Raw genomic sequence first — 144,179 nt, 5'->3', positions numbered from 1 at the left:
TGTCTGTTTAAAGGAAACGTCTTAATCTGTCTGCTCTAAGTTTGGTTAAATGAGATCACATTTTTCAGAGATGCTAGCTTCAGACAGAAGGTATAAACTCTAAGAGAAATGAAGTAAACGTGTGACAGGCATCTGTGCTTTGTGCAGCTTGTGTGGCCAAGATGTAGAAACGAGAAGTGAAGTAGGGATTAAATGACACTGTATACAATAACTTTGTGTCTATTATACCCTGCAGAAAGAGTGGAGAGAAGATCCTACAGGAATTTTTAAGAAAAAGGTGGCGCGCTGTGTACGGAAAAGTCAAGACACTGCTTTTGACTAAGGCGTCAGTCTGATCATCAGTTCTGTAAGTACAATCACCCAGGTTTAACCTCTTAACATCTGCTAGGCTCCCACCATAGTGATTTACTTCCTTATGAAACTAGAACAGAAACTGAAATGTTTATTTTTTCTTTGGTAGGAGCTGGATATGGATTGCCCCGTTGAGGAGATGGCTGGTAGATCTTTGCAACTTTTTGCCAGTGAAGAAACTTCTTGAATATTGCTGAACAGCAGTAACATCAATGCTGCAGTTTTATATCATTACCACTTTATCAGCATTTCACTCGCAGGACATGTGCAGCCTTTTTATGTGGCTTGCATACTTAGGGAATTTGACAATACACTGCTCCTATTTAGAGTGATTTTTTTTTTTCAAAGTAAATGTATTAACATAAATTGTGAAAATCATCCTAAATATTAAGTAGTGTAATGTTAAATTCTGAGTATAAAAAATCATCAGATTTTGGAGAAGGCATCTGGATAAATGCACCTTCTCTAAAGGTTTTTTTATATTAATCTATTTATTGAGTGAAGCTGTTGCGTGTCGACTGCTTGAGTTATTTTTATATATTTTTTTTTCCTTCAACTTGCAACACTGAGCCACTCATTTCACTATATATGCAGTTTTTCATTAATCGCAGTTATTGATCAGATGGAAATCTAGAAACACATCTTCCTCTTTCTCAGGTGCTTCATCTTTCCTTTGTTGACGAACTTGAACACTGCCTTAACTTTGATGGCCAGGAAAATAAACCTGTCTTCAGCAAGGACTGTATTTAAAGGCCTTTTTCCTTTTTTTTGTTTTAAACTCGAGGGAAAAAAGGTTTCTCAGACAAACCAAAGAGAACCAGTGATTTTTTTTTTTTTTTAAATTAACAGACATTCTTCCTATCCTTGTGATTGCATATGTAGAGTAAATATATTCTCATTCCTATGGAAGAGGTCACAGTTCAGCAGTTATTTTAATACCTCTTACAGAAGTTTATATGTAACAGCTTTTATTGTTACAATAGTATGGATATGTCAAATTAAATATAGTTGTATTGATATAAGTGTGAATAAAGTCGTGCAGATACTCTACTGCTTTCTATAGAAAGCTTTTCTTCCCTCCGCTGTACACCAACACATCCTTAAACGAAATTTTCCTTCACACCTAGTGGCACAACCTGAATACAGCACATTTGGTTAAAAACTAAACAGCAATAACTGCACTAGTTTCGTCTCCATAATTGCTTTATTGAATTAAGCACCAGCTCAATATAATCAGCATCCATACAAGTGAAGACATGCTTGAACATAAACTGTATAAAATCTTAACACAAAAGCAGACCCTCCTTTACCACCCCACCCAAAAATCCATCTTGCAAGTGTAGAAAACTGCAGTCCTAATTGCTCACTGTCCAGGGGCTGACAGGCTTTTGTTCATGAACTGTTTCTTGACGAAGCAAACCCACCACTGAAAGAAAAAAGAAAAGTTGGTAAACTTTTCAGTCAAAAGGACACGTTTCAGTGTTAACTGCTGAAACCTGCACATATTTAGTTTAGGTTGTAGAAAGCAGCTTAAATCTAGCATTTGAGCCTGTATCCCTCCTGGGTTAGCTGTGTGGTGACCTAGTTTTGATATTAAGTTGTATAAATCAGATAAAGGAGGCAGGAAATCAAGACAGGAACAACAGTCAATTTTCGTTTGTCTCTGATCCAAATTTGAGCTATGTAAGTTCTTTTCTGTATTGCAACTTAAATCCTACTGGATGCATCAGACAGTGATTGAGGAACAAGGGATGCATTAGCCCTGAAACATTTCCCTTACTTGTCATGTTTTCAGACCGCAACAGCCAATCACTTTGGACATGCCAGACTTACCTTGCTGGGTTTATCTGTCTGGGGGTCAAACACACGATCGCATAGCCTCAAGCCAGTCTCCTGTCGGAGCTGCTGGAGGTAGGCCCTCATAGTCTCTAAAGGATGAAGATCAAATATTATCAGTCCAGCCACAGACAGCAACAACTACTGTTTAACACCAGGAAGGCATGGCTTTAGTAGTCGACCTTCCACATAATATACTGTACAAAAAAAAAAAAAAAAAAAAAGAAGATCCAAGCATTTAGATTTAGGAGTAAGATTGCTGTAAAAGATTTGAGAGGATTCACTTCAGTAAAATAACTCTTTTCAGGAGTTTCTTTAAATAGGGTGGAATTCCATTAGTTTCATCTGTAACAGTGTTGGTACTTTATAAATAATAATAATCACACAAGTATAAAACAACACTTTCAGCATCAGACCCCTAAAGCTTAAAGGTCAGCATTTCTATTTTTGGCTTGAAATATAAGACGTGTACAAGGGAACCAGTCTAATTCAGAGGACAGGGAATTGAAACAACATAACCAGTTGGTATAAATATGGTGAAATGTCAAGTTTGTTTTTACTTATTTACTGATAAACACCCTAAGGTAGACAAACATGTACTAATCCTAGCTTGTGGCTTCTTACCTTCCTCTTGCTTGTTTGCAGGCTTGACATACATAGCATTAAGGGGGAAGCCAGGTTCTCCAGGAATGGGAAAGTTTGTGATGCCCAGAGTGTACATCTCCTTTTCTCCCTGGCTCCTGGAGCTGCACTGTAGAGCCACATATCCCAATGGAAAGAGTTTGATTATGTTTTCTGGTCACCTACTTGAATACATATTCAAGTAGCTCATTGCTACAAGTGATGAAACTGCATTAAGCCCTTTGTGGGGATTTCAGTTTACCTTCTGTAGCTTCTTTAGGCATTCAGAAATATAGAGTGTGACATAGATCAGTGTCCTGTCTGCCTCATTCTGAAAGAAACACATGTACACACGCATTATTGAAAGAGTTATTTATATAAAGCATTGAGGTTACTGTAATTTGTAGTAGTTAGGTCTCAGAACTGAACAGCCTAAACCATGCAAACTATGAAAAGATTGCACTGTTTGCAATCACAGGAAGAGGCAAGCCAGGGCATGTGGAAAAACCAAGTGCTCAGCTGCTCCAGAGAGAGTAAGAGAAAACATACAGAGGAAAAGGGGCACCAGTGAGGTGCATACCTGCCTCCTTATTCAAATAAAACTTATTAAGCTACTTTAAAACAAAAAATTATGTTGATACAATGGTGAGAGCACAAATACAGCAAAAACACTGCAAGGTTTATGACTATTTTGGTCTCCTTAAACATGGAACACATGCAATCAAAACAGTGCAAATATTAATGAATTGCTTACCTTGATTTCATAGTTCTTAAAGAAAACATTGGCCTTGAAGTAGTAGATAGCCTCGTCAATAATATCAGAATCTACGCCTAAAATTTTTTTTAAAAAAGCAAAGAAGAAGAAATCAACAAATGTATGGCTCTAAATTCAGTATTTGTGCATGTGTATGTGTCACTGTTAAAGTGTCATTTCCCGTTTTGGCCATGCAGGCCTTTTTTGTTACCAGCAGAGCTCCATTCTTGATTTATGAGCTGCTAACAAACAACTAGAATCACCCAATCACAAAATATAATAGCTTCATTATTCAATAGCACTGAATCTGTCAAACCCACAACACCATGGAAGAGTTAAATGAACCTTTAGGTGGATCAGACACTAGAAAATACACCGTTTTATTACAGAAGTGCTCATAGACTCTAATGAAGAAGTTAGAAGTTGAGGATGAGCTCTTTACACCATATAAGGAAGTGTATCTGATGCATGCATCAGGAAATAAAGTAGGGGTCATAACAAGATACAACCCACTGCCTAAAATGACTTGACCAAATCAAAAAACACTACTAAAGACTTCACTACAATTGATATGCGTTATTTAAAGGACATTATCGACATTTTGACACAAGTAAAAGACATCGCACAGCCTTACCGTCTCCTCTGGCTGGTCCTTTAAACTGAGTTTTGACGGGGAGCAAAGCCATGTTCCCCACCAGCCTGGTTTCGGGGGCCATCAGGTTTGAGTGATACGCCTGAAAAATATTAAAAGAAAAAGTTGCTGTCACCTGATTTCTCTGGGAACATTTCTGCCAGATAGCATCATTGCTACTATGCTAGCCTGGTTTAATGGTTATGTTATCGTAGAACCAAATAATAATAAGACGTATAGGCAACGTGCTAAAAGGCATTTGCAAAAAAGCATCGAATGCGAATTTGCGCTTTCTGACATGTCAAACATCGTTAAATTGCGACCCAAATGCTTAAGTAATTAGCGAACTATGCTAACGTTAACTCGGAGGCCTCTTTTTTCCTACTCAGTGGGATTTCAGCGCAATATTTTTGCTCTAAACCTAGCAGTAAAGTTCTCTGCTCGTCAATAATAGTGTGTTTCTTCTTATTTTTTTTACTCACCGGCATGTTGAATGATAAATATCAGTCCAACTGCTCAGCGACAGAAATATTCCAACACTTGCAAGATACTGCTTCCGTGCTGTCCCACCCTTCGGCTACAGGAAGTGGCCACGTGTCATGTGGCGTATCAACCAGCCGGGGGCGCTAAATAAACACTTCACATCACACGGGCGGCAAAACGTGTATTTTGCGTTGCATTTTATTCAAAAAAAATATAATAGCAATATTTTTAATAACTGCTAAGCATTTAAATGCATCAAACCACTGTTTTAAAATATACTTTTAAATGAATAGTTTCATTATCATCAAAACAAAACAAACAAAAAAAACACCTTTAAAATACATGAAACACTATTCATGATATCCACAATCTTCTTCACGTGTCCATTTCTCAGTATCCATGCAGCTACAACAAACAGTCCGATGGAACTCCTTTGCCAGTCTTGCTACACAAAGTCTGTATTTGCAGGACTGGCCATACTGCGCCTTAGCTGTTCACTTTGTCTTGAAAAATCTCATCATAATTTAGGTTAGCAGGCTCTTCCTCAACCTCCTGTAGGAAAAGAAGGTACAGAAAAAAAAACTGGTTGATCATGAAAAGGTATATAATGCATCATATTATATATATACATATTTTTTTAAAGTTCTGTTTAACTGGGGTTGGTGGGTTGTGCTGTTTCTTCACCTTTGGCTCCTTAAACTCCAGGTCCTCTCCATACTGTATTGAGAAGTCAATGTGTTGCAGTACTATGTTAATACCTTCTTCATCAGTGCGGTCAAAAGGGAGGAATCTTACTATACTGTAGTCATCAATCTAGATACACAAACAGATACTGTCTCATTAAAAACAGACAAATATATTAATAAAAATATCAATCTGATCATAAACGTGATGCAGTACCAAATCAAGGCCTCTACTTACAAGACCACAAATAGCTTTGGTTAGCTTCTTGAACTTTTTGCTTCTGATTGTGTTGGAGCCGTCTTCCATCATTGAGTACATGTCTGGGTCCAGGTATCTTGTGAAAAAATGCAATGCATAAAAATGTAAGTAAATTAAAACTAAGAATTGTCTCTTCAAACATGTTCAGGTTTTGAATAACACGAAAAGAAAACTTTAATCTAGTCCTAGTACAGACGACAAAGGGAATTACTGTTTTTGTGGGCACTTAACATTGTCAATTCATATGAAACTTACTTTTCAATCTCCTTCTTTGCTTTGGGGCTAAGCAGATCCATTTTTGTCATGATGTTTACCTGAGGAATCTCTAATGACACCATAGCACTGAGGGCAGCCATGACTCCAGAGATAAACTACAGTAGGAGACAAGTAAAAGGTGTGCTGTCACTATTACATTATGTGTGTGTTTGTACAGAAATGAAGTTAAAAAAGGAAAATAAAATAAATCAGAGGAAGACACTGTGAGACTGTTACCTTAAAAGACTCCACCATGAACTGTGAGTCAACAAGGAAAACTCCACAAACCCGAAACTCCCACTGCTGGAGCTGCTCCACCAGCTGCTTCATTACAGGGAGGTGTGTGTACAGCTCAATCTGCCCTGTAAAGAGAAGCCACGCTTCACACCAGTTCTATGAGGCACACACGGACAACCACTTTTCCAATGATAACATACCTTGTTCCAAGACTGGAATAATGAAATATGCACTCACCTGCCAATTCAATAGGTTTGTTACTCTCTAATGGCAGCAACTCAACTACATTTAAGCATACAGACATGGCCAATATGCTGAAGTTTAAAGCAAGCATCAGAAAAGGGGAATATGGTATGGTTATCGATGGTCTGAGCATTTCTGAAACTGATCTGCTGGGATTTTCCCCAAACAGCCATCAACAACCATCCATAGGGTTTACATACAACAGTCCAGAAAAAAAGAGCGAGAAGGAGAAAGACCAGACTGTTTAAAGCTAATATGACGGCAAGAGTAACTCAAATCCATTACAACCTAGGTTTACAGAAGAACATCTCTGAATGCGCAACATGCTGAACCTTGAATCAGATAGGCTACAGCAGCAGAACACCACGCCAGGTGCCACTACTGTCAACTATGAACAGGAAACTGAGGCTATAATTTGCAATGGTTCAAGAAAACATAATTTAAACCCCACAGCCTACCTGAGTATTGCTGCTGACTACCTTATGACCACAGTAAACCCATCTTCTGACTGTTGCTTCCAGTAGGATAATTTGTCATGCTACAAAGCTCAAATCATCTCAAACTATGTCTCGCTGCATGCTCAATCATCCAGGTAATGAAATCCCAAAACATTGATTCTGTCCATCAAAACCGTAGCACTTTCAGTGGGAGAAACATTATATCACTCATCCAAGTGCCTTCTTCAGTCTCAGATGGACAAAATCAACGTTTTGGCATTTCAAACAAACTGACAAATATGCAGCAACTGTGTGATGCTATCATGTCAGTATGGTCCAAAGTCTATAAGGAATTCACTGTGTTGAATGTATGCCATAAGGAATTAAGGTAATTTTGAGGGTAAGTGGCCATGAGTGTAAATCTATTTCGGTGATTTAAACAAAATTAACAAATAACAGTGCTCAGGATATGTTGAATCCCATCCACACCCCAGCACAAACAAGTGCACTGTGCTGAAGCCAATGGAAGACTGGCTTCAGCATACCCTCTTTGAAACATTTACCTGGGCAGTCAAACAATATGTAGTCATCTTCCACGTGACCCAGGCTTTCCTCCAGCCAATCAAAGTTGTTTGCGAAGTACTCCATGCAGAAAACCAGACCTCCGTTTGGGCCAAATCTTAAAGAATCGTCCTCCATCACGTCATCCACCTGAATAAGCTCACGGATGTCTGAGAGCACCGAAACATAATAAAGTTACCATGTGGGTCGTGTAAAATAACTCCTATATGCTAAATACTAAAGCAAAAATTAACGTTAGAGCCTAATTAAAAGCCATTTATCAGGGTTAATCGTATCCTCCTCTATTCTATGGACACTACTATGTCATATAAACTAAAACCATGCTGTATTTACCTGCCATGACAGGGTAATCAAAGTGCTCAGCTGCTGGGTCCAGATTGACCACCTGAACTGAACGGTTTAAGGTCTCTGAATGCTGGACCATGGTGGAGCAGTAGGTACTCTGAAATGAAAGTGAACTCCAGTAAACAAAAAGCAGATGCAGTCTGTGTTGAACACAAGACAACCTCATGCCTTAGCATTAGCCAAATAGCACAACAAGGTATTTCAACAAGTTTAACTGAATGGGTGATAACTTACCTTACCGCTACCCGCAGGACCCATCACTAGCTGTGCATAACGAGGCATTGTGCCTCAGTTAAAGAGAGCTGTGTAAAATTGGGTCCTTTTTGTCGCCAAAAGTAGCTTCGTAGAACTGTTAGTAATATTGATGCACTGGCGGTGGTGGCCCTTGTGCTTCTTCTTCTGCTTCTTTTTCTTCTTCGTCTTCTTGTAAGAAACATCTACATTGTATTAGCACTTCTGCCACCTATTGGTCAAAGCGTGGTTAACAATTCATCGCTTGGATCATTATTATGCCATGTACTAAGAAATCTAATAGGAAAGTTATACACTATATGAAGACGTCTTTCTATTTAAGGTAAGACATTTACGTCAGTAGAGACAGAATATAAGTCTCTCATAAATAATTAAGTTAAATAAATGTGAGACAATGCATAAATTGAAAAGCTAAAACTATTTTTCTGAGCAGTTAAACAATTTCAGAAATTACTCTCTCTGTGTATACCATGTTTAATTTATGTAAAAGAAAATAAAAAAACTGATGGGATAAGGATAAAGTACAAAAATAACGTCATTAACAAACACTAGGGGGCAGCATTCTGTAGTCGTAGCTTCTAACCTGCATACCTCTAAGAGAATAAGAAGGAAAGGAAGTAGTTGCAAACCGAAACGGTATCATCGGTATGCCAAGCAAGAGCAACAACACGCAAGCGATTGCTTCTGGTCTCCTAATTTGACTGAGCCTCTAAAATCTGTCATAACTGGGGGGAAATGTCTCGATAGAGTGGATGGAGCGGACAGGTGAAGCTTTTGGAAAGAGCTTACCGAGTGGAGGTGGACTTCTTATTATCAGGTGAGCTCTTTCATCATAGTCCGTCCTGCAAAACGTTTCAAATTACTTTGCACGTTACGTAAACAGTCTTAGCTTCATTATGCTGTGTGCCACACTCTTCAGCTAGAACTTAAGGCGGCCCTGCTAAGCCTGTCGTGAAAGGGTCGTTATGCGACTGATTTGGGGGCGATAAATGTCCCGTAAAGCTCAGACTTAAAGAGAGAAGCTGTCCTTCTTTCACTGGTATATAAATAACTACAGGGCTGTCTGTGGTGGAGGAGCTTCCAAAAGCCACACACTGTCATTACCAGCAGTAGCTGTGCTCATTAATGTGTTAAAAGCTAATCTACGCCAGCGCTAAACTTGGCAAGCGGGCGTTGCTAGCTGATAATAGCAACACAGTGAACGGAAGAATGCTACATGCAGGGACAAGTAACCAAAGTGTCGCTAACCTAGTTTTGTAACGTTTTGGTAAGAATGGACTTCTCGCTGCTATTGCTAACAGGTCACTTAAAAACAAGCCTTTAAGTTCGCAGCTTAATCCCGTAAACCCACAGATTTGTGGCATTCACAGACTTGGGAATACATTAGTGGAACCTTATAGTCCGTTAAATTATATAGCTTTTACTAACATTTAAAATTATAATTAGTGATCTCTTTTTTTCTCCCCCTCTGTTTTCCAGAGTTGTAGGCTATGAGTGTGGGTGATGGAGGACGGTCAGCATGGGGACTTGGATTACTTGATCCAAGATGAGGACACTCTCATTGAAGGTGTCAGCAACCAGGTCTTATTTGTGGTGGTGCTCAGTGTCGCCTTCCTTGCAGGCCTCCTCACTCTCCTCTGCAGGTAAGCAATTGATTGCTTAATAAAAAGAAAGTGCTGTTTTCTTTTTCTTTGGATGACAGGTGTTCAGGACTGATAATATATGCATATATCTGAGGGTTGTAATCATGTAGAATATTGCACTTTAGGGCTACTCGTATTGCATTGCATTGCATTGTCACGCTCTGTTTCATAGTTTACGCTGACAAACATCTGATTGCCAAATCATCTTTTGACATTTGCAGACAAGAGCAGCAAAATATTCATCCTGAGAATCAGGAGCACGTAAGAGCCGTCCGACAACAGCTCCAGACCGAGCAGGTAAAGATGCAAGCGCAGCTCCAGCCTTTTTAGCCCTAGGTATTACTTGGAATCCTTTGCGTGGTTTGAATTCTTGTTTGAACATTAACGACTCAAGGCTTTGCAAAAAGGCCAAACATCACCTGAACATTTCAAACTCAGAAAAGCAGAGTCTTGAGGATTATATTTTCATTTGGGGGATGTCATCCTTTACTAAAAATATTATTTTGTTGGTGTTTAATTTCTATTTTATCTTAAGAAAGCAACCTCTAAAATTTATATTTATATCTCTGAAATTTAAAAGAAGCAATTAGTTTTGGCTCTAGAACTGGCAAAAGTCCAGAAGAAGGAACTGAAAAGGTTTAAATTGTCAAGTCACAACAGGAAGTTGCAAAAGGGCTGATATAGATAAATATTCATATTCTTTTACAGCTAGTAAATGGTTTATAATGTTTATTGTTCATTTGGAGGGAATGACTCTCAAAATTGTGCGCTCTGTTATAACAAATGTGCTAAACTTTTAAATTTGTATGCTTTTGATTTCATTTTGCAGGATGAAAATCCCCAGGCTGAAGCCAGGCAGCAGTATTACACAGACATGTCATGTCCTGTATGTTTACAGCAGGCTGTTCTGCCTGTGGAAACCAATTGTGGACACCTTTTCTGCGGTGAGATTATTCTTTTAATTGCTAATTGTACTTTTTGTACTAAAAAAGTAGTACAAAAAGTACAAAATTGCTACAAATGTCGACATTATTTGAAAATATGCACGTCAAGGAAAACATAATTTGGAGTAAATATAACATTTATGTATTTATTTTTTAGCTAATAGCTATTGTTTTGTGCTTTAGTTTTACTCATGTGCCATATCCTGTGTTCTTACACAGGCTCCTGCATCATAGCCTACTGGAGGTACGGCACCTGGCTGGGAGCTATTAACTGCCCCATCTGCAGACAAATGGTGAGTCTTTCAGTACTTGTTAAAATGCACACTAGAGATATTCATAAGTTGCCAGCTGTTCTGTATTCATATCTTTGAATGCACAAAAATACCTCAATGGTTTTCTGTTAGGCATTTAGCTATTGCCACAGTTGTTGGAAATGAGTGTTAAATGGAATAAGTGATGTGTCAGTCCGTGCGGTGCTGTGTGACCTGTCATGCACTGCATATACATATACATATATATTACCACCCAGTTGATTTATAATATCAACTGGCCAATATAACTATAAATGAGTACATAAAAAACCAAACAAAAAACCCCCCAAAACTATACATAGCAAATTTGGGGGAAAACTGTTATCTATGCCTCTTAAAAAAATAAATAAATAAATAAATCGTTCTTAAAAATATCTTTATATTTTTTCTTTTCTTTTAATTCCAGGTAACGTTGCTCTTTCCACTCTTTCATGAGCACGCCAGTCCTCAGAGGGTGCAGGATGGGGAAGCTGAACCTCAACTAATATTAAGAGATATCAATGATTACAACCGCAGGTTTTCCGGACAGCCGAGATCGGTGAGTATTTCACAGTGATATTTATTTAGATTGGGGCTTTAAGTTTGAATATTCATTCTGTACAACCTAGAATATGCTTATATATTGAAAAAGAAAAAAGAAAAGAGGGTGCTCACCTGATCATGACCTGATCTGTCTCCTTTGGTCTTGGGTGCTGTGGATTTTCCACTGTATAACTCCTTCTTTGTCTCCGTGAGTCATAGTCTGAAACCCAACAACAGTTATATTCTTGATACAAAAGTTGGGAAAGTTGTCAAGAAGTGGATGTTTGCTCTCTATACAACTCTATCATGGGAGACATGCGAAAGAGAGGGATTTAAAATTAGCAGCCATCCATGTATGTGATGTGTTGGTTGTCTGTTTGTTTGTTTGTACGGACATACTGCAAATCAATTTCCCGTTAGGGACAATAAAGTTACCATTGACCATTGACCATTGAAATGGCCGATATGATACTACCGTAAATGAGATAAACGTGAGTTATTATTGACAACTTTGTTTCTGTTTCTGTGGTTTACCTCAGTTTATGGACAGGCTGCGGGATGTGCCCACTCTGCTTCGTCACGCCTTTAGAGAGATGTTTACTGTGGGTGGCCTCTTCTGGATGTTCAGGATTCGAATTCTTCTCTGCCTCATTGGGGCAATCACCTACCTGGCCTCTCCGCTCGACATCCTCCCCGAAGCGCTCTTTGGTCTTCTGGGATTCATGGACGATTTCTTTGTAATCCTACTTCTCTTTGTGTACATCTCTATCATGTACAGAGAGGTGGTCACACAGAGACTGAACGGCTAGGCCTTGGCCTGCTCATATGAGCCTCGGGAAGAGTGAAGTCAACATCTGAGGACGTGCAAAAAACGGAATAAATGTTCAGAGAGCAGTTAGTCGATAATACAGATTTTTTCTCTCTCTCTCTCTCTCTCTGAAGCCTTGGATGTTATTTTATCACAGGAGATGGGTTAGCAAAAAAAGTACTCTCAATATTGACTCTGTATATAGAATTTACCATTCAAGATTCTAAGGTCATATGAGTCAATACCAACAGAAGCAGAATATAAGGATGCGATGTAAAAATCTACTTGGAGTCAGGCACTGAGGTCAGTCAGGAAAGTCTTTCTTGCCCATCAGTTTACACCCTTAACTAAATAGTCAACAGTGCCATGAACGGGGATTTGATTAATGTGGATGTCATCATTATGGAGACAATCATGTAAAAGTGTAATGTCTTTATTAAATGGATTTAAAGTCAACAGTCTAATTTTGGATTGTCAGTTGACAAGCAAAGGTGTGTTACAAGAACCCTGTTAATGGGATTATTAGAGCCTGCTTTATTCACTTATAGTTATGCCCATATTTCAGTGATCTGTAACTATGCATAACCATGACTTGAAACCAATGTTTGTGTCAAAATCACTCAAGTGTTTTACCTGGAAACGTCTAGATTTATTCATCCATTCTAACATGCTTCGAACTTTGCTGGGCTTACCCACGTGAAAATATAGTGAACAACACCAACCAGTCTGATGATGACTTCTCAGTTAGAGATGACTTTGTTTTTCAAGAAAAGAAAGAAACATCAGCTCACTCAAGTCATCATTGTTAATGTCATCATATTTCAATGTTTAAAGATTATTTTGAGGATTCTTTTTTTCTTCACATTTCAGGATCTTAATCAGTTTGTCAGCGTCAGTTCAGCTTCATGCACTACAGAGCTTTTCAGAACGTCAGAGTCTCTCAATCTGTCAGATTTTGAAATGTATTGAAGTCTTATTTATGTTCAAATTAAATTAATGTTCTATACAAAATGTGTTTTACTGAGGATGTAAATAAATGGGGGATTACCAAACTGTTCAAGTGTAAATCTAGCTTGAAATTTTGACTGGTGCACAGTAAATATCTCCACCTCAACTTCTTTTACTTTTTTTTTTTTTTTTTTTTTTTAGTTGTGATTACTTAAATAGGTAGTGTTGTCTAGTGGAGCCAGAGATAAAGAGACTTCTTTATCTGCCTTTTCCCTCAAAGCTACTGTGCACCCATGGTTGCTTTTTGAGCAATGAATCCAGGCTATTTGGTTTCTGGGGATTAAAGCCAATGTTTGATAAGCTTGTCATGGTAGGCAAAGTAAAAGGAGCAGGTTTCACTGTATTTCAGAGATTTAGATTACCAAAAAAGGAGACCAGCAGCTACCTCATGGAATGTCTTGTTTTAGGGTGTGCCACATACCAGTATGTGTCATACTTGAGTACTGCTCCACTAGTGTCCCTTTCAGTTTAAACTACAGCCAGAGACAGCAGCATATGTTGTAATGCTCCAGGTGAACTACATCTTAGAGTTTTTTTTGGAAGTCCCACCTTGATGTAATCTTTATTTTGGAAGCATCATGCAAGGGACACTTTGTGCACAGACTTCGTGTACATGCCAAAATGCATATCAGAAATGTGTAAAAATGCTGCTTCTCTCATACAATCTATTAACATATTTTCAAAGATATCATGTACACTTGTTTTCTCAGGGTTAGTGGGATTCCATCTAAATTAAATGGGGTTATGACAATTGCATGAAGAAATCAAGTGGTTTTCTTTTATGAATCCTTAGTTGCTTTTAATGGGATTTTTTTGTGTGTAGTTAGCACTGCTCCAACTTTCTTTTTTTTTTTTAGAATACAATAGAACAGAATAGTCCTTTATTGTCTTTGTACATGTACAACAACATTTTCGTGTCGATTGATTCTGTGTGGATAATTTGAAAGCAAGAATAATGATTCACATGTGAAAAAATATTCAAGACAGTTGCCAATCTTCGCAGGAGTGGATGTCCCCACAAATCCACCCCAAGGTCAGACTATGTCAGAAATTACCACAAACCTTAAGAGCTACAGCTCAACAACAATATCATCAATTGAACAAGTTATTGAATCATAGGTTGCACTTAGTTATTCACAAACTGTTTCTGTATTTTGGCTTAGTTCTCTTTTAAACCTCACTGGGTGTCTCACTGTGAGAAGCACCCTTTGGTGCTCTCTATAAGCATTCAGACTTATGCTTTTATGCAGCACTGAGTCAGCTGTATGTCTCCCCAAGCTTATGCGCTGCTTCCGTTTTGCTTGCCAGAAAAAAAAAGTAATTTCATTGGATTGTTTTGTTTTGTTTTTTTGTCAGTGACTGTGTCTACATATTTTAGAACCATAAATAGATGAATGTTTCATTTAGTGCTTGTTTTGTGCTAGTTTTCAAGCAAACGCTAAATCAGCTAAACTTGCACACATGAAAGGCAGAGCAGGTTAGGATTCTTTTGAAATAATAATTGGTTGTGGACTAGCTTTTCCTGTAATTAATACCTGACAGTACATTAAAAATGAAATAGAATTGCCCTTTAAAACGAACTGTAGACTCCGCCCACACAGCCCGCCTCTGGTAGACGCCGGACTAACGAACCAGCGAACCCGACCATTGGCCGACGGATTGTGAGACACCCAGAGAGCCAGAGATCTCGGGAGTGTATGAAGCTGACTATCAAGTTCAGGCTCTCTTCGCCACGTAAAGTCAGTCTACGTTAGATCATGATGAGTACATCAGAGTCTTTGGATCGTATGGAAGTGTGTGAAAGCCTCTTAACATGGGTAAGTAATCGAGTTATAGTTGTTTTTCCGCTGACAGACGGTTCTCCGGCGCCCCGGCGACGCTAGCTAGGCTAATGGTAGCTCGATGAGCTAACGGGAGTAACGTTAGCTGGCTAGAGGAAAATGACTCGCCTCACAGTGGTTACGTATGCAGGCCAGCTGTTTGCTGTGTTTAGCTGCTGATGTGTTGCTTGCTAGCCGCCAGCACACCACATACCATGGCGTAACTATTGATTTTTGATTCATGAGCTGTGTAATCGGGCTTTTACCTAACGTTATTTGAGCCTTCGTTTACTAAATCCCTACTGAATGCTGAACCAAACCGCATTGGCCTTGTTATGATTTAAAGCTTCTTTTGGTCAAGCCTTTTTTCCCTTTTCTTATGGAACGAGGATAAACGCTCGGCGTCTGCTTTGGGGTTAAATTCCTGTCATCATTGTTCAGTGTAGCGTATTATTATGTTCGCCTTTCTTCCTCATTCCTTCTTCTGAATAAAATGTTAATGCCAAATAACTTCTTGGGATTGGATTTTTAACCAGACATTACCACATATCGTTGATGCTCAGAGGCTGAAAACAGGGATTTAAGCTAAAGGCGTCGGACTGTAGAGTCACGTGCTGCAGACTGGTATATGTTTACATTGTTCAATGAGGTCTCCCAACTCTGGGTTTCTAGAAAAGGGATAACACGTTGTACTTGAAAAGCTGTCACATCCTCATTTATTATGGTATGACGTGACGATTGCTGATGTTAAACCAGTGATCTTAAGGTTAATAAAGTGCCACTCAGACATGTGACTGGATGGCACGATATGAAAACTCTGCATGGATAACTTACATGTTGTCACAATACTCTAGTGGTAGAAATGTCAGAATTGTATAATGGAAACATCCATCTGGTGCTGGTTATATTGGAGCCGAGTTCGTGCACGCTACCCTGCTTCTCTAATGTCAGCATATCTGCACACAAGCTGGTTTCTGAGGAGGTTCACGTGGGTGACCTGGAGGTTGTTGTGTGATACTTGAAGCCATAAAACATCCAGCGATTCCAGAAACTTCACTGAAGACGTGTCAAGAAGAGCAGTAGATGAACCCACAGATTAGTTTTACACACATAGCATAAAACAATTGATTCCCCTTTGCGAAAAGACCAGGTAAACCTTTGTCATAGTGATAATGGATCTGGCAAACATTCCTCACATACCTTACATGCCTATTAACAGTGAAGATGCATCACTGACTAATCAGGACTAAAACGAGACAAGTGTTACTGGTTTAGATTAGTGCAGCATTAAGATCAAGCATAGCTGATTTTCATGGATGTTGTTTGTGAATTACATTTGCAAGTACTATTTAATGACTTTGAAAATACTAGATTTGTTTGGAGAAACACTATTTACCTTCCCAGCTTTCTAGTTCAAAGTCTATAATATCCAATTGTGTTTGCATGAAGAGCAATGCAGGCAATTGTCCTTTGAATTCACGGTGAGCCATTCAGCTTCATGTATCCTGCCTGCTGAATGGTCCGCCTTGCAAGCGCCCACAGCTAAAACAAGTGGAATATTTCCAGGAGTGAGAACACATGTGATTATCACCCACTGCTTGCTACATGTAAGAGTGTGTAGCTTTGGTCATTATCCAGACTGTTAATGAAAAATTAACTAGATATTTAGTATATATTGATATTTCTCAACTCATACTTTACATATAAAGGGTTGTACATGACTGGAAAATACATATCATGTTCTTTTCTGCATGTACTTTTACTGTTACTCTATGAAATTACTGGATGTTTAAAAAAGAATTAATGAATAAAAGCCACAGGATTGAAGGTTCTTGTTGTTTTTCATTAATTTGCCCTTGGGAAGGTTTGGTATCACAGCAGGTAGAGCAGATCATCTACTAACTGGAAGGTTGGTGGTTCGATCCTTTTTGCTCCAGTCTGCGTGGCAGAGTGTCTTTGGGAAAGATACTGAACCCAGAGTTATTCTTAATGCATGTATCAGAGTGTCAATGTGCAGCACTTAGATATAGAGAGAAGTTATTGTGTGAATGAGGCCAGAATGCTCGAGTAGAAAGTGCTATATGAGAATCAGCCATTTACGATTAAATCTGAGAAAACACAAAGGTGATGGTTAGTCTGGTGTATTTAACAATGTTGTGATTTAGGGTTTCAATGCGCTGCAGATTTGAAAAAGGCTAATCCGGCCTCTTAATACGTGATCGCTTACATTCTAAACTTTATTTAGTCGTGCATACATTCTCCACAGCTGAGCATGTCCTGCCCCAGCTGTTTCTGCAAACTTTTAGGTGTGGATTTCCTGTTGGGTCTCAGTCCACCCCATGTGTTACCACCAACTTATGTACTACAGCTGACATTTATAATAACATGATTGTTTATTGTTTTTGGTTGTATAGCTGAGTTTTTACTTTTCACTATACGCTCATTTCCAGAAGTACATATGAAACCAAGTTTACGTGTTGCAGTGGCTTATGAAACACATCTCGATGAAGCATTGTTTTGGTTCAGTGACCCTTTATGGTCTATACTGTCAGTCAATGTGTTCTTATTAATGCTAGAAATTATCTGTGATGGCCGAAAGTGTTTGTGGTAAACCAGGTAGTCTAATGCGAAGTTCCTGATCGGCCCTTTTAGTACACTGCTGACTCGTGAGCTGAACATGAGCAAAATTAGAACCTCCAAATACCTCAGTTTACACGATACTTTTTTCACAACTATAGTTTGTATCAGTTAATGAGCTAGTAAATGTGTCGCTTTTGCCTATAATTTGGTTTCTTTTAACGCAGAGAAAAATCCAAGTGAACTCCAAGCGAACCAAAATGCATCACTACAAACCACATGAGAATTTTCACTCCGCTTATTGGCCAGATGGGTCTGCGGCAGGAGCAATAAAAGTAAACTACAGCAAGAAGGTGCTGTGTTCTGGACATTTGGAGAACATGGAAAATTTCTGGGTTTTTTTCATGGCTAATTGCTAGCCCATACAGACCTTTGCACATCTATAAACAAACTGCTCTGTAGTTCATTTGGAGCCACACTGAGACCAACATCTTCAAAGGGTCTCAAATTGGTTGTTTTTGTCCACACCTGCATGCGATTATTGTGTTCACAGTCTATAAAAGTGAACCGCACCAAGGGGGAAAACAAACCAGAGTTCGATTTAAACATAGGTTAGGGACTATAGTGGATATCTAGAAGGTATGTTTGGACCGCTTGCCGCTTGCCCAGTGTGTAGTAAAATGAGTTTCAACTTAAAGAATTAACTTAAAAACTCTAACAGTAGTGGAATCGAGATTGTGCAGGTGTTGTAGGTACTGGTACATGTTCACATTTATGTTTAAACTGTTTAAGGGAAGTTGCCTTGAGCAGGACAAAAGGGTAGCCATTGAAGCAGATTTTCATAAAAATCCAGGGTGTGCAGACGGTACTATTCCAGTAGATGCTGAAGTGGTTGTTGGCCTTGTTTTGCTCTCTGGTAAGTGCTTCAAGGCTTCTTGATTAGTATAATCGTAACAAGCTGAATGGAAGGTGATCCTGATAATCAAGAGGACATTTATTAGCCTAGTTTTGCTCTCTGATGAGTGCTTCAGGGTTCCACGATTAGTTTAATTAAAATAAGCTGATTGGAAGATGAGCTGATGATCTCATCCAGAGGACATTTAGTAGCCTAGCACTGTCTCAAAAGTTGAAATTGCATCTGAAATCAATAAAGTTTGAATTAGGCTTCTTAATATTTTACACTGGGGCTCATATTCTGTTTCTCCTTGGTCGAGGCAACGTAAAGGTCTATCACCGAAGTTTTCTTTCCAAGACAGTATTTACCAAAGCATAGTAAATACTAACTATATTTATTCCTCTGTAACTACCGATTGCATGTATTTAGCTGTTGATTCACATAAACGTGGAGACTATAAAGAGGATGGATATAAAATTAAATCATATTTTTTTTATATTCAATGGTGTAATCCAGCATATTGGCGATAAACATTAGGTTTGATTGAAGGCTGATTGGCCTTTTGTGACTGATGTAATTACTGGGTTAATTGTTTTTAGATTTGTGCCTGATCAACATTCACGACACCAAATGTGACATAATTAACTAATCTCTAAAGGCATTTTAATGAGGATAAGTGTACTGAAGAGAATGATACTTGGCTCATTCATGGAAAATGTGACTGCACAATGTCCTACACCTGCACATAAAGCAACCCACCTGCACTGGTCAGCTTTGGCTTTTAGTAGAAATCACATGAGCATACATTCCTTTCCGATGCTTTGTTATATAGTGTTACTTTATGTATTGCGCTGGTTTGGACAGTGGGACATACAGCTAAAGCTGTCAAGCTCACATTACCATGAAAGCCACTATTGTTTAGAAAGAATAGTGTAGGATCCTTTTCAAGCTACAGCCACACGAAAATGAAAGGAAAATTTTATCAGTCAGCAGAGTGGAAAAGTAGCTGATTGATTTAAGATGACTTGAGGTAATACAGTAAATCAAGCACAAAAGCATATTGCGTGTCAGGGGCCTTGAATTCATTTCTTTTGTACAACTCTCACAGCGTGTTGTCAGCTAAGGACTGCCCGGCATACTGTCACGTTTGTTAGTGGTCAATGTGTTTTTTGCAGGGCTGGCTCATCCTTTATTTTCTTTCCTTGTCTGCCTTTCCTGCAAAAGGAAACGATGCAGACCAAATATTGCTGTTGTGCAGTACCAAGTTCATAACAATAGGGATCCATGGAGCCGTTTCTACTACTCAGTTCCTCTTAACTCAGTGGCTGTTCAAAAGAAAAGGGATTTGTGTTGTGGTTGTGCTCGTATTTTAGTAACATATTTTTAATACTGTCTAAAAAAGAACACATTTAAAAGCTACAGTTTCACGAATTTATTGCTACTTTAGCGAATGTTTTAAGAGGCAAGTCTTGCTATCATCGTCTGTCCCAGTTGCATCAAATATAGGAAGTTAGTAAGTAACTGTATCCTGTACTTTAAAGCTGGCAAAAGAGTTTAAGTGAGCTGGTAGATCGAGTGAAAACTGTGGGTGTAATCAGGTGAAGTTTCTCTGCCTTTTCCCCAGTAATTGGTGTTACATGATCACGAGTATTGTTTAGGTTCTCTTTTGTGTTGGCTCCTGGCCAGTGTCTGGCTTTCGGTTCTTGCTGCATAGGACTATTTGACAAATCGCTTATTTTGAAAGCAGTGATTGATAAAGTTTTGCAGCTAATTGGCCCCCCAATGTAATTACAGTGCAAAAAAAAAAAAAAAAAAAAAAAGACAAGGGGAAAAGACTCCAAATTTGCATCTAAATTGTAGCGTTACCTTTCATGTCCAGCCTAAATACAGCTGTAGTCTAAAAGCTTTCCTTGTAGATAGATGTTACTGCAATGTCATGGTGCCCTCATACCACACGAGCTGTGTCCTTCTAAGGTGTACAGTGTCAAGTGTCTTCTTGTTTACTAATCTGGTTCTTTCCTAATGATGAAATAGTGCTGTTAGTTGCTTTTCTGTGACATAATAACACACTTCCCATGGTCCCAGACTTAAATTGTTAACTTAAAATATAAATAGATGTAAAACTGTTAAAAATAGTTAGAAATCAAATTAGTTTAGTACAGTAAATTCATCCATCCATCCATCCATTTTCTTCCACTTGTCAATAAGTATGTGTGTGGGTGTGTGTGTGTGTGTGTGTGTGGGTGTGTGTGTAGTACAGTGAATTCACTTTTCATTTTCAATCTTGTTTAAAAAAAAAAAAGATAAAACACTCAGTTTTAAATAAATGTTAAAACTCGGTAGTGACAGCAAACACTTGTAAAAGTCTTGGTCCACTCAGTCTCTCAGGCTTGCAGTGAGATAAACATGTATTCGGTTCAGTTTCAACCCCGGCATAACAAAGCAGGGTGGGAAAACATACTAGACATTAATCAAAATGATGACACTCACAGACACAAGCAGGTAGAACCGGGGAAAAATTGTTGGAGTCTTTTTGGTACCTCTGTGTCAACTGAGAACGTTCGTTTGTTATGTCACTCACAGAAAAATAGATTGACGCAAGAAACAAACCTCACTAACCTGTGTCGTTGTTGATGAGCAAAATATTTGGACAGTTGGTTGGCTTTTACTTTTAATAGAGGTCTTGCATTATGTATATACTATACTATATAATAGAAAGTGAGAGAGACAGAATGATGTAAAAACAGAATTTTAACTATGTTTTTCTTCCTGTTTGACGTTTCCAATCATTCCTTTTCTTAGTGTCTCTTCTTCCTTTGGCACTTGTAAAGTTGGCATGCAGACTGATATCACTTCTTTCTGGGCAACAGACTTTCTGCCTGAGCAGTATGCTACAGAAAAATATGAAGGGTAGGAAGAGAAGACATGTGAAATAGTTAGAAGGGACATAATGAAATAATGATATAATAGAAATTGAGCAGTGATGACAAGTAAAGTCTGCAAGAGCAATAAGTGTGAGTTCTTGTTAGTACTGTGGATGATTGAGAGCTATTAAAAGACACCATTATAAAATTTGCAGTGCTTGCAGTGGATCTGCTCAGTGGACAGCAGATAAGTGTGTGATGATACTGGCCAGCATACAGCTGTGACAGTATGATTCTGAGCAAGGGATTCCCTAAAATAGGGCGTTTAATCTTGTAATGGGTTTTTCTAGTGTTTCAGATATGTTATACTGTTTTCAACACACTGGTTACTCCTGTATAATTGTATAGTTTAGTTCTGTAACCAGCACTTTGTTTACTTATTTCAGATCCAGACATTTGGAGTAGAGGCTCCATGCAAAACTGTAGAAGACCTGACAAGTGGTGTTGTCATGGCACAAGTTCTACAGAAAATGTAAGTAGTTACTGTTAATGTTTGTGTAGAAAGAAAACGCAATGTTTCTAATCAGTTTTTGATTAATTTTATTACATCATTGTAAAGTTTAGGTAAACAAATACAGTTTAATCTCTATAAAATTATATTACATCCATAGTCCACAAATGAATAAAAAAAAGTCATTTCATTTGGTTTGCTTTTTTTTTTTTTTTTTACCAAAGCCCACTTTGCATTGTTTTGTTTTGTTTTTTTGTCTGTGTGTCTGAAATTTCTAGAGATGTAGTGTATTTTAGTGATGCTTGGATTAGTAGAATCAAGCCAGACGTCGGAGACAACTGGAGGTTAAAGGTAAACATCACTTATTCTTGATTTCAGTAATAGCAAAGTGTGCATGACATGGGCTTTGTCAAACTGGTCTCTTCTTTTTATTAGTATTTGTTGATTAAACCTGAATTTTACTAATAATATACGTTTTTCTCTTTTACAGATCAGCAATCTAAAGAAAATCTTAAAAGGCATCCTAGACTATATCCAGGAGGTAAGAGTATTTACATTACTATAATGATTTTAAAATGAACTTTCAGTACTTTACATCCAGACATTCTTGTAGAGGAGAAGCGATTGTCTACTCGACCCCAGTCAGCTTAAGTCATCACAAGTCATAATAATCCAGTTGTTCTTGAGGTTTCTGATGTGATTTTATTGTTTAAAATTTACTGTTTTATTGGCTGTGATACAACTACCGATTGCTAGGTTGCTAACACGTTGCCACAGTTGTCTGTAGTTTTTTCGCGTTTATTTTTCAGGTTATCTACCATGCTGTACTAGCTGAGGGGTAGTATAACTTCATAAAGTGTGATACCTATTGGAAATGGAGACCATTCGACTTGAAAGTAAAAGTTGTGCCCTTTGAAACGTGTTGGCTGCAGCGCTGAGGCACAACTTTTACTTTGTAAAAAGACCTTCATTATTTCTGGTTTGTTTCACACTTTTGACAGTTTAACAGCTCGAAGAGTAGCTGGCAAGAGTTTGTAGACAAGTCCATCACTTCCAATCAAACTATAACCGCAACAATATAGTAGTGACCAAAACAATCACAAGGCGGTATTGCCATCTGGTTGAGGAAAACACATTTTTCCCTCGCGACAGGTTACACAGGCCTGTGTGCCTGGGACTCTAGCAATCCTTTTTACCAGCAACTACAGTCAACTTCCAGCAATGACTTGCAACTGGTCAGTGAATACTATTTCTTTCACTCATCTGGTTGCCAGATGGACTAAACCCCAATACACTGTTTATGTGTGTATGTAATATATAAAATACTTTTAAAAATTCAGATGTACAACTCACTTTTTAAAATTGTTCATAATATTGTGCGCCACCCCCCAGAACACACAACCAGAGCTTTGAGCTCACAGCTCGAGGGGACTGTGAAGTTCCTCGAAGGAACTCGGCTTTAGTCCAATCTGCCTTTTTGTTTAAAGCTGTTAGGAAGTGGAATAAGCTCATTGAACTACTGTTTATTCTTTCTCATCTGATGTCAAAAGGGGGATTCTCTTTTATCCTCTAGATGTATTTGTGTTTATGTGCGACAGTAATTGTTATATGGGATTTGGTGCTGTGTTACAGTCTGTGTTTTATTGAAGTAACTACCAGTTGAATTTGTGTTAGGATCATTTTTTCCTTGTTACGTGATTTTGTGTATTTGTGTTTGTTGCTTGATCTCCCCAGTGACTGTGGATAGAAATTACCTAGTAACTGATGTAAATCTGGTACAATGCATCTCTTCTCTTAGGAGATTAATGTTCTTGTGCATTGCCCCTGATAAAGAAATACAAACCAGTACAATGTATAGCCCTTACATATTTCATCCCTGTCTCTAGGTCTTAGGCCAGGATATTAATGACTTCCCACTACCTGATGTTAATCTTATTGGAGAACACTCTGATGCAGCCGAGCTTGGAAGGATGTTACAACTTATATTGGGCTGCGCTGTCACCTGTGAACAGAAACAAGGTGAATATTGGATTTAAGAGGCCAATGTTCTGTGTTGTCTCCCTGCTTTACCCACTGATTCAGAAAGTTATGTACTACTTTATACTTACTTACTCATAATTTTGGTTTTCTCTGTAATCCCTAGAATACATCAAAACCATAATGGTGATGGAAGAATCGGTGCAGCATGTTGTCATGACTGCCATCCAAGAGGTACCTTGTTATCTATTTTAGACCTTTAAAAAGTGTTATGTGCATATAATAACTGATAAATGAAAGTAAGAATCTCTGATTCTTGCTTTTTAGTGATCAACAGCTAACTGGTCACATTTTTATGGATAAAAAGCCAATGGTTACTGGTACTGTTAATTACTGGTACTGTTAATTATAAATTTTAAACCTATTCGATTCAGGAATGATACTGATGACAAATAGTAATATTGATACCAACTTATCAATAAAACTAATGGTATCCATCGCTAGTGTGGTTTGCACTTCTAACCATTTTTGTTTGTTTCTGTAGCTGATGACTAAAGAGACTCCAGCTACGGGAGGAAATGACTCATATGTGGATCTGGACAGACAGGTATGTAGATTTCAAGCTTTCACAAGATCCTATGCAGTCCTGTGGAAAAACTAAGTATACCACATGATTCATGAACTTTTAGAACAATCTTTAACAAAAGTAACTTGAAGTAAGAATTTTCTGTATCACTATCAGTTTCTCACATTGTTATGAAGGATTTTTGGACCACTCTTCTTTTCAACATTGCTTTGGTTCAGTGAGGTTTGTGGGCCTTTGATTATGCAAGGCTCTCTTAAAGTTCCAATACAGCATTTCACTCAGGTTGAGATCTAGACTTTGACTCCGTCATTGCAACAGTGTGATCGTTACTTTTTCAGCTATTCTGTTGTAAATTTGCTGCTGTGCTTGGGATAATAGGTCTGTTGGATGACCCAATTTTGGCCATGCAGTCAGACAGATGGCCTCACATTTGACTCTACAATACTTTGGTATACAGATCAGTTCATGATCCACTCAATTACTATAAGGTGCCTCATACCATCTGTCAGCCATATCCTGTGGCTGACAGATGGTAGGAGGTGCGCTGATACGCTGTATTTGGTTTTTGCTGTGCATTGTTACCAAACATCTCCGCTTTGGTCTCGTCTGTCATCTGTCCAAAGATCTGCTCTGTTCCAGAGCTCTTGTGCTTTGCTCAGATGTAGCTTTGCAAACCTAAGCCTTGTTTCCATGTTCTTTTTGGGGGGCAAAAAAAGTCCTGGCAACCCTTCGAAACTATCAATACTTGTATACTTGTTCAGTCTTTATCTATGAACTTTTTCTCATAAACCTGTTAGAGCCAAGAACGGCATAGGCTTGAACAAAGTTGTGAGGGTAGCCAGCAAAATAATAGTTTTCCCACAGACTACTCCCTGCTGTATATGAGCAGCAGGTAGTGTGAAAGGCCTGAGCTATTGTGCTGAGCCAGATTCATCCCCTTCACAGAGAATTTGAACCACTTCCTTCAGGCTGCAGATGGAGAACAACACGAGTAAGATGTAATAGGATCAAAACTTTTTTATTACCTGTGCAACAGCGTTTTTTAGTTTTATGTCTCAGTTTTATTTACCTTGTGGATTTTTGTTTGTTTTTTGGGAGGGATTTTTTTTGGAGGATTATGTCTTATGACTTTGTGTACTTTATTTTAATGTTTTATGGTTGTTGTGTGTAGTTTTACTGCTTTTATATTGTTCATGTGGATGATTTCAGAGTCTTTCTATAAACCTTCTTCTATAAAGTTTGCTATTAGATTAGATTGAACTAAAAATTGTTTTTGTTTTTTTTTTGTCTTTTGTTTTTTTTTTTGATCAGTGAATCGACTGATTAGCAGCACCTGACTGCTACTTACCCTCTTAATTGATATGAAAATAGTAAGGATGTACTTCATTTTTCACAGGTCTGCATAGAATTGTTTTCTTTTTTTTATTAAGTGTACCTCATAAAACATTTTGAGGAGCAGCAGTTCTTGATTTATGCTTAATCTGTTTTCAGCTGAAGAAGACAGTTGAGGAGCTGAATGATGCTTTGGCTACCAAGGAAGAGATTGCCCAGAGGTGTCGCGAGCTTGACTTGCAGGTTGGTTTTGTATCAGTAACGCCCAGTGGTTTTAGGCTCTTCACGGCTAGCACCGTGTACATTTACTCTGCCACTACACCCCACTGCAAGCTATTAAAATAAGGTTGTGAACAACTTGGCAACTTTTTATTCTTACTTTTTCTGCTCTAACTCATTTGTTACATAAGTGTTATACTTCATAATATAGTTTACATATATTTTTAGTTACACTTTAAAAGCAGCTCCATTTTTGGATTGATGTCATCAAAATTGTTGATTCAGTTGCTACTGATTGGCATGTCCCATAGTTCCTTATTTAATAATTTCCTTGCCAAATTGGCAAACCGACCCACCAGCCCAAAATCTTCACTGTAAATGAAAGACTGAGATGCTTTTTTTGTTGCCAAAAGGTGGAGCTGTAATTTAAAGGGATACTTGCTCTCCACTTGTGTTGAATCAGTTTCCTCTTATCTTTCCTTTTTACTCTTTCAATACTGTTTGCCTTGGTTTAAAGGCTCTCCATGCCCAAGAGGAGCGTGATAGACTGAGGTTAGACTTTAATGAGCTAGAAGAGAGGGTAAATCTAAACTTTATTTTCTTTGTTTCTTTCTTATGTTCATGGTGTGTGATTTTCTTTAGCCTGCTTGCAACAGGTTCCCCTTTTCCAAATTCTGTGTGCATGTATGTGTACACATTTGTGCACAAGCATTTGTGCAACTGTACACATTGTCCTGTTGGAGCACACCAGGCACAACTGCAGTTTGGTCTGGCTGTGTCAGATGTGGCTTTCTTTTACCTTGGTGTGTCCCATGCTTTTCCACAGCAGTAGTAGAAAGCGAGGGAAATAGGCTAACATTTGAATTCAGAAATGAGTCACTTCTCGGAAGAATGCATTCATAACTGTTTAAACATATGCAGTCTTCAGATTTTTATTTTATTTTTTTCTGTTGCATGACTCTGACCAGCAAGCAGTCAGCAAAATTATTAAGCCTGTACCTGAAGGCACTTGGTATGTTTTGAGGAACCTGTGTGCTGGTTTCGGAATTAATTGCAGCTGATTTCCACCCTGTTTCCTGCTTTTTGAGCTGTCTGGTTCGCATCTTTGATGTGATACAGTTTTGTTGCCGTAAGGGAATTTTCACAATGCTGCAAGTTCCCCTGCTTCACATTCACAACAGTCTTCGTAGAAATATTCCACATGGAAGTGTTACGCTTTTTAGAAGAGAGAGTGAGTCACACCATACTTGTTTAAAATACATTTTTAAATAAATTAAAAAAGAGAAAATAGATTCACTAGATGGATAGATAACTTTACTAAAGTCCCAGAAGGATTCAATTATTTTCCAGTGTTTTAAGGCATGTTTATAGACTTGATCCTGGCAAATTATTAAAACCCCTTCCTTATTGACTGATTTTTATTCAATTTTTTAAAGAAGGTTTTTTATTTTCTCTCAACAAATTATATCAATATAGCTAATTTTTACTGTTTTACATTAAAATGCAGCAGCACCTAGCTTTTGCTTTGCTTTGCCCATCACACTGAGAAAACACCAACCATGTAGCCCTCTCTGCCATGTTGGAGTTCATTGATTTGCCTTATTAAGGTGTGTTTGGTGTGTGCTTGTTAAACTAATGGACTGGATGCTGTAAAGGAAACAAGCAAATTAAAGTAGCTTACCTACATTTTGAAAGTTATAAATCCTCTCTAATTTGTTTCCCTTCTGCATCTCTTCTTTTCATGTGTTTAAAATCCCTTCAATCGATAATTTTCCACACCTTTTGTGTTCCTGTTAATCCTTCTTTTCTCCACGCTGTCCCATTGTCACCTTTTCTTATCCCATTTCTCTCATTTCACTCGTGACTTCATGTATCCCATTCTTTGGCCTCTTCTTCAACACTTCCCTTTCTCCAGGTGGCAGCCCTGCAAGAGGAGAAGAGCAGTTTGCTAGCAGAAAACCAGGTCTTAATGGAGAGACTTAACCAGTCTGACTCCATAGAGGATATAAACAGCCCTGCTGGACGCAGACATCTTCAGCTGCAGACGCAACTGGAGCAGCTACAGGAAGAAACCTTCAGGTCTCGATTTGCATGAAACGTGGAAAGGAATTTCAACAAGTCAGGGTTGAATTGATTAATGCCAAAAATCTGCAGGCTCAATGACACATGTTTCTAATTCCCTCTAGGTTGGAGGCAGCAAAAGATGATTACCGGATCCGTTGTGAGGAGCTGGAAAAAGAACTTTTGGATGTGAAGTCCCAGAATGAAGACCTTACATCACTGGCTGATGAGGCCCAGTCTCTAAAAGATGAGATCGATGTCCTCAGGTATTGTGAGGATGCAAAACTAACCCATAACATATTAAGATTATTCAGTTAAAACAAACTAAAAAACAAATAAGATTTGTTGTTTGTAGTAATTCTAGTTAAGGTGCTGTGAAGCACAAGTTTAAATTTTAGCATTCATTCATTATTAGATGTGTTGGCCTAAAGACAGAAAATAAAAGAGCCAAGAAAACATTATGGCTTAAAAACCTTTTAGCTTTACAGCTTGTTATCTGTCCATAAACTAAACTTTAACTAATCCAGTGTGGAGATCAGTAGGATCAGTGGGACAGTGGTGAAAATAAAACTGCTTGTTTTTTAAATAATAATAATAACAATAACTTTATTTATAAAGCACTTTCAGACAAAGTGCTGTACAGCTATTTGAAAAAGTATTTTTCCTCGCAGGCACTCATCTGACAAGGTGTCAAAACTGGAGGGCACTGTGGAACACTACAAGAAGAAACTGGAGGACATGGGGCTGCTCAGAAGACAAGTACAGTCTCACACACACACACACACAGCAACTTTAATACAGCTTTTATTCTCATGAGTGCTACTTGACTTTTTTTTTTTTAACACTGTAGTTCTTGAAAATGTGTAAATCAGATTGTGAAACATGACTTTCAGTCTAAAAAAAATCTATGTCCGTATTTTCCAGAACAAGCTAATGGAAGAGAAAAACACAGCTTTAATGCAGACTAATGTTGGCTTAGAGGAAGAGCTACGAAAGGCGAATGCTGCCAAAGCCCAGTTGGAGACATACAAGAGACAGGTACCTGTTCCTAAATAAATAAGTTTTACATTTTCCCAGGCTTAGTACTGTAATCCAATCCTGTTTTACAGTTTTCATGCTTGTGTAATCATTTTTTTAGAGATCAGGTCTTCTCTTGAACTGTCATCTCTCTTCACAGGTGGTTGAACTTCAGAACAGACTGTCAGAGGAGTCTAAAAAGGCGGACAAGATGGAGTTTGAGTATAAACGCCTCAAAGAGAAAGTCGATTCTTTACAAAAAGAAAAAGACGTACGTATATTTAATGTGACTAAAAATTAAAATGCAAAAGAATTACTTTAATTTTTTGTTTGTTTTGTTTTTATGAAATATGCCACTTTACTGTTCTTTCAGACCAGTTTTTCTTTTTAGATGAAATCAAATTTGTTACAGCTAGAAAAGCCAAACTTTGTAACTTAGCATGAGAGGAAATTTTGACCAAAGGCTCTGGATAACTGGTACTTGTGCCCAGCTGTCTGGAAAGTATTTTACTAATATTTTACTGGAAATGTTTTACTACTAAGCACACTGATGTTGATTCCAGATCCTGCACTTCTTCTGTTTGACCTTCTGTCTCGCTCGTTCACACGTTTGACTGTCTGTCTCTTTATAGCGTATGCGAAGTGAGAGAGATTCATTGAAGGAAACTATTGAGGAGCTACACTGTGTTCAAGCTCAAGAGGGACAGCTCACATCAGGTGAAGAAATGTCTTTGTCCTGAAATATAATAGGTGGATCTTCACCTCTTATAAGTATGCAAGATGCGGAATTCTTGCTCATCTTATTTACAACTAATATCTGCATTTAAAGGTTTATTCCCACTGGGTAGCAACGATGGTTCTGATTCACTGGCGGCTGAGATCACCACTCCAGAGATGCGGTATGTGTGTGTATATATGTTTTTAACCATATGTTTTTGCACCGGTTTGATTATTTTAAATGAAAGAGAAGAATATGATGGACAGATCCAATAATGATATTAGATCATCCTATAAGTTGGTTTGTAAAATAAAAAAGAACAAAAAACTAATAATTGAGTAACAAATACAACAGCAAACCATGCAAAAAGAATATAACTAATGCTCTGGTACTGTCATATAAAATAAATTAGCTTTTTAAGGCTTGATTCCTAAATTTTGGATAGTAAAGTATGTCTCTAGTGTAATTTATTTTACAACCAGATAGTTTCAAGCCCGCTTCAAGGCTTTCTCTGCTGTTTTAAGGTGGATGAGTTTAGCTTAGAAACCCTGTAGAGCGTTATGTAATAATTGAGTGTGAGTTACATCAGACTGCCAACAGCTTTCCAGGACAGCTGGATTTTCTGTTGGCTGGATAATATGCTTACATTTTTATTCAGTACTTGTGAACCCAGGAAAAATGTGGATTTGTACAAATCCTCTAAAAGCTACTTTCAGGGAGAGGGAAGGTTAACCCCATCCAGGCAGTTCATTTACTGTAAAGGTAAATGATGAAAACATGTTGTTTTGTGAAGATGTTACTAATGACTTTTCGTGCCAGTTTATGTCTTTTGGTTGACTTTTCAGTATCAACATGCTGCTTTTATAAGAGGCACCTGTTGCCTGTTAATTTGATCTGAACTGTAAAACAGTGTGAGTCGCACTCACAGCTGAAAATTCAGTCCCTCAGCCAACCACACCTCACCTGAAAGTCGTAATCGGTACCTGTAACCAGTATTGAATTGTTTGGAAACAGTCAGTTCTTCAGTTGAAATGGATTCGTGTGCCATGCCCTGAAAACAGGACTTGACACAAAGCTTCCTACCCATCCTGCTGTTTTGGTGATTGGCTGAATGTAAGACTCTCAGGTGCTTTATTTTCATTTGGCTGTCCGTCACACTAGAGCCCAAGGCAAGGCCGACCTCAAGATTGATCTCCTGCTGTATTAAATACAGGGTATATCCAACAAAATTTGTGTAGATAACATTTTTGACTCAAGTGTGGAATTTGTCAGATTTAACCCACTACTGTAACACTGTCAGGAGCACTAAAACCGAGCAAGCCATAGGTATAATTCATTAAGCAGACAGTGTTGTAACAAGGTGATTCACTACGTGATTAGTTATGCTGAAGTGAATATCTCACTTACACTCACTACTTGACCTGAGCTTGCTTGTGTATATGATTCCGTGCACGGGAGTACACCATTTCAAAGTGAGCCCTCTTCCTGTTGTGGTTGAGGTTTCCCTTTCTGCACGTTGTGCCCTATAATAACATGAGATGATAAAAAAATAAATAACATAAAATATTGTAAATTTTAAGTCCATCATTTAGGTTAATATTCTGAAGCATTTTTGAGACTGTGGTATAAAACAAGTATGGTTGTTATTTGAGTTTAACGCTCTTGATGCTTCTGTGTTTCTAGAGAACACGTGATTCGTCTTCAGCATGAAAACAAGATGCTGAAACTGGCTCAGGAGGGATCAGACAATGAGAAGATCGCACTGTTGCAGAGTCTACTCGAGGATGCCAACAGGAGAAAAAATGAACTGGAGACAGAGAACAGGTTGGCATCAAGCACAAAGACATAGCTTATTGGTATTAACAGGAAGTCACCTATTACTGAACCCCAGTGTCTCACTGATATAGAATCTGAGAAGAGCAAACAATCATATTGTTCTTCCTTTTGGTCTGTTCATATTAATATTGAGCCACATTTTCACTTGTATGCTGGAACATGGGTCACTCTCGCCTTTACTTCTCCACACAGATGTTCTTGTCTTTGTTGTACTTCAGTGAATGACTTATCAGCTAAAAATCTGCTTCTAATATTGGATCTACAAAGGTTTATTTTGCAGTTTGGTCATTGATTTGTTGAAAATAACAAGACTGTTGTGAAACTCTGTATTTGTTACCTAGGTTGATAAATCAGCGCTTGATGGAGGAACAGAGTCAGGTAGAGGAGCTACAGAAGAATCTTCAAGAACAGGGTTCAAAAGCAGATGATGTAAGTAAATGCTTGTACTCATGTACTCGTACTGTACTGTGTGTAATTCCAGCACCAGTTTACTGGTGGCAGTAAACACAGAAAGCAATCAAACTACACTTCAGAGAGTGCAGTGCTCTGTTTCTACTGAAGGCTTCAGGTCATGGAAAGTCATGTGCAATAGTGAAAAATCAACAAAAGATTTTTCCACAACATCAGCCTTTTTGATTGTTGTGCTTAAACATTAACAACTTCTAACAGCTTTTGCATTCCCCTTTCTGCGTATATGTCATTTTATTTATTTATTTTATTGATATACTTTATCTATAATTATTTCTGCTGTAGCATTAGACACACTAGCTTTCTTGGGACAACGTCTAGCCGTTAAAGACAGGTGTTTGAGGCTTGATTGTGACAGTGAACGAGATTAATACAAGCTCCTCAGCAACTCTGATTTTTCTCCATCATATTAACACATTTGCCTGCCACCTCATCTCTGACGCTAAATGTTTTCATGGCCCTCCTCTCTGTTCCTTGTCTCTTCCAAACTAGTTCCTAGTATGGGACAACAGATTTTTAAGAAAATGGGATTTGGAGCATCTCCCAGGAAGGTTGATGTGAGGAAGAGAGTTTACGTGCATGTTTAACTTTGTCTTTACTGCCTGATTAACACTGATCTAAAACTTGTTTTCTTTTGTGGGGTTTCTGGTTTAATTTCTTGTCCGTCAATGTAGATCTTAGATCTCAGTATCAGCCTTATCTTTCCTTTCACTCAATATCACGAGAAGAGTTAAGTGTCAGTGTTACACATCCAGTGCAGTGTATAAAATCATGCAAACAGAAAGAAGAGAATGGAAAACTATTTCCCTCAAATAACATTGAAAGTACAGATGCGAACATTTATGTGAGAATCAAGGATGTGAAACTGTCAGATTATTATATGTCACATCTGGCACCTCTTTTTAATTTTTGCCATTTTGTTCTTTTTATTATTGTTATTTTCAAACTGTTCTCCACTGTCAGACTATAGTAAGTATATCTTTGTGATTTCAGCAAGTTGCAGCTTTTAGACTTTTCAGTTCTGATTTTTGCATAGCTTTTTAAAACATTTTTATATTGACCAAAATGTGTAACCAAATGTAGCATTTACACTTTAGAGTAAAGTAGTAGCAACTTGCAAATATTCTCTGTTCTTGTGAGTAGTTTTAAATCCCCACCCCTGATAGAAACCCCAAAGTCCTTGTCTTCTCCTCTAGCTTCCCTGTAGGAATCAGAGCATGTAATCTTTCAGTCCTCTGAAAATTAGTTTTGTCTATACTGGCTGCACGTCGCCTTGCACCTTGATGTCAAATTGGGGACTGGTGCTGATTCGAAATGTAAAGAAATTAGGTTCCTGCTTTAATTGTACATTCTCAGTATCATCAACACTTTGACTATACTGAAGGTCTCTTCATCTCTTCATCTTTCTACATCTTGGATCATGATCTTTTCCAAAAACAGTTCAACATACAGGACTGATTGATTTTTGATACCACGATTTCTAACACGTTTGCCCGTTTTTTGTTTTGTTTTTTCTTTTTCTTCCAGTCTTCTATTTTGAAGAAGAAATATGAGGAGCACATGTGAGTGGTTGTCTGAGCTGTGTTTTAACTTGATTTGCCCATGTCGCTTAATTCTGCATTTCATATTGTGAGCTACCGGATATAAGGTGCGATATTCTTTTTCTTAGGGAAAAAGTACAAGAGCTGAATAATGAGCTGCTGAAGAAAAATGCCTTCATTGATGAAATGGAGCCGAAATACAACACCAGCAGTGAGTTTACGGTGATATCTGAATATGCAAAGCGCGCTGACATTTAAAACATTTTGTGTGTAATGTTGCTGTACAGGTAACTCTTCATGCACTGACATTAAAATGTATGAGTCAGTTTAAAGGAAATCTAAACTAAGATGCTGTTTCCCCTCTCAGTCCAACGAGTGGAGGAGCTGGAGGAGGCCTTGAAGAAAAAAGATGAAGACATGAAACAGATGGAGGAGCGATACAAGAAATACCTCGAAAAGGCCAAGAGTGTGAGTACATGTTTACTAGCAAAGGGTCCATAAATGAATAGTCTTCTGTAGGGCGGGCTGTATGGGACACAAAAAACCCCCAAACATAACCTGAATTTGTCTTTCACAGGTGATCCGAACGCTGGACCCTAAACAGAACCAAGGTTCAGGTCCTGAAGTCCAAGCCCTGAAAAACCAGCTGCAGGAGAAGGAGAGGATGTTGCATTCACTGGAGGTAATCAATCCTCTAGTTGGGAATTAGGGTGCCTGAAAAAAGGGCCTGGCAAAATAAGTAATAGATAGACTCGCGTGCCAATATTTGCTTTAGAAACATCCTCCACTCTTTAAGGTTAATTTTGCCTTCATGTTTGCTCCAAACAGAAAGAAATGGACAAGACAAAGAGCCAAAGAGATCACGAGGAGAAACTGATTGTGTCAGCCTGGTACAATATGGTAAGGAGGACTTATACTGGCGATTGGTCTTCTTTTTAAAATGCACTGTGGCACATACAGCTGAGATTTGTGGCCAAGCAAGTAATAATAGCCAGTCATAATACACATAATACTGTCAGGAAGTAATTCGTAACTGAACAAAGTATCTGTTAAAGCATTGAAAACCAAACAATGTTATAATAGGAGCTTTTTTAAAATGTTGCTTATGTTTTCTGCTGTAGATAACAGATATAATACATTTCTCTAACACAGAGGGTAAACACCCCTTTTTGTGTTTGCCCAAGAAAATCACCACTAGATGGCAGCACAGACTATTCAATGACTTCAACGGATGTTTGCTCATTGTATATCTGATCAGTTGCTTGTATTATTGTTCATGAGCTGCTAAATCAGCACTAATGTTGAATGTCAGCTAATTTAATTTACTATACCTCAGGCTTGGTGGACTAACTAGCAGATAATCTAATGACTGCCTTAATATGTGTGTTAAGTCTGTGCTCCTTCTTGAGGGTTGTCTTTGACTTGGAGTGTTGCTCATTTGTAGTGACTTTCAAATGGGGCCTTAAGCTTTCTTCCTCTGTTTCTTTTACCAGGGTATGTCTCTGCAGAAGAAGGCTGCTGAAGATCGACTTGCCAACACTGGCTCTGGTCAGTCTTTCCTGGCCCGGCAGAGACAAGCCACCAGCACACGGCGCCAGTATCCTGGCCACGCCCAGTCAGCTACCGCCAGGTAGATGGCAGTAGGGCACAAAATGCTGCAGCCAGCTATTTTACAGATCCCCCGAACAATGTGCCTATTTTGAGGCATTCTATTTTCATTCATTTCTATTGGAAGTAAATGTTTTCCTGCATTTCCTGCCGATTGATTTTCTTTTTTTTCCTTCTTGATCAGATCCATGAGGTAGAGATGCCAAGAAAGGTTGCCCCAAAACTTGCACCTTTTTTTTTCTCCTCCCCCTAAGCGTATTATACCTTGACGCCCATGATGCAAGACTTCTACTTTTTATCAGGCCTCAGCATATTTAATAGGTTCTGACCAATCACACCAAACATCCTTTCTTCCTCCCTCTCTACCACTGACCTTCTTGAACCTTTGCTATGTAGTAAACTTGTGCCATGCAGGTAATCCAGACCGCAAGGCTCAGAACAATCGCGTGTCCTTGTCAAGTTACTGTAATTTTTGATAAGAGGAACCGCTCTACCTGCTCATGCAGTATTTATGCACATCTCTACCTGTAGTAACATTTTCAAGTTCAGCTTGTTTTTTGCAATGGACTCGAGCGCTTTTCTGTCTTGCGTCATCTATTGTAACTCTTTATGATGTAGCTTTAAGGAGGTAAAAGCAACTTTTAGTTTAATGTGTCGGTGTTTCATTTCACAGTCTCGACCAGCAAATACATTGAAGCATAGGATTATGTAATGTCTCGTGGAAATCTTTGATTTGCTTGCTAAATGTTCTAACTGATTTAATTGAGTGATTTCAAATAGGATGATTGTTGATTGCATGATTGTTGGTAATGGTGCAGCAATAATTGTGAATGGTAGCTTTTTTTGTCCCCAAGAAGAAAAAAAAAAGACTTCTTTAGTTTTTGAAATTGTTCCAGGTGGTGCAATTTAGGACTTGATAGATTTCCTGTGCTAGTGTACATACTGGTGTAAATTAGTTTGGTATCTAAGAGAACAAGGAGCCACCAGCATTTACAGAGTTGTCAGACAACACCTTATGTGCCATAGTGTTTGATATAAATGTCTGTACCTTGGTAATCTGTCAGGTTTACCTTCCCCCTAATATTACATGACAAAAAAATGTATTCCCAGAACGTTTAGCCGTGAGATGGTTAGAGAGGTTTAGACCCGAGGACTGTCTGTTGAAAGAGATTTAGTTTCTGGATCATCTGCAGAGTGGACATGAAGACCTGTTCAGTGTCACACATCAGAGTGGACTCTTCCATATCAGTTTCTATAATCAGCTCATTGCTGTCACAGTAAAAAGCACTTTTTTTTCCAGGTTTGTTAAAGGGTGTTCAAAATGCACACTACATACAGGTATATAACGTTAAATGGGAGTCTTGAATAGGGTATGCTTTTCTCAACATGTGTTTAACCGATTGTTTGTTCCGTTGTCTTTACATTGTCCAGTTTTAACGCATATCAGGAATCATAACTTACTAACCTTGAAATAATTTTGCTTGGTGCCTGTTAGATCAGGGGCAGATTGTTGATTTTAGGATTAAAGCCCTGCCATCTGACCATTACTTCTTTTCTTTTTTCCCCCACCTCCCTCAACAGCAATGTCCCTGCATGACTGGCACACCAATGACCTGCCCGAGCCTTGTGTAGCCTGGCCTGTCCTTTATGTGGCCTACACTGACCCCGGCTGGGCTAGGCTGCGGCACGCGTGCATGAACTACCTGCCTGTTTGCATGACTTTGCATTGACTCAAGTCTGCGAATAACCAGCCCACTAGCAGCAGCGCGAGCACTAACAACCCTCTGCGGTGTCACGCATTATAACCTCCAGACAAGCCCGGGGAGGAATGGGATTGGAAAAGAAAACCTTCGCTCTCCTTTCCCCTGTTAATTTTTCCACCATTCTGACTCCTTTCCTCACATCCCGATGTGCTTTGTTACATTCCCTCCTCCTCCCCTCTTGTAGCCTTCATAAACATGCTGCTTATTTGCTTTCACACTGCATCAAGTCTGTTACACCTGTGTTACAAACACCCAGGAAAAAGGAGTGGAGTAACTCAGTTATCTGTCAGTCAAGTTATGGGTTTAAATAGGCCTGTTCTCCAGTGTTTATGTCTAACTTGATGTTGTCTGGGTGCTTAGGGATACCTCAATGACATATTCCTGCATAATCTGTTTATTTGTGTGGCTTAAGGATTGGGGTAATATTTGAGAGGTATAACCTGCAAATCAGTCCGCATAACAAAAAAGGACTCCATTCTGTTTTTAACTTCTACAGTAAGTATTTTTTATGAAAGCCCTGAACATGTTGCTAGATTGCATCTTAAAAGTGCTTTTACCTCAAGTATTGAATGCAACCAGTTTTGGACTAAAGGCAACGATGCTGCCCAAAAAGTGTTTGCAGAGATATAAATATAAAGTGTTTAAATGAAAGACATTGTTACAGATGTGTTTTGAAAAGCAGTAAAAGCCCCCATTAAGCCTGCTTGCAGTTTTTTGTTAGGTTTTGTTTAGTAAAACGCACATCTACACAGTGTTTCTGATATTAGCCAAATTTCAGTTGATTGCTAATTGATTAATAATTTTTCTTAGGAGCAAATAACCTGTGCCCTACCTTACCTCGGTGTATTTTACCTTGCATTTGACCTGCCTTTGAAAACTACTGGTAATATGGACATGAAACCGTGCATTAGCTCATGCAGGCTAATGTGCTGTCTATTCACTTAAAGTAAAATCGGTTCATCATACTAAAAGGGAAATGGTCTCCAATGGTCCTGCTGACCATAGACTCCTTCAACACATATATATATATATATATATATATATATATATATATATATATATATATATATATATATATATATATATATATATATATTTTTTTAAAAGCCCTTCACATCAGACAGTTGAGAGGCATCCTGCATTTGGACACTTACTATTTAAACAAGTTACAGTATTAGTAATGGGGAAACACTGATGTTACTGTGAGTAATATTGTACATTTTATGTAGCTTCTTTAAATAAATGTCATTTTTTCCCCCTAAAGATTATGAAACTATTGAAAAGCGGGGACTCAAGGTTATATGTATGTCAAAGGTATGACTGCATACATTAATTTAAATAAGAGGGATGGTTGCGTCATCCAATTTAGTGCCTTTTTTAATTTGTTATATGAAAACATTAATTTGGTCCTTTCCTCTTGGTAACAATAGATCTTACGCACACATTTATTTTGTTATTTGGGGAAAAAATGTTAAATACGGATTTTAACTTCATAAATGATTATGTTGGGCTTAATGTGGGCTTTTCTTCTCTGTTTTTAGTCTATTTTACTTCTATTTGATATGTTACAAAAGCTTAAATGGTTCATGGTGTGCATTTTTTTTTTTTTTAATCTTAACAGCTTATTCTTTTGCTGCTTGTACAGCAGTGTTAAACTTTTAGTAGTAGTATTATAGCACCACTCATATTGTTACAGTGGATGTAATATATCCATAGAGGTCATTTAAATACTTGTCTTATGCAACAAAACGAAGATAAGGTTTGTGAACAAGGTGGTTAGAAAAGTGCAAAGTTATATGTACCTCCGGTTTCTTAAGTAGGAGAATTTTCTTAGAAATCATTTTATTTAAAAAAAGTATTTTTTTTTTCATTTGCTTTAACCAACGAATCACTCTTTATTTTTAATTCAATAATTTACTTCAGCCCTACAAATGGTCATGTTTTTTATTCACTGCAAAGACCGGTGGGGTTTTTTTGGTTTTGTTTTTCTTTCTTTTTTGTGGGAAGAGAGGTTCATTAGCTCTTGAGGATGGATGTTTAACTGCATTAAAATGTTATCTCTGCAAGTCATGTTTGTTTTCCAAAACTGAGTAGTGGATGAATATTTTCAAGTATGAAGTCAGTAGCAAAGTACAGCGGTGTCTTGTCCCAGAGTTTTCGAAACCATTAGCCTGTGACCTCTGCAGTTTCAGCTGTAAATGTTATTCCGTAGAACTCTTAACCGTCCATCCCCATACGCTGGTAAGAAATCTGTATATAATGGAACACATCCACATTGTGGTTGACCTGTTGAGATTTATATCAGGGATTTGAGGAAACCTTTTTTTTTTTTTTTTAAATCTCCCTTAAGAAAAAGCACAATGTCTTAACCCCTTTTATCCCAGTGAAATCAGCTCCTGTGTTTTGTTGCTCTTATTTGCATCTGTATGTTCTTTAATAATACATCAAATCGGCTAGTTTGGACTACTTTCAGACCTCGTCAATGCCACTTTATCGTCAGTACAAACATAAAGGTGGCATCATTACCTAATGCTGGGGTTATTACTCATTGCTTTCTAATTAACAGAACTCTAATTGAGAAAGGCAGTGATCCTACAAAACTCTGTCCTAATGTGGTGCATTTTTCTTTTAAAATGTGCTTAAGCTGAAATGACTACCCAGTATTCTCTATTGTTAGCTGGCTGCCCACCTACAGTGGAGGCCAGTCAAACTGTATTAGAAAGAAAATATGAACAGGGAGCTGTTAACAAGTCCGAATCATAACGTGCAGTGTTTGCTGTAGTGTTTTTTTGTTTGTTTGTTTTTTGTTTTTTAACTCGGTGAAAAAGAAAAAAAATCATATTGAAGTAGCAAATAACCTTCCATTTGCCAAGTTTTATATAGCTTGTATACAAACACACTGTACATAAGTATGTGACGGTGACTTGGGAAGCGTGTGGACATTTTAAGAATGAGGAATATAGAAATTGTGTCTACTTCGATGGATTTCATATAGCACCTGTCCAATGAGGGCTTACTGATGAAAACGTGCTTCCTACACTGCTAAAATGACATTGTAAATAAAGCTTGTATAAAACTGGCTGCTGGGCTCTTCTGATTTTTGCATCATTTTCTTTTGTTATCACCTAAAAACACACATTTCCATTACTTGCTGTTAAAATTTAATCTCATTAAATAAATAAAAATGTGTATTTCTACAATGTTTTCATCCCAGTCGGTTAAGGGAAAATTAAAAGAGTCTATATGTAAGAGGCCATAAATGTCATTGCCTTATTAATCTCTTTACAACAAACCTTCTTTCATTAGGTCATGAGACAAATTCTGATGATTGTCTCTTAAAAATGGCTTTTAAATCCAGGATGTTTGTGATTCTTTTGTCCCTAACCTGCAAAATGCTTTGTAAGTGTGCTTTCGATATTATTGCACTTTGTCTAGTCCATCACCCCATCTTTGTTCTTCAAAGTCACTCAAACCAGAAGGGGTAATGTTGAGTTTTGATGCTGTCTGCTTGTCTTTTAAACTGAATCTGCTCACTCATACTCAACCCAGCCTGGGAAACAAAGCAACAGATGCCCCTTGAGGCCACAGACACCCTGTATCAGTGCCCCATTCTTCATTTCTGAGATCTTCTTTTTCTCGCTCTAACCTCAGCCTCCGGGTTCTTCCTCGTGACACGTCAAGGCAGAAGTCCAGAGTCAATATAAATACACTTCTCTGGTTACTCACTTCTCACACTGACAGTATGATTGAAAGGAGGAGAGGTCGTCGTTGCAGACCACAATTTTTCTTTTTCACTTCTCAGACAATGTTTCCGAAGATTATCCTCTTGCATATACTTAACGTTACATTAGGGCAACACTGTGATCTTTAATGACGTTTTGTTGTCACGACTAGGATGAACTGGGACTTGGTGCCATAAGTTGGTTCACATGGTAAACATATTTTTTTCTAATACTTTAATTTAGGCTACAATCTTAAAAAATAAAAAAAATCCTATCAGCCCTAGGCCTTTTCTATAAGAAAGCGTGCATGGCTGTATTTAAGAAATGTGGATACCACGAGTGGCTCCCACGCAGCTCAATGAAAGTCTCCCCAGAAGGCTTCGGGAAATCATCTAGGATGAATGACAGCATAGTGTGTAGGTAGGAGGCCATGTCGAACAAATGGATCAGACACAGGGCTGTCCCCCAGTCAGTTTGAATGTGTGCACCATTTGAAAATAAGAATACTAAATATTTCTTTTGGACTTACAGTTGCGTTATTATCTTAATGTCTTCCTCTTTTATGGTTTCTCTCTGTGTTTGGGTTTGCATGGTCACAGAAAACTGCTTGGTTAGGTATAGGAAATGATTATGGGTTGGGTCAGGCGAGACCCTTTCACAGCATTACTCACATGTTAGAAAGCCTTGCTGCTAAAGCCCTGAAGGCAAGCTTCTCCCATGTTCACCAGGAAAGCAAGCGTAGGTTTACCTCCATGTCATACTCACTCCCTGTTGGGCTGACTGAACCGACCTACAATTTACTAATAAGATTGTTAACGACGCTTCGTCTGTTGTATATCATTTCACAGTTTGTCATGAGAAAATGTTAAAAATCAATATGTTATTGTTTGAGTTTATATGAGCTGGATAGTATGGACACTTCACATTGTGATTGTTGTATTGCAGTTTGCTAAACTTGATTTTCTATAATTCAACTAAAAAGAATTGGAGAGGAAAAACTGAGGCCAGTGAAAGTCACGGACAAACACTGAGTCATGAACAACATGAATAGAGACTAACCAGAAGTGCTGAAAAAAATGTGTGGATCAGACAAAAGCCATAAATTCTTCTTCTGTCTTTTGAAACATAAATACGTAGTGTCTGCTTCATTATAATCCCATCATGGTCAGACCTTCTCTGAAACATAATAAACTCAGAGATGAATTCATTTTTAAAAAAGAAAGAAAAACAATGTTTCACATACATAAAATGATGCGACTTTCTTTTTTTACCCACTGCAATTTTACAGTTAAACTTTATAAGTTGTTGGCATGGACGGGCTGATTCTCTCTCTTTTTAATTTATTTTTCTAAAAATGTCAAACAGCTTGAACACTTTAAGGCTGTGGAGCCATTAGAAGTGTGACCGGTACAGTAAGGTACACCTATTTCAAAAAACATTGTTGCTCTTAACATGCTGTCAAAGAAACAGCATTTTTTTTAATATCCAAAGAAAATCTTGTCATTGATCCCAGATGGGTTTTTTTCTCCCCTCCTTTTTCCTCTCTCCGTTTCTCAATATTGAAGTCATTACGGAAACATTCCATTGAAAGGAAAATCAGAGCAAATACGAGCTGTCATTTCCTTAATGAAAGAGCCTGTTACTATTTCTTCATAACTTAGCATTTGGCTGACAATATAGGCTTTATGACACTTTCAATTTACATTTCAATCAGGCTGCTGGGGGTTGGGGGGTGCAGAGGCCTGATAACACAAGGCTCTCATTGATGCACGAACGATAACGCGCACACACACACACACACACTCACAGCCACACACGGATCAGGTGGTGGCACTTTTGGATTGAAGCCTGGTGGGTACCTGACCTGAGATTTTGACATGCACATGCACACAAAAACCCATGGGCACACACACCATCACCGTCAGCTAACACGCAGGCAAGCCCTCCAATTTTCCATTATCATTTCTGGCATGACTTCAGTGAAACATAGGTGAGAAGTGCACCGGTGTAACTGAAACCTCATGCTCAGCCTGTTGACACAGTCAGAGAGTGAAAGGAAGGCAGAGTGGCTCTTTATATTGTGTTGACCCCTGCGAGAAAGGAGAACTGAGCAGAGTTTGAAGGGATCAGTTTGACAGACAGCTGCTGTGCGCAAAAGGCTGCGGTTTATAAAAAAGGTCCAAGCAGGCGATGCTTTTTGGAGACACAAGGCTTTCATTTGCCATGAAGATTTATTTTTTTCTGTCATATTATTGGCCTTATCACAGGCTTGTTAAAATGCCTTTGGTTGAGTGATAGGTTACAGAGTTCAGTAAACAAACAGAACACTTCTTCCCTACATGAAACTCCAGCCTTTTTATGTATTGCCCTCGTGTCCTGTATACAGATTGCTCATTAATCTCTTCAATTTTACTGCATTATTAATATATTGATTTTGACTTGCATCTCATTGTCATAAAACCAGTATGTACCGTATGATGTTCTTGGTTAACCACATGCTTTGAAAAAATCTTATTTTCCAAGTAGTAGTACGTGGCTTTACTACTGATACCCATTTATCTATTTATTTATTCATAGTAATAAATGCTAAAAGGAGATATATGGGACCTTTGATTACTATTATTCATTTATTCCATTGTGTGTGTTTTTTCTGTCCAAGTATGCTTTTATTGCATTGGTAATGTGTTTGGGATCACTGTCAGTGTGAAAAAAGAAGCCAATCAGATGCTTTCCCGGTCGATCAAAATGCGATGGCCTGAAATGCTGTTCCAAACCATGACAGAGCCTGATGCTGATGACAATTTTAACCAAAAATGTCAAATTTGGATTCATGTCTCCCGTCCAGTTCTTGTGTAATTTGGCAACCTCAGTCTTTTCTCCCTGTTTTCCTTCCACAAGACTGGAACTGAGATAAGAAAAAAAAAAAAAAAGCTCTCTCTGATAAGGCTTCGGTGATCAACTGAAGGCCCAGGTAGATTTTTTCCTGTTTCTTAAGAACGTGACTTTGGATACTGTTCATCTGTTGTAGACAGTTTTTAATGCCTGCTACTTTTTCTTTGCCCTCCACTTGTCCAGTTTCCTCAGATTTCTTAATTGCACACTACAGATCAGGCTGAGATATGCTAAGTTTTTGGCTAATAGCTCTTTGGGACTCCCGTTGTTGATGTAAAAAATACAATTTTATACCTATTTAAACTGTGTAATCTTTGGGATGGTGTGTTTTTGTGAAAGACTGCTAGTAATAAAGTGCCCCAAGATGCAATTTAAGGTCAGTTAAAAGGTTTGGACTGTAAATGAGTGAAAAAGTAGCCAATGTCCAAAGAAAAGCTTTGAATGACCTTCAGAAAGCCTGGAGAATAAGACCACTTTAAAATTACAAGAAAGTCTGGCTCCTTGGAAACAAAACATTAAGAAAGAAAAAAAACAAACCCAGTGCTCTACATCAGCAATTTTGCTGACTTTTGCTTTTTAAAAATCTTTGTCCTCGAGAGGCTCTAAGCTGCGTAAGTACATTACATGAACATTAACCTTTACACCATGTATAAGTAATCAAGTTCAGGTACTGCAGATAGTACACACACACAGAGATCAGGAGGGAGCAGAAATCCGCCGGGCCAGAGGGATGAACGTCTGAGTGATCTCCATGGTGTTTGAGCCAGAGTGAGTCACACTGGGCGCCGTGACCACTAAATCAAAGAGCTGTTTGAACAGCTGCATTCCTTCACACCCCTTCATCCTCTCTTTCTCTTGATGTGCAGTCATTCTAATTCTGGCTTTGCTGCTGACCCAAACCCTGTCCCCTTTCCATGTTCTGCTGTGATGGAGATCAAACTTAATGGAACAGGAGTGCAAGCAAGTTTAGTCATCCTCTGATAATGAACAGGTGTCTGCTTGAGTTCCAGTGTGATGATGAGACAGAGAAAGTGCAGCAGATTTATGGACACATGACAGCCCGAGTGAGTCGACCTGCCGTTGCTTTTCACATATACAGCTGCCCTCCACCACAGTCATTTACTGTTAGGCCTTTAGTTTTCAGTGACAGCCGTGGTAATTGGAGCGGTATGGACAAATCTCATACTGAAACAATTCTTTTGTTTTAGGTTTCTGACATTTTACTGGTTCAGTACCACCTAATATTACAGTGCAATCATGTGTAATGATTATATTAATGATTCTGTTCAATATTTCCTCCACATCCCTGCCCTGATTTTTTACTTGCATGCTTAGGGTGACGATCCTGATCACTAGGCCAGTTTTATTCTACTGTCCATGAGTATTTAGCAAAATAAACAACTTATCAGTAAAGTCTGGCATTTGACATTGTTCCTCCTACTTTGGGGTTCTACAAGTTCAACTTCAGGCCATGCAAACTATGTTGCATCTGGCACATTTAGTGATAGATCCTTAAAAAGAAATGAAGCATCACAGTTTCTCCATTAAAGTGTCATCTTTGAAGTCATCTGTCAACAGGACCAAAGACAGAGATGCTTACACTGGCGGTTTCAGGTGGTAGTTTCAGGCGGCTCTTCATGTTGAGAAGTTGTTAGCTTTTTTTTTAATGTAGGTATTTCCTATTGTTATTCACACTGCCACTGGTTTAAAAGAGAGAGCTAGGGGAAAATTTAAGAAACATATGCGTATTTAATATCCCACCATTATGACTGCATCCTTAGTGAGTATTTGTTGCTACAATCTCAGGAGAATTTTTTGGAAAATTGAAATGTAACTCTGAAACAAGTCATTTAAAAAAAATCTGCTTTAAACCTGAGGGGGAAAAAACACTGAAGGAGTAGTGCCTGCTGCAGCACTAATTCAAAACAGATGAGGTCTCTCAGCTACCATACTGGATTATAGGTTGACTTCTGTAATCATTCATCAGCATGGTGGACTTTGGTGGACCCTGGCTCAGGCTCTGGGATGGGTTTCACTGGTCTTAGTTTTGCTTTATTTCTAATCAAGTTGCTTTGCAGTTCTGTATTTTTATTTTTGAGTCTTGTTTTATTTAACAATATAATTAAAAGCAAAGCAAATGTGGATACAACATGTAATGTATGTCAAAGATGGACGTACCACTGTGATGTCACCTTTTGGACTTCTGATCTGATTTGGTTAATTCAATTTCAGCCTCAAAGAAAAATGGATGAATTCATTTTTTTTCACAATCATTCTAAACAAAATACCCTGCAAATAAAAAATGAAAAGAAAAATACATAAAAACTTCTTAATCTAGGTGTTTTTAATGAGATTGCCTCACTTAACACATAACGTGTATTTTTACATGTTCATTTCCCAAGAAATTAAAATCTTAAATCAGACCATGCCATTTCAAATCCCAAACTTTCTATCGTGTGATATAAAATTAACAGTTTAAATGACAGTTTTAGTGATTTTATCCAAAATAATGCTCTTTTAGATATGTTTATTTTTTTAAAGAAAAGATTATCTGTTTCACTATACACAAGTCCATGAGGAGAGGAAGCACGTTGAGCAGGTACACAGACTGATACACATACTGAGAGAACACGCTAATAAAAGTGTCTAATAAAAGCGCTAATAAAAAGGGTATTGAACACAGGAGGGAAACAAGACACAGGTGAAACAAATAAAACAATCATGCAAGGGGAGAAATATTACATGGAACAAACAGGAGACAAATAACAAATAAAACTAATAAAAGTAATTAACAAATACAGAGGTAGATAGCAACTTTACAGTGAGGAAAACACTGAGGGAGTTTGTTTCCACCACTTTTTTTTTTGTCAGTGGTGGAAACAAACATGACTTTTGACCAATGCAAATAAGTTAAAATTTCCAGCCATTATCCCAAAACTCAACCCAGCAACTCAAATTTCTGAGAAAGTAACTTGACATGTTGTGTTATCAAGTTGAAACTCTGACATAATAACCCCGAACCTCAACTCATTGAAGACAAACTTTTTTTTCATAGCGGCGGTAACAACCTTCCTTAAAAAACTGCAATTCACAAAATCTAAAAACACTATGCAAACCTCAAAAGAAGAAAAAAACACATGGATTTGAAACTAGAAAGAAAGTGTCCAGTGAGGTCACAGATCATCTAAGTGGTAGAGTCGTCCTCCGGCTAACTTGCATGCAGGAAAACCCTCCTTGCAAACAGAGAAGCCGCACCCGTCAGTATTAAACCTGAAGTGCAGATTTAAGACCTTGTCACCTTCACCTTTTGTTTCACAGTCATAACCACACTTTGATTGGTTCTTCATTAACTTTTTTAAAGATTTTTTTTTTTTGACTTGGTATAAATGCAATTTAGTTTTGTAGCAACAATACCTTGAGAATCAGAAAACCACTTCAAATTGTCACAAGATCAACATTTTTCTGCTTTTTTACACCTAAGGAAAACCACACTCCACAAATGTGAGTCAAATATGAAAAACATGTCTCCCAACAGAATTCAACAACAAACACTGAGAGGAAGGTGGTTGGGTGATGAACAATTACGAACATAAGCTGGGATCAGAGCTTTGGATCAAGTATACAAGGTATGTGTGTCTGCCCACAGATCCGCCGGGACACCCTGGATTCCAGTAAGTGCTTTTTACCCTGAACACCACTCCTGCCTTTGAAGCTGTGACTAAAGGCTCAGTCACACAACCACTTCCATCACAGCTAACCATACACTCATGCCTTTTCTGCTGTGTGTGCCATTTGCCATTAATGTCATGTTTGTTTTTGAAATGCGAAACTATAGATGTTTACAAGTACCAGATAATTAAATGTGCTGTGACTATCAAACACAACCATCATGTGGTTTGTGTCCCTGCTAAAACTAGAAACTCTCCATATAAATCTCATTGAAGCTGAGATATTTGGGAGATTGGTTGTCTTGTGTTGAGAAGTCACAGATTAGAATAGATGGGATTACTGTAAGCAGAGCAAAACAGCATTAGGACAAATTATCATGTCATAGGAAGAAAATGTGTGTGGTTTTCTTTCTTTTTCTTTCCAAAACCCAAAAAGATGTCATTATAAAAGTCAAATATCTGTGCAATAAAGTCATATTTTCTCTGCCTGACGAAGACAAATACCCTCCGGGACTCATTTATAAATACGCTAAATGGCTCTGATTGGATCACAATTTTATATGATCACCTCAAACTCCAATCAGAAAACGGAAAACTCTCTTTATGGACACAACCTAGATCAGGATTTGCCTGTAGAGGACATTCCACAAGGTACCTCTGTGTGGTTTGTATAGTTAATAAAAACTGTGAGTCACTGTCTTGATCGTAAAAAAATTAAGAAGTCTTTTTCAGTAAGAATCTACCCAAAGACCTAAAATACCTTTACCCTAAAAAGCACAGACATTGCAGGCTTTGTAACTTTCCTGGACATCTTCTGAGTCCTGTGTTTACAAAAAATATACCAGATCTATAACAGCTGAACAGATGAAGTGAAGCAATCAATGAGAAAAAAAATTAGCCATGTTGTGACAAACAGTTTAACATCCACAGCCTTGTTTTTTATTTTATGCTACCTTGCTAGCACACAAACTGTCCCTCAGCCTCTGAATCTTCTGTTCGGTCTAGTCTCTGTAAGAGAGACATAATGAAGTCTGTCTTTGTATATGATCTGTCTGACCTCTGTGCATTACTTACTGCTGATTTAACTTGATCGACTGATGTTCAAAGTGGTGAATGTAGTTTAATTGATCCAGTGAGACTTTGGCATGAACATCTGCATCTGCAGCCATTAAAGCAGGGAGATGGTATTGGAAGGTCACTTCTGGTCTGGCTCATTTGTTAGTGAATCATCTATAGGAGCTCAGAGGACAATCAGTAAATCATTTATCACCCTTTATTTAATAATAAATTCAAATGAAAGTATTATTTTAAAATTCACAAAACTCTTTGAAAACTAAAAGTGTTTATCTGTAACTCGAAAATGTCTGGGGCTAAAAACGAAATATAGTGTGTACTATATATATTCTGTGGCTTAATATTTTATGAGAATATCAAAACTTCTCTCATATCTGCACATAAAGATCCACTCCAGGTTTAACTGAACACACTCTGCTTTGTATAATAATGTGTGTTGGAAATAAAAGCCAGCCACCTCCACTAAAACCACATAGACCATTTTCACGCATGAACTGCCGCTCTGAACTTGTCTAGACATTACCACACAAAGGTGCACGTGACAACACTTGGGACAGTCTTTAATCTGCCAGCTCTCTAGTAAAAAGTCCATGTGATGCCTGATTGGGCTGATGGGAAAAATATCAAGCAGGTAACTGTCCCGAGAAATCCATAGCGAGTGGGAATCATGTGTCCTGGGTCCTGCAGGCTTTATCCGGGCCCCTACGTGCCTAAACTGAAGAAATCTTTGGAGTGAGAACATCTCCAAAGATTACTGTGCTAAATATCAAAAAGGGCATATTTGGATAATTTATCAACCGGATTCCTCCGACATTATCTGGAGGTCATGTGTGAAAATGTCTGCAGGCAGGCAATGCAAGCATGGAGGCAATCAGGCATCTGCCAGCACACACAAGCCGCAGATACTAGAGCCAGGTCTTTTCAATTAGACACAATAAGACAGTGGTTTATATGAATGACCATCTGTAATTGGACAGTTACTGGAACTGCATATGCAGTCCATATGATTCTCATCTCTTCCTGTTCTTTTTTTCATGCCTGATTCAACACTTCATCAAAATGTGCTTTCCACTACCAATATCCACAGTTTAGGTCAGCTATTTTTCTCCCTGACTGATTACAGCTCAGGACAGGCCCTGGTTTCCCATCTAGAATCATCTGTGGATTTGCCAGAACCTCGTTCAAGTTAACTGAACTGTTCCTACATCACAGCTGTAGTCCTTCTGTCCCGCAGGTACTTGTCTACTTCTTCTGGAGGCCTCTAGGTCAGCCAAGCCCAAATGGTCTTCTTTTTCAGCTTGACAGCTTCCTTCATCATCAGTGTCCCCTTGATGATTCTTAGTTTGCAGCTCCAACAGGCGCTGACAACCTACTGACCACAATTCAAATAACCACCAGCACTGGGTCTAAACGTGGCTTTCTTTGCTTCCATGTCTCTAATATCCTTAGACTGTATCCAAAAATATCCCGTGGAGGAAAAAGCCCTCGCAGACATGTGCCACAACTAGATGTTAGCTGTTCACCCACCCAAGAGTCCAAGACATAGCGCTTCATATCTGACAATCAGAAGTTCAAGCTTTGAACTTTGACCTTACGCATTCTGCTGCAAATAAGTAAGCCTGTGATCGCTAATAAGGTGTTTCTAGCACCGGAACTTAACCACGAGGTCTCACAAACATTCAGGAATATTCTCCAGAGACTAAATAGTGTCCATCTGGCACCAGGTGGCACAACAAACTCTGGAAAATGGAACTGTGGGAGAATGGAGGCATAGGCCAGACAACTCAACCGCTCAACCTCCCACACCAGCACAGGGTACTTCCCCACCAGAGTGGTTAGCATGCCAGGGTTCCATCTCACAGGTCTGAAAAGCTCCACACCCAGGTCTGGCTGTTTAACAAGCCCTAGTGGATTTCGGTGGAGAGACCCACCTCCAAACATGACATGTTTTGTTTATGTTTTTATGCATTTTTCTTTTGACCCAATATAAAAACGTAACTTCTTCTTCTTTTTATTTTTTTTTTATATCTTGTTCATGCTCTTTCTACACATTTATGACCCAATTTTTTCATTTTACAATATTGTTGCATGAGAAAACAAAAACCCCAAAACAGTGTTGTATGAGTCACCTGTCAGGATCAAATGCATTCACCACCCCATCTTTAAAAATGAAACATATGTGGTCATTTCCATACTGTGAGATCCTTTTGAAGATTTTTCTAAAGAGGCAGAATCGGATGTTCGCTCAGGATCTCTCAGAAGACCCCGGTTCTGTTTGATCTTCATAAACAAAGCCACTTTAAAGTGGAAATATACAGATGTAATGTTGCATCTGTATTGACAGGAGGTCACTGAAATCCATTCCAGATTTCAAACAGACTTTCTTTTAAAAAAAAAATAATAAGAGAGAAATGGTTTATGGTCTATTCAATTCAATTCAATTCAATTTTATTTATATAGCGCCAAATCACAACAAAAGTCGCCTCAAGGCGCTTCATAACTCAACCTTTTATTATCGTTGTATTTGAATGAATGTCCTTACACTTACTACTGCACTCAACTTGAACAAAATATCATCAATGTTTTTTGGAGTGTTCAAAATTAATTTAACCAATAAAACTGTGGATTACTGGTTTAAACAAAGCCAGACTTTAGTTCGCTTGTGCAAAAAATCTGACCATAAAACCAAATCATCTATAAAGTCACCTGGTAAGGTTTAACTTATATCATTACAATAAAAAAAAACATTTTTCAGCCCACAAGAACATAAAACTAGGTGCTTTGTAATCTCCCCACATGCTGGTGTGTCATATGGTTTTAAGTTGCAAAGCTATTTTGCTCTGACGTGACATTTTTAGCAACGTGTTAGTTAATCTCTGAGGAGTCATGAACCCCAGACTTCATTCTGATCCTCGTCCCAAGCGAGGTACTAAAACTGTGACTTCTGCTGCAATAAAGAACCATAAAAAGCACACGTTAAGGGCTCTTATGCCAGGCATGCCATATGTGATGCTGCATTGAGCTGGGAAGGATGATCGAACAGCCTTTGCCAGATAAAAAACAGGTGTGTGCACAGATGATGTTCTTTTAATCTTTATACAGATGCACCACACAAATGATCAAACACTCACATGCGTGCACACACACACACACACACACACACACACATTCAAAGTTGTTTTTGCTTCTCTCAATGTGTCCTGCCAACAGATTGGACAAATTAGCTTAAGATAAAGATCGTTTCCAGTAGATTGTTTATGTACATGATTGACAGTTTCCTGTTAGTCACTAACATCATTAGACAAATGCAGCGATGTTCAGAAATGAGTGAAGTCGAAATGGATGGAAAATAGCACGAGTAGCCATGTGTTATAATTTACATTTACAATTCTGGATTCTAGAAAGATGGTGAGAATGATCTCCAAACTATCTTTGGGCAGAATAAACTCAGAGGGACCGGCTCTGACACTCTGTCTGACACCGCTGCTTCTTTTCTGTCTTTACTTTTCTTGACTGAATTTGTCGTCTAACCCTCCATCCTATCTTCCATCCTCTCTTCTTCCCTTTTCTCCTTCAGTCCAGTTCTGGAACCAGCAGAAACGACTCTATCCACTAGGAGGCGCTTTAACAGATATTGGTAAAGTTGGTTTATTTACACACAGCTGTGCAAAAACACAGCAGATTATTGATTCGCCAAGGGGAAATGTATGCACGTGCAGCCACATATCTGATTAAATTTCCCCGTGATTATCATCATTCACTGTTAAATGATTTAAACGGATTTAAATCGCATGAGTCAACGCTGTCAATTACATTCGGTGAGCTTGACTCCGTGAGCTTAATGTCTTGCACTGTTGAAACCAATTATCATACAAGACACTTTTTTCTCTCTCCAGCCGGTTCTATTTGTATGCAAACAGCAAGCGACAGAAATTGGGCCCCGGGGTCGTTCCTCGCGTCAATAAACCATTTCGTATTTACTCAGACGTCTGAAAACATCAACATGTGTTCACTGCCCCCGTGTGAACCAGGGGTTTCGAGCCAGAGCGCACAGACCGGCCTCTGGACGCAGATATAAACCTCAAGGCCTTACTTAGGAAATTCAGTCCAAAACTGCTAAAACATTAGAAAATGTAAAGCTGTGTTGGATCTAATGATAACACGACCTAATAAATATATAAAAATAGGTTACAAACACATTTTCTACGTGGACCCTACGTTTACCCTACGTGGTAAAAATGTCATATCGGTAGTCCTTATTTATTCAGGGCGAGGTGACTGACCTTTTCTCAGCTGCTGCATGTCTCTGCTGGCCTTTCATGAAAAGGTGAAGCTCTGCGGTTTCCTTGTCTGTCCCAGATGTAAGCCAGTGTTATGGCAGGTTTTCTCATGCTAATGCCTCCTGTTTGTAAGGCATTAAGGACTAGAACATGATAATCTATCCACGGGATCTCGAGCGGCACCCAAAAAACAATGCCTTTGGGGCCTGCTTCTCTAGGGCGACAAAAAGAGACCTCATCAGTCTAACAATAATTGAAATCAGGGATAAATGCTGTAATCAGTGTAGCTTTTGTTAATCACACATATCGGTGATAAATTGCTCTTGATTTAAAACTGGTAAAGGTATGCACATTGAGTTCATTGACATATGAATAGTGATCGCCGAGGTGACGTTTAATCAGATTACTGTATGTGTGTGTGAGAGAGAGAGAGCGAGAGAGAGAGAAGGGAAAGGGTGGACTGCAGCAGGGTGGTGGCGGTGGGGTTTATGCAGGCAACCTGGGGGAGGGGGGTGGGGTGGTAGGTGCTCATTCACACACGTCAGAGAGAGAGAGAGAGAGAACGAGAGACGCAGAAACAAACAGTGCAGACTTGGTGGATAGACAGAGCAGTGTGCGCAAAAGTTTGAGGTTTTTAAATATCTATCTGGCAAGTGCGGCTTCGTGCACCACACTCACATTCACCAAACCGGACATCAGGAAAACAGAGGTCAAAACGCAATCCCGAGTTTTATTCTGATGTTTAGCTTCAGGTGCTGGCGCGGCGTGGACCTGTTGCTTCAACTTTTGCAGGCAACTTCTGGATAAACTCGCGCAGTTTTTCTTGCCAGAAGGGAGCACAGAGAGGGGAGTGTGTGTCTGTTGGAGGGGGATCCAACATGACCAGCAGTGAGAGGATGATGTGACCCTGTGTAGACTCCTATGACCGCCTCTCTCTCTCTCTCCCTCTCTCTCTCTCTCTCTCTCAGACACACGTGAAGCGGCAGTCCAGGAGGCTGAAGTCAACATGATTCTGTCCGGCGGTTTGTCGGATACTTGTCAGCTCATTTTACGTGACCGCACGGAGCCCAAGCTGTGGAAATAGGACTTGGTCCATGCTTTTTTGGTATAGTTGCTGCAAACACGTTGTGGTAGAGTAAACACAGGCCACCGTGCACGGTTTGGAGATAGCTACGATGCGGGGCACTTTGGGCGCATTCATTCAGTCCTGCCTCATACTGTTGGTCCGAGCAGACCAGTGGAGGCTGAAGGACTCCGCCAGCTGCGAGCTAAACAGGAAAGTAAGTTGTATGAAGAGAGAGTGTATGAGTGATCACACTGTTTCAGTTTGCAACAGTGTGGCTTTTTGTGTCTTTTCATTTGCTTTTAATTTTGTACTTTTTTGCATAACAGATAAAATAGTTGATCTCAGACTGGAGCTGTCTTGGATTTTGTTAAATCTGCTTTTGATAACTTGTAAAATCAGCCCAGTTTGTTTTTGTGCAACTACTCACTTATCTTCATTATTTGTTTAATTAATAAATTGATGATCTGATCTTTGAAATCTGAGTTCCCTAATTCCAAAGCTCTAATGTAGCTTGGACTTGAAAACTAACAAGCCTAAAAAAAAAAACAGTGGATTTCCTACAATTTTCTGTCAACTAATCAATGAACTATTTCTTTTAACACTCCTTTTGTGTATTGGGATTGTGTTATTTGTAGATCCTTATCTAACCTACAAAAAGATGTGTGCATTCATAAAAATAACCTTTCAGTCTCGTTGTGAGTAATCTTCTTGTAACATCATTCATCATGCCCCAGAGTAACTCAGACCAATTTGAGGTCAGATCCAGCAGCAACAGGAAGGAAAACATTCAGGGCAACAGGCTGTAGTCTGACAGTCACTGACATGTGTATTGTTCATTTGACACTTGGGCTCTAAGTGGCCTGTTAATAAGTCATTATCAGCGTGTTAGTGGTCTGTCTAATAAACAGCCACTCACAGACAAAGAGGCAGTTGGTGTCAGACAGGCTGTAATGTAAACATAATGGAATGACTGTAAATTTGCCCCTTTGTTTCTTTCTCGCTTGTTTTCCTATGTTTTTTTTTCTTAGAGTTGCTATTGTTTAGGTGCTATGTGCTTAGGTGATAATTTGATTACTTGAGAAACTCACAATTAGAATTAATTCAACAATAAGGAATCTCCTACATTAAGGATTTATATATTTCTATATTTCATGAGATTGTGGTTTAGGACTATCGAACAAACATAAAAAGTAAAATATTTAGCACGTTATTATGAACCACTCAGTTTATGTTTGTTTGTTGGATCTGGTGGTTGGGACTGTTGTCTCATTGTAAGAAGGCTGTGGGTCTGAATGCAGTCTTGGGGCATTACTGTGTGGAGTTTGCATGTTCTCCACATGTCTGTGTGTCTACACTGGCTTCCTCCTGCACTCCAAACACATGCATGGGATTTAGTTAATTGATGATTCTAAATTGTGAATGATTGTCTGTCTCCGTGTGTGATTAGCGACGTGTTCAGGATCTATCTTGCCTCTCGCCCTGTCACAGTAGGGATAAGCTGCAGACCTTCTGTGACCCTCCATGAATGGGTCTGTCTATCTTGATTCTAGCTTTACTAATATTTTTTCCTTGTACCCACAGCAAACTGACCTAAACTCCTTCCTCTGGACGATCAAACGGGACCCTCCTTCATATTTCTACGGTACAATCCATGTTCCCTACACACGTGTTTGGGACTTTATCCCAGAAAATTCCAAGCAGGCCTTCCAGGAGAGCAATATTGTCTACTTTGAGCTGGACCTAACAGACCCTTACACCATCTCAGCCCTGACCAGCTGTCAGCTGCTTCCTCAAGGCGAGAACCTGCAGGACGTATTACCCAGAGACATTTACAGGAGGCTTAAAAGACACCTTGAGTATGTAAAGCTCATGATGCCTTCCTGGATGACCCCAGATCAGAGAGGGAAGGGACTCTACGCAGACTACCTCTTCAATGCCATCGCTGGGAACTGGGAGAGGAAGCGACCCGTTTGGGTGATGCTGATGGTGAACTCGTTAACCGAGGCAGACATTAAGACAAGAGGGGTGCCGGTGCTGGACCTGTATCTGGCCCAAGAGGCGGAGAGGATGAGGAAGAGAACAGGAGCTGTCGAGAAGGTGGAGGAACAGTGCCATCCACTCAATGGGCTCAACTTCTCCCAGGTTAGTTTGAAACTTTACTGACTGGAGAGATGCATTTCTTCTTTATACCGTCTCATCTTTGCTTGTGTGAAATTGTCAATACTGCAAAAATAACAGAAACACAGTGGTACAGCTGTAATCCTACAGCAGAGACTGTTTTAGATAAATTAAACATGACAAGGAGAGTGAGGTGGACACATTGAAGCAATGCTATTTCCCAAACCTTAGGCTACAGTTACAATTTACACAAGCATAAAAAGGTTGCTGGGCTATGATTGTCTCCATAGTCAACATTTAATGTGTAGCAGCACATAAGTTTTTAATAACTTCCACAGAGGAGTGATCAACTGATTGGACATTTAAGAAAAGCATTATTTTAAGACGTGTGCTTTTTTTGAATGCGATTATGTCTTTTTGAGTCTGAACATCATCCATCTCATGCTGATGATGCCAAATGATGTGATGTTACATGAAGCAGCTGGTGGGTTCAGGCTTCGGCCTTCAGACATCAGGCTTGCTTGTTTCAATAAACATCAAACCCCCCCAACGCTCTCATATATTGCAAAATACATCAGCATAAGGCCTTGGATGTGTAATGATTGAGATTGGACATATACAGCCCTCTTGTCCCTTTCCCTCTTTTTCCCATAGCTTATGTGGAGAAAGGTGTGGTGTGAGTAATCAGCTGTATAAACATCCAAGCGCTTGTTTCTCTACATCCTTTTGTTATTAAGGAAAAATGGATTCTAATAACTCAAGTCTGAAATCACCAGAAAAAAAGGGAACCTTGTTCTTCAAACCTCTCTCCCAGCCTTTCTGTTTATCTGTCTGTGCCCCTTGGTGACCCTTTCAGCATTACAAACATGTCTCAAAGACAGCAGCCACTATGAAATCATGTCGCATATTACTGTGGAATTTCTGCCAATGCTGGCCGGGAGTTAGAGGGATTACACCATTTACTCTAACACCCAGAAGCCTAAATTGTTGTTATTTTAAAGGGCGCCCTGTTGGCCACCATAAGTCTCAACTCAAACCACCCAACACCACTTATATAAGCATTCTCTAGAGATGGAAACAAGGGGTTTAATAATCTCACAGCACATATAATCAGTCACATGTAAAATGAATTATGCTTTTTTACTTGTTGGTGTAGGCAGTTTAATAGAAATCTTTTTTCCCCATGGCAGTGCTTACATCTTAATAAACACATGGCATGTGAGTGATAGATGACAGTTACTGTGAAAGCATTTTTTCCCTCTCACTGAGGTAAGATGATTAAATTTAGCTTGTGCTCTAAACATCTAAGACTGATTTAAGAATGGCTTTGAATGACTGTGAGTGTTTTTGATTAGATTCCTCTAATAAATAAGAACCACAGGAGTATCAGCTAATTGCTAACCCCTTTCTAGAAAGCATGCTTTTTTCATAATTAGACAAAATATCCAATGGCCAATGGATATATTAATAAAGCTGTGATATTTCCAGGAAATCTGCAATAATGATATTTATGACACTATAGAAAAAATATGTTTTATTAGTGATTGCAGCTTGCAGCCGGTGGCATTGATTTCTGCAACCAAAATTTCCATTTTCAATTCTTTGTTGTCACTGATTACAAGCTATGTAATTTTAAGTGAGAACCTACTGCTACAAGCTCCCAGCAGCTTTAACTTAACTCTAAAAAGTATGTCAGCATAGCAACTAATAGTTCCCACTGCACACAGCAGACAAGAATAAACAGCCAAACTTAACTTAACTGTTCCACATAGACGAGACACAATTATTTACAATATCTTAACTCAGGCACTACAATAATTAAACTTCTGGGCGCACACATCAGGCACATACACAGGTGAGCCAATCCATTATAAGAACATTAAAGAGGATTCAGGTATTGCAACTGTTTAGTCTCTAGAGACACAGCAGTCGGGACATACAACAGGCCTGTTTGCACACTGCTGACTAGAACCTATCAGATTTAGCATATAATACTCGCCCCAAAGCCAGATTTGTAGGATGTAGGACTGTAAAATCACTGCCTAATAACAATATTAAACTGCAGCAGCTTGTAATAGGCCAAAGGGTTACTTTCATCTGCGTGCACAAATATAATACTCCAAATGTGACTAGGTGCTCCGAGGTTTAGGCGATGAATTTCTTCATGAGTTCTACGGAAGAAATTGTCCCAAGTTTTCAAAATGTCTTTGAAGGCATTCATCAGTAACAGGTGTGTGACTCTCATCTGTATTGTATTGAACAGTAACCATGGCGTCACTGGAGAATAATCACTCTGGTGAGGCCAACAGGAACAGTTCTGAGAGTCATCAGGGGGATGATGCTCTATAATATGCTAGTCTTTTGCTGTGCTCTTTTTATAAGCTGGCTATTAACAAAACAAGTGTTTTGGTATTACTGTCATTTTGAAAAATGCACCATGTTTAACTACTAGTGGCTACAATGTAAAGTTATTTGAGCATGATACCTGCTGGTGTTTAAAGAAAAAAAACAGCATTACTTGGCATTTTTAATGTATTACAACTTCCTATCACACATTTCTTAGACAGCTGACAACAGGTGCACTCTTGGCACTATAAAGGTTTTTAACATATTTATCTAGGGTTCTTTTGGCACTTGGTAGGGGTGCTGAAATATAACTGCTTAACACTTTTGTTTAACTAAAGTAACTTAATCTTGAAACCCTTCAGGTTTCAGGTGTAATATTTTTATGTAATAAAGCAGAAATTCAAAAATATTTTCTACCTGGGATTTTGTGTCTTGGGTTGATCATTTTAACCAGATGGCTAAATCCCACCTTTTCCATCATGTAACAGCATCAGTAATTTCCATCCGCCATTTCCTTTTTTGTCTACCGAGCATAACTAGCAAGTGTTCCAGCAATGCTAGGTTGAGCCATTTACTTTATTTACTGTTGGACTGTGGTGGTAGTGGTGAAGCAAGTTTGCCCTTTCCACCTTTAGCAGGAATAGTTTGTTGGAGGTTGCTGAAGTAGCTCCCTATTTAGGTACTACATTGCCATCAGAGGCTAGCATTCTGTTATGGCGATATACCGATATTACTGCAGGCTCTGTATCCAATGACCATTGGCATTGGCCCATGTTGGTCTTGTTGATTGATGTCAGAGTATAACTAGCATAACCGGCAATTGTTTATCTGTTTCGTCGCATCAATTTTGTAAAAAGTTTGAAGGGAGTGAAGACCTAAACAACTTCATATGTTCTATAATGATTTCTGTGTTGCCCTGGCACAATAATGAAACAAATAACTAACACAAGATAAAGAAAACAGAAGGACATTTTGGTAACAACAAGTTGTCTGAAGTTTGCACTGATTGTACTGCTCAAATTCCTCCAATGGTGAATTGGTGTATGTACCTGACATTACCACCAGCATTTGCAAAGAAGTTTAAATACCCAGAATCATTTACGGGAGGTGGCATATATCCTAATTAATTTCCTTAATCAAAGTCGGCCTGTTATGAAAGACATTGATACTTTGCTTATTTTGTTGTATAGACATGGTTGTTAGACATTATCAGTATCAGAGAAAGGTTGCGGGTGGCTGAAATTGGGTTTGTCAACAGATCTGTAAAGAGATTAAACCTTCCATCATCGCAGCTTCCATTTAATTAGGTCCACAAAACCTCCAGAAGGCTCAACAATGGATTGTAGTGTCCTGAAAACAACCCCTATCCTGATCCTATCAAAACAACACACAGCTTGGCACTCCGTAATTTCCACACTCAGTTTCAGTCTAATCACCAGCAGCTCGACTGACGCCTTCGCCCCGCTGGCTTAAAGCAGCCTGCTTTATACCTTTTTTCACAGTTCTGCCTTGTAGTTGAAAAGGGCAATTCCATTTAAAGCCTTTTAGCTCAACTCAACTGTAAGATGTCCAGATAGAGTGTGATGAGTGAGATACACGCTTGGTGAAACAATACTGCCGCCTCAGCCACCAGTCTTGACAGAGATGTTTAATCAGGCTGCAAATAGAGAAGCACATTTATGGTTTGTAATAGTCTCTGTAATGTTTTCACTGGCTATTTGGCTCTGGCATGGAAAATAAAAATATTTAATGTACTGAAACAGTGAAAAGTTCTCTCCTCGTGCCTTTGTTAAGGACAAACCAGCATGTAGGCCTGCTCACTTCCAACAACTCAGATGGATATGCATTTGAAGTAAAATTGATTTTCAAAGCCACAGTCGATGTAGACATTCTCTTCTTTTGTGAAAAATCAACACAAAACCTTTCCACAGCTGATTGGATGACTGCACCGCTAGCTGGGCTGGGTCTTTATTTCTGACTTTCACACTGGAAAATCATGGTTGCCCTTCAGGAATTTTACCAAAATCTAACCCTGAAGAAGTTTAAGACAAATAGGTCTTGCAATCATGTATAATTTGACATCCAAAGTACGTCTTTTAAAGGGTTTTGAAGTCTGGGTATTTCTTCTCAGAAATGAAAGAAAAAGAAGGAAAGAATTACACCATCATCTCACTGTCATTTAGTTTTTATAATCTAAACCCTTTCCATAATCAGCTAATGAGCCAGCTTCCTGCCTTCTGCGAATGTATCCAAACAGATAAATTCACAGAAGGGAATGCAAATGGGATAATGCAGTCATTTACATATAAAGATAATGCTGTACATTTTGAACAAATCTTTCCCTGAAAGGTTTCTGTGGTTTTGTACTTGAGACATTCACAAAGAGATAAAGTAATTGCATCAAGAAAGGAAATTTGAGCTCTACAGCGTATGAATTTTGAGAAAGTTTAGATGCTGAACTACTGCATGCAGCAGGAATGCTTCTTGGACCGATGGCTTAGGAAAGTTAGAAAAATTGCCGGATTCATGGATCTTAAAGGCAGGCAATTTGTTGATACCCTAGAATATCGGTACCTGGCGCAACTTTTTTACACAAAAAAGACGAGAGGCGGCTTTTTTTTGCTTGTCAATATAAATTAAGCATATTTAGGTCATTATTTTCACACCACAACTTATTATGCTTTCTTTTGTCGCATCTCTAATCTGGCTAAGCATGACTGCTCTTATTCTTGCGTGGTGCCCCTAGTCTTTTGAAGAGCGAGCTCAGCCTTGGCCATTACACTAAGTGAGCTTGTTGAGGACAACAATAGCCGCATGAAGGCTGGCTTTCTCTGTCACTGTTGCTGGATACCCACAAGACATTCCACACCTCAGTGGAGCGGACCTGCTAATGAAAGTGTTGTTTCTTTGCTTCCATCATTGGGTGTAATGGTGCATGGAGAGAGGTGATGAATGCGGGTCTCAGTGTACGTCTAGGAGAACAGAGAAAGAATGTTTTGAGCCCACTTGGTTCATTCATGACCAGGAGAACAGGGAGAGCCGAGATGCAGACTGAGATCAGTAGAAGAGCCATTAGGGAAGGAAGGCGTGACTCCATCTCCATTAAAGGTATCATGACGTTACCTCTGTTTGACAACCTTGAAACTCCATTTGTGGTATTTTCTTTTCACTTGAAGTGATGAGCCACCGGGCTCTGGATGTGCGAGGTTTCATAAGGCGAGGCCTCATGATATCTGAACAAAACTCACATTTATAACATCACAGACTCAGAATGAAGCTGTTTTCTCTTTCGATGGAGCAGTTCAGTTCTCATTAGACTTTCAGTTCGCCTCTCTTCCCTCTTTTTAGGCTCGTCTTTTTTGCCTGAGGAGAAGCATAAGATATTAGAGAGATATTTTACTAAGGAAAGCCAAACACAACTTCTGCCTGATGTGAAATTTAACACGGACAAGGCTCAATAGGACTAGTGATTTTAACCTAATTATCATATCTTCCTGCATGTCTGTAATCCAAGCTGTTTTCACACATGCACAGCGGCCCTGAACTTTTTGAGCCATCACCCTGTGGAGGTGCGCACGAAAAGCAAATGTAGATCGGATATGAGGCCGTCTTTAACCTGCCGTCTCCTTACAAAGTTTCTGTGCTGTTCAATCGAGTCCACTTGAGAATTGCACAGGTCACTGTCAGGTGAGTTCACAGTGAGCGAGTTGGTGTCAAGTGTCCTGCCTCCTGCATACTTTAACCCGGCTGTGGCCTCACCTAAGAAAAAGAAACGAGTGTGTCTTGTAGTGAGAATGTAACCATTTCAGACCATTGACAGCAGTGTGCTACATTTGAGAAAGTGCAACTTTAGACAGTGTCCCGACCTGATTCACCCAAGAATATCTGAGGTTCACGTGTGAAAATGAACTGCACCTATTTCTGGCCTCAAATTCAAAAAGGCTTCTTACTGCACTGATTTACCCATTACATCCTTTTTTAAAATCTCTACAAAACTGTTTGAACTTAATTCTACATTTATGTAAGATCATCAAAAGGAGATATGGTAACAGAAGTGTGCTGTTACAGGAACATAATACTAAATTATGCTATGGAAGAGGAACTACATGAACAAAAACAGTATTGATGACCATGGGAGGAGCTTGCCTGCTAAAACCAAATCTATTGTAATCAAAAAACAATATAAATGTTAATTGTTTTGTTAATTTGTCAGCTTTCGGTGTGCTGCTCTGCACAAGACTTTGTCACTTATGGATGAAGCCAAACTTTCTCCATGGTTCAGATTAACTGCACAGATATGAGAGCATTCACAACAGTTCATCTAACTCTCAACAGGAAAGCAAATAATTGTATTTCTCAGGGATTTACTGACTAGCATATTCCAGGCCACCAATGATTCAAATGTTTAATTAGTTAATTGAATTAAATTAAATTGGTTTTATTTGAAAAGGAACCATGCATTGTACCAGAATTAGCTTAAGGCTAATTTGCATCTGCAGTCCTGTGGCAACTTAAATTAACTATTTTTCTGTAGCCTGCCATCCGGGCTGTCTATTAGCTTCCACTATGAGACGAGACCTGCTTATGAGTTTTTGTTCAAACATGTTGTGCGGTAAGACTATAGATAAATCTTTTTTTTTTAATTAGATAAATTAAGTCAAAATAATTTAACTCTTTATCAAAATGCAAAATTCAAAACTATTGCTACACTGCAGATAATTGTTGGTCACTGCATCAGTGAATCATCATAATTGCAGGCAGGGCAGTGGTATTGGTTTTGGCTGGGAAAACAAAAATTCTTTCGTTTGAGAAACAGAGAACATATGGTGTCATAATGACAGTATTACACAGTAATACACAGGAGCAAATCTGATTAGAGCTCATTTGTCCAACTGAAAAGCCATAGCAGTGAGCATGTGACGAGAAAAATGTCTGTGTGTGCTCTTACGGCTGCAGTCAAAATAAAGGGAAAAGAACAGCAATAAATTTTAACCTGCACTTGAATTTATTAAGCTCATTAAGGTATTCTTGAAGTCGAAGTTTAATGCTCTGCCAAATAATTGTCTTGGCTTAAAGAATATTAATTTGTTATTTTGGAGAAATGATGAATTGTGGATATTTTTGAAATAACTTGCTAAAACAGTTTTGCCAAGGAAACGTCACTGTTTGAAATATTAAAGGCAAACATGCAGTGCAATTTTCAAAAAGCCAACAAAGCAGATATGGACTGAGCGCAGTAGGACACGATCTAGTGAAAAACATTTATTTACATGCAACCTGTTGCCCAGGTGTTGCAGTGCAGCTGCATGATCTCATTCATATTGCAGAAAGTCATTTGTATTCGTATGCCCAGCATTAACTTGAGCATTTAGTCTCTAAATTGTTTATAAAATAATTTATTATCTTGCTTCATTCTACTTTGATCACAGGGAGTAAACTGCGCATGTTTAATTACAGCTCGAGGCGTGTTTGTCCAGTGTATATTTTTTCATATAATTGCTTGTATCCGTTTATTATTGCTTGCATGTGCATGTGAATATTTCCATGCACATGTGCACTTCTGTGCTTGTTTGCAGGAGTTGGATATGAATGATGGTTTGTATCTGTGTGTGTATGCGTAAGTGCATGTTTATGCGCATATACAGCTCTATGGTTGAACTTCGAACATGCCCTTACAGCTTCTTTCCTCAGTTTCATGTCAAACGCCGGTGCTTGATTTCCTCCCCACTGTTGACCAAACAGTCCCGTATTAGATGTCTGGCATTTCCTCAGACATTATCTGTCAATCTGTCTGGATACATGACACCAGAGACAAAGAAGCGGCAACTGTTACTTTCAAATCGCTTTACAGATAGAAACTGAAGCCTGGCAACAAGTCAGAAAAGAATACAAATCAAAAATCAGCTGTCTGCATCGACTCTTGATATGTAGTTTGTATTGGCTGCTTTCATTTTAACAGCCAAAAAAAAAAGAATGAATAAAACACCAGAGATTTTGTTTTTCTCCTGAAGGTTGAGGAGTTGAATGTGGTGCCATTTGCTTTGGTGATTGCAAATATTCATGTTCATATTACTGCACTCCCTTCTTCGCTTTAAAGTTTACACGTGTAACTTCTCAAATATTTGAGGAGATATTAGAGAGAATTTCTTTAACTTCTCTTGTTGTCAGGATATTCTTTGTGTGATCACTGCACACCTTTTTAAAAGAATCATTAGAAAACCGGCGTCATACCAAGCTAGAAAAACTTTACAAATTCCATTTTCCTGTCCTGTGTAAGTCCACCCATCTGCATAGTTTTGTTTTTTGAGTATATTTCCTTCAAAGTGGATGAGATTCAGCTGGATGGTGCCAACTGCGTGCCAAGAAAAAGAGCTTAGATTCCTGAAAGTATATACAGTAATACACTCCCGCCGAGCAGAGTTTGACTTTTTGAGACTGCCGCAGGCTTTTCCTGGTTGTGTAACACAAGCTTCTGCTGCTCAGTTAGGGATTTAATAGCTTGTCTTTCTGACTTAACGCTAAGTCATGAAAGTTTCTGCAGGCTCCAGAGAACTATAGTATCAACATTACACTGCATTCATACATGGATGCTCCAAATTAAAACATAACACTTACACTCAAAGCTTTAGAAAACATAAACTCTTAAAGAAAACATGCAAAACTGCACATAATAGCTGCCACTTATGTCAAACAAATGCAAGTCACTAATCCTGGTCCAGGGTAACACAAGTTAAACACACTTCATTAGAAATAATTAATCGCTGACTTGATCTTTTTCAAGGATTAATGTATAATAACTGAATTGGGACGTAAAAATAACTCAGATGAACAGAAAGATATCTCTGAAACTGCTTATTTTAATAGGCAGTTTTCCATCCACTGTTCCAACATCTGATTATGAAACCTTACTGAAAGTAAACAGCTCACGGAGAAACATGGATTTTGTTGTCTCACAGTGAACCGCCGCCTTCATTTAAGTAAGAAAAGCTTACCATCTGCAAATGAACTTAACCCTCACTTACTAAGGCCTTTGCCTAATTAAAGCTAATGTAGGTTACATGTAAGAGCTGCGGGAGTCGTTACGACGCTAATTTCAATTTGTTTGGTGCCCATCAATCCCTCTATTGTAGTGTAAGTTAACATTTTTGCAGGCTGTATGTGGTTGAGGCCCCAGGTTTATTGTTTATACTAAGTCGTGACCTGTTAGCATTAAATTAGCATGTGACTGATGAAAAGTAAGGAATCCCATACATGCTTGTTTTAGCGTAATTTATTTCTGTGTATTGCAAAAAAAGGTACAAGCTAAGTAAAATAGTTTGGAAGTAAACGTGTCATGATAAAGGATTTGTTAAAAAAAAATAAAAGGTTGCTTCTCATGGTTCACTCTTGACTCTGGTAAATTTTATCCTGTTTGTTTTCCCATGACTGATGAAGCCATTGGTCAGGATTACTTGATAGCTAAATTGCTGTAATATCGCTAATGGCTCAGTCACACTAGAGTAAAAGTACAGCAACTGCCTTGCGACTAGGAAAAATCAGTGCCTCAGTGTCTGAGGCAAGCCCGGGTGTAACTCCCTCAAACGTTAGGCAACCAAGGTGATTGCGCTAGGTAACGTGTCTCCAAACAGTCCGACTGTGACTGCAGACAGATTCGCAAAGATTTGCTAGCAATTTTGGAAAAATGACAATTCGTGAACACAGAACTGTTGCAAACACACTGCAGCTGATCTAAGTCAGTCTTCATTGGTTGTATTCTGGTTATTTTAATATATAAAAGCAAGCTGAGCGCCTATGATGTTTTGAATTTGAATCGCTATTTGTGGTGGAAAATCTGGATTTCTGTTTCAAATGTGTGAGGTTCTAAGTGGCCTCTGAATGCAAGTAGTTCATGTGAATTTCTGTGTGTGTAGATGTGCAACAGATTTGCAGTTTTTGCTGGTAGTTAATCGCTGTTTCATCACAAACAGACCCCATTGCCAACTCAATCGCAAACTTGCAGCAGATTAATAACAGACTGGCCATCTTAATACTTCTTAATTGCTATCTTGGTGCACCAAAGTTGCTTTGAAGATGGCAACTAAATGCAAGTGGTCACAGACCCTGCCTCTGTCTTCAAAATAACTATTTGAGAGGCAACAAGATTGTGAAATAATTTCCGTTGTGTCACATGAACCAGAGAAAAGAGTGTGGAACACCTTTCAAGTAAGTATTATCAAGCTGGATCATCACTGAATGCTGAAAAAAGATGGAGATGCTTTTTAAATTAACCTTTCGCCGTATGACATGATCTCTCCTAAACTCTGCCTGGTAAGCTTATGCTTTCTGTGTGCTGCTGAGGTTTGTGGCTGGTCTGGATTAAATCCAGTTACTCCACTGCCTGTCGAAGTGAGCCAAACCTGGCTGGACTTCAGCCGAGTGATACAAGGCCAAAGCTGTCCACAAGCTCCCACACAGAGGATTAATAGTTTCTGTGTCACCTGGAACTTGTCAAAAGGTTTTTTTTTTCTAAAGAACATTTTTTTAAATTAGGAAAATAATATATTTATCATTTCTAATTGAAGGAATGTCAGATAATTATTTTTTCATATGTTTGCTTTGAGGTCAGCTTTCTCATACTTTCTCATAAGTTGATTAAACATTTGCACGTATTTCCAGTTCAGATCTTTTTTTTTTTTGGCTTCGGCTTCAGTCTGTAAAATGCAACGGTGTTACTGACCATTAAATGAAGTAGGTAAATTAATGTGTTTGAATAAACTTTTAAAAGAGATAAATGACTGTAAACGCACTTGTGTCTTTCTGGCTCCAGTCCACATTTTTGGGGTTTCGGTGGAGTTTCACAGGTGAGTGCCACACAGGACAGTTTGTGAGAGTTCTGCACAGATGTTTTGAACTGTCTCAGTGCTGTTACACACCTCATTCACAACAGGTCTGTAATGAATAGCTGCCTTGAGCATCCACTAGATTTTTTCCCCCCAGCTAGGTGATGATTTCTTAAATACATTGCAAAGCTGCTTTTTGACCATTACGTGCCATTACTAACGTGTCACTTGCCAGGCTGTGTTCAGTTTCAGAAAACACAGCCTGACCCACCAGTAGATGCTTCTGAGATATTTTTTCTGTGTGGCAATTTCTACACATTAGCTAAAAAGTGAAATGTTTTGTAAATGATGAATAGCTGTCATGTTGGGAATGGAGGCCAGGACCTTACACATGCTTCAAATGCCGGCAAAATGAGGAAGATGCTTTTTAAATGATCTTTTTGCTGTATTCTGCTGAGAATTCTGGTAATATACTAATTCATTCATTAATTTAAGATTAGCTACAATGTGTGTATGACGAAGGAACCAGTCATATTGTTCAAGGTACACTCAAAAAAATGAAATTGGGTGGTTGTTACATGTACAAGATTCAAACTTGTAATTTGAACTAAATAATTTCATGTTTCTATGGTGAACGTAATTAAATCATGTAGCATCTGCATGAAATTCAGCAACTTAATTTGTTCTTGTTGAGGTGACGTGATACAATCTAGTAAGAGTGGTTAGTTGCCTGGACTCACGAAATTCACAAGATCACATTAGATGTCAAACTGCAGGAAAATCGCTGGAGTTTTAATAGGCAGACAACTACACCCACACCATGTGTATGCTATCACTATTTATTGTGGTTTAACCTGTCAAGGACAAAAACATACAGAAAATTCTACATAAAGCCTTGTAATCATAGCTTTCCTACTTTTGTTAAGCCTGGATTGACAGCTTGATGGCGTGATGGTTAGTGCTGTTGTCTCACAGCAAGAAGGGCCTGGGTTCATATCCATAATCTGGCTGGTTTGCAGTGTGTAATTAGAGTTAGGTTAATTGGTGATTCTAAATTATCCATGAATGTAAGTGCAAATGGTTGTTTGTCTCTATGAAATCATCAACCCCCATATTGGTTCATTAAGCAAGACTAGCAGTAATTGCCTTGATTAACAAAGTAGTTGTTCAAACAACAAGATTTCGTTGAGTTTTCCTTAAGTTTTTAACTTGTGTAGAATGAATTAAAACAAATTTCACAAAAATCACTTCAAGTCAATGTAAATATACTACGTTGATCCAACGTAATCTGATTACATTAAACCACCAAATGCCAAATGTGTTGGTTTAACATGGTCAAAAATGGGTTATTGTACTTGGTTAAATCACATGGAAAAAGGTGCCATGATTAAATTGTGTTCGTCCAACAACAGATTTTTTTGAGTGTAGCCTTTGACTTTACACCATTAGAATCATCTTCATAGTGCTGGTTTTTAAGGTTACCACAAGCTGGAGAGTCCCAAAAAAGTTACTCTGTCCTGTCTTAGCTTATCATCAGTGTTCCACATATATCTAACGTTCACTGTCAGACTAAAATTGCTCCACAAAAACTTGCCCACATTTTCTCCTCCTTTTATAACTTTGTATTGACAAAAATTGCCATGTGGGTAGCCTTCACATGGTTCAGATCTGGCACTTACTACTTTGTGTGGGCATAATTAAACACTCTAATTTAACTCTTTATAGAATTAGTGATGGTAACCATGGTGGATTAGACAGTTGTGATCACTTACAGGAATATCTGACTTGAGCTGGCAAAGAGACACTGTGCTACACATGCTCCACGGCCAATCATGACCTGCAAAGGTAATCAGATAGCCTTTACCTCAGGCAGCAGCACACCACAGACATTGTCAAGCTGTCCAAAGAAGAGGCAGGAAAATTTCTGTCTTTCCTTGGGCTTTTGTAAGGTGCCTTGCATGCAGACCTGGTCTTCTTTCATTGTGAAGCAGTACACCTTATGGTGAAAGCATTTGACAGTAAATAGTGCTCCAGACACTCTGCACATGTCAGGTTAGGACACTATTTAGCTGATTTTTCTAAAAGGAATTAAGCTGCTCACACTCTAAAAAGTATTAGACTGTCAAAGTAACTACTAAACATTGCCTCTCCGTGCCTCATTTTCTTACCCAATTGGAAGGGAAAATTGATATTTTCGTGTTCTTGTCTGAGAACAGAGCTAATTGGAGGTTTGAGTGTCACACGGCCTTGCACAGTTTTCCTTCGTGAGCGGAAAAAAAAATGGTAAAAGCAGTTTTTCCAATTCTGGAAGCCCATAGTTGTAGATTTAGATAAGATCTTTTCAGCTGAACACTCCTTTTGATAAATCGCTGCTTAGATAACTGACACATATTGGTCTGAATACAACGGCAAATGTGATGGTCTGGTGATTTGACTTGTTTCGTATCTGTAGACGAAGACAGATATGTTGTATAAGCATATGCTGTGTGTGGTTTTTGTGAGCCGTGCATTTTTGTCTGTGTGTCGTGCTATTATGTGTGTTTGAATCATTTTTTGAAAATAGTCAAAAATGTTAAATTATTGACATTGCTGCATTCAAACACCAGGCTAAAATAACGTTTAAAAAACGTGCTAAGGTGTACCTAAGCCTTTGTGAACACATACTTTTTCAGCATTTGTGGAATTTCTACTCAGAAGTTGAGGTTTTTGTCAGAGTTGGGTTTTTAGGTTTGGCTTTTGAGGTTTGAGTTTCAGGTGGTTTTGTGACTTCAGCAAAACTGTTTGGTGAGGTTTTTAACCTATGTATTTCAATACCATTGATATAACTGTAATTTTACGTTTTCTGCCCCCAAACATCGACCTCCTTGTAGAAGATAAATACCGTGTACTACCATACAGCCTAAAATACAGAGACAAACTTTTAATCCATGTCACTAAGTGTTAATGTTAGGCCTGTAAGCCTGGCCTGGCTACTGACTGCTGGCTTTGGCCCTTTTTTAGTGTTCTTTGCTAAGAGGATGATCCTAGAAAGGTTTTAACAGCCATTCTTTATAAGAGAACTTTTTCTAGCTTGCTAACAGCATGTCTCTGTGTGGATCTTAAAAATTAGATCAGACATCAACTACCTGATCATTAAATTTAGTGATAGAAAATCATCCATCCAATCAGTCCATTTTCTTCTGCTTGTCCAATAACAGGAAAGTAATTGATGGAAATATTTATTTATCTATTTTCAAAGTAATTTAGAAAGCAAAACCTACCAAACTCACTCTGATGCAAACCGTTCATGGGTGAATATTTGTTGCTTTTTATTTTAATTTTGAACTCAGTATCTTTGTTGTTGAAAAAAAAACAAGCACACTGTATTTTTTCACATTTGCTGCTTTTATTTTGAGATTCTCTGAAGTCACACACTTTGAAACTGTTTCTGATTCTGCAATAACATAGAAACTTTACAGACATGATGCAAATTTTGATTCCTCACCATCTAACCTTGTATGCAAACCACTCTTTGACCCTGTGTGAATCTTTCATTGGCTGCAGTTTCCCCCCCTTATCTAAAACGTGCTGAAGCCTCTTCGCTTGCTGTTTTTACAGTATATTTCATCATTTGTGTTGCTTTGACAGTTGCTATTTTGGTGTCAGCTTGCATATCAGGATGTTTATATTTGTACCATCCACAATGGTTGCAGAGGGACACTTCTCTGAAAACTGAACTCCAACACATTTATGATGTTTGGATGTTTTTCATATTTTGTTGACTGTTCATAAGTCTGTGGTTGTGAAGCTGAGGGAAGTGGTAGTTGTCTGGACAACAACAACCATCACACTCTCTGATTTTCACTCGGTCTACCTATCTGTTTTTTTAACCGCTATTTTTTTTTCTTTCCGTGGAAACGCGATTCTCTCTTTCCTCCCGCTGTTTGTCTCAAAAATATTTTTGCCCTCTGTTTATCTCCTTTACTTCCTTTGTCTCCTGGACTGATCAGCCTGACAGAACAATAAACAGATTCATTTCTCAGATGGTTTGGATGCAACGGCCTATTTTCCATTACATAGACTTATTCTGTAGGTGATTGGGAGGTGTAGCATTTATACTGCTGATGGCGTTAAAGGTCGATGTTGAGTTTATTGGGATTCCAGTCTCTGTTTTTGTTTAGAATAAGAGAAGTGATGCAAGCTGACTGAAAGTGTTCACATGCATATTACTGTAAATAAGCGTGTGTGCTTGTGCATGTGCCTGGCTTCTTCAGTTTGGTTTGCCCGCGGTGATTTGGTTCTGAGTCTAGGCCAGTGGTAAATAGCACTGTGTGGGTTTTTAATTCCTGCTGTGTCTTTATTTCTTGGAGAACTTGGAGAACAATTTCTTATCCTGCTGTCTGTTGTTTTTTTTTTGAACATTATTTGCCCCCATCATCCTGTACAGTGAGGAATTTGGTGTATTTCAATCCAATGTCTAAACCTTTTATGGGATTAATATATGGATTCAAAAAAGTACAAAATAATCATCTTAACAAAACAATTTAGTCAATGCTGTTGGATTAAAGTTTTGGTAATATTTCACAAAGTTCAGAAACATTTGAGCCTCCAAATTGTGAAGATCACAAATCTTTAAAATTTCGCCAAACCAGTCCTTTAGGAAATGGTATGAAATGGTTTATGACAGTTATTCAGTTGGGTCGAGTTATTTTAACCTAAGAAGCAATATCCCCTAAAGCAGTTTAAGAGTTCCACTTATAGAACATTTCCTGAAACAAAGGTCTGAAATAGGATAAAATTCCACATGCATTAAATTCAGTGCAGTGTTGTTTGAAGCAGCCTAACAGTATCAGGTGTGTCTGTACAGTCAACGACTGGCTGTCATAAGAGTTCAACATTGTGTATTATGATTTTTCACAATTAATCAGTTATAAAACTAAATTAATTTATCAAATTAAATTAAAATATAATTTTTGAAAAAGGAGTAGTTTGAGTTTTCCCTTTTCTTCTTCTTCCGTAATTTACATTTCCCATGTAAACCTTTTCACCTTCAGCCTCTTTGTTGTCTTCATCTGTTTCCATGATTTCTTTGGACTTCTGCATCTTGACTCTTTGCAGTTTCCTGTTTTCACACGTGTGCCGAATAAAGGTTCAATTAGCTGTGTAGCATGATGTGGGATGACTTAGAACGCACGCGATTGGTCTGTGTTTACTCTGTACATACACTGATAAAGACAAAGGAAAAAGCTGGTTAAAATAACCTTACTACAAATACGAGAGTACTTCTGCAGAATATAACAGAAACAGACGTTAAAATCTAGTAACAGATCTGAACTGCAGATTCATTCAGTTTATCAAGCTATAGGGATACATCCACTGTGAAATTCCATGCTAATTCCAGTGTTAAACTGATATTGGCTAAGGAGAGAAAAAAAATCTGTTTTCAAGTATTCAAATAAAAACAAAATATAATGTTATATGTAAGGCAGCATTCAAAACCCAGCCAATATCCCCAATTTTTAATTTTCACTTATTAATAATTCCTGAAATTTCAAAACTTCTACATTAACATGCAAAAACGCATTTCACTAATTTGTTTTTTTTTTAACACGAAAATGACAAACTACGTCCATTCTTTGAATCATTGTGGTTTGGCAGCGATGTAAATAGATAAGCTTTTAATAAATACTCCTCTGGGCTTGCAAGAAACCATCAAGCAATCTTGATCTATACATCGTTATCGCCACAGGCTAAGGATGAAAATGCTGCCAGCATCACCAAGGGGGCAAAGTTTGTGGAATGAGGGCACTGAGTGGTATTTTTCTGTTTCTGTACAGGTTGGAGTGCAAAAGAGCACACGGGCTAAAATGCACTTCATGCATCTGAAACTATGTTTTTTATAAACTCGACACTGAGATATTTCCAGATATTGGAAAGTCTTTTTCTTGTCTGTATCCTTGCTTGGCTGTTTTTTTTGTCCAGCTGCGATTCCCAGCTTGTGGATGGCCGGCCATTTGTCTACAATGGCATACAACACTCTGCTATTGACACAACCTGCTTCACCGAAATATTACAACTTTTTCCCAGATGAAAGAAGATAAAACAATTTATTTCCGACATGGCCGGTGGCTAATTTTTGCCTGTTTGAGTGTGGAAAATCTTGAATTAATTTACTCTTCTTTCTTTGCCTGTTTGCGTGATAACACACATACACACAATTTGAATTCTCAGATGGTCAGTGTGCGTCTGCAGTAAGTGTTCGCAGCTGTTTGGGTTTGAATCTCGGCATGAAACAGCTTGGCGGTGTTGTTCTTGACTCGTGCTGTCCTGAATTAATAGTGTTCTTTCAGTCAACAGACAGTCGTCGAGATTGATGGCTGTTTTCCTTGTGGCTCGCTGTGTTTTCAAGATCTTTGTGTTGTGTCTTGGTGGACCGATTCGCTGAGCGGCTCGCTGGTTGCTGTGTGGGCCTGTTTTGTATGTATGTGTGAGAGAAAGGAAGAGTGACAGGCAGGAAGACAGAGGCAGGAAAATTTTGCGAATAGTGGACACTCCTGTTTGGTCACTGTCAGAATGTGTGATGACAGGTGCCAGCATGTGTGTGTGGGAAAGTGTGTGTTTACAGTGCTTCTATGTTAAATAGGAAATTAGCTTTGCACAGAGAAGCCACTGTTGTTTTGTTAACGATAATAAGATGTGAAAATAAATTGGGGGGGGGCTATGAATCCAATATTTGACTGTTAAAATAAAATAACTGATTATAAATATAATTTATATAAAAAGTTAGAAACGCTGGAGTTACTGAACTTTGACATTTTGGCATTTTTACTTAGGCAGTCAATCAGGTATAAGAAGACATTACAGCAAATCAAGGGGCTGATCACAGACTAAGAATGACCCTTGTGTGCAAACGGTGTGTTGTTAGGACTCCTGTACAGCTTGTTCAGGGTATAGTGAAGCAGTATAGCTGGATAGAGCACGGGGGTTTGAGAAGTTGACATTTCAATCACCACAACCCCCACGATCTGCGCACACGCACACACACACACACACACACACACACACACACACACACACAATGCGCGTGCAGAAACCTCGAGCCGTTTGGTTTGAGGCTGATTCCCTCTGACAGCCTAAATATTTGGCTGCGTCGGGCACCAAGGTAAATGCACCCCGCAAGAATGTTTTTACAGGGCGAGAGAAAGGGAGAGAGAGACAGAAGGGAAGCGAGGAGGGCGAGAGATAGGTTTTGGACAGAGATAAATAGAGAAAGAGAGAGAACGCACAGAGAGGAAGAGAAGGAGAAGTGTAGTCACGGTTTCATATGAATGCGGTCTGAGTGTTGGCCACTGGTTTCTCTGTAGTCAGTGTGATGTACATGGAACATGTGCTCATTTTTTTATGTGCTGAAGTCTGGAAGCATAACTCTACTCCAAATAATTAATCAATAAGAAATTGTATCGACACACTGTAAGTTTAAACTTTACCCCCCCAAGAGATCTATGAGGAAACAAAACAAGCACATTAACTTATTCATTTCAAACATTTTAAAAAAGCAGACAAAACAAACAAATATTACTTTACTGATAACAGCTATTAGTAAAATACTTGCTCATCTTGGTTTTTATAAACACACTTGTGAAGTAAAAATTGCGTACTGGTGATTTTAGTATTTTAGTGATTTAAAATGCAACTGTTGGCTTAGCCTGGCTATTAAAGGAGTTGTTCATGTCACCATTAACTCACAAGGATCATAAGGATTAGGAAATATAAATGGTATATGAGGACACTTCTTTCCCCTAAAGAGAGAGAGAAAGTCTTTGGTCATTATTATTTTCAAAGCTTTGGGCCTGGGGACTTCAATGCTTGGATTCTTTTGCTCTTTTTTCCTTTCTCCTCTTTCTTTCCTGTACAGGAAATCCTTGCCCAATATTTTCCTTCTTTTGTTGTATTGGAAAATTAATAAATCTCTCTTCAAAGGTCTGCTCCGAGTTCTGCAGAGGGGGCAGTAATCCATGATGATGAAGCATTTAAGCACACACACACACATAGGCACAGACACATACATGTACATATAAACACACTAAGACGAGACCTAATCTTGTACAGGTGTATACACACTTACATACACGAAAACATAGACACTGAGCGAGGAGGTCATTAGTGACCCGAGGAATGTAAGGGTCAAATCTTAAAGAGACCTGATAGAGGGGATGTATAGGATCAAAGGAGAGAGGGATGGAAAAAGAGGGAGTGAGGGAGTATGCGGGATCAAAGAGGAAAGGAAGGGAGGTATGAAACGATGGGAGGATAAATGTGTGAGCGAGAGATGTGTAGGCAAGTCGGAGGAAATGTGCTCAGGGGAGTTGGAAGCAGGGAATAGAGGAGAGAGGACTGAAAGAAAGAAGAAACAATATGGATAAGTCAAACTGACAGGTGTGCGTATCTGTGTTTAAATGGTGGGTTTTCAGCAAGAAAGTGAAAAGGTTGCGCTGTGGTGAAAGATTTATGTGTGTGCAGTGGGTTTCTGTGCGGTGGGAGTGTCAGTGAATGTCTGCTGAATAAAACACTTTATTCCCACTTTTGCAGCCGCAATAACCATTAAACAGACATTTCTTTACAAACATAAAGACAAAAATCCTAAAACTGGCAGTATTTTCACTTTTTTTTAACCACAGTCTTATAGAAAAAGAAACTTGTTATGTTTTCGTTCACTTTTCAGCTTGTACTTATGGTTTAAACCACCTTTTTAGTTTATTTAGGTTTTCTCTTTATTTTCATGCATCTTTTCATGGCTCAAACACAATATTGGATATTTATTTGACCGGAAAGCAGCAGAAAAATACAAAAGAAACACGTTTTGTTGATTTTTATTGATCGCTTTATTTTCTCAAGCGGACTGTTAAATGTTGCATTGAAACGTGAAAGTTTGTTTTTCATGGTTTTATACTTTGTTCTCTTCCCTTATGATAATATTAAGTTGAATATTTGGATGGTTAGTGTTTTGAGACAGCGGGGGAAGTTCCAGCACGTGCAAGTGGACAAATTGAGACTTTCAGTTTAAAATACACAAAGAGACTTCTTTGAAAGAGAAAACAATCACTTTTAAATCTGTCACATTTTTATTAATCATCTTAGGTATTAGAAGTTCAACCTGTTTTGTCTGGAAACTCAGACAAAACAGAGGTTACTTCGTGAACCCCATCACAATGAAATCACAGGGCGCCGGTGTTTAAATGTTAACTACCTGAGGACTGCAGAAGCTCTCCGAATCACTGTTTTGTGAAGTCCTAGCAGTGCTGCTGTGCTCCTGATGGGTCTTGTTTTAGGGCTGACTGCTCTGATAACATCACTCATAAGTAATTCAGAAACCCTGTCTCTGCCTACTTCTGTCTACATTCGTCTTCGTCTATACTCTCGTCCTGAGCTTTCATTGATAACATCAGTAGTGAAAGTCTTTTCACTACTTTTCTTTTTCTCTCCCTTTTTTCTTTGTTTTCTTCTCTATTATTGGTCTGAACCTTTTTCTTACTGTTTCTGGTATAAATCATACTCAGTGCCTGTTTCTGTCTTATTTATGTGCATGTATGATAAAGAGAAAAGGAGACTTGTATTACTGTGATAGCATCACAGAGTAAGTAGGAAACCGAGGAGCTGTTGGGAGTCTTCATTTGTACTTGGGAGATTGCCTGGAAGATCTCTGTCTCACTCTCTCTCTCTTTCTGTGCGTGTGCGCGCGCATCTGTCTGAGGACATGGTTTGTCAGCAGTGTGGATAGCCTACTTTATAAAACACGTGTTACACCATATGCTTTTTCTGCTCACTTAGGCACGCAAAAACAGAATATTTGGAAAAATCACAAAAAACCACAAAGATGCTTGCACGCACCAGCACACATGCTCATCTTTAGTGTCTCATTAAAGCCGAGCTGAAAATTAAACTAGTCAAACACTCTCTAAATCTCAGTGCCAGCTCTTACAATCAGAATAGCATAAATTAGCTGGAGGCTTTACCATAAAAGGAATATATCTTGGTGTTTACATGTTGGTCACATTACGCCAGATTCATATTATGACATGACCTCTCGTATAGTTTACATAGTCTATATATTTATATACAGACCAAATGTGTTGATGACATTGTTGGCGAGATTAAAGACGTAAAGTCATCTTATCTTTGCTTGTTATGGTTATGGTGATTATGATGGCAACATTAAGGCTGAAATATACTGAACATAAAGTAACATGAAGCAGACCAGTGTTGAACGCTGCTGGCTGTTGTGCCGTTGTCTTTCCCTGGATACAAAAGAGGTCCTTCTCTAAACTGTGACACGATTCCTATTCCTATATTATTCCTGTGTTATGGAATTAATTGTGCTGACTTATTTATGGTGCCATCACATTAGTACTGAGTAGGTTTGTCGCCAGAACTGAGAGTTTCGATACCTTTTGACACCAAACCGACAAAACACTGATACTCCAATACTAATTGATAAAGAAAGATCATATCGCATTAGATACTCATTTGCAGCAGTATTGATATCAACAGTGCTGTCTTCACTTCCACCAGCTGACACTCTGCTTTACACAGCCCCACTGTAAGGTGACAGGCTCACAGCCCCTCCCCTCACTAGCAGCTGAACACATGAAAAGTAGGGCATCAACTTGGTGATGCTTATTAAAAGACCGACGGCCCACTCTCTATCAACAGTTGTCATACATGTTAGCCTGGACACATGTTACCTGATTAATTACAGAGCTGCCACGTGCTATCATTAAAATAGGGTCTAGCGGTTGTGGCTAACAATAAAATGCTAATGCTAATTTTGGACTTAGGGACATTTTATATCTGCAGTGCGGTGAACTGATGTCAAATCTGCTGTCACTGGCCGCCATTTCTTGGTTGTGCACTTATCAAGTTTTGTAACCTGCTTGAAGACATGACTGTGTTTTTTTGGTTTTTGTTGTTTTTTGCTGTTTTAGTGGTATATCAGTAGAAAAGTTCAAAGATTCACAGGTTATACAAAGGGAGATGTTGGAAAAGTTTGAAAAGAGGATACTTTGTGGACAAAACTGGAAAAAACAGTTTTTTGCTTCCGGTTTTGACCTCTTTTCCTCCTATATCAGTGCGCATGTAGTTGTCTGATCAGGAAAATAATGTAGTGGCTAACAGAGAGCATAAATGAATGAGGCTGTGAAGCCACCAACCTGGTGGGTATACTGGGACCTTTAGAGAGCAAACATTATCAGTCCTGCACATCTGTGACGTTAATGGACAATGTTAGTTTGTCAAGATAGCAAAATTATTTGTGTCTAAAAAGTATTGCATATCTTTTAAAGTTCTACTTTGCAGGAAAGGTTCTGGTAGCTCATTGCCCAGACAAATGATTCAGTAGATATTTCTATAGCAGGAACTTTTCATTTAATTGTTTATCCATTATTTAACTACTTTGGTGTAGCATGAATGACAAGGGGTCTTTATTAATGGAAAAAAGCTGTAAAACGTATGAAAATATACTGAAAAGTTCAAAATCAAAAAAGCCTTCCAGTGGAACGGACTGGCATCTTTGCTGGTCTGATTCTGGCCCCCAGGCCTTATGTTTGACACCTCTGCTTTAGAGAAAATCAACATTTGGCTCTGGTACATGTTCCTCCACGTGATTTAAAGCATCTCTCCACTTGCAACCAAATGACAATTTTTACTAAATAGTTGAGGAGATGCAACACCTTAACAATACTCTACAAAACTCAAAACCTTAAACTAAGACTCCAAACTCCAGAGCGAGAGCAGCAAGAGTTTTTTTAACCGGACCGCTGAACACTCCAAATCTCCACATGTGGGAATCTGACCGTGATGATGTTTGCTCTAGATGCACACACCCACCCCACTCCATCTCCACAAGAGGGGAGATTTCCATGACAAAGGACAATTATTGACTTTCATTGGCTCCGCTTGCTTTGATATCAGCAAGGGGTGTGTCTGTGTGTCTGTCTGTGTGTGCAGGAGGGGGGCGGGTTAGGGGACAGCAGAAGAAACAGGGGGACCTGATGAAAGGAGCCGAGTGGGGAAAAAGCACCCGCTGACCCGCAATGGAGTAGGAGAAGAGGACGATTACAGCAGAAAGAAAGGAATGATTTGTTAAGGTTTTCTTTCTTTCAGTCCTCCACTCTACTTCTTTTTTCTCTTTCCTCACTTTCTTGTTAGTGTTTTCTTTCTGTCTGTCTTATTCCTTCCCCACTTTTTTTTTTTTTTACTTTAAGCTGCCTATATATGACTGATCCTCCCCCTCACCCACACCTCCGCTCCCTCCTCCTCCTACTTCTCCCTTCACTACCATAATTTAAGGGGCTGAAAGGCATGGCGAGCACAGAAAGAGGAGAAGGGAGAGCAGTGAAAAAGGGGAGACCCTGCAGATGAGGGCCTTCCTTCACGGAGATGGCACAGATGTGAGGGTGTTTTTGTGAAATGAGTCGGGGAGGGGCGGCGATAGGCTAATTTGCGTGGCATAAAGACGGGGGTCCTTTTCATATGCAGAGCTCCACTTTGATGCGCGGCCGATGAAAGCTGGAGGGAGCACAGAGGAGAGGAGAAGAGAGGGTGACGGAGGGGTTCTTTGTCCCCCTGACAAGAAGGCATCTGCTCCACGCTGCTCTCCTCTCCTGCTCTCTTCAGCTATAAGGAGGCTCCCACAAAGGGGAAGCCGAGGGGGAAAAGTGTCATCGGAGCACCTTAGAAAGCAGAACATAAAAAGCAAAAACATAACAAAAAAATAGCCGCTCGGGTCCGCCTTGCATACAGATACGCATATCGTTACAGAATTCAAGAGCTGAGGCTTCACACACAAACTGGTGAACAGTGAATTGCAAAAACATGCTGACATACTGTGGACAAATTTACATAGTTCCGCTGCTAACCAAAAACGTATTCACTTTGACTCATTGTTCCTTTTGAGAAGCAAATAAACTATACAAAACTTTCTTCTGTCACTGGGATTGAGATCAATGGCTTCCAGGGTGAAAGGTGTGCGTTTGTGTGCGTGCGTCTGTGTGTGTGTGGTGAGAGATCAGAGGGAGACCATGCACTGAGGTGACTGGCGGCGCTTTCTGTACGAACCCCTGTCTAAAGTCTGATGTGTAGAGTGTACAGCTTTCCGAGCATGTGCGTGCGCTGATGTGTAATTGTGTATATCTATATTTGCATGTGCATGTGTGCATATGTCTTTCATCTCACCAGGGCTCTCTAACCAAACACTGGCTGATTTCATGCTCACACAAAAGCTGAATCTGTGCTGCAAAGCTGAAAGGGGTCCAGGCCGAAAAAAGTGTCCTTTTTAAAGTGGTTAATTCAACAGGACACGTAAATCAGAATTTTATGCCCAGTCTTGCCTAAAATTTAACATGTTTGCTGTTTGCTGACTGTGTCCGTCGGTCAGACTAGTGTAGCTCAACAACTTTTAAATAGAATCTTATAAAGAGTGTACATAAAATAGTTTTCAGATAATGGATCATTTGAACTCTAAACCAGGCTGGACTCCAAAAGGCTAGGCATGCTGCACTATGTTGAAATTGATAGCTCCTCTCCATTTCCCCACTGTGGCAGTTACCACTATATATCATCACAGCAAAAATCTTCCTTATGTGGATTCCTTGCTTCTCAAGATTTTCCGCTCTAGGGTGAGCTATCCTCTCACCTTTTGTCAGACATTTGGTTTTTTTAGCAGCAGAGCTCCTCTCTCTTACGGATAATTGACATTGTCTTGCATTGACAGCCACATGTGCTGTCATTTCTCTTGATCCTCTTTCTTTGTTTTTGTTTTTTGTGTTGCATTGCTCAACAGCTGATCTGGGAATATCTTTAACTCTCAATTTGATTGTCTCTTTGCTTGGCAGGCCTTGAAATAAAACCTCAGAGTCACAGAATGAAGCCTCCTGAATACAACTGTCATCAGTAAATGGTTCCCAACAATAGGATTCTTCAGCTGCATGGCAGTTTTAGCAGTGGCATACTCTACAGCCAATAACTGTTCAAAGATATTGATTTGGCTTGTAGTTGAGCTGTTTATTGCTGGTATTCCAGTAATTACACCGGAACGTACCAATGGTCACATGTATGTGTGAGGTTGCTGACTCGCTGCTTGTTTGATTGTTAGAAGTTACATTTTACACATATAATTGACATTAATTTGCTTGATCTTCATATTTTTGAGCCCAGAAAAACCTCTGGGTCTTAGAGCGAGGTAAAAATAAATCTTTCATTAACTGGTTATCCCTGTCTTATTTTAGGTGATCTTTGCCCTGAACCAGACTTTATTACAACAGGAGTCTTTAAGGGCAGGAAGCCTACAGGTCCCATATACTACTGAAGACCTCATCAGGCACTACAACTGTGGAGATCTCAACTCCATTATCTTCAATCATGACACATCACAGGTCAGATCATCCACAATCTTATTTTATCTTATCTTATCTTATCTTATCTTATCTTATCTTATCTTATCTTATCTTATCTTATGTAACTTTCAGTCTGTCTAATAAGCTTAGATTCATTTTGACCCCTTGATCTTAGGTTTGTCCAACTGGCACAACCCTTAACCTTTTACTTTCACCCCTAACCTACTGACCCAGCTCACCTTCTTCTTCTCCCACCCCACACACCCCCAGCGCACACACACACACAGATGCACTTTCTCCATACTTAGCTACTTCTGTTCTTTCTCTGCCACCATTGCTATATGTTTCTCCTGCCAATCTCATGAGATCTTTGTCAGTCCAAAGGCTTTTAAGTCAATTGTACCATCAGTCATGTAAAGAAAATAAATAAATAAAAACCCTTGAATGATATGTCTTAAGAATTTCAGATTTTTTATGGATTCAACCTTAGTCAAAGGTTTGCAAATAACTTTAAAAAAAACATCATGTGTTCTGTGTTTTACTTTCATGGCCAACTACCTCGGGAACTATAGGTCCCTAACTTCAATAATGTGACACTGCCACCCAATGAGCAGGCCACTGCCCAGGAAATAGACAGCTACTTCCGACAGGAACTCATCTACAAGAGAAATGAAAGGATGGGCAAGAGGGTCAAGGCACTGCTTGAGGAACACCCAGACAAGAGCTTCTTTTTTGCTTTTGGAGCAGGTTGGTGTTCTCTAATTAATACAAAATACACACAGAAAAAAATGAACAGTGAACTCTGTGATCAGTGTTTAGAGTATCAGCTTTATAATATGCAGTGTGGGTTGTTGGTTTACTAGTGTGTTATTAAATACAGTAAATGCTGCTATATGCGTATAATATACCAAATCCACTAGTTCTTCCCCATGGATACTTCTTTGTGTCTGTGTATTTGTAAAGTGGTAATGAGATCTTTCCATCAGTCCAGACCAAAACTTCTGGACACAAATATACTTAAATACCTTCAAAATGACTGAATGAGTGAATGGTCTGTATGTGTGTGTGTGTGTGTGCATGGCTGGGCCTGAGGCTTGCCAAGCCTTGACCCGTGTGGGACATGGTCCCGCTGCCGGCTGGATGCTTCTGCCTGTCTTTGGGATGTGGGTGCTTGTTGGTTCAGGGGTGCGTGGCTGAATGTTCCAGTGTGGTCGTTGGCTTGCTCCCTTGGTGGCTTGGTAATAATTACTTTTATCCATTTAATATAATGACTTCAATTCCAGTTTTGTTTGAAGAGCACTCCTACAAAGGAGATTAGAGACTTCTTAGTCAGAGCAGCTTAGCAAACTCAGGTAGAGAAAACAAAGACATCTTAACCTCCTAAGACCCGAACTCTTTCATGGCATGCATTTTTAATTTCTCTTTGCTATTTGGGCTGATTGGGACCTGATGAATGTAAAAACAAAGAATTATGTGATTTTTTTTATTTTTTTACCTGATTTTTGTTTCTGAGAAAAATGAGATCCACATATGAGGACATGCACTTTAAATTTCAATAGAACAGTGGCAGTATAATGTCCTCATAAGTGGATATCAGGCACTTGTAGAGCAAAATTTAGTATTTTGGTCTAGACAACTCAAAATGTGATGTCCACATATGCGGACGCCCGGTCCTAAGGAGATTAAGGAAGAGGGAACAGAAAGCTGAATTTAGCTTTTCCCAGAACTGAAAGGGCAGAGTCCAGAAACACACACATATATATACATTTATGCATATAAGTGGCAATTCATGTCACTTACTGTTGTCTTTAAATAAAAAAAAAAACAATTTTTTTTGGATGTTATTGCATTGGATTTATGGAAACTGGTGCTGCTAATCAGCCCTATGAATGAATAACTCACTGACTGATAGATGATGGTCTTTATCAACTTTGAGTCCAAATAGTTTAGTTTAAAGGAGATGTTCTGTAAACCATAATTTTATCAATGCAGGCTTAACCAGAAGCAGACTTGTGGTGTGTTTGAGTCATTTAGAAATGTCAGCATAATACTTTGAATTCTTTTAACACTACATAGCAACCTCATAAGTATCACCCATCTAATAAAAGAATCCAATGAAAACAGGGAGGGTGATAAGAACAGAAATCAAGCATACTTCTATGTATGTGTGTGTTCACTGTGCATTATGTGTGTGTATAAGTCCATCAGCCAGACTTTTTTTAGTCTGTTTTGAAAATGGACAACCAATTCATTCATTCATTTTCTCAATCCTTTGAATTTGTCTTTGTTTTAAATCACTGATTGATCTATTGATTATATCTTGGACAGTTTTCTAATGTAATTTCCAAGACTCAGCTTATTTTTGTAAATAAAGCATTTACAGATTAATTAATAACACATCTATAAACTATTTATTAGCCATCTATAAGGGGACTCTTATTGAAAAGTGGTACCATTACATTCTGAATTTGGCATGTCATAAAGTTTCAGTTAATTTCATACAGTTACAGAGCTGTATAAGAAGAGTGGACCAAATTGTATTCATTTCTTAATCCCATTTTGTTGTTTTGTTTTGTGTTTTCTTTGCTTTTAAGTAATGTTACTGTGTAAACCTTTGGGGGGTCATTTTTGAGTAGAACAGCAGTGAGCTTTGAGCAGAAAGAGAGAGGCTTTCACAGACTATTGGTCTGCTGCAGGAAACAGATGAGGAAAAGCAGATGAACACGCTCACACACACACACACACACACACACACACACACACACACACACACACAAAACCCACTCCCAGCGCCTAACAAGGAGTACATTTCAGAGCTTTCCCCTAAGGAGGTGCCTTTACAAGGGCTTGGTCTCTGAAGGTGTGTGCCTCTGTGTGTATTTTTGTATGTATGGGTGTGTGCTTATATGTGTGTTCGCTGTGCATGTGTGTGTCTGCATGTGAGCTGGTGAGTGAAAGTGATATGGCCAATCAGCCCAGAAGCATTGGTCTTAGACATATGGAGGGCAGGTTAGGTCGATGTGTACAAGGAATGGGATGTGGCACACGATGATCCACACACACACACACACACACACACACACACACACACACACACACACACACACACACACACAGAACACACAGAACACACAGAACACACATATTACGCAGGCCCCAACCAGCAGCTTTACCCAAAACTGATCTGGGTAAAATGTGTCCTTAATTATCCCGGGAGGGGTCAGAGGACAAGCACACTCCCACACCCACACCCGCACACCCCAACGCACACACACTGGCTACAATGGAGCCCATTATGTCAGGGTACTTAGTTTCCCTGTTACTATCAGCTGTGAGATCTGTCTTATCACTGACCATATCATGTCCCTCTGATTCGTTAAAGGATGTTTAAACAGATTAAAGGTTTTTATGTTCCACATTTTCAGACAAACAAGATTCGCAGCATGATGTGTTTCAGCAACTACAATTTGGGAAAGAAGTGAATTCTTCCCCTTTAGTTATCATGCTGAAAGCTTTAGGTAATCTATGATTATGAATAAGGTTAACTTTAGATTAAATTTGATTCAGAGGAATTAGAGTTGTGCTTTTTGAAACAGCAGTAACATATTTGACATATTTCTTTTCCCGAGTAATGATCCCATTCGACTGCAGAGGTCGGCCTGCAGATTCCTGACTGACCTATGCGGAAAATTGTTGAGGGTTTTCATTTTTGCTTTCAGTAAGCTTTATTGCCACAACAACTTAAGTACACTGGAAATAAAATAATGACCTAAAATAACTAGTTCAGCATTAACATTCTAATATAGTACAAAGTTAACTGTGGTGAGGAAATATGGCTGTTTTTTTTATTTTTTATTTTTTATTTTTATTTACACGATCAACACAGTTTGTCTGTTTGTCTGTCAGCAAGACAATTCACTCACTGGCCACTTTGTTAGGTATACTTCATTAGGTCTGAAGGGCACTTCTACAAAGGAGATTAGAAGCGTTGTAGTCAGAGCACCTTAACAAGTTAAGATAGAGAAAGCAAAGACAATTTTTAAGTAAGAGGAGACAGAAGCCCCAGAAAAGCTGAATTTTTTTTCTAGAACTGATGGGTAGTACATGGCACAAACTGAGTCTAATCAGCCAGTCACATGACACAAACTCAGCGCTTTTAGGCAGATATGTGCATATACAGGGAGTGCAGAATTATTAGGCAAGTTGTATTTTTGAGGAATAATTTTATTATTGAACAACAACCATGTTCTCAATGAACCCAAAAAACTCATTAATATCAAAGCTGAATGTTTTTGGAAGTAGTTTTTAGTTTGTTTTTAGTTTTAGCTATTTTAGGGGGATATCTGTGTGTGCAGGTGACTATTACTGTGCATAATTATTAGACAACTTAACAAAAAACAAATATATACCCATTTCAATTATTTATTTTTTACCAGTGAAACCAATATAACATCTAAACATTCACAAATATACATTTCTGACATTCAAAAACAAAACAAAAACAAATCAGCGACCAATATAGCCACCTTTCTTTGCAAGGACACTCAAAAGCCTGCCATCCATGGATTCTGTCAGTGTTTTGATCTGTTCACCATCAACATTGCGTGCAGCAGCAACCACAGCCTCCCAGACACTGTTCAGAGAGGTGTACTGTTTTCCCTCCTTGTAAATCTCACATTTGATGATGGACCACAGGTTCTCAATGGGGTTCAGATCAGGTGAACAAGGAGGCCATGTCATTAGTTTTTCTTCTTTTATACCCTTTCTTGCCAGCCACGCTGTGGAGTACTTGGACGCGTGTGATGGAGCATTGTCCTGCATGAAAATCATGTTTTTCTTGAAGGATGCAGACTTCTTCCTGTACCACTGCTTGAAGAAGGTGTCTTCCAGAAACTGGCAGTAGGACTGGGAGTTGAGCTTGACTCCATCCTCAACCCGAAAAGGCCCCACAAGCTCATCTTTGATGATACCAGCCCAAACCAGTACTCCACCTCCACCTTGCTGGCGTCTGAGTCGGACTGGAGCTCTCTGCCTGTTATGATTTACCAATCCAGCCACGGGCCCATCCATCTGGCCCATCAAGACTCACTCTCATTTCATCAGTCCATAAAACCTTAGAAAAATCAGTCTTGAGATATTTCTTGGCCCAGTCTTGACGTTTCAGCTTGTGTGTCTTGTTCAGTGGTGGTCGTCTTTCAGCCTTTCTTACCTTGGCCATGTCTCTGAGTATTGCACACCTTGTGCTTTTGGGCACTCCAGTGATGTTGCAGCTCTGAAATATGGCCAAACTGGTGGCAAGTGGCATCTTGGCAGCTGCACGCTTGACTTTTCTCAGTTCATGGGCAGTTATTTTGCGCCTTGGTTTTTCCACATGCTTCTTGCGACCCTGTTGACTATTTTGAATGAAACGCTTGATTGTTCGATGATCACACTTCAGAAGCTTTGCAATTTTAAGACTGCTGCATCCCTCTGCAAGATATCTCACTATTTTTGACTTTTCTGAGCCTGTCAAGTCCTTCTTTTGACCCATTTTGCCAAAGGAAAGGAAGTTGCCTAATAATTATGCACACCTGATATAGGGTGTTGATGTCATTAGACCACACCCCTTCTCATTACAGAGATGCACATCACCTAATATGCTTAATTGGTAGTAGGCTTTCGAGCCTATACAGCTTGGAGTAAGACAACATGCATGAAGAGGATGATGTGGACAAAATACTCATTTGCCTAATAATTCTGCACTCCCTGTAGACATGCTGAAGTTTAAACTGAGCGTCAGAATGGGGAAAAGGGTGATTTTGAATGTGGCATAGTTGTTGGTGCCAGACGGGCTGGTCTGACCATTTCAAAAAAACTGCTGATCTGCTGGAATGTTCTCACACAACCATCTCAAGGTTTTCCAGAAAATTGTCTTAAAAAGAGAAAATAGCGAGCAACAGTTCTCTGGACAAAAATGCCTTGTTGATGCCAGATGCCAGAGAAGAATGCTATGAATGCTTCAAGTTGATAGCAAGGCAACATTACTTTAAACTAGAAAGCGAAAATTTCAGGAGAAATTTTATGTGTGCCTATGCCGCTGCTAATCAGTGTAGTTTGCCATTCATACGGCTACAGAGAGCAAAACTCAGCAGAGCAGCCATTCTCCACCATGAATTATGATAAAAACAAACACCGCTCGCGCCTCACAGATGACAGCTTACAGTTTTGGGTAAAGATGAGGTGACTTCGTACAGCCCCGATTTGCAGACGCTGTGCACAGAGGTTCATGAGCAGAAGTCCCATTGTATCACGGCAGACCCCGACAATGTTTGCATGAACATGCTTTGAAGCATTACGTTATGGACCACTTTTCACACATGGTTGGTGTACCGACACAGGCAGCCGTAGCTTTTCAACTCATAGCCCAACACACACCCAAAAAACAGCCAAGAGAGCACAGACTTTACACCCGTGGGTCCACCTCCCCTGCAGCGGCACTGCAGACCACGCCCCGACACACACATCAAACACATAAAATAAATATGTATGCACTTTCGCATTCACTTTTTGTTTTTTGTTATTTTTACACAGTGTTCTGAATGATGAACAATGGTCTACAGCCAATCTTGTGTATTATTATACAAACTTTGGTTGTAAGATTCAGATAAGCATTTAATAAATGCTAAATATTTTATATGAGAGTAAGAAAGAAAAGTATATCTTTATGTCCACCTTTCTCTGTTAATGCCCTACCTGGCCCCCTGACAAAAGCTTTGCTAGATCCGCCCCTGCACAGTTACCAGCTGTCAGCTACACAAAAAAAGGAGCTTGGTGTTTACAGGGAGTGCAGAATTATTAGGCAAATGAGTACTTTGTCCACATCATCCTCTTCATGCATGTTGTCTTACTCCAAGCTGTATAGGCTCGAAAGCCGCCTACCAATTAAGCATATTAGGTGATGTGCATCTCTGTAATGAGAAGGGGTGTGGTCTAATGACATCAACACCCTATATCAGGTGTGCATAATTATTAGGCAACCTCCTTTCCTTTGGCAAAATGGGTCAAAAGAAGGACTTGACAGGCTCAGAAAAGTCAAAAATAGTGAGATATCTTGCAGAGGGATGCAGCAGTCTTAAAATTGCAAAGCTTCTGAAGCGTGATCATCGAACAATCAAGCGTTTCATTCAAAATAGTCAACAGGGTCGCAAGAAGCGTGTGGAAAAACCAAGGCGCAAAATAACTGCCCATGAACTGAGAAAAGTCAAGCGTGCAGCTGCCAAGATGCCACTTGCCACCAGTTTGGCCATATTTCAGAGCTGCAACATCACTGGAGTGCCCAAAAGCACAAGGTGTGCAATACTCAGAGACATGGCCAAGGTAAGAAAGGCTGAAAGACGACCACCACTGAACAAGACACACAAGCTGAAACGTCAAGACTGGGCCAAGAAATATCTCAAGACTGATTTTTCTAAGGTTTTATGGACTGATGAAATGAGAGTGAGTCTTGATGGGCCAGATGGATGGGCCCGTGGCTGGATTGGTAAAGGGCAGAGAGCTCCAGTCCCACTCAGACGCCAGCAAGGTGGAGGTGGAGTACTGGTTTGGGCTGGTATCATCAAAGGTGAGCTTGTGGGGCCTTTTCGGGTTGAGGATGGCGTCAAGCTCAACTCCCAGTCCTACTGCAAGTTTCTGGAAGACACCTTCTTCAAGCAGTGGTACAGGAAGAAGTCTGCATCCTTTAAGAAAAACATGATTTTCATGCAGGACAATGCTCCATCACACGCGTCCAAGTACTCCACAGCGTGGCTGGCAAGAAAGGGTTTAAAAGAAGAAAAACTAATGACATGGCCTCCTTGTTCACCTGATCTGAACCCCATTGAGAACCTGTGGTCCATCATCAAATGTGAGATTTACAAGGAGGGAAAACAGTACACCTCTCTGAACAGTGTCTGGGAGGCTGTGGTTGCTGCTGCACGCAATGTTGATGGTGAACAGATCAAAACACTGACAGAATCCATGGATGGCAGGCTTTTGAGTGTCCTTGCAAAGAAAGGTGGCTATATTGGTCGCTGATTAGTTTTTGTTTTGTTTTTGAATGTCAGAAATGTATATTTGTGAATGTGGAGATGTTATATTGGTTTCACTGGTAAAAATAAATAATTGAAATGGGTATATATTTGTTTTTTGTTAAGTTGCCTAATAATTATGCACAGTAATAGTCACCTGCACACACAGATATCCCCCTAAAATAGCTAAAACTAAACACAAACTAAAAACTACTTCCGAAAACATTCAGCTTTGATATTAATGTGTTTTTTGGGTTCATTGAGAACATGGTTGTTGTTCAATAATAAAATTATTCCTCAAAAATACAACTTGCCTAATAATTCTGCACTCCCTGTATGAGAGTAAGAAAGAAAAGTATATCTTTGTGTCCACCTTTCTCTGTTAATGCCCTACCTGGCCCCCTGGCAAAAGCTTTGCTAGATCCGCCCCTGCACAGTTACCAGCTGTCAGCTAAATAAAAAAAGGAGCTTGGTGTTTATTTCTCTCAGAAACAGTTCATAACTTCCCTTCAACTCATTCATGTCACCTAAAAAAAAGGTAAACCTGTTTCTCCATCACCAGTTCAGCTCTGATGATTCAGTAAGGTCATCTCCTGGTTTCGACCAGCCGCTTCTACAGCTGTGGCTCCAGCAAACATCAGCTGATACTAGAAATTAAAATCAAATGAATTCTAACAACAGCTGATCAAGCTTAAACGTGCTGCTGTTGTTTAGCACGATAAACAAACAAGAGAGAAAAGCCGATCATTGATCAGTTTCATGACTGAAGTTTGAACAGGCGAGAGAATGACAGGGGAGGCTGTCATAAACTCCATCGTGCTAGCTACCACGCAGTACGAGTTATTATAACTGATTGTAAAAAGTCAGCACAACGAAAATAAACTACACCTAAACTCGGTTTATATCTGACCCAAATAGAGTGCAGGTCATAACTTCTTACCTGAAATTCAGTTCACCTCACGCTCCGACCGGCAGCCGCCTGCTTCTCCTGCCTTCGGTTTCCCTGATCCACGATCTACCACCGGTCGATCGGCGGTCGCCTCGCCGCCTCGTTCCCCGCATGTTCTTTCTGACACACACCGGTGGATAGCTGCCCTCGGTTGTAGCTCCGCGTCAGCGACTACCAAACAACTCAGTTATTTTTTCCACATCGACCAGCATCTGGACAATCCACCGCCTTTCACTGTTTGTACCGTTACTAAAAAAACCCCTTATCGGCTCATAAAAACGAAAAATAAGTCCAGCTATGACCCTGAGTCAAAAAGACAGCCAGCTCGGGTTAGCTAGCTACCTGTCTAGCTCTTTGCAGGCACCGAAAACATCAGAGCTAATATGGGATGTCTTGGTAACACGAGCAGATATTTGAAGTTTACATCTGGCCAATCCACCACCTTTCACTGTTTATACCGTTACTAAAATGAATAAATAAATAAATCATCGGTCCATATGAAGGAAAAATAAGTCCAGCTGTGACCACGAGACACTGCGAAGGACCGGGGGTGAAACCATAGTAAGCCGCCCTCACTGTCATCCAGGCCGGCTGTAGCTTGTTAGCAAAGCCGCGCTAGCTAGCTAGCCAGCTAGCCTCAGGCAGAAACGACATCGTCAGAACAGTGTCGCTAATATGGGATGTTTTGACAAAACGAGCAGATATTTGAAGTTTACACAACTACATTCTCGCCTGAAAATATCTTAAAAGTTTATTTTGTGACCTAGAAACAGTATTAAGAGGAAAATAAAAACTAAGTGATGGCCGCCATTGTTTGACTCGGCAGAGGCCTGCTATGAATTGTGGGATATTGAGTTTTCCACCAAGCATTACCGTAACTTTTGAATGATTTGCGCAACCTTAAAAATTCCAATGGCTCCTGAAAGCAGCGACGCTGTGCGCACCGTTGAAATTGTCATCATTACGGTAATCCAAATAAGGGTAGACAGGCTGTACCACTCCCGGCATACCACTAGAGAGAGCCAACACACCACAAATGAAGTTTGAAATTTGTTTCAATGGGACCAAAAGATGGAGCCAACACACCACAAATGAAGTCTGTTTATTTGGCGCCAAAAGATGAATTGGCCTAAATTTGCACTAAAATATTAATATTTAAAAAACTATAAAAGTCATGAACACCAAAAGTCATGACATAATAGTCCAGCTCCAGCCGCACAAAATGATCTAACATATGTAACCCTAAAGTCAAAACTGTTCGGCAGAGGAGCGCGGGAAAATTTTCACTAAAATATTAATATTTAAAAAACTATAAAATTCATAAAGACCAAAAGTCATAGCACACCATTCCAGATCCAGCCGCACAAAATGAGGTAACATATATGAAGCTTGTCTCAAAACTGTGGGGCGAGATTCGCTGCAAAATTTCAGGCGGAAACTGGAGAATAATAATAATAATAACTAGAAAGCGAAAATTTCAGAAGAAATTTTATGTGTGCCTATGCCGCTGCTAATCTGTGTAGTTTTCCATTCATACGGCTACAGACAGCAAAACTCAGAAGAGCAGCCATTCTCCACCATGAATTATGGTAAAAACAAACACCGCTCGCGCCTCACAGATGACAGCTTACAGTTTTGGGTAAAGATGAGGTCACTTTGTACAGCCCCGATTTGCAGACGCTGTGCACACAGGTTCATAAGCAGAAGTCCCTCTGTACCACGGCAGATCCGACAATGTTTGCACGAACACACTTTGAACCAGTACGTTATGGACCACTTTTCACACATGGTTGGTGTACCCTCCCAGCCAGCTGTAGCTTTTCAACTCACAGCCCGACACACACCCAAAAAACAGCCGAGAGAGCACAGACTACGCCCGAGAGGTGTGATTGCAGATGCCCCTCAGGTGGGTCCACCTCCCCTGCAGCGGCACTGCAGACCACGCCCCGCCACACATATCAAACACGTAAAATAAATATTTATGCACTTTTGCATTCACTTTTTGTTTTTTGTTATTTTTACACAGTGTTCTGAATGATGAACAATGGTCTACAGCCAATCTTGTGTATTATTATACAAACTTTGGTTGTAAGATTCAGATAACTATTTAATAAAAGCTAAATATTTTATACAGGGAGTGCAGAATTATTAGGCAAATGAGTATTTTGTCCACATCATCCCCTTCATGCATGTTGTCTTACTCCAAGCTGTATAGGCTCGAAAGCCTACTACCAATTAAGCATATTAGGTGATGTGCATCTCTGTAATGAGAAGGGGTATGGTCTAATGACATCAACACCCTATATCAGGTGTGCATAATTATTAGGCAACTTCCTTTCCTTTGGCAAAATGGGTCAAAAGAAGGACTTGACAGGCTCAGAAAAGTCAAAAATAGTGAGATATCTTGCAGAGGCATGCAGCAGTCTTAAATTGCAAAGCTTCTGAAGCGTGATCATCGAACAATCAAGCGTTTCATTCAAAATAGTCAACAGGGTCGCAAGAAGCGTGTGGAAAAACCAAGGGGCAAAATAACTGCCCATGAACTGAGAAAAGTCAAGCGTGCAGCTGCCAAGATGCCACTTGCCACCAGTTTGGCCATATTTCAGAGCTGCAACATCACTGGAGTGCCCAAAGCACAAGGTGTGCAATACTCAGAGACATGGCCAAGGTAAGAAAGGCTGAAAGACGACCACCACTGAACAAGACACACAAGCTGAAACGTCAAGACTGGGCCAAGAAATATCTCAAGACTGATTTTTCTAAGGTTTTATGGACTGATGAAATGAGAGTGAGTCTTGATGGGCCAGATGGATGGGCCCGTGGCTGGATTGGTAAAGGGCAGAGAGCTCCAGTCCCACTCAGACGCCAGCAAGGTGGAGGTGGAGTACTGGTTTGGGCTGGTATCATCAAAGGTGAGCTTGTGGGGCCTTTTCGGGTTGAGGATGGCGTCAAGCTCAACTCCCAGTCCTACTGCAAGTTTCTGGAAGACACCTTCTTCAAGCAGTGGTACAGGAAAAAGTCTGCATCCTTCAAGAAAAACATGATTTTCATGCAGGACAATGCTCCATCACACGCGTCCAAGTACTCCACAGCGTGGCTGGCAAGAAAGGGTATAAAAGAAGAAAAACTAATGACATGGCCTCCTTGTTCACCTGATCTGAACCCCATTGAGAACCTGTGGTCCATCATCAAATGTGAGATTTACAAGGAAGGAAAACAGTACACCTCTCTGAACAGTGTCTGGGAGGCTGTGGTTGCTGCTGCACGCAATGTTGATGGTGAACAGATCAAAACACTGACAGAATCCATGGATGGCAGGCTTTTGAGTGTCCTTGCAAAGAAAGGTGGCTATATTGGTCGCTGATTTGTTTTTGTTTTGTTTTTGAATGTCAGAAATGTATATTTGTGAATGTGGAGATGTTATATTGGTTTCACTGGTAAAAATAAATAATTGAAATGGGTATATATTTGTTTTTTGTTAAGTTGCCTAATAATTATGCACAGTAATAGTCACCTGCACACACAGATATCCCCCTAAAATAGCTAAAACTAAACACAAACTAAAAACTACTTCCGAAAACATTCAGCTTTGATATTAATGTGTTTTTTGGGTTCATTGAGAACATGGTTGTTGTTCAATAATAAAATTATTCCTCAAAAATACAACTTGCCTAATAATTCTGCACTCCCTGTATGAGAGTAAGAAAGAAAAGTATATCTTTGTGTCCACCTTTCTCTGTTAATGCCCTACCTGGCCCCCTGGCAAAAGCTTTGCTAGATCCGCCCCTGCACAGTTACCAGCTGTCAGCTAAATAAAAAAAGGAGCTTGGTGTTTATTTCTCTCAGAAACAGTTCATAACTTCCCTTCAACTCATTCATGTCACCTAAAAAAAAGGTAAACCTGTTTCTCCATCACCAGTTCAGCTCTGATGATTCAGTAAGGTCATCTCCTGGTTTCGACCAGCCGCTTCTACAGCTGTGGCTCCAGCAAACATCAGCTGATACTAGAAATTAAAATCAAATGAATTCTAACAACAGCTGATCAAGCTTAAACGTGCTGCTGTTGTTTAGCGCGATAAACAAACAAGAGAGAAAAGCCGATCATTGATCAGTTTCATGACTGAAGTTTGAACAGGCGAGAGAATGACAGGGGAGGCTGTCATAAAGTTCAACATCAGTAACTTAGCGCGCACACAGCTGTATAGAAACTCCATCGTGCTAGCTACCACGCAGTACGAGTTATTATAACTGATTGTAAAAAGTCAGCACAACGAAAATAAACTACACCTAAACTCGGTTTATATCTGACCCAAATAGAGTGCAGGTCATAACTTCTTACCTGAAATTCAGTTCACCTCACGCTCCGACCGGCAGCCGCCTGCTTCTCCTGCCTTCGGTTTCCCTGATCCACGATCTACCACCGGTCGATCGGCGGTCGCCTCGCCGCCTCGTTCCCCGCATGTTCTTTCTGACACACACCGGTGGATAGCTGCCCTCGGTTGTAGCTCCGCGTCAGCGACTACCAAACAACTCAGTTATTTTTTCCACATCGACCAGCATCTGGACAATCCACCGCCTTTCACTGTTTGTACCGTTACTAAAAAAAAACCCTCATCGGCTCATAAAAACGAAAAATAAGTCCAGCTATGACCCTGAGTCAAAAAGACAGCCAGCTCGGGTTAGCTAGCTACCTGTCTAGCTCTTTGCAGGCACCGAAAACATCAGAGCTAATATGGGATGTCTTGGTAACACGAGCAGATATTTGAAGTTTACATCTGGCCAATCCACCACCTTTCACTGTTTATACCGTTACTAAAATGAATAAATAAATAAATCATCGGTCCATATGAAGGAAAAATAAGTCCAGCTGTGACCACGAGACACTGCGAAGGACCGGGGGTGAAACCATAGTAAGCCGCCCTCACTGTCATCCAGGCCGGCTGTAGCTTGTTAGCAAAGCCGCGCTAGCTAGCTAGCCAGCTAGCCTCAGGCAGAAACGACATCGTCAGAACAGTGTCGCTAATATGGGATGTTTTGACAAAACGAGCAGATATTTGAAGTTTACACAACTACATTCTCGCCTGAAAATATCTTAAAAGTTTATTTTGTGACCTAGAAACAGTATTAAGAGGAAAATAAAAACTAAGTGATGGCCGCCATTGTTTGACTCGGCAGAGGCCTGCTATGAATTGTGGGATATTGAGTTTTCCACCAAGCATTACCGTAACTTTTGAATGATTTGCGCAACCTTAAAAATTCCAATGGCTCCTGAAAGCAGCGACGCTGTGCGCACCGTTGAAATTGTCATCATTACGGTAATCCAAATAAGGGTAGACAGGCTGTACCACTCCCGGCATACCACTAGAGAGAGCCAACACACCACAAATGAAGTTTGAAATTTGTTTCAATGGGACCAAAAGATGGAGCCAACACACCACAAATGAAGTCTGTTTATTTGGCGCCAAAAGATTAATTGGCCTAAATTTGCACTAAAATATTAATATTTAAAAAACTATAAAAGTCATGAACACCAAAAGTCATGACATAATAGTCCAGCTCCAGCCGCACAAAATGATCTAACATATGTAACCCTAAAGTCAAAACTGTTCGGCAGAGGAGCGCGGGAAAATTTTCACTAAAATATTAATATTTAAAAAACTATAAAATTCATAAAGACCAAAAGTCATAGCACACCATTCCAGATCCAGCCGCACAAAATGAGGTAACATATATGAAGCTTGTCTCAAAACTGTGGGGCGAGATTCGCTGCAAAATTTCAGGCGGAAACTGGAGAATAATAATAATAATAATAATAATAAATCCGAGGAATAGTAATATGTGTGCCTCTTGGCATAGGCACACATAATAATAATAAATCCGAGGAATAGTAATATGTGTGCCTCTTGGCATAGGCACACATAATAATTACTTTATTATAACCAAGGTATGCATAAGAGAACCTCTAAATGCACGTATTTAATGCAGATTGGCTACAGCAGCAGAACATCACACCGGGTGCCTCTCCTGTTCGCTAAGAACAAGAAACTGACACTACACTTCACACGAGCTCACCAAAATTAGACGATGGAAGACTGAAAAAAATTGTTGAGGAGTCTCAATCTCTGCCACAACATTCAGAAAGTAGGGTTTCAACACCAGAGGGCTACCTGAGTATTGTTCCTGACAATGTCTATCCTTTTATGAACACAACACAAAATGCATGAATGCATTCTGTGAATTCATGAATGCACAGCCAACCAATCTGCAGCATGTGATTCTATCATGGCAACATGAGTCTTTGAGGAATGTTTCCAGCACCTTGTTGAATCTATGCCATGGAGAATTAAGGTGGTTTCTGGAGGAAAAAGGGGATTAATTCCAGCATTAGCAATGCATAACTATCAAACTGGCTGGTGAAAAAGCCAAACTAGGAGAAGCATAGTCAAAGGAACCCGTAAAAGTTTTGTGCAGATATGTATCCCTTCTGTCATAATTGAACAATCGTGCACTGGATTTGACTGACAGTTGTTATCTCTGACTGTGTGAGCCATGTTATCTGAGTATTTTGGTGTTTTTGCATTGTGCGGGAAAAAAAATCCATGAATGGACAGTAGTCACACACTAGAGTAAAATGCTTTCCCACCCTTAATGACTTCCCATGTTCTTTGAGAAAACAGGAACACATACACACTGATTTTTACACCAAGAAAGAATTGCTTTGTTACACGTGGGCGGAAAACGAGGCCCTGCCAAAGTCTTTTACTTGAACTGAGCTGTAGGGGCTAAACTGACTGGTCAACTGAGAAATTGTTATTTAATTTCTTGTCATCATTTTCACACTCATGTTCAAATTCACCAGAATGTGGCCTGTGATTGGTTTGCATCCCAGCTTTCACTGTTAGATAAACTTTGTTTTTCCAGCAGTCTGGTCAGAATAGTGGTCAGGAAGGCAGCAGTCAAACAAACAGTAGCGGTCGCTGGTCAGTACCTCACACTACACTTTAAGGCCCAATGGAGCAGACACATACACACACTCTCGCCCTTCACTGGCTGTGTCTCACTTTACTCCCACCTCACACTTTGTTGTCTAGAGGCCTTTTTTCTTTTCCTTGTGCAAACTGCCTGTTAATGCAAGTTCACAGAGTACTGTGGATAAAGATTTGAAGAGAGATGCAGCGATAAGAGCCGGTTGTAACAGAGTTGCATTCATGGTGCACAGACCTCTGTGACCACCCAGTAGTTCTGGTTGTTATGAGAAAATTGAAGGTAGAAAAACATTTCATACACCTGCAGCACAAAGTACCCTGTGTCATGCTTAGTGCCCCATCTTTCTGCTAAAGCATAAAAACCAGGGTTATTAGAGTAACAGAGACATTGCCCCAGTCTTTCCTGTCATCCTCATACAAAAAGATGTCAATAAAAAGGTTTTGACTATAGTGGGATTTGAGCCAGCTTTCAGTGATTTGCCTTTTTTAAATTTTTTAACAACATAACTCATAATGGTGTACATATACTATTTGCCAGTTCTTTAGCCCTAGAAGGAGCAGTGATTTTAGACTAACCTCGATAGGATTCAATATATCGTGCCCTTGTCTTGACCATAATGGTAAAACTATAAAGGTTTTTCCAGTTTTACTTTGCATAGCTAAACAGCTATCCTGTCACAACTTTGTTCTTTACTGTACTGTAAGTAAATACCTCCTAGAAATTTGTCTTTTCCCCTCACTTGTTTGTCTGAAATACCACGCCCATCACTCAACGTGAATGATGATGTTGAAAACGTGCCATATGTTCAGACAGACATATGGAAGTGGTTATTGCGCCGCTCCATAGGTACAGTAACCCAATCCATGTATACAATCTGAACCCTTGTTCCCTTTATAATCTCTGCCATACCCTGGCACTCTTGACTTTAATAAAATGGTGTGTTTACATATCGCTAAAGGCCGAGAGCGACGTTCTGCCTGCTCTCAGATTTTTTTCTTTTTCCAGGCTGAACTTGAATACATCCATGTTTCAGCCTGAAGCTCCTTAGCACGCCATGATTCTCCTGAAAGTCTGCTCCAAAACCACAAATTTAAATATTTGCGGCAGTGTAATTGCCAGTGTGGTTGACAGGCTCTAACGGTTACTGTACTTTGAAATGTTTGACTCTTTTCACAGACAATTAAGGTTTGACTTTGGATCTTTTGCTATTTAGCTTGGTACAGCCTTGCTAAAGCGAATACCCCTTGGTTAGTGAGCTGTTTAGTACTGTGGGTACGGCTGTAATAAATGGATGTTTTGGCTCATGAGCTGCAACTCATGACAGAAGTTGACATGAACTCATAACTCACACAAAGCACCTTGACAAGTCAGTGTATGGGTTGCTCTTGGTACTGGAGTCCCTTAATGAACTGTGCTGAGTCCTCTAGTTTCAACATAAGCAGAGGGTACTAACATAGCCACATTTATAATGCATTTGTTTGCCAAACTATTTAAAAGCAACTTAAATAATAAGAAAATATCTGGCATATTCCAATTGGACCCCTCTTGAGCCAATGGACATAACAGTGAATCTAAATCCCACTACCATTTTAAGATGGTAGTGTGACACTAACCATTTTCAGTCTGCTACTTTATATCAGTTTTTATGTTAACAGTGAAGTTATGTGGCTTTTATTGACATATAAGTGCTGTAACACAAAAATAGATTGAAGCCAACAAGATAAGCGTGCTTATGTTGTGGACACGTCTTACTGTGAATAACTCAGAAGCTTTTTTTAGTTATTTTATGATGTGATAATGATACAGTTATTATTTTACAATTATGTAAAAAAAAATGCATGCAGAAGCAAAAATGTTCTGTATCACATTTAATGTTATATTTTAGATCATCTCAATTGATATTTGGGATTCAGGTATTTGTTTTAGTTTAATATTTTAAAGCATTATTTGCTGGCAGTGGTTGGTGCTGCTCTCCCAAAGTGCAGGGTAGGATTAGGATTAGGTTTAGCAGATACGATGACAGTCATATGGGAGATGGGGTACACTCTGGGTAGGTTGCCAGCTAATCATATGGCACGAAGCAACCACTGACACTCACATCTACACCTACAGGCAATTTAGAGTCACCAGCTAACAAAGCATGCTTTGGTCTGTGGCAGGACTTAACCACTGGCACAGTGATAACATTCAGACTTGGGGAGTCATTAAGTTTGAACCCAGCGGTAACAGCGCTAACCACCGTGCCAATCCCATATAAACATAGGTTTGAATATTTCCCTCAATGTAAATATAGTTGTGATGAAGAGTTAAAACAAATTGATGCAGAATCTATAGTTTATGGTCCTGCCACACACTGTAATCAAACCATATTCAGCTCATTTGAAAAGCAGTACATTATAACTGTTGTTACAACACTTTTTTGTGTAAATAAACTAAGACTTTACTGCCCCTACATGCATAAAATGGTAGATTCATAGGATTGACTAGAGATTTCTCCAGGTTAAATCTTCCACATACACTGCTCAGATCTCTGCTGTGTGTTTTTACTGTATGCACGGCATCACCGCTGCCACTGCCCCTTTGGTTTTTCTCACTCAGATGGTGTGAAAGTAAAAAAAAAATATGCTGCTTTTTTCACAGCAACCTCACACTCATAAACAGCCAGTTTACAACTGTTTGGGGTAGTCGCTGACACAAGTACACACATGTCATCCAACACCATTAAACTCCAGACCAGACCTACCACACACCGGTTAGGGAAACAGGCAGCCAGGGCCGGACCATCTGCCAATCCTGGATTAAATCCCGGATTTAAATTTGAATGACACCTTTATGCCTAAACTTCTTTTTTTTTAAGGTTTAGTTTATGATGATACTGTGTGTGGTAAAAGAGACTTTTTGTAAATGAAATTATCTGTAAGATATTTAATCATGTTTGATAGAATAAAACAACAGCTATCAGGTGTTTTTTAAAAAACTAATCTGAGGAGGCGGACGTGTCAGGTTTCGATGACGTTTCGTGTCAGAAGAGAGGAACAACTAGCTGTTTTGAGTCAGACAGACTTTTACTTATTATTTAAAACTGTGTGTAGTTTCTGTTTGCATGTTTAATATTAAATTCAGCCCAGATTAAAAGACAAAACATTCTAGCGATCAGATGTTAAGATACCACAATGTGTAATGTATCATTAGCACATCCAATGTCTTCTTCCTTGAGGATAAAAGAGTGATAAACCTGTCAGCCCCTCTGGGTAACTAACTGCTTGTTAAGCTGCTGAGTGAAACGCTCCTAAATATATACATTTTGTTGAAGTCATCTGGTCAAAGGCCTCAGCCTCTGTACTTGAAAGACATATTTCCTATAGCTCACGCTTCTCTCTCGGCTGCAGCACTAAATGCTTGTCACAACAGTTTGCTGTGATTTATTGAAAGAGTTGAACTCCTCACCCACTGACCTCATTCAAACTCAGCAGTATTTCCTTATCCACCTGGAAAAGGCTTTTTACATGCCTGCCCAGAGGCTCGGTTTTCATTTGGACCAGAGGTAACTCGCTTCTATATAAAAGAGGAAAGGGAAATGATATCTTTAGCAGCAGTGCATCTATTTATGATTTTGAGTGGAAATTGTTATGAAGGAGCTGTCCTCTTTCATTTTAAGGCGAAACATAAAAGAGCGCTGCCTGTAGGGTATGAAGATATGAAAAGACAGAGAAACACGTGAGCTGTGTGATCTTTCACTCCCTCATTCTCTATCTCACTGTGGAGTTAATGAATATTTTTAAAGCGGGGATTTCTCATGTACAGTTTCTGCATGAATGAGGCTGTCTCTGGCTGTATGGTGACTCTGTACATTTAAACAAGCAAAGCAGGGTTTGACCTCGGTAACTTCTTTTCTGGCTTAGATTAGTTTTATGTGTCCTGTGCATTATGGTAAGATTAATGGTTCGTGCAATCCACACAATAACAAATGATGATTTTTTTTTTTATTGTAAGTCCTGAATTAACCACATTTATAATTCAAATTTAAATAGTCTTTGTAATAATGTTCTTGTTCATAGTTTTTGTTAATAACATAAAAAAATAAATGTTTATGGTAAACGTGTCACTTGCAGGAATAATACACTAATATTCTCTTCTTGCACTGATTCATTTTTTTCATTTCCCGACTTCTGGTGTCAGATGTGTAACCTAAACCTGCTTCCCCTATCAAATATGGAAGTGAGAGTCAGGAAGGCATATGCCTAAACTGTATTTAAATGATGGACGTAACTTCCAGGTCAAAAGTGAAGGCTAAGTGATTTAAACTTGGATTCCTGCTAATGACCAACAGGGGGCAACTCCACCGGGTGCAAAATGAAGTCTGTTTTATTTTTAGTAATCTGTGGGAAAATGCTACATTGGCTTCAATGTAGGAAAACAATATAGGAGACGTATTAATTTGGGTCTAACTTGATTTCAAAACATGAAGATGGCAAAAACTCACAGCTCAGGCTTCAGTCACACAGACCTTGAGACACGTAGAGGACACCCTGGAAACCTCTGGTTGTTAGTGAAAAAAAATGTATTACCCAACTGGTTGGCAAGTGTTTGCTGGAGGTTGCTGGCTATTGCTGGCATGTAGCACCAAAAACCTCTTTGTGATGGTTTTGATTATGTTGCCATGGTTGCCCATAGTTAGAATCAAAGATGCTTGCCAACTACTGGCCGAGTGGTAGTGAAACTACTGCAACACAAACGAGAAATGGAGATGAAATGAAATTTACTTCAAAGTAAAAGTTGTTCCCCTCCTGCTGCAACCAAGATGTTTCAAAACGCGCACCTTTTACTTTTAAAGCAAATGGTCTCTGTTTCCTTTATTCATTATACTGACTTGTTGTACAAGTCAGAATTTTCCATGCAAGCTACAGTGACAGCAGCACCCTGCCAGCAGCCAAGTATTTGCCAGCAGGGTTTTGGTGCAGCACCATATGTCTTTTGGTGACCTATTTCATTTTGAGATTGCCAGCAACCACTTTCCAACCAGTCTGGGGAACACAGATGTTTTCTTAGCAACCAGATGTTACCAGGGTTTCACTGACTGATCTCTAGGTCTAACTGGAGCTTTAAGTTTCACAGACAGCGAGCAACCACTCACCAACCAGTCGGGGAATACAAACTTTTCCCTAGAAACAAGTGGCTGCCAAGGGCTTGCCAGCTGGTTTCTAGGTCTGCGGATTGGGACCTTAAGGCTTCACAATGGAACTTAACTAACCAATGGGTGATGTCACAGTGGCTTCTCAATTTTTATCTGCAGTCTGTGGGATTAAGTAAGAGTTCAAACACATGCCAGAGCTGACAGAGTAACCGAGCGAGGGAGAGAGTAGATAAACGAGGCACTCAGAGAGGTTACCTTTGCTCATGATTGAACAAGGGAGCTGTACCTTACTAACATGTCTAACTGATGATATTTCTCTGACCGTTTATTGCTGAAAGATTATTTCTGCTGAAGAAATGTAGGTCACTCTAGCTTTTACTATTTGGGGGAGGCCTTAAAAGATTATGCTCAGGGGATTCTTTTCTGTAACAATAGGACCTGACACTGTGGGTGATCTTGGAACCTCTGCCTATGCAACTTCTATTTACGTCTGCAGAAGTATGAAGGTTAGGCATACCGAAGCTGGGGAGTAAAAATCACCTTATCTGGAAAGAAGAGTAAACACAGACAAACTCTGAAGCGAGGGGCCGTCCTCTAACTCCCTGTGAGAGTATAGCCTACGGAACTGGACGACCTATCCTGCCCGAACATGTGCTCATCTTTTTTTGTAGAAATACTTGATTGATGTCATTTCCGTAACAAATGCATTTGTATTTTGTGTTTTACATCTGCGTCCTCTCAAAGATTATTTCTGCAAGAGGAAAACTTGGTCTTACAATGTTCCCACAATACTGTTTGTGCAAAGAAGAAGGAAGGAAGTTAATGAACTACTGTTTTAGTTGAATAGAGTACAAATAGTCATTAGCTTCATTAGAGTCCTAAAATGAACGACTTGATAAATGAGTGAGTTTTATGTGTCCTAAATTATAAGCATTAGGAAAATGAAGGAAGGAGGGAGCTTTGAAAATCTCATTGCTGCTGTCCTCCTGCTAAAGATGCAGAAAGAACAAAATAATCAGCATAAGATGGTATGGTTTTAATTAACATGTGCTGAAATTACTCTTTTGTGGGTCATAACTTCTGTTTGGCATTTAAAAAGATCTTGCCCAAGCTGCTTCAGATGCTTTAGCTGCTGCAGAAGTTAAACATGGGTATGTTTACTTATGAAGCTAAAATCAGAAAGCTGGAGGATGTAGGAAAACAGGCTCACAGTTCAATGCACGTCACAATCTTTTAACATAGGTAGTAAAGGATAAAACAAGAGTGAATAGAGACAGAGGACGAACAACTGGAAAACTGTCTGAAAAAAAAGTGCTTTTGAATTTGTCAAAACAATGATTGTGATTGTAAAGACAACACGACAGTCACAAACGTCCGGTGAGACTTTACAATACTCTGTTCTGTGGATCTGCTTCTAGTTATAACACAGACCTAAATCAAAGACAATATGCAGGCCTCGTTGGACAACTGCTACAGCTCTTGCAGATTACTCAAACCAAATAGGCACAAAATTGCACTCCAAGCCACATGTTTTAGATGGAAGTCCTGCGAGAAAACATCTGAGAAAAATGACGATCTGGAATTCTTTTTAAAAAGTGAGAGGGCATCCGACTCCCCTTGGTATATTTTTTTCTGGGCTAAAACAGTTGAAAGCCTGAGCAGAGACTCACAGCAGGATCGCAGAGGTTTGTGTGTGTGTGTGTGTCTTGTTTTTGTTTGAGAGGAAGTGGTTTTTGAGGCTACAGTATGCAACCTCCAGGAATACATTCTGGTGGCAGAGTGTAACATAACTGGTCATGTTGTGTAGACAGTTTTTCATTCTTTGCTGTAAAAAAAAAATGGATAACTTTTAACAACCTTTAAAACTTTCTGGCTTTTCTGGATTCAGGATAACAGTCATCAAAGTCTGCAGTATGTGTCGCTCACACAGAACAAAGCTTTGTGTGCTTGCTGACAAGCACACTCGTCTACCTTTTTATTAGCTTCCAGTGTCCTGACCATGAGATTGTGAACCACTGGTCAAACAGACCCAGAAGAAAGGATAATAATAATCACATACTCATACTCACTCATTTACCTACTTATTAACTCAAATATCTAATCAGCCAGTCACATGGCTGCAACTTAATGTTTGTACATGTCTAAATACATTTGCATATGGTTTCAGCCATGTGGTCAATTTGAGCTGCTGAAGTTCAAACCAAGCGTCATAATTGGGAAGAATTTAAGTGACTTTGAACATGGAATGATTGTTGGTGCCAGATGAGCTGGTCTGAGTATTTTAGAAACTGCTGATCTACTGGGATTTTCCCACATAAACATCTCTAGGGTTTACAGAGAATGATCTGAAGAAGAGAACATGCCCAGTTGATGCCAATACTCTGCACAAAAATGCCTGTTGTATGCCTTGTTGCAACCAAGGTATGCAGAAGAGTATCTCTGAACACAACACGATGTGAACCTTGAAGCACGATGCCACTGCTTTCAGCTAACAGAAAAGGGAGACTGCAATTTCAACAGGCAAGTTGGATAACAAAAGAATGGAAAGCTGATGCCTGGCCTGATGAGTCTCAATTTCTGCTGCGACAGTAGGGTGGAAGAGTGGCTCCATCTTGGCTTGGATGTATGGTTCAGGCCAGTGGTGGTGGTGTAATGGTGTGGTGCATGCTGACTATGCACATCCCTTTGGGTCCACAGTGTATCCATCTCCTGATGGTTGCTTTCTACAGGATAATGAACCTTGTCTCCTCAAATCATCTCAAACTGTGACAGCTCATGACAAAGAGTTCACTGAACTCAAATGGCCTCCACAGTCATCAGTCCAAATCATGGGTGTCCAACTCCAAGCCTCGAGGCCCGGTATCCTGCAGGTTTTAGATATCACCCTGGGTCAACACACCTGATTCAATGATTAGTTCATTGCCAGGCCTCTGGAGAACTCCAAGACATGTTGAGGAGGAAATTTAGCCATTTAAATCAGGTGTGTTGGATCAAGGACACATCTAAAGCCTGCAGGACACCAGCCTTTGAGGCCTGGAGTTGGACACCCCTGGTCTAAATCCAACATATCACCTTTGCAGTGTGGTAGAACAGCAGATTGATATCATGGATGTACAGCAGATGAATCTGCAGCAACTATATGATGCTATCATGTCAATATGGACCCAAATCTATGAGGAAGTCTGTGCCATGAAGAATTAAGAGAGTTCTGAAGGGAAAAGGGGGCCTAACCTAATACTAGCTAGGTGAACCTGGTGAGTGTGTAAACTTGTATAATATTGAGGGTCCAATGCTGAAACTAGGCATCTTTTACCAAGCCTTTCTCTTTTTCTCAATAGAATATATCTGCATATATCAAATTGCCTTCTCTTTCTTATATAAATGTCTTCATTGTGCATAAATTTTCCATCTGCCCCACTTTGCCGTTTCAAAAAGTCTCTACCATGCAGATGAAGAAACAATTGAATTTGACTGTATATCAGTAAGAGAGCCTTCTCAGTCACGGATATTCAAACACACTGTTTTTTCTCCTTCTTGGCGCTTGAGACGCTGAACTGGATATAAGTACTGGAAAGTGACGAGTACAGTTTTTAGGAGCTTTACTTTGATATTTCCACTTTATGCTATTTACTTCTACTTCATTCAGTTCCAGGCTGTAGGTGGACAGGTGGCCCAGCACCATCCCCTATTAAATATTCTCTGAAACTTTATTTGTAAAATGAGACATTCAGTGGTAGGGACTTTCAGAATTGGCATTGCTCCGGTTTATTTTGTCAGAACTGCTCGCTTGTAAAGAATTTTCCAACTTTGATCACTTTTTCACAGTGAATGAGCCGGTGTGTATTCAAGTCCCTTAATGTCTTGGCAGAACGAGCTAAAAATGAGGACTGCGCCGAGAGAGAGAGTGTAGACTATTGCAGCCTGACAGATGTAATCCCTAACACGGCTCCAAAGTGCTGTGTGCCACCACAAATTTTCAAGTGAGGGTTTATTTAAAAAACAACCTCACACCACAGACCTCTTATGTGCCCTGTTTTTCATTTAGGCTCAGCATAAATTTAAAGCTGCAGTTGCTCAGCACAATCTTAAAAACCTCTTGCAGACCCTTGAGCGGCTGTCACACTAATTATAAACATAGTTCATGTTTAAAAAAAACAAAAAAATGCATCAAGCAAGACAAAGTAATTAAATGACAAACACATTTAATGATCCGTCTTCATCAATTCTCCAAGTGCGAACAAAGTTGCTGCAAATTTGCACTAAATAATGCAACTCCATGTACTTTCTCTCACATTCTCCCAAATAACATCCACAATAAAGAGACCGAACACTTGTCTGCGACAGAGACGCCGACCATTAAATAACAAATTGGTGGTAACAAACAGTGTCGGATAAGATGAAGGCAACGAAATCGATTTCTTCCAAAGCACCTAAAAGTTTCCTGATCCAAATTATGTGAATGAGGAGTTCACGTCTAGTTGTAATCTCTTCTCAAATTCACATTTCCTATTCTCCATTTTCCCTAGTTTAGCTTGAGCTCAAGATATTTGGTTAATAAAATTGTTTGAAAACCACCACCAAGCTGACACAGCGCTTCAAACTGTCTCGTCCCCACTCATTTTTTTCAGGTTGGTGGTAGTAAGCCGACTTTGCATGGGCACAGCCTCAAGATACAGTCTACAGAATCTCAATAGTTTGTTTTAGCTATAAAACTGTGGCCTTAAAGGATGCTCTTGTCCTCTGCTATCACAGTCTGGTATCTGAAGTCTTGACATTCCTGTATTGCTTTGCAATCTGTTTTTCTTTTGTAAGAAGGATAAATCTGCTCTTTTGTTTCTACTTCTGTCTTGAATTGCCTTGTTTTCTGTCTGCATTTATGTCTAGCCGCTTTGTTTTCCCTTCCCCGTGTGTCTCATTTTTTCTTTGTCATCTCTACTTCAACAGCTGTGTCTGTTTACATAATCCTGATCGGTATCAGTTTGATTGTAAATTGTTTTATTTCACTGAATTAAGCCTATTAGTGAACTGTCTGTCACACAGTAACATGCCTGAGAGAAGTACAAGGAGAAATGTTTTGGTATTGGTGGAGATGTTAGCATTCTTTGGTCTAACTCTATAAAGGTACGTGGTGTGTGGCTTTCTCTTGTGTATGATCAGTCCTGCTTGTCTTTCAAATTCTTACAGCCGTATCACAACCATCGTTTATCACAGCTTTCTCTTATCACTGGCATCTTTCTTTCAAAACCACATCCTGGAGGAGTTTGAATGGACGAGGTCTGATTGTAATGATGTAATATGTTGTCGAGTCTGCCTAAAACAACACGTGGAGCTCTACTGCTGTCCCACTGAGCTGGACTTCTCTGATGCTACAGAGCCCAGCGTTTTTAAAGTCTTTGTGGTAAGTTGTGTTTTTGAAGGACTTGCAAGAGATAAAACAGTCTAGAGCTACAATGTAATATACTCTACAGTTAGAAAGTTGGTGTACTCCAATAAAAGGCTTGAGACTTGGGTGGGGACTAAATCTGCTGGCTTGTATGCACACCCGTTTAACCAAAACTATCTTGGTTTTGGCGTTCTCTCTTATGCTTTCACGAAAAGAGTACCCTTATCCTGCAGGGGGTTTGGATCAAAATGACAACATGTATTTGCATGTAACATCATGCTAAATTGATTCCAGGCAACGACATTGACATTCAAAAAAAGTTTCTTTTCCATGACTCATCCAATGGTAAAAAAATCACGGTGCCCACAAGGATATGAATAATGTTAACATTAAGAGTTTCAGCGCCTCAAGCTGGCTGCATTAGATAATCTTCTGCATGCCTCTGATACAGGATTGTTTGGTCTGTGATTTTAGACCATGGTGGCATCATAACATATCTTGCATAATAAAATTTTTGTAGATAGAAATTAAATGTCAAAAATGGTCAAACTATAAAGTGAATATATATAAAGGGAAATGCTTTAGCATTTCATAGTTCATGTTTAAAAAAACAAGTGCTTTAGCCCATTAGTAGGTGGTTGCTAGGCTGCATGGTAAAGTCATGCATCATGAAAAGTACCTTGGATATAAACTGCATTCTACTTGTTGTGAAATTAAAATGATTTGATGGTTTTATATGTGCATAATTGGTACAAATTGGTCATTTGTAGGTGGTTGCTTGGCAATATTTTGGTTGTTTATCTTTTGAATGTATAAGAGGAGTTGTGACTTTGTGTGTTGTAGGAAGATTATGAAAGTTTCATGTATGTAGAACAACAGCTGTTGCTGCAATAATCACACTGTGGTATAGATATATTCAGATTAAACACTCAGTGGTTATTTCATGTATTTCCATTCTGTCACCTTCAACAGCAGTGTTATCAGTGTAGCTCTAGTACCAACTATGCATTTCTCTGGGTAGGTATTTGATGTGCTATTATAAAATTCTCAGGGTCTCAATTGGATGAAAACTAGTGACTGACCACGCCACTAGAAAGCTTGTTTTGTTCAATAAAATTATACTATTCTATTATTTTAGTTAACGTTTTATGACCCAAAGTGATTTTATTTCCCATCACCCTCAGCGTACTGTACTTTTATTTCTGTGGTCACTACAAAAAATTTTAGTTAAAGTAAGATGGAATACCCGCATCACATGATAAAGGCATCTTATTCAAAGTGTTAAGTAGATTTGCCGCCAACTTTCTTGCAACTTTTTTTTTGTTTAAAAAGAAACAAAAATCACTGCATCAATATTTATTAATTATTTAATACTCCTTTGTTTTGCTCCAATCTAAACTTTTGAGTCAGATTTTAGTTTCTTGAAAGTAAGCAGAACTTTTACGTAAAGCTTTTTTGATTTCATGGTTGTACACTGATTGTTCGGTTTTTCCTTAAAATAGAAAGAAAAAAGACGTGAAGCCTGCTTTGAAATCAGTGAAACAAACCATTCACAAAAAAGAAATCTAGTATTTTCAGCTGTATCCTATGAAATGTTTTATCCATCTACAAATTATCATAGAATAATAAAGTGAAGATTGATAGACTGTATTACAAGGCACCGTGTGTAATTACTCTTAACTAGCTTGACAGCGTTTAATCATCATGTCTGTGGTTTGATATTACTTCCAATGGTGTCCTGTTCTTTTCAACCAAATTGCATGTGACTGATAACTGATGAGGTTTCAGTTTAATACAAGGAGGAATTGACTGTCCATCAAGGACATGCAAATCTATGACTTAACCAGAGATTAAAAAAGTGCAGTGTAAGCAGAGCCCATATTTCCAGACACTTGATATGTGTGTTAATACTGAGCTGGCATTGTTTGAAAAACACCAGGATGGTTGTGTGATTTCTATGTGAGTTGATAACCAGTCATTTTCTTGTTATTTGCCTTTGACATGACTGTTGCCTTCATGGATGGCTAAGTCTCCTTGACAGTTGAAGGCAGTGAGGTTTTGCTCAACTTTTAGCAGCTCAAAGAGCCAAAACTGTGATTTTTCCAGTAAAATCTTTGGCAGGTTAGTACTTCCGACGTCCTAGAGATGTCAGATCATGAAATTCAGTTTGTTATTTTAATAGTCTGAATCTCTTTGTTTTTATAGCTCTCTTTGTCTCTGTGCTGTAATTTATGCACAGTTGATGTTCAGGAAACCGCTGTAGTGTCAAATATCTGAACAAGAATAGAAAAACTGAAAATGACCATTCGAGCCAAAGATTGTGGCTCTACGTCTTGGGCAATAATAGTATCTTCCCGAAAGAAGCAAACCAAACGCTCCACACATCAGATATCTTATTGTCATCGTCTTCAGTAAAAGGCTTTATTCAGTGCTCAGTGGTCATGATTATGGGCTGCTGGGTCCAGCTGACTAGCAAGGAACATGTGTACATAAACAGAAAGAAAAGGCTATGTAGGGCAGAATGTCCTCAGTGGTGCCTATACATGTAGAGTTTGTTTATCCAGCATGCTGTAATGTTATGAGAACTGCTGCTTCAGCCTTAGTTACAAGTTGTAATGTAAATATTGATGTGTATGGAAAAGGAACAGTATTTAAAGCTTACCATATGTTCTAATAATTTGACACACTGATTCTGAAAACTGGATAAGTGTTTAAGGACAAATACTGCTGTGGTTCTTTTCTGGGTTTCCTCTGATTTAGTACAGAGTTAGCAAAAATGTATTTTGTTCATGTTACAGACAAATATTCACAGTTAGCACATAAAGTCACGTGAAAAGCTCCTGTGGACTGCAGAGTCTAGCATGTAGAACCTAGCTTGTAACTAGCTAGTAGCACCTCCTTTAGCAACAATAAAGAAGTAATCATTTTTTTTGTATGGCTTTCTAAGTCGTTTATATGGTTGTGGAAGAATTTTGACCACTGTTCTTTACAGTGTTGATTCAGTTCCTTAAAGGTTGCAGATATTTCTTCACATGTCCCTCTCTCAAGGTCCTGCCACAGGACTCACGAGGTCTCACTTTGATTGGGTCATTGCCACAAACCTGATTTGTTTTGCCCGTGTTTCTTCTGTAGATTTGCTGGTGTGCTTGGTATCTGCTATGTCACCAAATTTTCACCATTCTTTAGCTGTCAGATTGCCTTGCATTTAGCCTTTAGCTCTAGACTTCAGGTCCTGTGGTTGCAAAACAAGCTAAAATCATTACCAGAAGTGTGGTTGTTTGTTCATTTGCAACTTTGTAATCCCTAAGTCATCAGGCCACGTTCTTTTTTTTGAGAAGAGCCTGTCCCCTGGCAACCATGCCAAACGAGCCATATCTGTTCAGTCTTTTTCTAACTGTTTTGAGATGCTGAGATGTAGCTCCTGAGCATTGCACACTATGACGTTAGTGATGAATTTGCAGGGAAGACTGTGACATTATGTAGCCTCACATTAACCCATTATGTTAACACACGTGCTCCAGACCACCAAACTGCCCAAACTATTGCTTATACAGAGATGCTCACACTTGCTGATGATCGGTTAATCGTGTGTCAACCAGGAAAGTCATGTTATCTCAATATCATAAAAGTTCAATAAAGAGAAACATAATTTATTGAGATACAGAATTCAGTTATTCTATTTGGTGATGAGACTCAGATGACCCATCACAACAGAACAGAGTCTCGGCTACGATAGGATTTAGGCCAGGACCCTTTGGAGTTTAGACGCTGGTGGTGGTGCAGGTGAAGATGGAGGTTTGTATAGAGTTTTGAGTGACTATGGTGAGGCGGAGATGGGCTGAACAAATTAGAGCCTGAATGGCAGAGTGACAAATGAGCAGTGAGATTTACAGCACACAGAATTGAGGCTAACTGGCTTATAGAAACCAGGCAAGAAAATGACTGGACTAGAGCAAGGATGTCGGCATTGAGTTTGACAGTGTGGGAGAGTGGATGTAAGAACTAGACTAGCAGCTGATGTATTCATCTTTCCAGCAAAAGTCTTTGCAACAATGCAAATGACTACCCTGTAACAGCTTTCAGACACAATATTATAAGATAGGTTTAAAGAGTGCTTTGAAAGATTTTAGTTTTTATGTTTATTGTTAGACTCTGCTGGTAGACGATTATAAAAGATGTCACTTTTATATAACCATAACATGAACTGGTCCATGGTGCTCCAACTCAGAGGTCCAATCATGTATGCATGTAGCTCCATGAAGGAAGTTAGCTGTGAATGAAAGCTTTCAGGTCACAGGTCTTTATCTGTACCATCTCCCCCCTCTCAGTGGTACAAAATAAACCATACAGTGAATATATTGTGCAATAGGGCACAAAGTTTGAGCCAATTTCATAAATGTAAAATGTATGAAATTGGTCTAAATGAATAATCAGTGGAAATATATGTCAGATGTCACACATGTTATTCTAGAAGTGTGCTCTTAAAACTGTGGCATGGGCTTTATGCTGGGCGGCAGCCTGCAGCTCTGTTTTGAATGGGACCCTATAAATATAAACTACTGCTTATGTACCCAACCGAAAAACAACACGTAACAACACCTTAACTTAGAAAACTCTAAACTTAATTAGTAATGAAAAACACGGTGAGCCAGTAGACTCTTAAAAAACAACAACATTTGCAGCTTTTATAACTATGGTACAAAGATATGTTTGTTTTGATTTAGCGTGAGACAACCAGGAGTTAAACTGTGCTGGAGACAGCCGTAGTGGAGCTCTGCTTGTTGATACCTTTAGATATTATCTCTCACTTATGCAGTAGAACACTGCCTTCCTTCTTTCTGTCCATCCACCCATTTCCATTTTCTTAGCCACTTATCCAATTCAGGATCGCTGGGGGGCTGGAGCCTATCCCAGGAGTCACAGGGTGAGAGCAGGGTACATTATACAGGGCACTGGTAACTTTAGTAATTTTTTATCCATACAAATTACACATACTAAGAAGAATTTGCTTTTACTGAAGAATCATATTTTATGGTATATGCTTACAACTGGGTGTGGCCTTGAATGTTTTGTTAAGTTCGTGTAGGCTAACTTGTTTCGTTAAATTAGTGAAAATATTGCTTCATCTTATCATCAAAAGGCACAAAGTGTACTGAAATGAAATGAATCCAAACATAAGAATCTTAGATTTTATTTCTCTTAATTAAAATAAATATAATTAATGAGCAATGTTGTTACTGTTGGACAATTCACATCAACATAACACAAATGAAACTAGTATCTACAAAAGAAATAGCCTATAAGGTTAAAGCCATAAGGTTCATGCCAGTGGCCAAATGTTACAGCATACAGAGCCCATATTTCATCAAAATCCAGGCCTAACACATAATTTTCTTTTCCCACTTTATACCTTTTTCCTGGGGCATCAATCATTTTTAATCAAAGATGTCTACATTTTGTTTTTGTTTGTGATTTCATGAGTTGGGCGCACCATTAGAGTGCAAGTTTCCCATGTTTCATGCTAAATGGAACACTTATAAAATGGTCTTTGTGTGAAGGGTTTGCTGCATTCCATCCAAAAGCATGCCTAAAATAAAAATGTCCCTCTGAAACAGGCGTGTGAAAGTTTAAAGTCTCACCACTCGTGTTTTCTATTATATTGATTAAGCATGGCCTAAAATCTGCTTTAAAGCATTGGTTGCATGTTGATAAGATAGCTTGTTATTAAAAAAAAAAAGTTTATTATTTAAAGCACACAAATGTCACTTTTTATTTTATTTTCTTGTGCCACAGGATTTAAAAAAAAAAAAGTTTTTTAAACTCAGGAATAAATGAACTCTACTTTTTTTCATCTTGTCAAACACGCTCTCACTCCCCATGAACACACTGGCCTTTGGGGACATGACAGAATTGATGGCTTACCTCCTTAGTGCTTGCGTGTGCGTACGTATGTGTGTGAATTGTGCTCCTTTGAAGTTCTGAAGTCCGCCCACCTCTCTATGGCTCTATATTGTGCTCAACAGCTCCATTTATCCCACCTTAATCCCCTGACGTAAACTTGCATAAATCACGCTGAGTTGTTTCTAAACGTGGGCAAGCTGGAAAACAGTGTCTCTGTCTCTGTTTCGTTCTGGTTCAGCTCTCATTGTGAGTTTAAGGGCTTCTGGATATTTAGCCGACCATGCTAATGATTACTGCACAAGTACAAAAATGTCTTCTTTTTTTTTGTGGCAACAGCGGGTTTTCTCCTATAGCTTTTAGCAAACCTGAATTAGGTAAATGTGCCTTAAGACAGAGAAAACATAAGATATGAAAACATAATTAATGGTATTTTTTTCTGTTTATACATCAGAAATATACAGTTAGCTTGTAGCGTAGGAAAAAGAAAAGCTTTAGAAGAAAAAAGAGCTCATGGGATCAAAAAGACTTCTTTTTAGACTAAGACTAAACTCACAAAATTCACACTGACAAATCGTTTAACTGTTTTACTCTAGCAGATCATATGCAAACATTGTAGAAGTCCCTTCTCTGGCCTTTTTCTATGGCTGGGACATAATGTGACATTGTTTTAACCAGCATTCAGTCCAAGTCTCTGGGCAGCATCACGACACCCATAGTGCATCCAGGCTAACCTCTCTCTATCGATGGCTCTAGGCCAGATTAAAGTGCTGGGGCTCATTGTTTACACAGCTCTGTGGTGCCACGGCTGAGCAGGCCCAAACAATGGACCCCTGCTCCCTTTTGTCAGAGTGAGAGGAAGAATGGAGACCTCTTGACATGGCAACCTGAAGCCTCAATGCCCCTACTTCACCTAGCTGAGAGGGTCACAACGAGAATGAGAGGGGAAAAAAGGAATAGAGGGGAAGCTGGAGATAAGAAAGAAGGAGAGCAGAGAGAAGAAAATGGAAAGGGAAGAAAAGAGATATAATATGGAGGGTAGAAGATTAATTAAGAATGGAGGAAGAAAGCTCGAAGTAAAGGACGTGGAAGAGGAAAGGGAAAAGGAGAGGTAATGACAAGTGGATAGGCGATGCAGAGAAAAGCAACACTGAACTTACTTATGTAGGAATCATAAGTTTTGTAATGATGACAGAAGCAGATCTATAAATGTATGCGTATGTGTATTTTGATTGGTGATATCAGGCTTGCTTTTTGTTTTACTCTGAAGTTAAACGAGAAAGAGAACTAACAGAGCTGTCGCTTGCATCGCTGCTGTCCTGACAATGTTTCGCTTATTTTAGTTTGAAATAGCTCATCATCTCCTTTCAGAACAGCAAATTTATCATTTTCTTCTTGTTGGCTGCAGGTCACTTTCTGGGGAACAACACAGTTATTGACGTCCTTCGTCGCCAGGGATACGAGGTGGAGCACACACCTGCTGGGCAGCCCATAAACCGGTGAGTTTGCTTCAGTCTAATTATCATCATCATGCTGCAGTACGTTTAACGGGACTGGACCGTGAGACAGCCGCAGCTTTTTGATGCAGTTTTTCATATACTATATGGTGTTTTCGGTAACGTCTCCCCGCCTGTGTGCTTTTTGCAAGTCTTCTCTTGTTTCAGCTTAGATTGTACTGGGAGATAAGTGTCACAAATTCCCCGCTGGCCACCAATGAAGTGGTGTTGAAAAGGCCAACTTAAGTAGGGTTCTCACCTCCTGCTGTGAAGCATGTAGTGCAGTCTACCTTGGCACACTGAGGGTGGTTATCTCGCTTTAAATCTGTGTTCTTGTTCCTGTGTCTGAGTGAATGAATAGATAATTCTACTTTCTCACACACAGCCCCCGTGTTTGATACGGTATTATGAGCCTGAGATGAACCCACATCTAACCTGTTCATATACTACCTTGATGTTGTTATGAGCGAACAGACAGCTTTCGTTATATCCATGTATAAGAGTTTATTATTGGACTTTTCATTGATATATCTGACATCACAGTATCACAGTTGTTCAGGTCTAAGTGCATTTACTCTCTTTGTTACCAGTATTGGTTTATTCATGGGGATTAATGTGTCTTGAAAGGAAAACTAGTGTCAAATAGTATCAAAAAGAAGAGTTTAGGTTTTTCTGTCATGCTTCCCAACTTGTAATTTGTTCTTCCACAAAAAGAAAGCTATGTTAAGATTTTTGTCCTTCCATTGCATCCTGAATGGAGGAAGAATGGAGACCTGTTTGTAATACACAAATTTTTGCTCTGCTTCGCTCTGCTCTTGATTTGGAAGTGTATTTCTCCTGCTTGTTTTGGGTGTTTCTCTGCCATTTACTTATTATGATCAAATATTCACTTTAAACTGTCATGTTAAAGTTTTATTGGCAGGCTCTTTAACAGGACTGTCAGGTGGAATAAACTCCTGACCTGTTTAAAAACACTCTAACATACTTTCAGGACTTTGCTACTTTTGCTCAGCACTTTTAGACTCTCCTACAAGAATACAATGCCATGTTTCAGTGACCTCACGGGCAAATGTGATATTTATTTTGCCTGTGACAGCAAAGCAGACCTTGTCCTTACATTCTTTGCTGTCCATGGCAATATCCTTGGACAAGGCACAGAGGCTGTAAGAGTTTGTTTCATCCTTTGGTGCATCCTAAAAGTTCAATTTATGGTAAGGCCCTCCGAGCAATCATACGCAGGGTGAAATGTGGTGACGCTGCAGTGTGACAAGTGTGAAACCAACACTGGCTTCACCGCCAGTATAGCCGAGCATCACCTTCGTATCCACGGTAGGCTATTAATGGTCATTGTTAATTGGAGCTCATATAGTTCGCCGTACTTGATGAGTTCTTCAACAATGATCTCTTTCTGTCTGACGTGATTTGATCCAAACAGCCACAAAAATGTGTGTTTTCAGCATAAAAGATTTCAAGTTTTTGCTTTTGCTTTGGACAGGCAAACATCATCTGATAATCTTCATAAGGTTTCTTGCCTTGTATCCCCAGTTTTCTGCTTATGGCAGGGCAACTACTCTTCTTCTTTTGCAGACAGGCTTGGCACCATCCTTGGCAGGATTAAAGATGATTAAAGATTAAAGTTGATGATTTTATTATAAAAGTGACATGCAACGAACCCCATTTCTCTTTCCTTCTAAAGCATCTTACCCTACTGTAATGTGCATCCTCTAGGCGATCATCATCTGGACCCGTCTCACCAGAGCTGGACGACCATTACGATGAGTCTCCTCAGCTGGTACCTTTCTTGCACGAGCTTCCTCACAAAGAGGAGGGTCAGGGGCATACTCTGGAGGAGGATCTGTTACCCCACATGCTTCTGCCACCAGATAGCCTGGAGGTTCTGGAGAAATCTGAGAGAAAAATGCTAAAGAAAAAGAGGAGGAATAAGCAGAAGAAACAGCGGCACAGGCATTTTAATGACCTCTGGGTTCGGATAGAGGAGAGGTAAGATGAAAGAAAGAGGGATAAAGAGGTGAAGGTCTTTCTTCTCTATATATGGGTTATCAATGACTTGAGATGAAAGGCCACAGGTGAAATGAGAGTATGATAGCAAGAGCTCAGAAACAAGCCAGAGAGGATGTAAGGAGAAATGCGTAACTCACACTTGTATATAGAATAAAACTGACACTTCCTGGTGCAGTGCTGCAGGCTCAAACAGCCACCGTATCACATCACCATACACTTCATGCGGTTTGCATAAACTTCAGCACATACACATATGTGCCCTGCAGTGGTATATGAGTCCTGACTAGTTCCAAACTAGTGTAAGTGTCTTGGTTATGAAAGGAGCGACCTGGGAATTCCTGCTAAGTATCGGGATTTGGTCTCACAGTAGCTCCAGGCAGGAACTCACAGGACAACACGATAAGATCACCTTTCAGACAAAAGGGAGTCTTTTGCACAAGGTGTGGTCTGCCATGTGGAAACATCCCTGCATTTTTTGCAATGCCAAAACACCATTTTTGTATTTTTGTCATTGGGTAGAAGCAGTAACGCTAATATGAACTTCAACACATAAACTTAGTCCGAACCTATTCAGTCACGCCTTTGGGGAATTTAGGGTTTAAATCTTCCATGGCCTTGCACAAATTTGGGTTGGAAGAGAAAAGACAAAAGGACAAGATGTGATCTTGACACAAAACAGAGATATTTTATCTTACATTTTTTCATCATCTGAGAAAAGTGCTCTGAAACGGCTGACTCTAAAAGAAAAATGAATAAAAGGTAGATGCAATCTGAATATTTGAATTTGAACTATAGCTCTATCAGAAAATTTCAGCTTCTTAGCCAAAGATACATCAGGTTGAATTTGTTCATTATAACCACTCAGAATCTTAATTGAAACAGAGAATGTGTGAGTAGCTAACATTAGCGTTATTCAGATGTAGATCTGGACTTAATAACTTGTTGCAGGTAGCAGTTTGTAAAACTGAACTTGTGCTACCAGTAATTATTATTTCAATATGCAGTATGCACTAGTCCAAATTAGTGATGGAAAGAAAAAGCTAAACAAATAGTGTCACTTCTTCATGTGAACAGAGGAGGTTTGTGAACATTTATGTACATTATTTATGCAGAAGTGTTTTCTCTAAATCCACAAGATCCTGTATTTTGAGCAGAAATGAAACAGACTCTTTGTGCATGGACGTTACAATGTTATGCACGTTCTTGTATATTTTAATGTCTAAAAAGGTGGCTGAGTAAGAGAAAGCAAGGCAATTCGAGAAAAAGAAGCCTCACAGTTCTCTGTGATATGTCACACCTGGTTTCTTTACGCCTCTTAAGGCCTTTTCACACAAACTAAAGTTTATTTCTCCAAAACTATCCCCTCGAGTATTTAGCTGAATGCAAATAAGTATGAAGAGTAATGTACATTTGGGGCAAAGTGGCATTATGTTAGGAGTGTTTTATATATCCCGTTTTAATAAAAATGGAAATGCTATGATGTCTTTGTGGTTTTGACCACCTCAAAACAGTCATTGCCTCACAGACACTTCAGTCTGTGTAATTTGGGGAGTGAAGGAAGAGTGATAAAGGGCATAATAGCTTTCAGGTTTATTGGCAGTTGGTCATGTGACGATCAGTGATTTGAGCACCCAGAAGTTCTGTCAGAGAACTTTTCCTTTGTGGTTTTCATCATCATTAATGTTTCCATTGTTGACTTTCTGCAGTCTGCATATTTTCTCTGGCAATTGTGGACAATGTGTGGATGTGGAGAGAGGCCGGTTTTCCTGCTGATCGTGCCACAATTTCCCCTACAGTACCAAAGAAATGTACTGTACACAAACAAAACAAAATGCTTTTTGTTTAAAAAAAAAAAACCAAAAACCAAAAACTAAGTAAAAGTCTGGAATTAATAAGACCCTACCCAGTTACCCAGTCTATAGTGACTCTAAATTGCAAAATGGGAGCCAGTGCCTGTAGAAAAAGTATGGTGTAGTTTACTATTTGCTGCATACAGAGTTTTAAAGTCTCTGAAATTAAGATTTTATGTTGTTTTGTATTTCCTGTAATAAAAAGAGTAAAAAAAAAAATCAACGAATCTAAGCAAAAATTAATGTCAGGACAGTGAAGATGGGTTAATTGTGAAAGCCATCATCCAATTAACCCTTTAAAGGCTGAACCATGAAATACAGGGTGGGCCATTTATATGGATACACTGTAATAAAATGGGAATGGTTGGTGATATTAAAGTCCTGTTTGTGGCACATTAGTATATGTGAGGGGGCAAACTCCTCAAGATGGGTGGTGACCATGGTGGCCATTTAGAAGTCGGCCATCTTGGATACAACTTTTGTTTTTTCAATAGGAAGAGGGCCATGTGACACATCAAACTTACTGGTAATGTCACAAGAAAAACAATGGTGTGCTTGGTTTCAACGTAACTTTATTCTTTCATGAGTTATTTACAAGTTTCTGACCACTTATAAAATGTGTTCAATGTGCTGCCCATTGTGTTGGATTGTCAATGCAACCCTCTTCTCCCACTCTTCACACACTGATAGCAACACCGCAGGAGAAATGCCAGCACAGGCATCCAGTATCCGTAGTTTCAGGTGCTGCACATCTCGTATCTTCACACCATAGACAATTGCCTTCAGATGACCCCAAAGATCGGGAGGGGGTCAGATTGGGAGACCTTGGGGGCCATTCAACTGGCCCACGACGACCAATCCACTTTCCAGGAAACTGTTCATCTGGGAATACTCGGACCTGGCACCCATAATGTGGTGGTGCACCATCTTGCTGGAAAAACTAAGGGAACGTGCCAGCTTCAGTGCATAAGGAGGGAAAAACATCATCATGTAGCAATTTCAAATATCCAGTGGCCTTGAGGTTTCCATTGATGAAGAATGGACCCACTATCGTTGTACCCCATATACCACACCAAACCATCACTTTTGTTGTTCCAACAGTCTTGGAGGGATCCATCCAATGTGGGTTAGTGTCAGACCAATAGCGGTGGTTTTGTTTGTTAACTTCACCATTCACATAAAAGTTTGCCTCATCACTGAACAAAATCTTCTGCGTGAACTGAGGGTCCTGTTCCAATTTTCGTTTTGCCCATTCTACAAATTCTGTGCGCCGATCTGGGTCATCCTCGTTGAGATGCTGCAGTAGCTGGAGTTTGTAAGGGTGCCATTTGTGAGCAGCTAATATCCGCCGAAGGGATGTTCGACTAATGCCACTCTCCAGTGACATGCGGCGAGTGCTACGCTGTGGGCTCTTGCTGAATGAAGCTAGGACAGCCTCTGATGTTTCTTCATTAGTGACAGTTTTCTTGCATCCACATTTTGGCAAATCCAACACTGAACCAGTTTCACGAAACTTAGCAAGCAGTTTGCTAACTGTAGCATGGGAGATGGGTGGTCTCGTAGGGTGTCTTGCATTGAAATCTGCTGCAATGACCCGGTTACTGCGTTCACCAGATATCAACACAATTTCGATCTGCTCCTCATGTGTTAATCTCTTCGACATCTCAATGGCTGTGAACAAAGAGAAACTTGTAAATAACTCATGAAAGAATAAAGTTACGTTGAAACCAAGCACACCATTGTTTTTCTTGTGACATTACCAATAAGTTTGATGTGTCACATGGCCCTCTTCCTATTGAAAAAAACAAAAGTTGTATCCAAGATGGCCGACTTCTAAATGGCCACCATGGTCACCACCCATCTTGAGGAGTTTGCCCCCTCACATATACTAATGTGCCACAAACAGGACTTTAATATCACCAACCATTCCCATTTTATTACAGTGTATCCATATAAATGGCCCACCCTGTAGTTGCTAGAAATTAATTTACATATATGAGTTTTAATTTGTGTCAGTGTGCAATGTGCAGTATCATTGTGCAATATTCGGGGGTGGGGGGGATCACACTAATACTCATTCCCTTTGCCCACAAACCAGTGAAAGAAATGCAAATAAAGAATGAATGCAAGATCCTCATTAATTATAACCAATAAAAATCATTCTGTTTTGTGTTCATCATTTAGGACCCATCATTTAATTGAGAAATATTATAAATCTTCATTATTAAATCCATGTTTTTGCCTCTCTTTTCTCTCTACAGCTCTGTGGTGCAGTCCCCGCCTCCCCCAATGGTTCGCATCATCAATGGTTACATCACGGTGCAGCCGCCTGACAGGATCCAAAGCCAGTACAACTATCATCGTGTTCCTTCAGCAGCACCAATGCCTTCAACCTTCTCGTTGTCTTTACTGAGCTTCCTCCTCACACTACCTATAGTAATCTCACAGATATGGACTGTGGCCCTCTAGTAAAACAGTTACAAGGACTCTAAATAAAACTCGTACACGTGGCGGTTTCAAATGTACTGCTCTAAAAAGTCTGCTCTAGCTGTTCACTCCATGGATGTTTGGGCACAGAAAGTTTGCTATGTTGGAAGTGAACTGTAAAGCATGGCAGTAAGGCTTATCTCTTTACAGATTGGGCTTTGATGTGCACGCGAGTTCATATAACTTGAAACATAAAGGTCTGTGTTTCACTTAATTTACACAGAGAGTGAGCACGGAGTACGCAGTAGGGAAAAGATCGAAGCTCAAACAGACGTAGTGTTATCACTAATTACACAACTCATCAGTGCCTTGCTGGGTTACACAGTTATAGTAGACACCTATTAGTTGCTCTGAAAATTTGAGAAATCACTTAAGTAATTTTTCAGCTTAAATATTTTCTCCAACAGCAACTGGGACACATGTCCTTTGTATATCTGTGTAAGAGTACGTGCGTGTGGGCGTGGGACAAAAAACGTCTATCGGCTCTTAAACCCACTGGGCTTGCAAACACGAGTGCTCAGACTTTAATTTATTCTTCTATTTTAGAAGAATCTGATTTCATTACATAAAAACCTGCTGCGGGGAGAAAATTGTACATATGCCTTTTGAATATTATAGAAGTATTTTAGAATTATTAAAAAAAATTAAGATTATCAGAAACATTGTTGTTTATATGGAAAAGTATAAATAGATATGCAGTATATTTTTGAAACAAAATCAGGAACTAACCACCATAGCCCCCATGTCATGTGTCTCACTGAAATTACATTTTTGAAAGGGACAGGTGATTGTATTGTACTTTATTAGTGTTGTCGACTGCTTTGATGTATATGTTTGCTGAAAGAATCTATGTGGATGTGTCTGTGCGTGTGTGCGCGCGTGTGTTTTACATAGCATTCATAGTATTTTTTATTTATTTAAAACTGTAGTTTTGCTGTTAGCCATGTGAAACATTCCCTGTGGCTTTTCTTTTTATATATTTCATCTCACCATGATGCCAAAATGACTTGTTTTTCAAATGTTCTCTCAGTGTAATTTCAAATGCGTATCGTGGCAATAATAATTAAACTGACTACATGAGCAGACCGCGTAGTGCTTTAGGACCTTCACATTTCATTTATGGCACGAGATAGCCACAATAAAATATTTATCTGGATTTAAAATTGGTCTTCGATGCTTGTTCTTCGCTGTGAAGCAAATCAGTGGAAAGTCAGGGGGGAGTGTTATATTAAGTATAGATCAAATTATTTTAAAGGTGTTACTCATCACAACAAATAAACGTACAGCTTCCCAAAACTTAAAACCTTTTGGATTCCTTAAAAAATCTTTTGATTTAACGGTCAACAGGTTTACGCTCCAGTCCCATTATCATGTGTACAACCTTCAGTTCCAACAGGGAGCTGTTTTCAGTGATCAAGCACACATAAGCTCTTCCTGTATGACCTGCCCAGCACCAGCACAGTGAAAAATCCACTGAGTATAGAGGACCATTTACCAGCTAAATTGCGCATATCTGTTTCTAAATATGTTTTTCACCAGAGATGTATGAATATTTTATCAGGTGGACATAAAAATGAGACCAAATGAATGTTAATGCTTAGTGCCCTATGTCTGCTGGATGTATAAATAGCCATCTGTTAGCTAACATGTTTTTTAGGTCCAGCAGCTTTAGGTACAGCAGTATCAACTGAACAAAAAAATGGGCACACACACACACACGTACACATGCTGCCCTCCTGATGGGTTCATGGCATGTTTATGTGATGTTAATGTGATAAGACAGCTATTAGAAGTTGTTTGATGTGTGCATGTGGTCTGTCACAAACAAGACAGCTGCTCTGCTGGCAAATATCTTTCCTGCGAGACACAAACAGGAAACAGGAGCAAACGGGGTCTTTAGATGTACAGGAAATGAGACATAATTGATTTGTTACATCAACAGGAAATGCTGAATGACTTGTTAGTTTGTGCTTTTATTTAGGAGTGGCTATGTGCTTGATGTACTGACATGCATGAGCAAAATTAGGGCAGTTATTCTGTAAGTCAGTACAGCCCATGGAATATGCTAACTTTATCTGATCCTTTCTGATTATTAAAGACAAATTTATGTTTGTTTTTATTTAAAAAGCAAAAAAGTATGATGCATGGAAAAAGTAAATCACACCCTTACAGTTTTTCACACATGTGTGCATGTCTTGCATTTAAAATACTTAAGTAAATCATTACTCTGTAAGTGATATCAGCTACAGGGTCGTTTTTTTCAGGACTGGCTCCACTGCCATCGGTGTGCTGGAAGAAGAAGGTGAAGACATGGCATCTGAAAGTTACTCCTTTACACACGTAGTCAAAGAGAACTCAAACATTTATGTGAGGCAGACTAGACAGCAGTTTGCCAGTGAACATACAGGCAAAGTCTACAGGTCTAGTGTGGATCCATACTGAATACGTAAGCGAGCACAAAAGCCAGAAATGGCAGGTGCAAAAATACTCTTTTTCTAAATCACACAAAGTGCATCCTGGTTTCTCATTTATAAATGTGGCTTATGCACAAAAAGAAGGCTCTGCACAAATCTAAGTCTGTTAAAAGAGGGGAACCTGTAGATACAGGTGTTAAAGGAGTGAACTGAAGCCAGAATGCAGATATTAAATGCAAGAAGTTGTTATTACACCCACATAAATTCAGCAGTGTGAGTAACCCAAATCAAATATTCTGTTCCACTTATTATTTTGAACTTTCCTTATCACATTTTTTATACCCAAAGTGTAGAGAAGAGAACAAGACTGTATCCTACAGACACACATTGTGGCGCTTACAGCAGCAGAAACACAAGATGATGACAGGATGCAGCAGGTGACAGGAAAGGCAGCCGTGAGTGTCACTTATCAGTCTGTGCATAATGTGCATTTCTGTCTTACTGTCTGGAGACAATGTGATGGCTCCTACACACTTTGCCTTCCTACCGGGAATATCACCACCATCACAACCATTTAAATGATAAAACATTTCCATCCATCGCTCCATTTTCTTTCACTTACCCAATTCAGGGTTGTGAGGACTGGAGCCTGTCTTATGGCAAGAGGTGGGGTACACTCTGAACAACTTGCCAGTCTCTTGCAGGTCTCACACAGACACACACTCACTCACTCACTTGCTTTCAATACTTACAGATATTTTGGACTCATCGCTTAAAACGTGGACGTCTTTGGACTGTTGGAGGAGATCATGTAGACTCCATGCTGGATTCAAATCTAGGACCTTGTTACTGTGAGGTGATGGGGCTGTTATGTTGCTATACTGTAGTGCTATTATGTAAATTTCCAGTTAGGAAACAAGGCCAGCAGACAGATCTCCTAAAATTATTATTACACCACGAATCCTCATTACAAGCACAGCATACATAGCTACTTTCAGATGGGCTCATACTGACAAGAGCAGCACACAGCAGGTAGCTCAACATGTTTGACTGGCAGATTTTTTATTTATTTATTTTTTGCCTTTTCTGTCTTTTTCCCTCACTCCAATTTCCTCTTATGTGCTCGTGTAGATTTCTTTGCATGGATCTTACACACTCTCTCATAAAGGAGACTCCAGGCTTTTTCGAACATTTTTGGGACAGACAAAAGACAGGAAGGTCAGCAACTTTCACATATAGAGGTAAAAATAGTTGCTTTGCTGCCTCGGGCCACAGCTTGCAGTCACTGATTCAATTATAAATTTTATGTTGGATCAGGAAATGCTAAAAAAATAAAATGAAGGTGTCCAAAGGCTGAACTTTTTCCATTTGGGTATCTGAAGCTCAGTTGAAAAACAACCAAGGAATAGCTTAGAATAAGAATAAAGTCATGTAGCAGACTAATCACAGCTGAGATTTGAATCCCATTGAAATGTTGTTGGCAGGATTTGAAATCTTGCACTGAAGGAATTTAACATGGAAAAGTAGTGAACATTTTCAGAGGCTATATCAGAGACTGCTGTGCAATTATGCAAAATGACTGCAACGACCTATTTTAGCTCAAAGAGCTAATATTAACTTCTGAGGCTAAGAGGGCACTTCCTTTTCACAGAGAAGAATTATACTTCTGCTTAAACTTCTGTTCACTAAAAGCCTGCATGTCATTGTTCAGCCTTTATCTGCTTTGTTTGTCCAAATAGGTCAAAAGGCCAAGAATAACAGAATGCGGGGATAACATATTTAGCTCTGAGGGCTTTTTAAAATCTTATTCTACAAACAATTTAGGCCTACTTCTGACTTTTTTGCTGATCAGGTCAGGTCATTAATCTTTTTTTAAAAAGCAAACTTAAAGAAAATGAACCCCAGACTTTTGCTGCTGACCTTATGCGAGAATGTGGAACTGAACACTGCTACCTTTCATGGCGTGATGCGTGTTTGGAGAAATGTAGAGAGAAAAAGCAGACTGATTGTATAACTAAAGTCATAACTGGAGCCACTGCAAAAGCTCAAAAACATTAACCTTACATCATGTTGATGTGCGACTCCAAACGACATTTGTCTTGAGCTCCGTGTAACACAAAACTTTAAAAACAACAGACCTTGTAAGTCACTCAGTCATTCCATAAAAGAACAAACAAACAAAGGTGCGGGTCACTCTGCTAATTGCCTCCCTTTGAGTGCTTTTGCTGACAGATGTTACAGCTCATTTACTATTAAAAACACTGTATAAAGGATGGTGTGAATTACATAAGTCAAACTGTGGACCATATGAGTGAACTAGTGTCAAGGTAAAATCAATTCAAGACTTTAAACCAAGACGAGAACCCGCTTATACTCACATCAACTGGCAATTTCTTTCATTTCAGTTTAATTTTTTCTTACATGTTTTAGTTCCCTTCTCATTTCAAGACTTTAACCAAGAATTAATACAAGGATGCAAAGGCTATTTGATAACAGCGGAACCAAATACCAAACTCAAGAATTCAATACTGCAAATCACGACAGGCTTGAATTAGAATAGCATTTCGTCTAGAGTTGGTAATTATAGTGCAATAGATATGCATGTAACATGTGGCATATGAAAGTGGCATAAAATACAAATGCACATGCAAAGCATTACCTGCAACGTGAATATGAGGAATTTGTTCATTCTGATCTTTTTAAACATACGATTCTGAACATGTTTGGGGGATTTTTGATCTAATTATACCCTTATTTATCACTATATGAAGCAATATCCTCTTGCCAAACATTAGTTTGGGAAAACACAATCAAATAAGAAACCAGGTCTTAAAAAAATACACGCTACACTGAACTGGAGGTGCGCTTTCCAGATCGGACAAACCCATACGAATTGAAAGCAGATGGCGATGCATCCATTTGTTTCTGGAAAGCAGAAACCCAAAAGGTAAAACCAGGCACAACTTTAATTCTTTTTTTTTTTTAAATGAACATGGATACAAAAAAAATAACCTGAGGTTGTCTGTTATTTACAGGCAGAATAAATATCTAATCCCTTGTGAAAACAAGATATAACCTTGAGTTTTCTCCATTTGTTATTGCACATGACACAAAAAGTTTTATTTTGCGCACTAAATAGTTTTTGGTTCAAATTGATCAGAAATTCTCAGCTTTTTATTTATGTTAAGTTGCTCCCATTATACCAGTCACCCAGTAAAGCTTTTATCTACGCTAGTCTATTTGTGCCTTTGTGACACAAGGTCAAATCACTTTCCCATTGTTAAAACAAGCACTGCATGCTATTGTTTATCTGATGTAGCTCTTGCACAATCGAGCCTATGTTAGGTGGATCTGTCTTTGGCTATTATCGCTGCATCTGTCTAAGAGTCCTTGCACTGTGTTAGCTGAGACCCATGGAAATAAGTGCTTTTTTGCCCGAGTCCTCAGTATATATTTACATAGTAAATCTCTCTGCGGTTACATGTGTTATGAGTATTGGTTAGAGCTTTGACCAGTGGGAACTCATATTGTAAATATGCAATATTAGAGAACAGTCATTTCTTGGATCCACTATCAGTAAAATAGTAAATTCTGTATATTTTGTCTCTGCTCCTGATTTACATTTCTACATTTTTCTTTTATTTGCCAGTTCCGGCATAATTCATCAACTTTCACAGACGAACAAAACCTGCTTTTGTTAAATGCCGTAATGTATCGCAAAGCGACCTTTGCAAACTGGGCATGTGTGACATTACACATGATTTTTGCCAGGGGCCCAAAAGGATTGCTTAGAGATGGAAGTTTTCATTGGGTGGAATTGCCCAGAAATACCCCAGACTGAATAAAACATATGAAAGCCCAGGAGTTCAAGTATTTTGTAAGGAGGTGATCTTAACAGTTTTCTTAAACTGCTTTATAAATCAGCCCGTTTTTATTCACATAAAATGTGAATAATATTATCATATGACCATAAAAAACTGATTTGATTTTCCACCACCAGCTACCATCACCACTGACTGCTTAATAAAATAAAAAGTTAAGTGATAACTTTTTTCCCTCCGTACCATGGATCTTTGATCTGGTTTGATTTATTGTGTTTATTGTGTCTATTTACTCTCTAATATGAAGACCTGGTGGAGTATTGGGTATTTAAAGAGGAACTAAACACCAGTTTTAAACTATGTGGTGTACTAAGTATTACAAGCATTTATATCTCTGTAGATATACCGCAAATTATTTAAGCCTTTATTTTTAATCATTAAAAACCAATTATTTTTTTAAAAAAACCTTATTTTCTACTTTCATTACTTTTCAATTTTATTGTAAATTGTATAAGAAACAATTAATAACTGCTAATCATCAAAACAGCCAGGTCATCCCAATACACCTAAAATCCATGTTTCAGTTCATTTGGAGATTCAGAGCAAAAACATTGTTTATGTCTCTCACTGCCTCTCAGGGTTGGTCAGACGATGATTGTCAGCATATAAACAAATCTAACATTTTTTGTGCTGGCACTGCACCACAGGGTGTCAGTCAGCTGCAGCTTGGATCAATTTTTCTGACGAGTGCTGGGGATAGAAAGAAGCCCACACTGGGAGCTGTAACCTGGAGTCATGGCACGCACGCATTTGGAAACACTGCTTCTCAAAACCAAAGCACACAAACACTCATGAGTGATATCAAAATATTGATAGTATATATAAAGTAGTGTCATAGATGCCTTTCTGTCTTCATATTGCTCATATGTCGACATGCGTTGTAAACCATTCATTTAGTAGGTTTCCCACTTGTGCCAAATGCACATGCACCCCAAGCTGAAGTATGCACTGTTAAAAAGCTAGGTGGTCCCTCTCTACTCTATTCTCATTCCACTTAGGAACAGTTTTTGACTACTGCATGTGTCAGTGTTTCTATTCTTCCCCCAACAACAAGCCACATTACTAACCTGTTACTTTATAACCTATTTATGAGCTGTTCCACCCTCCCCCCCCCTTCCTTTTGGTAAGCATTTCACAATATCCCTGTCATCATTTTTAAAATAATGTCCTCCAATGCCATGTAATTATTTACAATTATATATTAAAGAACTGAAGGACTGAGCTGCATCTTTCTTTTAATGGGAATGACTGCAGTAGATTTGCGTGCAATGCTGCCCTCTGTCTTTGAACTGAGGTACTGGATTTCAGTTAATTTGTGATTCTCATGACAAAGTGACTGTGCAACTACTGCAAAACATGAGTAATAACATATGTAACAAATAATTAAGCTTACATTTTTTGACATGGGTTTAAATAAAAACACAAAAACCTAAATGCAATAACAGAAAAAGAAAAAGTGTGCACCCGGAGGTCAATGACCGGAGAATATTCTGGAATTTAATTTTTGGGGGATGGAGAAACAGTGTTAGCAAGACTAGTTTTGGCTTTTATTCCACTGTGCCTACTATTCAAACAGACAAGCAACTCCATTAATATATAAAACATCAGCTTTTACTGTAAAAAATTAACTTGATACCTGACAGGAAAAAGAATAGTCACATTTTTGATAGCAACTTACCTACTGTTTCCTGCAACTGGATGTCTATGTATGTCACTCAAGGGTAGGTACATTATTATGTCCACCCCCATAACTACAACTGATCTATGTCAAGTCTGGCTCATATGAATAAATTCTCTTTTTCATTCTCTTTATGTTTCCATGTTTTTGGACAGATAAACATCAAATGGCGTTATAACAGTGTAAACATATAGAAAAGCAAAAATCTATCTGTGCTTTACATATTGTTGATAAACCTTACTCCAGTACAAAAAGCTGAGATGAACTTAGTTTGCCTCCCTAAAACCTTAACACTAACTAGTTCTGAACAAGCTGTACCTTGGTAGGCTTGTCCTGTACAAGACGGTTCCTTGTTAGAATCTTTCAGTCACTTTAAGTCTTTTTGCACATCCTCAATGGACCTGGGTAGATTCTGCATGAAGCCATCCTTTTTAGGTTAAGTGATGATTCAAAATTGGCCATAGAAGTGAGCTAGATAAAATGTACGAAATAAAGCACTGTATGAACATGCAGCTATAAATTTACATTCACAGGGTGGTGTAAAGTCTAAAGCACTCAGAGTTGTCTGTAAGACTAGAAAAATAGTATATAAAATTGAGTCTATTTACATAACTAAAACAGAATAAGATTAAACACTTAAAGTAAAGTAAAGATGAGGATATAAATTGGCACAGGGATCATTAGAAGATTATGAAGTGTACAAGGCATTTTCTTTTCTTTGCAGTCCATCAAGTGCTCTTCTCTTGTTCAGGGTCCCTGCTGTCACGTTCCAGCCATCCTCCTGACTGTCTCTTCTATGACTGAAGCTTCCAACTCATCCTGGACTGGCAAAATCTCATTCTTTGCCTTCATTTTTTTAAGTAGTGACATCTCGACATCTCCAGTAGACCTTGTGCCTTAGCTACATCTCAGTGACAGCCAGGACCTTTACTGTTCTCCCCTTTCATACTTTGAAGACATGAATAACTGCCTCAGAGACTTTTGAGTTGCAGAACTTTCAGTATTTCAATACTTCCCTATTATGGGTGAACTTACATTCTTCATTTACGCTCAGATATATTGCCAGAAGTATTCACTCACCCATCTAAAGTATTTAATACATGTGTTTCAATCACTTCCACGGCCATAGGTGTATAAAATCAAGCAGTGAGGCATGCAGACTGCATCTGCAAACATTTGTGAAAGAATGGGTCGCTCTCAGCGGCTCAGTGAATTCCAGGGTGGTACCGCGAAAGGATGCCACCTGTGCAACAAGTCCTGTGTGAAATATTCTCACTACTATTCCAAAGTCTGCTGTTAGTGTTATTCTTCAACGTGAACGTGATTGGGTACAATCATAACTCAGCCACAAAGTGTTAGGCCAAAAATCACTGAGCGAAGTCAAAGGATGCTGAGGAGGATACTGCGCAGAGGTCGCCAACCTTCTACAGAGTCAATCTCTACAGACCTCCAAACTTCATATGGCCTTCAAATTATCTCAAGAACTGTAGAGTCTCAGTCTCTGTGTGTCTCTTTCTGCCAGTCCAGTGGAGGAGGAGAACAGTACTTGTCTGACTGCGCTATGCCAAGTGCAAAGTTTATTGGAGGGGGGATTATGGTGTGGTTTAGTTTTTTAGGAGTTGGGCTCTGCACCTTAGTTCCAGTGAAAGGACCTCTTAATGCTTCATCGTACCAAGAGATTTTGGCCAATTTCATGCTCCCAACTTTGTGGGAACAGTTTGGGAATGGCCCCGTCCTGTTACAACATGACTGTGCACCAATGCACAAAGCAAGGTCCATAAAGACATGGATGAGTGAGTTTGGTGTGGAAGACCTTGAGTGGCCTGCACAAAGTCCTGTCCACCAGAACACCTTTGGGATAAATTAAAGTGGAGACTGCGAACCACGCCTTCTCATCTACCATCAAATATATGCTGATAATGCAAAGGGGAACATGTGGAACCTTTCATTCCAGCCTTGAGACAAATGTCAGGTCCTCTATAAAAGCTGTAGACTCTTGGGCACTGAGCCTCAGCAAACTCTACCTGCATGTTTATGGTGGCTCGTCAAAGGATCCTTAAAAAGGGTGCATCCATTTCTCAAAGTTCAGTTACGGGGTGGGTGTGTCACCCTGTAGTTAAACCTAGAGGACAATATGTAAAGGAAACCTTGTTTGCAGAACAGTGAGATGGTTCTGAACTTATTCATTTCCTTTAACTCTTACTCCTTCATATCCTCATTGCTTCTCCTCAACATCCCTCTCCTTCAGAGCAGTTTTATAAACCATTTAATTTACCCCATTTGGCTCAGTGTTGAGTATCTTTATTGGCCATCTCCTGGATCTCCTTTCCAGCAGGAAAATTTACTTCTTTGGACAAGTTTAATAAATATGTAACACAGTTTATGCTGAAGGAATTCTATATTTACAAACCTGAATTTATTTTAAAATATGTCTAAGAATGAGTTGTTCATAGGGGAGTTTTGAAAAGCAGAAAAACAGATTTAGGTGAGTTTTATAATAAATTCTTGCTTTTACTTATCTTTTATAACAGGAAGCACTTCAAACTGACTTGAGGTGAAGTATGTCTACAGAAATAAAGCCTTTTATCACTTCAATTACAAAGTAATTTCTTTTATATATTTGGTTTCATTCCAATGGATTTATCCACAAGAATCACTAATTTTTCACATGTTCTTTTTAGGAGGGCATTGGAGAAACTTTTCACACACCGCACAAATACTACTATTACTTGGTACAGTTGTTCTGAGAAAATCATGTACAGAATTTAAGGACCTTGCTTTAACCTTGGGATAATAAAATAGTTTTAACAAGGGGACTGATGAGATACTGTGTTCATCAAAATCAAACCACATTTTTTTCATGCGTGTAAATTACCCACGCACCATTCCTAATATCATCAGGAGTGGGTTTTTTTTGGTCTCTGAATGGAATTCATGGGGGAAAATGAACTTTACTCCCAGGTAAAGACTTATTATGTTCACCCACAGATTCAGCTGAACACACTGCCAAGAGATTCATTTATGTATTCATTTATGAGCTTAATATGCAGGAGATAAGTTTGTTTGTGTGCAGTAGCTTGATTGCCCCAAACTTAATCAATTAAGAAGCCAAATATTTTTGATTTGTTTGACTTTCAGAGGCTGTATTTAACAATTAATAGCCATCCTACGTATCGCATTTAAGTAAATCCATTAGATTTTAAATACATGTCTGTAGGTCTGCCTCCTGTGAACATAGTACTTAACAATTTTAAAATGGTATTATGTTCGTCTCCTGTAGTCTCTCTCATTTTATAATCCTCCCCCCATTATTACTTAACTGGCACAGAAGAAGCCATACAAAGGTAAATGCCCTTCTTACTTCCACATCCCCCGCACCTGCTACCATCCCTTGTGTTAATGGTGCAGTGGTGTTTTGAAATGAGTACCTATTAAAATGCCATTATTAGATAAAGGGAGGGATGTTGTCCGTGGCACAGGTTTATTGGGAAGTAAATGTAAGCCCCTACATGCGAAACACCTCATTAATCCTGCAGTTATTTACGACCCTGCAGCACAGAGGCAAGTGCAAAGATGAAATTCTTGCTCATCTAAATATTGTCTCAGCTGATAAGATTAACTCTGCTCCTACTCATACATGTGGGTGCAAAGGGACTTAACACTTCAAGTAATGACCTTTACGGATTCCTGCAGAGAAACTTTCTTATGCTTAAATCTCACAAAACAGAACACAGAAAGCCAAAAAAACAGACCATTGCTGAAACAACAAGAACAACAACAAAACCCTGCAGTATTATTTGGGATAGACTGCAGTCAATATTATGTTGACTTTAACAAGAATAAAGAGGTACAAACTTAAAAGAGTGTATTTTTGGCGTGCGGTTCAAAGGAGAATTGGAACAAGGTTTTAAAACAGCACTGATCTTGTAGCCTAGGGAGTCCAAAAATGCTGCCATAAAAGATGCATGTGAAGCAGCAGGTGACCATAAATTTATCACAGCTCTTCATGTCTAATATTCTTCCACGGATTCAACTGCAATTTCTTCTCGAGAGGCTCTGTTTTGAGAAGAAATTGCATCAAATGAATTTGGAAAACCTGCAATAAATAATACAGAAGTAGTGCAAAAATTTAGCAAACATCAAAGCCAAACAGTCAAATTCCACAAGCCAATTCAGCTCTTTATACACCAGTCAAAGTGACACTGTAACTGCGATGTTTAATAGAATTTGCATTATTCTTTATTCACTCACCTCAACATGCATGAATCTTTTTTTGTGCTTTTCCACAGCCATCACCACTCTGGTTTAATGATCCTCTTCTTGTTCCGTATCCAAGTTCATTCTGGATGCTCAGTGGGATTCACCTGAAGTCATCCGTCATCCATCTGCTAACGCTAGACTAACAAGAAGCACTTCAAAACACAAACCTCCACCAAGGCATCACACTCTCTGGGCGGTATTTACTTTTGACAGTACAATATTGTATCTGGTATATATCAAGGCTGGGTTTTTTTGTTCTTTTCAAACCTACTTTAGAAGTTTGTAGAGCAGTAAAAGTTAGACAAGGGAAGCATGACAGATGTTTATTCTGAGTGTTTTGAAAGAAAGGAGGATGTGAGATGTAAAAGTGATGTCAGAGGTCAAATTAGGGAATTTTAAATTAAATTACATTTTTAAATAAAAATACAAATGAGGGTATTTTAAATTTGTAATTTTTATATGATTCTTTCTACAATACAGGCACACATCCTAGTTTCTAGAGTTTTTTTGGTCCATTTTTGACCTATAAATCATTAAGCTGGTGGATGCAAGGCACCCCTACAAAGTGTCATCTGTATTCAATCAAAACTTTGCAACCAATCGTGTTTACAGACAGGAAGAATGGCACATGTGCATGCAATGACTGCAAAAAACACAACCTCCTTGGCGGAGGAAATACACAGAGTAAAGGTGTATCAAAGCATACAGGACAGAGCTGTATTTTTTATTTAAATTCATATACATTACAGACAGTTTTCTGTTTTTAAGTGAGAAATAACCTTAATATCCATCACCTCACCACTTTCAATGAATGTGGACAAAATAAAAAAAGGTGCATTAAATACAGTTTGGGGCATACTTGCAACACTTTAGAAATATGATCATTAAGCATGCTACATGCTGCTAAGGGCATTATGATTTGAAGGGGTTACGTTACAAGATGTACTTGCCTGAAGTTAATCGTTTTTACATTTACCCTGTCATTCAACTGAACACAACAATGTTCTTTAAATTGTCTGCCATGCAGCAAACTGATTGATGTGTGGCTTTGATTGCAGAGTAGGATGCACAGCATGGCAGTGAATACTACCTGTCAGATAAGGGTTGAGTCTTAAAAAAAGAGTTTGCAGTATAACCCCTCTCAAGACTTTTTTTAGCTTTTTACTTTAGGCTGAATCCATTACTTTTTTTTTGAAAGACGGATGGCAGTGCTACCAGCCCCTCTGAAATTCCTGACCATTTCTTTTTCCCACCTTCCAAATGTGAGTGTGAAGTCTTTCCAGCTTCCCTGTCTCCTCACCTTAGGTTCTTCCCGAGCAACTGGAGATAACATTATTGCATATAAATCACCTAGGACCAGGCCCTCTCTCTACCAAGATCAATTTCCAGTCAGAAGCTGTGAAAAAGTAGCTGAAAGCTCTGTGAAATGAAACTCTGAAATAGCACCCGGCCCCCCACAAAACACCCATAAATATGGAGGTTCCTCTTGAAAAGTCTTATTTACTGGGAGCTTGTTACTGAATTTAAGGAGAATTCAACCATTGCGGATGAAGGTCTAATCATCACTTACCCTCTGCTAGATAAGCTATGTAAGATCTCTATCTCTAAGTTGTTTGAAAATAAAATAAATGATGTGCTCATGGTCAACTATACCCTGAGATGCTGTGTAAACAAACGCATCGCAGTGAAATGTGAAGATGGCTCGAGCCTCCAAAACAGCGCAAGAGGGCAAATTAATAGTCTCCATGTTTGCCCGGCTGTCAGACATTGCCCTGTTGAGACTGCAATTAAAACAAAGCGTGTTTTGACTCTGCCTTTCGTACCACTCTAATTTCTGCCACAGTCTCTCTGCTTGGCATTTGAGTATAAGATTACATAGATAGAAAGGCATTCTGCATGAAATGAAAAGTTACCTTTGCCTTTTTGAGGCGAATGCATGCAGTTATTTGTCATTCTGAAGCATTTTTCAGCTCCGAAAAGGTGACCGTAACACTTTAGGCTTCTATAGTTCAGTGTGTTGTGATTTAAAAATGCATGTTTTTGTGCTGACATTCAACTTTCGTAGTCTTTCTTCATTCTGCATTCAAGTAAAAGCTTCTTCTTTTTTTAAAAAAGTGGCACAGTTTTGTTACTCGTGATCGCTGTGTTTTTGTACGTTCATCTGGCAGGAAAAAAACACTTTTCTCTGTTTCATTTGGTTTCACAGGGACAGGAAAGAAACACTCTCCAAGCACAGTTCTTTTGTCCATCAGGTCCCGCAGATCCAAAACCATTCTCATCATGTTTTGTCATGGATATCCACATATCCATGAGGGAAATTAGGGAAATTTTCATCCAAATGCGGTGTGGCAATTTATTCCTGGCTGACAACAAGCTGCCAAAAGAAACCTAGATGACAACTGCACATATAAAAAAGAAACCAGAGAAAATATATTATAAAGCAAAATACCTTTCCTGGCCTCTTCAGAGGAAGTGTGCTTTCTCTGTTTTTCTGTGAAAGACTGACAACCTTAATCTTTAGCATGTGAGAGTAATCTAATTACCAGTAAACATACTCCATTATTGAAAGACTGAACAAAATGATCTTGTAATTTTTATGTATCAAACCTTCTCTTGTCTTTACCCTACAATGTTAGGACTTTGGCCTCTTGCTCTTACCTTGACAGTCTGACTTAAAATTAAAATTGCTTTGGGACAATAAGAGAAAAGAAGAAAACATCTGTACTTTTATCCAGACATGAAAAATCTCATTTAAAAACCAACTCTGTACTAACCATAAAATATTCAGGTCTTGTTGGACCGCTTATAGCAAGAAAAAAAAAGAAAAAGAGTCAAGGATAATCCAATCAATCAAAAGGAATCATTTTTAATAGCTTAATCATTTGCCGCATATCCATCTAGGCTTAACGGCATGGCAGAATTGATCTTTTATTAGAGCTGATCTTGTTCGCACGGTAAGGCAGATGATTGAGCCTTATGCAACAGCTCAAGGCTCCTCTGGTATTCAAGAGTGAGGCTGAGATAACTGACACTGACAAGGCAAAGCTGGAGTAGATGAACCTCATCGACTCCTGGAGGCATCGCCGATCACAACCCTGACAGTGCTGGAGAGGGAGGAAGAAGACAGACCAGAGGACCGGAGATGTGAAAGTGCATGTCAGTGCTGATACGTAAAATGCTCCTGAAGCAGGTAAGGCTACCTCTGTGTAGAGCTGATGAAGATGATAGAAGGCTATGGAAGACTGCAGTGATCTATAACATAAAAAGATGAGGCGGTTTCATTTTACCAAGGGGGCAAAGGAGGACCAGCTGTGGGAACTTGCTACCACGTTGAAATGTTTGAACACTAGATGGCAGTTTGACACAGAACACTATTGTTTTGTGGATGCCTTGCTGCACAGCATAAATTTATTTACCAGCAGATACGCTGTAACTGTTGTTGTTTAGTGATGCTGGTTGAAGACAAGTTTGCATCCCTCTAGATTCTTATCAGATTTTGATTATCCTAAGCCTCGTTTGATTTCATGATCTCGTAGATATTAAACCCACTTCTATTAGCGTGTGTGTTTGTGTAGGGAGATGAGCATCAAGGCAGAAAAGTCTTTTGACTTTTACGTTTTTGTCACGCCTTATTTATTTGAAATCAAACACTGTTTCTAAAAAAAGATGAAACAAACAAAAAAATATATAAAGGTTAAAAAAACAAACTAATTTCACAGGTTCACAGCTTTTGCTTTTATGCTCTTTGAGTTTTTACTATGCAATCCACAGAGAGAAACGTGCGGTGTAGGTCTGTTTGAGTGCACAGTGTTTTTGGCATATCGTACAGAGACAGTTTTTTTTCTTTACCTTTTTGGCCATGTGCGTAGGAAAGAGTCTTGTGACATTTACAGCCCTCTGGGGGAATGAGCACTCACCTGGCAGACTTGGTATTTATTAGCAGATGACTAACTTGGTATTTATCTGATGCTCCATTTCAGCCTCATACCCAGCAGCAAGCAGTCACCATGGCCAAGTCAACTTATCAGGCAGGCTAGGGTAAATGTCTACTCCACAGCTCCACTGTGACCCATCCACAGCACCTCTGTGCTTTGTGTATATACCCTGTTGCTATTTCCTGAAGTTTTCATTACATTCAGTGCACACAGTAGACTAAGAGTGCCAGCTTCATTACATTTTTCTTAAATCTCTAGTGACCACATGGTTCTCCTGGTCCCAAGTGTCCCCTGTCAGTTTGATAACTAAACTAAGCTACAGTGTTGGTCAAGTTACTTGAAAAAAGTAATCAGTTACTAATTACTGATTACTTCCCCCAAAAAGTAATCCCGTTACTTTACTGATTACTTATTTTCAAAAGTAATCAATTACTTAGTTACTTAGTTACTTTTTAAAAACACGATTTACAACCTGAATAGGTGATAAAGCGATAGATCTTTCAGCCCAATTCTACTTTTTCTGCATAATTCATCATACAAAATGTAATCAAATGGAAAAGTCTCTTTTTAAAACTTGTTTTATTAGTTTTAATCTTTTAACTTTATGCATCAAGCAAAAATTAAATTATATGCAACATTCTCTGACTGGAAGAAATTTGTTTAACATTTAAACCTATTTTCTGCACATTCCAGCACATAAAATATTTTTTTGTGTTTACACTCACTCTTTCAAATAGATGCAAGTAAAACACAGCAGAAAATAAATAAAATCAAAGACTAGCGGTCCTGTTGCTCTATTTTCACCTGTAAAGCAGGACTGGGGAGGAGGTTTACCCTGGTGCAGGTGTGCTGCAGCGGTCAGTGGAAGAATCCGCGAGTTTCTCTGTGAATTTCACATTACGTCGTAGTACACTCGGTGCTTGCTTGGAAGTTTAGGGGTTTTTTCGCTGTAAAAAGAAGTTTTCTTCCCACGCACAACGGACACTAATGTTTTTGTCACTTTTTATGGACTCAAACTCAAAATAAGGTCAGTACTTCCACGCTTTAAACGCTGCATGCTACACTCTGTCCCGCACTCGATATATTATGATCTGCAGACAGCTGTTGTCACGAACGTCGCACTCGCTTACGTCACTGTCATGAGACGTTCTGGCAAAAAATCACGGTTTTAGTAACGCAGTAACGCAGCGTTCCTACGTGAAAGTAACGGTAATCTAATTACCGTTTTTGCAATAGTAATCCCTTACATTACTCGTTACTTGAAAAAAGTAATCAGATTACAGTAACGCGTTACAAGTAACGCGTTACTGCCCATCTCTGCTAAGCTAAATATACTACGATAATAAAGTGGCATGGTTTGTCCTTCGTCTGAAATATTTTAAACAGAACTGCAATCAGTCAATCAATCAAATAGACACAAACTAAACAAAGGGTTTGGACTAGAGGTTGATATAACTGCGCGTTTTTCCATTTGCAAACCAGCTTTAGAGATGTCCTTAGGGAAGTTTCTGAGAACACAGTGACCATATAAAAGTGGCTGGAACCAGAACTGAATTCAAAACATATTCATTGTTCCATCTCTAAACCGCTGGCACATTTATTCAACAGACCCTTCAGAAAAATAATAATAATAATAATAATAATAATAACAAGCTGCACAGTTAGAGGTCTTTGCACTCAGCTGAGACCTGAGAATGGAAAACAGCATGAAAACAGCAGAACGTTTAATCTACCCTCATTGTAAACTACAAGAGATTTGATAATGTAAACTCTAATGGCACATCAGCCCAGAAACCTGGGGGGACCCCAGTGCGTGAGGAACAGAATAAAGATTTGATTTGCCTTTTTTATATCAGCACTCATGTGTGTATATATTTAATTAGAAGGAAAATTGCTTACAATTCAAAATACTGCAAGATTTAAGGCGTCACGGAAAGAACTTTGTTCACAAAGAATTTGTCCCTGAGCCAATCAACAACCTCAGATATGAGTTTTCATTTATGTTCGTTAAATATCAGTACAGATAGCAAATTAAAACTGAAGAAGAATAGATTGATGTGAAGTGATTAAAATACAGCTCATGATTCTGATTTCTATCTTTTAGCACAAAGATTGCATTTAGTACTGAACAAGATCTTCTAAAGGGAAATCACTGTCATTCTTCATTGGGGTGTTTTTTCAATATACTTCTCTTACCTTCTTTTTACCTTCCAATTTATGCACTTTGCATCTGTTTGTTTATTTATTTATTTATGAAAGTTCTCCTTATGTCCTTAAACTCTTCTCTCAGTCTTGCACATATTTAGATGTAATTTCCTGGGAAAAAAAGGAAGCTGTGCAGGTGGTATGTCCAAACCTCCAGTTATTAACTCCAGCAGCAATTCTGATTTCCATAAGAGAATCTCAAATAAGCCTTGGAGCAGAGAGAAAGCCTAAAACCAGATGCAGCAGGAGTAACAATCAGTCAGATTTTATTTTTGAAACTGTTCTTATTTTGTCTTCTTTCTCGACCTGTGCTTATTTTTTGTTTTTTGTTTTTTTAGCTTTTTTTTTTTTTTTTTTTTTTTTTTTTTAAAAACAACCCATGCTCAGTGCACACATCAGACAAACAGAAGGTAATTTTTTCTGTGTTACCCCCTTTTTTCTGTCCTTAAAGAAAAAGAAAAACATGTGGACAAAGGCAGAAGATGTGAGTTTAAATCACTTGCACATAGATGATTGGGGTTTTGGGGTATAAAATGACATTTAGAGTACTGCTTAAGACCTGTTGGTGGCAGTGTTGATGCTTCCAGCTCTGTGAGAAGCTGCACTTTGGTGAACCCTTGCCACACACGTGTCTGATAAATGATAGGGACAGAACAGTAAAGCCCAACACCGAATGGTGGCTTTAAACTGAATTTGATTTGGGGGGTTTGGAAAATATATTTATTCTATGCTAGTGAATCACAATTCATGAGATGAAGCTGCCACTCCAGCGCAGACACACAAAAAAGCAATGATTAAAAAAAAATTCAAATCCAAGGTGATATATTGATTTTTTTTGTTTTGTTTTTGTCATTATTTCATTCAAATCATTATTGATAATCCATATATGAAATTTCCTAACCCTCACACAAGACAGTCCTTAAATAAATCCTTTCCATTTTTCACACTGTGTGGTGGACTGACCATCTGGATAGACATTTTCCTGGTGGGCCTCTCACCCCGTAGGTCTGCAGTGAGTCTACAGTGATAAGGACAGATTCAATTCTGCTATAGTGTTGAATGGTTCACTCCATCCAGGTATGTGTGCTGAAGAAATGTTAAAAAACCCCATATCGTACAGTATGTCCACTGCTCTCTCTCAGCATGTTTCCCTTTCTATTTTGCAAACTGTCTTGGCTGTGCAAATCAGCATCATACTCCTATACTTTACCTTTTATAACAATCAGGATTTTATTGACTTATCTGAAATGGTTAATTTCATGAAAGCACTTATACTTCCCACTTAATCCTGTCCTTTATGGTTGCCCATCAAATGATTTTAATGGGCTCTACCAGTTCAAAAGTTTACAGTGTGAAGCTGCTGTTTGATTCTCTGACTCCAAATCAATACGGCATCATTAATGGATAGCTAATCTCTCTACCCAGACCTCACATACAAATGCGTGGGTAACATGACATTTTAATGCATGGGGTACCCTTCAGTTCAATTATTAACTTGAGTGTTAACATTGTTGAAGGGGGAATTTTAACTCAAAGCTTTTTCTAACCATACCCAAGTGGTTTTAGTGTCTAAGTCTGAGAAAACAACAAAGGAAAGTACCTACAGAATAACTGCTGGGAGCAGCTGGCAAACTTCATGATTCAGAATTATGAATGTGATTAGTCAGGAACACAATGGTGGACTGATCAGACATCTGATGAGTAGACAATGGTATAGAGACTATCGTAGCTAAAAAAAATTATTCATTTTTTGTGTTTGATCTTTAATGTTACACTCTGTGAGGTTTCAGGTCTATGAACTATCAAACACCAGGAACACCAACAAATGGGGCTGCAATCAGGCCCAGGAGAGATTGGAAAATGACCCAGTTTTTGTAATTTACCCTCTGTACACCACCACAGTTGATTTTATATCAAACAGCCACTACTGATGGTTTGTTCTGATTGAGTTGTAGACTTTCAACATTAATTTGAGGGATTAAAGGGAGGGATAGAACTTTGTATGTTGTAGCTTTTCTATGGAACTCTCAACATGAGGTCCAGAAACCAAAATAAATCTATCAGAGATAGTAAAAACTTGGAAAGTGCCCAAACCTATAATTGGGTAAATTTTGGAAATGAAGGAATGTGCTGTGCAGAGCAAAAGGTCTGAAATACCCCGAAAGATGACTAAAGTAGGAGTTAAAAGAAAAAAAAGAAAAAGAAAAACACCCTTTACAATATAGTGAACAACACTCTTGGTGAGCTAGCCGTAGCATTGTTAGAGTCTACAATCAAGAGGTGCCTTGTTCTGAAAAAAGTCTTTGGACAGATGAAACCAAGATTAGCTTGTACCAGAATAATGGGAAGCCAAAAGTACAGAGAAGCACGGAAACAGCTCCCGATCCAAAGCATACAACATTATCTGTCAAACATGGTGGAGGTAATGTTATGGAATGGGCACATATGGCTGTCAATGGAGCAAGTTAACCATTGTTTAGGGTTCAGGGCTGTACTCTCTTATGCTTGACAGCGCAAATGACCCAAAGCATACTTCAAAAGCAACCCCAGAGTTTCTAAAGGCAAAGAAATGGTCAAGTCACTCACTTAATTGCAAACCAAGAGAGCAGAAATTTCAATTACTGAAGACAATACTAAAAGCTGAAAGACCCAAAAGAAGCAGCAAATAAGGTGACTGCAGTAAAGTTCTAGGGAAAGACATCTCAAGGGAGGGTTTACATCATTTGCTCATGCCCATCTGTTCTAGACTTCAGGCACTCATTTCTTTTATTCATACAAAATAAAAATCCATTTTAGTCTGTCCAGTTACTTTTGATTGTGTGAAAATAATGTATATAACCATTTTTAGTTATAGCAACCTGAGTTTGTTTAAGCCATTGTATTAAAGTTGAAAGTCTGCATTTGAATCACAATTGGGTGTTTTGAATAACAACATACAAAATTAAACATATCTGACTTCTATGTGACTTAAAAATTGTTGAAACAGTATAATGTTGTTTATAACAATATATAAAAGCATGTGAAGCTCATATTTGGAACACACATGGCATCACAGCGTTTCTCCTAAGAAGACAGACAGAGCTAATATTAAAAGTCATTAGCAAAGGCAATAGTTGAGGGCTACATAAAACAAACTTCCATTACCATCTTGTTTAATAGCCTAAAGCTGTTTACTAACTGACGAGCAAAGCAGAATTAATAAAGCATCTTGTTCTTCTTCCAGGATTAAGCTGGTAAGCAAACACAATTTGAATGCAAATTGCTTGGCTGGTGACCACCTGCTAATCAACAATACTTCCATCACTCTAGAAACTTTGCTGCGAAAATGAAAAATACAGTTACTTTGCATTTATTGATGTTCAATTTATTATCATTGTTTTTTTTTTCATTCTGTACATTTCGAGCTGCAGTTTTGTGCTTTGTGTATTGAAAGGCAGCTAAAGGCGAGGCTTAAAAACCAGCACAACAGTAAATCACACTTCAAAGGAGGCTAGCTCTGGCTTTTGTCTTTCAGATCCAACTTGGATATTTAAATGAGCTAGCAGAAAAATAAGCCCATATACAGCAACACTGTTTTACCTTTTGGATCACAGGGATCAGTGCACACATGCGCACACCGTCATGGATATCCTTTTCATTCATTTCTTTTTTTCCCCCCTGTGTCATTAGTGACCACAAGAAGAGCTGATTCTCCACATAAATCTGACGCTATTACACTAGTCGAGCCAATTAGCTGAGCGTTTTGATTGCATTCTTCTAATGAACATTCAAAATTGTGTTGTCAAGCTCTTGCTGGCCCATGCTGTTATTGTAAGTATTACATTAGCTTTAATGAGGTATGAATAGACATGTGCTTTGGTATTTATTTCACTAGAGAGTCTCTCTCTGACTGAATGGCATGAAGCACATTTATCTTGAAACCAAAGTCTGCAGAGGATTGTCTGGAAGGAGAGACTCAAACAATGCTTTACAAACAGCAAACACCATGAGACTGTGACAGGAAATGACAAAATAATGACTGCTGAGCTAGCGAGGGGATTGTAATGGTTTTAATGATTTGGAAAATATTATTAATACAATGTTATGCAACTGTGACAATTCAACAGTTTTAATTGATATGCAGATAGACACTGTTCAATCTGTTAGGCCCAGGGAGTCTTTCAGATACGATGACATGAACGATTAAAAAAAGAAGCTGCGTGT

At 39.0% G+C, this 144,179-nt stretch overlaps 6 protein-coding genes across 8 annotated transcripts in view; 4 read left to right on the top strand and 2 right to left on the bottom strand.

Annotated features, from left to right (window-relative positions):
- Positions 1 to 1,401, top strand: part of ube2g1b (ubiquitin-conjugating enzyme E2G 1b (UBC7 homolog, yeast)) — a 4,416-nt gene extending 3,015 nt beyond the window's left edge. Inside the window, exons 5-6 of the mRNA XM_003444340.5 lie at positions 236 to 346; positions 461 to 1,401. Coding sequence (XP_003444388.1) covers positions 236 to 322 — 87 coding nt within the window. The 3' untranslated portion in view covers positions 323 to 346; positions 461 to 1,401. The remainder of the gene's footprint in view (positions 1 to 235; positions 347 to 460) is intronic.
- A 135-nt stretch (positions 1,402 to 1,536) lies between these two features.
- On the bottom strand, positions 1,537 to 4,828 carry arpc3 (actin related protein 2/3 complex, subunit 3). Its single transcript, XM_019361145.2, has 7 exons — positions 4,676 to 4,828; positions 4,197 to 4,296; positions 3,563 to 3,639; positions 3,071 to 3,139; positions 2,812 to 2,938; positions 2,185 to 2,279; positions 1,537 to 1,777 (listed from the first exon to the last, which is right to left on the bottom strand). The coding sequence occupies exons 1-7, from the start codon at positions 4,679 to 4,681 to the stop codon at positions 1,715 to 1,717; spliced, it is 537 nt and encodes a 178-aa protein (XP_019216690.1). The 5' UTR covers positions 4,682 to 4,828; the 3' UTR covers positions 1,537 to 1,714.
- A 30-nt stretch (positions 4,829 to 4,858) lies between these two features.
- Positions 4,859 to 8,139, bottom strand: gpn3 (GPN-loop GTPase 3). Its single transcript, XM_003444338.4, has 8 exons — positions 7,952 to 8,139; positions 7,706 to 7,814; positions 7,354 to 7,521; positions 6,111 to 6,235; positions 5,874 to 5,989; positions 5,598 to 5,694; positions 5,361 to 5,489; positions 4,859 to 5,228 (listed from the first exon to the last, which is right to left on the bottom strand). Exons 1-8 carry the CDS (start codon positions 7,997 to 7,999, stop codon positions 5,163 to 5,165), a joined length of 858 nt encoding a protein of 285 aa, XP_003444386.1. The 5' UTR covers positions 8,000 to 8,139; the 3' UTR covers positions 4,859 to 5,162.
- Positions 8,140 to 8,558: 419 nt separating this feature from the next.
- rnf170 (ring finger protein 170) lies at positions 8,559 to 13,252 on the top strand. The gene is made up of 7 exons (XM_003444337.5): positions 8,559 to 8,786; positions 9,449 to 9,612; positions 9,834 to 9,909; positions 10,442 to 10,556; positions 10,776 to 10,849; positions 11,274 to 11,405; positions 11,929 to 13,252. The coding sequence occupies exons 2-7, from the start codon at positions 9,473 to 9,475 to the stop codon at positions 12,196 to 12,198; spliced, it is 807 nt and encodes a 268-aa protein (XP_003444385.1). The 5' UTR covers positions 8,559 to 8,786; positions 9,449 to 9,472; the 3' UTR covers positions 12,199 to 13,252.
- A 1,577-nt stretch (positions 13,253 to 14,829) lies between these two features.
- hook3 (hook microtubule-tethering protein 3) lies at positions 14,830 to 37,829 on the top strand. 3 transcript variants are annotated; one of them, XM_005451340.4, is made up of 24 exons: positions 14,830 to 15,022; positions 21,808 to 21,893; positions 22,151 to 22,223; positions 22,363 to 22,413; positions 23,759 to 23,891; positions 24,016 to 24,083; positions 24,394 to 24,456; positions 25,927 to 26,010; positions 27,902 to 28,065; positions 28,173 to 28,313; positions 28,719 to 28,806; positions 28,972 to 29,085; positions 29,225 to 29,335; positions 29,697 to 29,781; positions 29,894 to 29,963; positions 31,466 to 31,606; positions 31,960 to 32,047; positions 33,614 to 33,648; positions 33,756 to 33,838; positions 33,995 to 34,095; positions 34,205 to 34,309; positions 34,456 to 34,527; positions 35,121 to 35,257; positions 36,817 to 37,829. In XM_005451340.4, the coding sequence occupies exons 1-24, from the start codon at positions 14,963 to 14,965 to the stop codon at positions 36,830 to 36,832; spliced, it is 2,169 nt and encodes a 722-aa protein (XP_005451397.1). In that variant the 5' UTR covers positions 14,830 to 14,962; the 3' UTR covers positions 36,833 to 37,829. The 3 variants fall into 3 exon arrangements, with proteins under 3 accessions (XP_005451397.1, XP_005451398.1, XP_003444384.2); XM_005451341.4 differs by having other exon boundaries at positions 35,420 to 37,829; XM_003444336.5 differs by having other exon boundaries at positions 35,121 to 37,829.
- A 15,345-nt stretch (positions 37,830 to 53,174) lies between these two features.
- Positions 53,175 to 122,683, top strand: trabd2a (TraB domain containing 2A). Its single transcript, XM_003444399.5, has 7 exons — positions 53,175 to 53,914; positions 55,282 to 55,842; positions 81,245 to 81,391; positions 81,925 to 82,099; positions 115,157 to 115,247; positions 116,973 to 117,245; positions 121,378 to 122,683. Exons 1-7 carry the CDS (start codon positions 53,810 to 53,812, stop codon positions 121,583 to 121,585), a joined length of 1,560 nt encoding a protein of 519 aa, XP_003444447.1. The 5' UTR covers positions 53,175 to 53,809; the 3' UTR covers positions 121,586 to 122,683.
- Positions 122,684 to 144,179: the final 21,496 nt, after the last annotated feature.

Source organism: Oreochromis niloticus, linkage group LG7 (genome assembly GCF_001858045.2).
Source record: "Oreochromis niloticus isolate F11D_XX linkage group LG7, O_niloticus_UMD_NMBU, whole genome shotgun sequence".
Classification (NCBI taxonomy): Eukaryota; Metazoa; Chordata; class Actinopteri; order Cichliformes; family Cichlidae; genus Oreochromis; species Oreochromis niloticus.
Note: the sequence above shows the minus strand (reverse complement) of the source record. Positions and strands in the feature narration are given on the sequence as shown.

Bases quoted from the DNA above. Each gene is read 5' to 3' on its own strand.
- arpc3 (XM_019361145.2), bottom strand. The intron at 3,640-4,196 runs GTAAGGCTGTGC...AAAAAATTTTAG, and splicing joins AGGACCAGCCAGAGGAGACG to GCGTAGATTCTGATATTATT. The intron at 2,939-3,070 runs GTAAACTGAAAT...GTGGCTCTACAG, and splicing joins GCCTAAAGAAGCTACAGAAG to TGCAGCTCCAGGAGCCAGGG.
- gpn3 (XM_003444338.4), bottom strand. From the start codon at position 7,999: ATGCCTCGTTATGCACAGCTAGTGATGGGTCCTGCGGGTAGCGGTAAG. The intron at 5,990-6,110 runs GTAACAGTCTCA...CTCCTACTGTAG, and splicing joins TCATGGTGGAGTCTTTTAAG to TTTATCTCTGGAGTCATGGC. The intron at 5,490-5,597 runs GTAAGTAGAGGC...TTGTGTATCTAG, and splicing joins CCAAAGCTATTTGTGGTCTT to ATTGATGACTACAGTATAGT.
- rnf170 (XM_003444337.5), top strand. From the start codon at position 9,473: ATGGAGGACGGTCAGCATGGGGACTTGGATTACTTGATCCAAGATGAG. The intron at 9,910-10,441 runs GTAAAGATGCAA...TTCATTTTGCAG, and splicing joins AACAGCTCCAGACCGAGCAG to GATGAAAATCCCCAGGCTGA. The intron at 10,557-10,775 runs GTGAGATTATTC...GTTCTTACACAG, and splicing joins TTGTGGACACCTTTTCTGCG to GCTCCTGCATCATAGCCTAC.
- hook3 (XM_005451340.4), top strand. From the start codon at position 14,963: ATGATGAGTACATCAGAGTCTTTGGATCGTATGGAAGTGTGTGAAAGC. The intron at 28,807-28,971 runs GTACAGTCTCAC...CGTATTTTCCAG, and splicing joins TGGGGCTGCTCAGAAGACAA to AACAAGCTAATGGAAGAGAA. The intron at 31,607-31,959 runs GTTGGCATCAAG...TTTGTTACCTAG, and splicing joins GAACTGGAGACAGAGAACAG to GTTGATAAATCAGCGCTTGA.
- trabd2a (XM_003444399.5), top strand. From the start codon at position 53,810: ATGCGGGGCACTTTGGGCGCATTCATTCAGTCCTGCCTCATACTGTTG. The intron at 53,915-55,281 runs GTAAGTTGTATG...TTGTACCCACAG, and splicing joins GCTGCGAGCTAAACAGGAAA to CAAACTGACCTAAACTCCTT. The intron at 55,843-81,244 runs GTTAGTTTGAAA...GTCTTATTTTAG, and splicing joins ATGGGCTCAACTTCTCCCAG to GTGATCTTTGCCCTGAACCA.